The 115,500-nt window shown below is 39.6% G+C and overlaps 6 protein-coding genes and 2 long non-coding RNA genes across 10 annotated transcripts; 3 read left to right on the forward strand and 5 right to left on the reverse strand.

Annotated features, from left to right (window-relative positions):
- Positions 1 to 314: 314 nt before the first annotated feature.
- Positions 315 to 37,995, forward strand: chn2 (chimerin 2). 2 transcript variants are annotated; one of them, XM_023299396.3, is made up of 15 exons: positions 315 to 442; positions 1,732 to 1,846; positions 6,579 to 7,374; positions 18,019 to 18,057; positions 19,620 to 19,675; positions 23,577 to 23,608; positions 23,882 to 23,995; positions 24,120 to 24,390; positions 30,230 to 30,313; positions 31,226 to 31,310; positions 32,531 to 32,704; positions 34,613 to 34,690; positions 34,910 to 35,047; positions 35,144 to 35,249; positions 36,622 to 37,995. In XM_023299396.3, the coding sequence occupies exons 3-15, from the start codon at positions 7,326 to 7,328 to the stop codon at positions 36,791 to 36,793; spliced, it is 1,398 nt and encodes a 465-aa protein (XP_023155164.1). In that variant the 5' UTR covers positions 315 to 442; positions 1,732 to 1,846; positions 6,579 to 7,325; the 3' UTR covers positions 36,794 to 37,995. The 2 variants fall into 2 exon arrangements, with proteins under 2 accessions (XP_023155164.1, XP_035799364.1); XM_035943471.2 differs by lacking the exon at positions 315 to 442 and adding an exon at positions 544 to 645.
- Positions 37,996 to 39,556: 1,561 nt separating this feature from the next.
- Positions 39,557 to 42,446, reverse strand: fkbp14 (FKBP prolyl isomerase 14). Its single transcript, XM_023299462.3, has 4 exons — positions 42,120 to 42,446; positions 41,412 to 41,563; positions 40,107 to 40,234; positions 39,557 to 40,010 (listed from the first exon to the last, which is right to left on the reverse strand). Exons 1-4 carry the CDS (start codon positions 42,314 to 42,316, stop codon positions 39,852 to 39,854), a joined length of 636 nt encoding a protein of 211 aa, XP_023155230.2. The 5' UTR covers positions 42,317 to 42,446; the 3' UTR covers positions 39,557 to 39,851.
- Positions 42,447 to 42,648: 202 nt separating this feature from the next.
- On the forward strand, positions 42,649 to 53,906 carry plekha8 (pleckstrin homology domain containing, family A (phosphoinositide binding specific) member 8). Its single transcript, XM_023299465.3, has 13 exons — positions 42,649 to 42,827; positions 43,292 to 43,408; positions 43,804 to 43,959; positions 44,095 to 44,216; positions 44,460 to 44,618; positions 44,732 to 44,772; positions 45,041 to 45,159; positions 46,997 to 47,312; positions 48,111 to 48,196; positions 50,347 to 50,405; positions 50,730 to 50,931; positions 51,823 to 51,884; positions 51,969 to 53,906. Exons 1-13 carry the CDS (start codon positions 42,788 to 42,790, stop codon positions 52,164 to 52,166), a joined length of 1,677 nt encoding a protein of 558 aa, XP_023155233.1. The 5' UTR covers positions 42,649 to 42,787; the 3' UTR covers positions 52,167 to 53,906.
- A 1,048-nt stretch (positions 53,907 to 54,954) lies between these two features.
- Positions 54,955 to 58,090, forward strand: LOC129349580 (uncharacterized). The gene is made up of 2 exons (XR_008602638.1): positions 54,955 to 55,340; positions 57,596 to 58,090. It is a non-coding gene; the product is annotated as an uncharacterized LOC129349580 (long non-coding RNA).
- Positions 58,091 to 65,235: 7,145 nt separating this feature from the next.
- Positions 65,236 to 70,507, reverse strand: LOC111588876 (uncharacterized). The gene is made up of 7 exons (XR_004846547.2): positions 70,315 to 70,507; positions 70,042 to 70,125; positions 69,762 to 69,834; positions 68,981 to 69,041; positions 68,249 to 68,485; positions 65,847 to 65,940; positions 65,236 to 65,721 (listed from the first exon to the last, which is right to left on the reverse strand). It is a non-coding gene; the product is annotated as an uncharacterized LOC111588876 (long non-coding RNA).
- A 1,174-nt stretch (positions 70,508 to 71,681) lies between these two features.
- colq (collagen-like tail subunit (single strand of homotrimer) of asymmetric acetylcholinesterase) lies at positions 71,682 to 83,962 on the reverse strand. Its single transcript, XM_023299404.3, has 17 exons — positions 81,291 to 83,962; positions 80,626 to 80,735; positions 80,217 to 80,324; positions 79,343 to 79,387; positions 79,186 to 79,212; positions 78,294 to 78,365; positions 77,968 to 78,030; positions 77,855 to 77,881; positions 77,722 to 77,766; positions 77,609 to 77,644; positions 77,412 to 77,492; positions 76,188 to 76,284; positions 75,451 to 75,581; positions 74,130 to 74,249; positions 73,895 to 74,036; positions 73,687 to 73,789; positions 71,682 to 73,596 (listed from the first exon to the last, which is right to left on the reverse strand). The coding sequence occupies exons 1-17, from the start codon at positions 81,385 to 81,387 to the stop codon at positions 73,527 to 73,529; spliced, it is 1,374 nt and encodes a 457-aa protein (XP_023155172.1). The 5' UTR covers positions 81,388 to 83,962; the 3' UTR covers positions 71,682 to 73,526.
- A 137-nt stretch (positions 83,963 to 84,099) lies between these two features.
- On the reverse strand, positions 84,100 to 92,315 carry hacl1 (2-hydroxyacyl-CoA lyase 1). The gene is made up of 17 exons (XM_023299426.3): positions 92,172 to 92,315; positions 91,837 to 91,941; positions 91,717 to 91,757; positions 91,539 to 91,619; positions 91,375 to 91,447; positions 90,294 to 90,371; positions 90,067 to 90,161; positions 89,850 to 89,962; positions 89,580 to 89,715; positions 89,162 to 89,267; positions 88,846 to 88,929; positions 88,569 to 88,670; positions 88,244 to 88,398; positions 86,872 to 87,030; positions 86,688 to 86,795; positions 86,414 to 86,600; positions 84,100 to 84,307 (listed from the first exon to the last, which is right to left on the reverse strand). The coding sequence occupies exons 1-17, from the start codon at positions 92,220 to 92,222 to the stop codon at positions 84,275 to 84,277; spliced, it is 1,707 nt and encodes a 568-aa protein (XP_023155194.1). The 5' UTR covers positions 92,223 to 92,315; the 3' UTR covers positions 84,100 to 84,274.
- A 1,649-nt stretch (positions 92,316 to 93,964) lies between these two features.
- On the reverse strand, positions 93,965 to 114,254 carry ankrd28b (ankyrin repeat domain 28b). Of its 2 annotated transcripts, none has more exons than XM_023299405.3 (28): positions 114,058 to 114,254; positions 108,831 to 108,914; positions 108,248 to 108,326; positions 107,336 to 107,406; positions 107,046 to 107,246; positions 105,448 to 105,535; positions 105,046 to 105,188; positions 104,639 to 104,851; positions 103,997 to 104,075; positions 103,761 to 103,875; positions 102,765 to 102,847; positions 102,532 to 102,595; positions 102,352 to 102,420; positions 102,134 to 102,274; positions 101,844 to 101,955; positions 101,709 to 101,735; positions 100,447 to 100,521; positions 100,160 to 100,361; positions 99,981 to 100,068; positions 99,776 to 99,893; positions 98,149 to 98,368; positions 97,736 to 97,823; positions 97,555 to 97,638; positions 96,712 to 96,857; positions 96,487 to 96,569; positions 96,295 to 96,377; positions 96,048 to 96,139; positions 93,965 to 95,551 (listed from the first exon to the last, which is right to left on the reverse strand). In XM_023299405.3, the coding sequence occupies exons 1-28, from the start codon at positions 114,082 to 114,084 to the stop codon at positions 95,268 to 95,270; spliced, it is 3,159 nt and encodes a 1,052-aa protein (XP_023155173.1). In that variant the 5' UTR covers positions 114,085 to 114,254; the 3' UTR covers positions 93,965 to 95,267. The 2 variants fall into 2 exon arrangements, with proteins under 2 accessions (XP_023155173.1, XP_035799355.1); XM_035943462.2 differs by lacking the exon at positions 114,058 to 114,254 and adding an exon at positions 109,033 to 109,548.
- Positions 114,255 to 115,500: the final 1,246 nt, after the last annotated feature.

Consider the following 115,500-nt stretch of genomic DNA (forward strand, 5'->3'; position numbering starts at 1 on the left):
TTTAATAACACATTTAAGTATTTAATTCCAATTTTAATTAATTAATGACATATTTAATTCCAATTTTAATTAATTAATGAAATATTTAATTCCAATTTTAATTAATTAATGACATATTTAATTAATTATTTAATGATGTATTTATTTATTTAATTTTGGCACTTTTAGTCCTCCATACAGACAGGCCCACCGTAAAGGACTTAAATTCATTAGGGTTAAAACGTGTGCAATTTTATTTTGAAATGTACTTCTTGTGTTTTATGTTGTCATTTCCTGTTATAAAGGAAGTTTATTGTGAAAGGTCACAGCGCACGCAGCGAGCTACAAAAGTAAACGGTACACGACAGAAGCACAGAAAGAGTAACGAGTGATAAAACGGCAAAGATAAACAGGAGAGTAAGGTGTAACAAGGAATTTAGCTCCAGTTGAAAGTGGCAACAAGGTACGGTAATTAAATATTCTCAAGGTTATACTTTAAAGGAAATACGGTGGTACTTTTGAAGCAAGCTAATGTGACATTTCTGTGCTTTATTTCTGTTTTAGCTTTTACGTTGGTCTATGTTGGACTTGCAAACTGCAGCCTGGTTTATGACCTATAATAAAAGACATTTGACCATCAGTCCTGGCTTTCACTAATTTCGACTGGTACGCTACACCCACAGTAACAGGAGAACCAGAGTTTCCTGCAACAACCTGCCCACATTTACAGAAATACAAATTGGACAACAGGTCTGAGGACACTTGGAAAAAGCTAATTATATTAAAAGACTCTCCTCATCTTTACTGTCGGTTCTATAGAGTTGGGCCAAGTTTCAGCCTCCAAACACAGAGATGTAATCAGTCTGAGGCTCCAACCAGGTGGACTGGTTTTGAACAGGTGAACATGATCAGATCTGAGTAGGTCATGTGACTCCCCGGACCACTGATTGTGTTTTTTGGAGCCCTGAGCTCTGTCTTGCAGGAAACACAATAAGAAACCTAATATAACACAATAACAATAATAAACAGGATATGCTTTTTATTTTTTGCCTCTTTCGTTGTAATGTATGCTCAACAATTTCACTGACACTTGCAATCTTATGAAATTGTCTTATTACCAAGTTGAAACAAAAATATGGAGTGTGCACAGTATGCAAGCAAAAGATTTTGTATGTCCCAATGCACAATATGTGAAATGTGGTGTCCCAGAAATACAGCATGCATCTGCACAGGGGAAGATAGGTCACTTGTGTCATAGTGTCTTGCTTGAGTAACAAGTATGCAAAACAATGACATGACCAGTGGACCATATAAGTGACGGATACCTCAGACTTGCATTCTTCCTAATTTTAATTTCTGATGAAAAATGATCATTCAAAATCTGTTTTTGTCAAATTTATGTATATTTGCAGTCTCAACAGCCATACCACAGACTGTATGTAAAGCTGGATATAGCCTTTGGGTCTGAAAATTTAAGTCAATGCCCAAGTGCCTTAAAACTGCAGTCATTGTAATGTCCAGCAGGAAGCGACTCCTCTGGTTGGAAAAGGAAGTCATGTTATAGAGAGGTTTAGAAGAAATGACCTTATTTCCCACTTGATTTGTTACTTCAGTCAAGATTTTTCTCTTGAGTTTATGGTCTCAATTGCAAGTCTCAAGGCTGCTTGAATAGAGTATAATGTGCGTTTTATAAATTATTATCTCAGTTAAAACACAACCTACGATAAAGCTGTGTATGTTTTTGATTGACAGGTCGCTGCCACAGTGTCTGCAGGTTTTCCAGTCTGATCCATTGTTCGCTCATCACTTCAGGTTTCAAATAACTGACATGGCGACTGCCAGATGCCAAACGCAAGGCTTCACAATGGTAAACCACAAACCAATGGATGATGTCACAGTTGCTAAATCATTATTTCTATACAGTCTATGTTGTCTATGTGCAAAATCAGATTGAATCAGCATTAAAATGTCATCAGGCAGAACCGTTAAATCTACTATAATACCCAACACTGAAACCAAACTGAAAAATATTGTGACTGACGTTGAATAAACCTCAGATTTTCCAGTCTTAGTGTAATATTTTGACAAATAATTTGTCCCAGTTGTGTGCGTACTGCATGCAATAGTACAGACTTTGTAAGGGCACTTGTAGTATGCACTGAAAAGAAAAAGTATGCCTTTGGAATGCAAGTTTCCTGTACGTTTCAGTCCTTGAGTCCCTGAAAACACAAAATGACCACATGGCTAACACTTAGCAGTAAGGGACACAAATTTATTCTTTTGAGGAATACATGAGGAACTAGCTACTAGCTAATTTTGTCAAGTTTTATAGACTAGTTAATCATTATACAATGACTATATTGAGAAAGAAAAAAGTGAGGAATGGCTTGATAATTAGTTGGAGACTACAGAGTATATAATGATGAATCACTGAAGGACAGACTAGGACATACTATGCTGATCAACCATTTTTGTGTCACTTAAGTAAACTTTAGTCGAATGAACACAAAAAGGGCAATTCATCATTAGCATTATAGATCACTGCGTTGGGTCCAAAGGGTCCAAAAAAACAATAAAAAACAATGTTTAAATGATGAATCACTGTTACTTACGTTGTTCATCTACTGATTAGGAGCAGAAACCACTCAGATATTCATGAACTGATCATTACCTAATGACTCATCGATATAGTATCTCTTAGTCTGTCTATAGTGACTGATCAATATCTAGTTTACCGCCTTCAATTCGAAATTCTTTGGAAGTACTTATCAACAATAACTTTAACTAATCATTGGTAAATCTATACAATGTAATGAGTTATTCATTAATTAATCGTAATCAGCAGTTACCACCTCATTCATCCATCTTTCATTTCCTATTGTAACGTTGTTTTATTATCATTGTTCTGTACTCTTTATTATACTGTTAAATCCATATGCAGTCAATGGTTAGAAAGCACAGTTTGAGAATAAACATAGCTTTACTCATGACCCATGTGGTACCAGATAGTATTGTTTTTACACCAGTTCCTTGAGTTTTTAATCTGCAGTGTAGATTTTGATAGCAAAATTCAAGAAAATCCTGAAATATTAATAATAAATGCTAAAACCATTTAACTCTTCAGTGTTGTGTTGACATGATGCAGCTGGAGCAAGTGGCAATTAATTACTGTGGTGCTGGTGACAGACACAAAACAAATAAGTGGAGAATATTCATGAATTAACTGACTACTTTTACGTATATACATAAAAAAATTGATTATTGATAAAAAGGTGAAGTGATCGTGGTTTTAGATTGGCACCATGTATGCATTGAGAAGGATTCTCTGATTAACTGGGGAGTGGTGGGCACATGGTAGGAACACATCTTATTATCGCTTGTTTCAGCCTAAAGTGTTAAAATTCTTCCTTCAGATTGTTTACAAAAATAGTGCCTGGTTGGTTTTTGCTACCTGCTGTTCACCTGATATAATTAGGCAGCATAAAAAGTGGGGCACATTGCTGGTTTGGGATTTGCTTCTCACTGTCACCTGGAAGCTGGAGGATAGTGGTCGGGATGAAATCTGTGTGGAGCTGATGTAAAGTGGATGTGAAAGGTGGCAGACCTGACTCTGATAGGCTGAGACACCCGTCAATCAAGCCAACACACCCCAAAATCAGGTTTCCTCAAAGACTCCCACAGTTGGAACAAGAAAAGCACTCAGAGAGCACAGTACTCTGCCAAGGCTGCTCAGTCATTGTATCATATCACGGCTGAAATCTTGAAAAAGTTTGTGGCAGAAATCACGGCACCATAGAATGTGACCATTTACTATAGATGTACCCACAAACAAAATGACGTTGCGCTGAGCACAGGCTTGTGTTATGTATGTGTACGTTATGTATGGATACCGAATCGTGTGACCTAAATATGTAGCGGGCGGCAGGAATTGATGGGACTCGGAAACACCCCCACAGTTTAATCAATTGTTCCTTGCATCATTTCTGATGGATAAGTCCCAATAAGTCCTCAATCATGCGATCGTCAGCAGGCAGCCATTCATATTGGCTATATAAGTGGCTTCTTTCACAGAATAAACAAGAATGCAAAAGAAAAGAAGCAGATGTTTCGTATAAAATTAATGATTGCTATTCTCTGCAGTCTGCAGCTAAAATAAATCCAGTCTTGATTAATTTTATTAGTTTCACCTGTGGTTTCTGTGCTGTAACATGTCAAACTATCTTCAGGGAAGCAGACTTGTTCATGAAGAGGCCTGTAACTGTAAATGGAGCAGACTTGATATTAATGTGATTGATTACACCTGTGTGTGTCTTGCTGAATGTTCATGAGAATCTCACTTAAATTACAATTTTTAGAATAGATTCTGGCATTTTTAGAACTGCAGTTATTAATTTGTGGCCTCAAGGGGCCAGAAGAAGTCCAAAGTAAACTGGCAAACTCACAGCTCTGACAGTTCTACTTTAAATCTGCTCATTTTTACTCATGGTTCTGGCAGATATTTTTACCTACTGTGTAGTGTGCAGTGAAAATGAAGAAGTTACATTGCTGAAAAGAAAATGTAAACTGATATATGACATATTATGGATTGTTTTTTTAGAAAATCTGACAAGATGCTGATGCTTGGAGATTGGTTGGTTTGAGGCAGTTTTTCTATGATTTCCTGTCATATGCTGCTGACTTGTCTCTCATCTCCTCTTTTTCTTTAATTATTTTTTAACTTACACTTTTCTTGAGACCTTAAACCTGCTCAGTGCGACCGCACTGCACACAGCTGAGGAGCAGTTAGGAGTTAAATGCCTCATTAAAGGGCAGATTGTTGGAGGTAATTAAGGGAGGAGAAAACAGGCTAAATAGACATTTGGTAAATGCAGCCCAACCAGTGGTGTCTGAGGCTATAACCCCAGGTCTAACTGTGTTTATTAGTTTGTTTTTAAGAAAAGTAAGAGCAAAGAAAGAAAAAAATAGCTCTGGATCTATTTATCCCTCATTATAGTCATATAAAAGCTCTTGAAAATAATATAATACAGTTAATCAGAAATGTTTAGATATTATTTTACTGGTCCTAAAAGTCTGTTCTGTTTGCGAAATTGAAAATATTTTTCTGTCATGTCTGCGATTTCTCCATTTCACTTCTGCAAATGTCTGCAGCAGAAGTGACATTATTGTGTGTATGGAAGTTTGCCCATAACCACATATGAGACGTGGCTTTTCTGATCATTAAACCAACTACCACATTAGCTGAGTAGCAATGAAAACACATTTTATTGTTTCATTCTGCATTAAATAGGATATTATTAAACTATGGACAGAATTTTAGGTGTTTTTTTGCCAGCAAATTTGGACTGATTATTATTATTGTGGTTATTTATTTGGGGTTTTGTGTTATGAGACTTTAAGAGTGATTTTTTTCTACTTACAATCATCTGCATCCTTTCTTCTGGACTATTTAAAGGGTCATTTACCTCAGTTACTATTAAATAAAACATGAAAACTAGTATCTCCAAGGAACATTTTTATGTATAATTATAGCTCCCTAAATCAGCATAAATGAAAATAATTCCAAAATATTAAGACTGTGAAAGAAAGTGGGAGGACCTGTGAAAAAGAGCTGAATCATGAGCGCTTAGTTTATCATTTACTATCTATTTGTTAATTTTATGTGCATGTATCTTTGTTGTTTCATGTTAGTAGAGTAATTTTCATGCAGCCCAGCTTAATTATGGAAGAGTTGCCTAAGGAGTCAAAAGGTTAAGGGCTGAGGCCAAGTTCGGAAGATATGTTTACACCCCTTAAAGGTTTTTGTTCTTAGAAAGATGAACTCAGCCTTTATTAGATTGTAAGAAAAACTACTCTAAGGTTTAAACTTACAGAATATTTACAAGAGCCAACAGGAAAAGAGTTTGTGTTTGCTCTAATAGATGTTAGATTTGTATTTCTTCTTTGGGGGAGAGAGGAGTAAAATCTGTTCCCAGTTGCAATGATGTACGTTCATTCTCCATATTGTATACTATATTACATTTATTTATTTAAAGGTAGAATCTTATTTAAAGGTAGAATCCAGGTGTACAATTTTCCCAAAAGACATCACTTTGCAGAGAGCACATTGATTCACATTTTAGATCAATTTTACTCTGAAATCACTTCAAAATTGTGCAGTTACTGGGTTAAATTCCAAAGATTTCTGAACCTAACCCAACTTTCTAAACAATGTTTGTACAACTGTGAATTTAGGAAAAGCCTGAGCTTCAAACACCCTCTTTAAAATCTGAATATTACCAACATCCTTCTTCTTCTTCATTGTCTGATCTCTAATTTAAAGTTAGAATCCAGGCGTGTAATTTGTGAGCACAATGTGTCAAATTTTAAGTCAATTTTACCTTGAAATAACTTGAAAATTCTGCAATTACTGGGTTAAAATCCAAAGATTTCTGGACTGAACTAAACCCCCAGAGTGTAAAAATCCCAACTTTCAACTCGACTTCCTCCACAGTTTTTATGCAAACAGTGAAAACTCTGAGCCTCAAAACCCTTCTCTTTAAAATCTGAATATTAATGTCACCGGCTTCCTTCTTTTTCGTCAATGTCTGATCTCCTTGCAGATACAGAAGCCCACCAGATGGCGCAAAAAACACAGAGTTCCTGATGGCTCTTTGAACGCTACATGACATAACATGACATCTGAGGAAAACATGCAGTGCCAAAGCTGAATGTGGTTTAGTCTGCTGGCTCTTTGCATGACTCAAACTGTGGATTTTAAGGAGAAAAAGTGCAGTTCTGGATTTTACAAACAGAACTGAAGTCAGGCTTTTGTTTTTTTTATGCCACACTTGGTTGCTTACATCTGGCAACGCTGCTCCAAACTTTCACTTTAAGAAGGCGCGTCTACGCTGCGGTGTAGTGTGTTTATTACGATCCTTAAAGTGGCACATGGAGACAGGAGCCGATTCCTGCATGGCACGGACATGATTTCTACCTACAGACTGTGTCGGGAGTGAGGAGATGCTGTGGAGAAACTGATCCACGGACCCATTTTCCTGCATGTATTTTTGCGTGTGTTGAATCCGTGTCTGCTCCTGCGTCTGCGGCAGCTCCTCGCCAAAAGGCGCACAGCGAGCCGAGGGAGAAGAGGATCAGCGGATTCACACAGACGAGGAGGAGGTTGGAGGAGGTGGAGGAGGTGGAGGAGGTGGTGGGATCGAGATCACACGAGACATGAAATAATCAGCAGTCAGCCGTTAAAAAGAAGAAGAAGGTGAAGCACACCGGGAGAGACATGGAGGCACCACCGGGGACGAGCTGCTGTGAGTCCACCAAACAGGAGTAACCGAGACGAGAAACTGGTTGGGATGGCAGCATCCAGTAACTCCAGCCTCTCAGGTTCATCTCTGTCCTCTGGTAAGAGTTCAGGCACGTCTAACACCTTTTAACTTTGCATGTTTGAAGATAAAAACCCAATAGTTAGTATTATAATAAGACTGGCATCCTGCTTTTTGGGGAGAAGTTCATCATTTTTGCTTGCACTTTGCTCTCATTTGACAAACTTTTTCAATTAAAACAAAGAATCTCAGCAGAAACAGCCACTGAAAATAAGTGACATCTTCATATTTTCCTCACAGGTGCTCAGTAAAACACACCTTTCATTGAAACATCCTCTCTGATCGGGGATTACTGATAACAGACAAAGCGTCAGCATGTTATAAGTGGATGCAGCAGTGGAAATATCAGGGAGCTTTTGGTGTGCACAAGGATTATGAGGTTTCACACAGTCAGTGTGACGCTGGGTTTTGGATGTTATCATTAGATTGCCAATCATCTCCATAATTCCCTTATTGACTTTCCACTTGGACAGCTTTACGGATTATCTTTGGCCTGTGTAGTCTACCATTTTCCAAAACGCAGCTCCAGGACGAGATGTTTTCTGTCAAAAAAATCTAATATGTTAAGGTTCAGTGACATGATACATTTCGAACTGCTTCAGTGTGCACAAAAACTCCACTTGAGTCCCCCTTCTTTTGCATGGGAGAGAGGCACAGTTCGGCGATGAGCCACCTATTATGTGTTTGGGGCAAAATGTAATTTTCAAGGTTGAATTTTCACAGAAAGAGAACTGAAAGTTAGTTGTGCAGCTGTTCAAATACACCCTGAGTAAAGGAGCAGCCACCCAGTGCTCGTCTCTGTGAAATTCTGTGTTGATAAAGCGTGTTGCTGCTCATGTTTGCCAGGGTATAAAGTACAAACTCCACTATCACAGCGTTTGTTTGATGTGGAAGCCCCGCCAACAACCAGAGGCGTGTGCGAGGCTGTTTATAATAACAGACTCAGTGGTTTGGTGTATGGAAAGTAGCATCTAGAAAATGCACTTTTTCCACCTAAAAAAAAAACACCTGCAAAAACTTAAATATTGCACGGAAAAGCTGGATTTATTACAGGACGAGGACTATACATGCATAGAGCTGTTGTTTTACTCATACTGTCCCTGCACCCCAAACCACACCACACAGTCAGCGTCACATTTCCCAAGGTGCAGCCCAATGGGAGGGACACAGTCGTTTCCAAGCTGATATAGCCTGTGGTAACCGCAGGCTTCACAAAGCATTATCTCATGTGTGCGTTTCAGAAAGCAGCGGATTTACTGTTTGACCACTGCTGCTTTAAGAGGAAAGTCTTTTCTTTCTGTGGCATTGGAGGGTTGTCATTACTGTTGGGCTCTCAATATAATTATCAGAGGTTACAAGCTGCTCTGCTGCCAGGGATAGAGTGGTTGTCACAAGGGTATTATTATTTTCATGCAGAGCTCTTTGGCAGCCAGACACAACATTTGAATAATCTTGTCTATGAGGCATATGAGTCAAAAAAAATGAATCTGTGCTCAGTAATTTTTTTTGCTCCATATTAAGGTCCTGACTGCAATTAAAGTGCTGGCTGTGTAGTTATTTCAGCTTGATAAGTCGGCCTCGTAATCACGGGGGACAGTGTGTAAATAAAGTTCATCTAAGTTGTCTATGTGAACAATCAAAGTGTCACTGATGGAGCACCGATGCTAATCATGAAGGTAATTCCGTCACGGAAGCTAACATTGATTTATTCCTGCACTTCATGCAAATAACTGAATTAAAAGGTGCAATTGAATGCACACAAACCACCTTGTAATGTGTAGATTGCATTATGCAATCTATAACTGCTGAAAAACAACAGATAAGATGTACAGTAACAGATGTAGTAACAGATAAATCGACAATATTGCACCATGGTTGCAACATACGTGTTTCAATCTCTTTCTTCTCCCTGGGAAGATATTTTCTGGCTATTGGTCGAGATCAGGGAGATTCCTGCACATTCTTGGCATGGGCAGGCATGGAAGCATGTACTGTACCAGCAGCACACCATTTGCCAGACTGCTCCAGGAAATAAAGCTTTGAAAATAAATTGAGGGCGAGAGCGTGAAAGTATGTCTTCAGCTCCAGGCCTTAAATGACAAAATTGGTCAGGGAGGCAGAATTACAGCCATGTATTACAGAGAGGCTGTCTGCTCTATGCCATCCTGCACATGTTTCTGGCAAATGCTGCAGTTCACCTCGAAATCTTTCCATTACCGCTGTTTCTTGTCCTCTGTAGTGTAAATCATGTGGGACTGGATTGGTGTCATGTACACTGAGTGACTTGCAGAAATTACCTGCATGTTTTATAGCATCAACGAGAGGGCAAGTTTCTCTCACAAGTATTCCACTTCTGGTTGTTTCTATTTCAGCCGTCAGTGCAGGATTGATAACAAGAACAGATGCTCTCCGCGGCAGACACGGTGAAATGTCAGAATGAGGTTATCAAATTACACTTTTCCACATTTAAACTCACCTACAGTTCTTGTTAACAGCACTCTGTCCCTAAGGGTGTCCAGCCCAGCAGCACACTGCAGAGAGGCGCCCTCATACCTGTCACATGCTATCTGGTCAGTTCCAAGACAGTGTTGAAATTCTTGTTTTGGACCAGTGCAATACACAGATGGTCTCCCTGCTGCAGCTCTGCTGCATCCCACTGACATGACTGTGTGTGTGTGTGTGTGTGTGTGTGTGTGTGTGTGTGTGTGTGTGTGTGTGTGTGTGTGTGTGTGTGTGTGTGTGTGTGTGTGTGTGTGTGTGTGTGTGTGTGTGTGTGTGTGTGTGTGTGTGTGTGTGTCTGTGTGTGTCTGTGTGTGTCTGTGTGTGTGTCTGTGTGTGTGTGTGTGTGTGTAGCTTTGCACTCAGAGTTCTACTCCAGAAAATGTGTGATTTCTTAATGCCAGTTATGTATGTGAAGAAATCTCATCCGTATATGAGCAAACAATTGCCTGAGACTATATCAGTAGATAAAAAATACTAAAAAATATTTTTTGTCAAATTTAAAAAATGACCAGTTCAAATCATGCATAGCCATATTTGCAGTCGCAAAAGGCTTTACATGCGCCCAGGTAGCTCAACTGGTTGAGCAGGCTATAGTCCCCTACACAGGTGCCTGGGTTCGATTCCAGTTCACGGCCCTTTGCTGCAGGACTTCCCCCATTCTTCTCCCTACTGTCTTATCTGCCTCTCGACTAACCTATCTAATAAAGGCCAAAAAAATAACTTAAAAAAAAAGACTTTACCACAGACTGTAGCCTGTGCATCTGAAAAGTGAAGATGATGCCAAAGTGCCTTAAACCTGCGTTATTCCCAGCAGCCAACAGGGGACGACTCCTCTGGCTGCAAAAAGAAGCCTTATTGTTTAGATGTGTGTGAGAAAATGACCCTACTTCTCGCCTGATTTCTTACCTCACTGAACATTTTCCTGATGAGATTATATTCACAATTGCTAGTTTCAAGACAGCTTTGGAAATTATGGGTTCCATTCAGGGTCTCTATGCACAAGTCAATGCAGACTTTAAAAGTTGACAACAGACACGTAAGCTGTTGTTCGATACTACAATAGGTACACGTTTATTTCATCGGCCCTTAGATCGAGCACAGAAAACCACTCAATTACAGTCGATTTTTTTATATACAGACTATGAGCTTTACAAAGCAGTATTGTGACAGTTAATTCATATGTTCTTTATCTTTAGACAGTTAAAATTATGGAAATTTGATATAATTTGAAACAGCTCTATATAGATTTCAAAGGAGGGACTCCTGCTAATTCGTCAAATGAACAGAAAACAGTTATGTTGGATGTACACATATTTGTCTGCAAGTTTATCTAAATAATCTGTTAAGTGCAAAGTAGGCTCAAGCTGAAAGCATTTCCGTGAAAATCTGTTTTTGTCATTGTTGCTTGTCCTGCATGTTTGAGCTTTATTGAAAGATGTAGGTCAACTGGAAGGCTGTCTCCAAATGTACATGCTGGCTGTAACGTTTGTCCTAAGATCTCAGTTCAAGGCGTGTATCTGCAACCAGGATTTACAACCTTACAACTAGCCTGACAGACACTCCTTGTCCAATTCACAGAAGCAACATAGTGTGGAAAATCAAAGTCTACATTCTCCTTACATTGAGTTGTAGGAGACGTCTTGTATTTAGTAGTTAAACTTTGGAAATGATGATATTTGCATATTCATAGATAATGGATTTTTCAAGGAGGCAGGAGATGCTATGTTCAGAATTTTTAACCAGGTAACTGAAATTTTCAGAGAAAATGTGAAAAAATAGAAAATGCATGGAGGGGTGCTTTGTTTTTTGAGGGGTTTTGCCTTTATTTTTCATAGAAAGAGTGAAGAGAGAGGAAACTAGTGTAGTGACATGCAGCTTATTGTCCAACCAGCCCGGACTTGAGCCAGGGATCCACTTCTGAGGGTGTAAGTGCCCATATGGTATACACCCCAGCCACTCGGCAATCAGGTCGCCCCCCACAGGGGCTCTTTAAAGTTTTTTCACACCCTGTGAACAACACATACCAAACAGTGAAAATCTGGGGGTGAAATACTGTGCAAGACATCAGTACTAATTTCACACCATCACAAAACCATCAGCATCATAGCTTTATGGATAGTAAGGATGACCCTAAGGATCGGTTTCTAGAGGAGCCAAGGATCCCAAAGGGTGTCATTATTACAAACCAATCTCACAGCATGAAATGAAAGAAAAAATGTAAAATACGAGATGCACCAATACAAACAAAAAACTGCAAATTGGTTAATTTTTTTGCCACTCGGTCACAGTGGCCTCAGCCTACAGTAGATGGGCAGTTAGATCATGGAAACGGGACAAACAGGACTCATGATTAACTACCTGGTTTTACTTTTTTTTTTTAAACAAAGAGACTGATTCATTTCCACTGTGTGTAAACATTTAAGGTTGATGAGGTGACAGTGAGAATAGTCAGACTTTAAGAGGTCTTATTTTTAGCTGCCAGGTTATATATAGAACTAAAACTGGAGGGAAAAACCAGCATAAAGTGTCTCAGTAAGGTGTAAGGTCACCACGGGCCACTAAAACAGCTCCTCGACAATAATTCTCCAAGTCTTTGGAACTCTACTGAAGGGATGAGCACAATTCTTCCAAAAGATGTTCCTTCATAAGGTTGTATGATCATGGTGTCCGTCCAAAATTTCCCATAGGTGTTCAACTGGTTGGAGATTTGGTAACTGTGAGGATATTCGTGTATGATTCACTTTTCATTTCATCAAACCACTCAGTGACCCCTTGTGCCCAATTGATGGGGCCATTGTCTTCCTGGAAGACACCTCACCCATCAGGATAGAAATGTTTAATCATAGGATAAAGATCATCACAACTTTGTAATGTATTTGCAGTGACTCTTCTCTCTTAAGGGGCACCCGAATCTTGAAGCACAACAGAACTACTAGATCCTCAAAGGAGTCCAGGTGTTTCCTTTAGTTTGTCACTTATCTGCATGTGGCCAGTGATATAAAGTTAAACAGCATGCACAATATGGTGAAAGGACATCTGTGCAACTTAAATGTGAAAAGATTATCTCTATTTAAGTTTTGTACCATAGACTGTATATAAAAATAGATGTAGTGACTGTGCAGTCACTCATTGGTGTGTGGGCTATTGTTTTCAAGTTTGGCATTATAACACTCGCTATCTTTTGAAACCAATAATAACAAGCTTCCAGTCGTCTTTTGTTGCTTTATTGTCTATTTTATTCCAAATAGGGCTATAATTTACAAAATGAGAAACATTCTGTATTGATTAAGTCCTAAAACTAGGGACCGAGATCATAAATTCACTTGGAAAACATCTACTGAGGTAACAGATCCAGTGAGAAGTAGAGTCATTTTGTCATAGACTTCCATACAGACAGACTTCTTTTTGCAATCTGAAGAGCAGCCCTCCTACAGGACATTAGAAAGACTGCAGGTTAAGGGCGCTATGCAGACCTGGAGGCTACGTTCTTTTTTTAAGTATACAGTCCATGTTCAGTACCTGCTGTTTCATTGTCCATATGCAGCAGTTAAGTGCCCAAAAAGTACATTATACATTGCCAGTCACATAACATTACATCAAACACTTGTTGTATGGTCTTCATTCTGCTGGTATTTTCTATTTTTGCATTTTATCCTCTCCATTTACATTCGGCTTTCTATACTTAAACAAGGATTCTGCACAGATCACGAAATGCTCAGAACTTGTTATTTCCAGCCATGCACTCAGTGCACTTCAGCACAAGTACCTGTTTCATGTGCTGAAGTTAGATTTTTTTTTGCGTGTTCACAGACTGAAGAGCAGACATTATCTCAGGGGATAAAAGTCTTAGCTTGATCTTTATTCATCACATATTCTCTTTGTCACCGAAGCAAACACCCGCCGGTAATTATTTTATTGAATGCTTCTGACTGGAGCTTAATGGAGGGCAACACAATTAATAGCTGTTTCTTCAGGGGAAGAACCCTCTGGCTGCTCCAGAATTTTAAATTCTCCCTGATCATCAGCCACCACACAAACTCTGAGCTACTTAGACATTCTTTTTGATGTTCTTTTGGGTTCCTGTGTGTTGAATGTGCACGTGTGTGCTCGCCTATACGTGCATATCTGCTGTAGGAGTGTGTAGGTGCAGTGCAGCTTGATGTATTTGCACATGTGTGCATATTTGTGCGAGTGTGTGCCAAGTGGCTGCATCTGAAACGACCCTCAAGAGCTGCCTTTTTGTAGCTGCTGCAAAATTCCAGATTGAAATGCCATTCGTCATTAATAAGAATTAGACCGAAAAGAGAATATTTGGCAGCCGACCAGATGAAATCACATTCTTTAAATAAGCCGCAGTGGAATAAATCTTTCAGACTTTTGCCAGTGCGGTACACAGTGACAAAGCCTCAGCGTCAGGACAATACATTTTCCAAGGCAGCTTGGCCACACGTCAGGGAACAAAGCCTGAAGGCTATTTAGTTGTATTTGCAGGCAGGCGTCCTGTGGAGGCTTTTAGCAACAACATTTACCCTCAGAACATCCACTATTTCAGTTGAGAAACCGTTTACATAATTATTCAGCTTTTGATCCTTTGCACCTGTCTTGTCTTTGCTCCGTAATAAATCCAGCTCTTTTCATAGTAGCTGTGTTATTATGATGACAAGCAATGATGAGCGTTTTTTGTTTGATAATGTTGCTCCCTGCCTCCAGTCAAACCGCTGCAGCTAGTAGAGGCGACAGCATGAAGGAAACACTCTGACTGCCTGCTCTTCACGTCCTGTCGGTTAAATGCACAAAAATAAAGCAGGAATATGCAGAGTTTGCTGGTACAGTTTTAACTCTGGCTTTTATATGAGTAATAAGTTTGTCTGTGATCACATCCAACAAGTGCTCACTGGTTTTCGTTAAGTGATTCCCGTCCCTACTGAGGTGTGCTTGATTTCTTTCCCTCTGGCCAAAGGGGTGTGGCGCTGATCTGCTGATGAATACAAAGGAATGTTTTATATCAACAACATGTATCTTCTGGACCAACGTGATTCATTGTTCAAACAGTCAGATGAATCTTTCAGGAATGGCGCAGACAGTTTAATGAGAGATATTACACTTAACTAAGAAGCAGGTATTTATTGTCATAGCAGCTATTTTGTGCATTTATTATCTGCACAGTGTAAAGACACACTAAATCTTAACTCATAGGTTGTTATTTATTCATATGTTATTTATCTACTCATGATAAATTACTGATATGTTTACTCATTTTCAGAGAAACTAAATGTGTTTTTAGGTCAAAGCTGACTGCTGGTTTTAGTGATGGGACATGTGTGTTACGTAAGTAGGGTCAAAAATAGAGATGTAAGGCATGTATGAGGAATTAGGCTTCGTCGTTTGTCATCGTACAGACTTTCTGATACGATCAAGAGGAATTCCACCAGTTAAGCCTGTCAAACCATTCGAAACGAGCAAGTGGAAAAAGAGTTCGGTGTTCACCGTCATGCTATAAATACTCTCATAGGGGAAAAATTGTATCTTTCTCCCTGTTGCTATAGATAAAACATTTCCAATGACCAGCATGTGTTTTTGTGTTACTAGATTTCTGATATTTTAAATGCGGGCTCTCACATTGTCTTACTGGGGAACAGACAAAAAAACGTTTTATTCCTGACGCTTGCTCTTTTCTTCTATGCTGTGAGAATATAAATTATATACTAATATGAGTTATTGCTTACTCAATAATATACAATATTATGCCTTTATATATTCATATATTAGTGTGTTCAAAGGGCTCCGTCCATACTGTTCATACTGTAACATACTGGATATATCATACTCTAAATAATGCACTTTACTGCTGCTTTTGCACTTCCAGTTAGACACTAAACTGCATTTCGTTGTCATGACAATGACAATAAAGATTAACCTAATTTAATAACATACACGAGCAGTCGAAAATGATTGAAATTTTTAAGTTTATACATCTCACATCCACTATTAGCAGCTTTTGTTGTGAAGTAAATATATTTTAGCTCTGGTTTGGTCTCCACCACCTCCTGAAAAATATATTTCTAACTTAGAAATCGGAAGGCAGTCACTGAATTCTATCTGGTGCTGGAGATGTTGGATTGATCAACAGCTCAACAAAAGGAAATCAGAGGTGAAAACACACAGTGTGGCTTTAAAATCCTTCTCTGGATGTTCATTGGACCACTAAAATCTGATCTTTGTGCATCAAAGTTACATATTTTTCCATGAAAAATAGTCTCTTTCTGCCTTAAAATGTCTTAGATATAACTATGAACCGTTGCAACCTCTAAAATGTGCAGATGTAAGAAGTCCCTGCCTCTTTATCTACTCAGCCCACCCCACTTGGTGACGCTCAAGCACACCAGCTCACCTACTACTCTGTTCAGACACTGTAAAACTACTCTGTGCTGCACAATAGCAAGTTGTAATATTGGAGTAATTCAGCCATACAAGTGGAAAAATGTTTCGGAAGAGGAAGAATAATGGCACAGAAAGTTCCACCCTGTAAGACAAAAGGTTTGGTTCTTTTGTTTTGTTATGTTTGAAACCCTGGAGGTCTGAATCTGTGATTTTGTGACTCTCATTGGTTCGCTGCATTTTCAAGGTGGAAATACTCAGCCGGCTTCTCATTTCACTCTTGATACGTCTTCCAGCAACATAAAAAAACACCATATGGACGTGTTAACAAGAAATAAACACCAGAGGGGATATTTAAGGTCACAAGAGTCAAAGAGTTTTTTTTTTCCCACATAATAGCTATCAATAGTGTGTGAAAGCTACAGTGTAAGCATACTGTCATATTGAACACTGGCCAGGAAGTGACTTTAAACATTCAATGAAAAAGTCTTTCTGCTGAGAAACGGTTACCATCTGTAAATAGCACCATACTATCAATAGTAAGCTACATGGCTTGTTATTAGAAAATAATTTGTTGCCATGTCTAAATCTGTTATAAATTTGCAATGTAGTACATCAGATTATGTTCAAATTAATATGATCAGGACTTTTTCACAAAAGGAACATTGTTGTTGGAGTTTGAGGGTTAATTCTTGACTATTTCCAAACTTTCCGCGTCTTCCATCTTCTTCAGAAGAAAGAGTTGCCTTGTGAGATGTAATTTAAAACAACAAATAAGCTTTGTTGAGAAATTTGGGCCAAGTCAAATCACATTTTTTTATATAGCACATTTAAAACAGCAGTGCAACAACAGTAACAGGCGTAGATATTGGGCTTAAGACCATATTGTGCTATTTATGGTGTGTCAGCACCATTATTAGTGTATATTACGAGTAACAAACGTTACTGTATGTTGCATCAGTGAGTGCAAGGCAGCATGGGTGTAGATTTCAGGTAGAATGCAGGGGCTATGACATTCAACATTAATCCTGCAAAAATGACACAAATTTGTCCGTGAAAATTGATCACAATGCAGGAATTTAAGTGCTGTGTGCCCCGATATTCTATCTCCAAGCCAGGCAGCGTATTATATTACTTTAATATAAAACGTTGCCACATTTTTGACTAATTTAATGACACGTTCCTAAAGTATTACAAGCCATTACTTTACTCTGTAGGAGTTGTAGTAAATTATAACTTGCTACAGGGCATTTATTCCATCACCTCTGCTGCTCCTCCTGAGCTAATATAAAAGCACACTCCATCGTATAATTCAGCGCCGAGCGTTCACATAATCATAACTCAGCCACCACATTTCCCCCGAGAGCGTCCTGCTGTGGGTGGGTGGGATTTGAATTGTATTTACTTCCTCTTAATTTTGATTGCCGTGTTTGTATCTCTGGCGGGGAGATGTTGTGTTTTCCTGCCGGTGGTTAATATAGACGAGTTGTGTGCCGATGTTTAGCAAAACTGTCGGACACCTGTATCGATTGTCCTTGAAGCGGAGACGCTGATTAGAAAGCGTGTTCTCTGGTGCATGTCAAGAGGCAGCTGCACAGCGTGAAGCCATATGTGTAATTATAACAGAGAGATAAACAGCAGTGACATAACCGGTAAAGGGCTTGTGTTCAGTCCGCTGGGGAAAAAAGACAAAAATGGAGTTTTTAATGAGAGAAAACAGGGCAGTCTATTAACACTACTGTGGGGTTATAACTAAAACCTGCTTTATTTCTGTGTTTTCCAGACCCTGAGGATTATCAGCCGCCCATATGGAAGTCCTACTGTGAGTAATTAATTTTATACACAGATTATCAGTGCTTTAACCTGACATTGGCCTTAAGTGCTTCCTTAAATAACTGCACATTTATCTAGAAGTGACACAGAGGCATTTTCTACATTTTGAAGGTTTTATGCAGCACAGGTTCCAAAATGCACAAACGCACTCGCCCACAGAAGGCATTTGCACATGCACAAATGCAAAGCAGCGGATTCCTGATCTCTGAGTGAAATAGGTTACCGGCACCCAGAAAAAACAGGATTTTCTACCTGCAAAGCGGCTCAGCTAAAAACGGGGTCCTCACAACACCCACCTCATTATACAACGCTTTTTGCCACGTGGGAGGAAATGTTTTGACTCCCGAGAATACATTTGATGCATTTATTGAGGTGGAGCGCGGATCATTTCAGCTGGGAATTGTGTCTTTTTCCTGTAATTAAATGTGTCATATGTAATTTTACAACACGGGCTGCTATTCTGAGGTCTTCTCCGATCCTCTACTGAGGTATTTTTAGAGGTCTCTGTGTCACAGAAATGGATGAAGTCCAGATCTGAACTGGTTGGCTTAAGTCAGCCTGACAAAAAACAGAACATGAAAATTCACAGTCAGGAGTCTTCCTTCCTCCTGCCTGGAGAATCTGCTGCGGTGAAGACTTCGCTCAGCCTCACACAGCGATTTCTTTGCTCCGGCACCGGCTGTTCGTAATGAGGACACCGTTGTAGTCTTCTATCCTCACCCACATCTTGCAGGGTTTCCAAACATGACACTGAGTGTATTACAGTATGAACAGGAACGACTGTTATTCCGTAATTATTGCAGTGACGGTGTCTCACATCTAAGAGAAACTGCAATTTTATTCCCACAACGGATTAAAAATTGGATACAGAGACAGAAACCAGGCTTACAGTAGCAACTGATTCTTCCATTGTGGTAATATTTCTATCCTGACAGACACCCAGTTCTGGAAAAAAAAAGCAGAAATAACAGCAGTGTCTGTCACATTTAAATCGCTAATTAAATATAGTAATTCTGGCAGGCTGCTGACATGTTTGTGGTGATTACTCTGCTTGCCACTAGCCTCTCATTTCCATTTTTCTCTCAGCGTCACTGGTTTACTTCCAATTCTCCCAATACTTCAACTACATCCAATACTTAGAAGCCAGGATTTGCACCATGTGTGCAAATGTAAGTGTAACTACTTTTGTTTGGAAGTTGGAAAGAATGTGTGCAGCTGTAAGTGCACATTAGGTAAAGGGTCTTAACTCACACAAATGGATTTCAGATATATGGCTCTTGTCATGTGAACCGCTCACTGCTTATCACTGCAGACATAAGCTAATGGCTCGTTTTGTACCTCAGAGCAGTGGTCAGAGCTAAAGTCAATTAAATGAATACGGTTTTCTGTACAGAAGAGTCCTCGGTGTAATTGCAACATATTGTACCTGTCCTCTGTGTATTAACTATGTGTGTTTTTGGTGGTGAATCTGCAGTATGCATGAAATTACAGCTGGCACTGAGCTGTGTGCAGCTGAAGGGACCTTCATTAACATGCATGTTTGTCCAACAGTGTACCAGCTACAGCAGGAGGCGCCAAGACCAAAGAGGATCACTTGTCCTCAGGAGGTCAGTGCATCTGTGGGTCTGTATAAAACAGACTACTATGAAAGGCTGAAATGAGTATTTTCTAAACCATTTAGTTTGTAAAAGGCGGAAAAATAACATCAAATATCACTGTTAACTTACGGAGTGCAACGAGAGAAAATCTGTACTGTTTATGTCACATATGAGAATCTGGAAACAACTTCAGCTCCAAACACATGAAACATATCAAACTAATTCTGTGTGCATTAGTCTATAAAATTCAATTATTACCTCAATTGTAGCCCTTCGCTAACCAGTCATGTTGCAATGTACATACATGTCTATCCAGACTTAACCTTTGACCTTTTGGATGTAAAATGTCATGACTTCATCATTTTATCCTCTTAGATACTGTGTGAAATTCTGTCATGATTAGCAAATGGATTCTTGAGTTATGACCAAAATGTGTCATGGTGACCTTTGACCACCGACAGCCGAATCTGAATCAGCCCATTCTCAGTTTTAAGGTCGCATTTGTGCCAGATGCAGAAGAAATTTCCTCCATGCGTCTCTGATTTATCATCGTCATGAGAATAGATATAGGACGGATATGAGGTCAGAGTGGCTTTCAACCACCGAAATTTAATCAAGTCATCCTCGAGTCCAAGTGAATGTTTGTGCCAAGAAATGTGAAGAAATTCCCTCCAAGTTTACAAGAATGTGACAGACGGATGGACAGACAACCCAAAACTGTAGTACCTCCAGCTTCAGCTGTTGCCAGCGTGGAGGCATCCTTTTTCTTTAGCAAAATAATCAACAAACTGTTTGATTAAACAAGTAATTCTGGCAGCATCTTAACTTTTAAATGCAATATTCAAACCACAGACACAGAGGCCATGTCCATGCTAATATGTGTTTTTTTTCAATACAAATATTTTCTCCATTCAATTAAGAAAATAATTTTAATAATCTGTCTGCATGGGTATCATGTAAGGAAATATCTCCATGCCAATGAGAATGCAAAATAACTTTAAATGCCCTAATAGGCATGCCAGAAGAACATTCTGTCATTTTGTTGTCTCTGTGTACTTTTAATGCTGCGTATTGAAGTGGTGCAGCAGTGTTACCTAATAATCAATTCATAAAATATCTTTTTTTTAAAGTCGAGCGTCAGGTCAGTATTCAGATTTAAAATGTGATGGTGTATTACCACATGAGATACTATCAAAAGCGTGACTGACACAGAAAGAGGAGCATGCATTTGTAAAAGCGTTGACACACACAACTGGGTCAGATGTGCTGCAAAATGTAGGAGATGTGGCTATTAAATAATGAGACTGGGCTCATGTCAGTGAAACTACAGCATGCGTGAGTGAACCACATAGTTTATACTGATCAATGGGCAGCGTAATCTAACTCTGAAAGTTCCAATCTGCTTAGATTTAATGAAAATAAATTACAGCATTTGTCTCATTATTTAATAGCCACATCCTAAACTGCAGCCTTGCAGCGATTAGACAATGACATTGTTTCAAACTGCGATTTAAAATTAAAACTTAACATCACGGCTTCCTAAACACTTTATTTCACATGTCCAAACTAATGCACATTAACCAGAGTTTTTAAAAATCCATACTTTAGGAGCTGTTTGAGAAAAATCCACGTTTCTGTGACCTAAAATGCTGATTGTGTGTTGATGACAGGCCTGAATTTAGAGGAAAATGTACAGTCTTTCTCACACATAAGCCTGTGTTTTTCAAAATGTAGCTTTTGCTGTGAATTTCGGTCTCTGGTGAACATATAAATGCAGTTTCAAGTCACTGAAAATAGATGTTTTGGAAAACTTTCTCCAGGGTAGAGGTATTTAGAAACTCTGTTTGTAGTGTTGACATGTGGAGAAGGAGATGTTCGCTTCTGAATTGGATCTTATCCGTCTTATGTGGCTTTTACTGATCCATCACACCTTTAGCAAATAAGCAACCGTCCCTCCTCTTGTTTACACTGCCACATGTATAGTGTATGCAAAGTATCATGGGAAATGCATTTTCAGGTGCGTTATTATGGATGGAGAATATTTCTGTCTGAACGGAGATACATTTTCATTTTAAAATGCTGTATTAATAAAACTTTATTTATATATGGCACCCTTAAGAACAGCATTCACAAGGTGCTTTGACAGTCAAAACATGCAAACACACAAACAATCAAGCAAGACATAAGGAGACAAGGCAGAGCAGTCAAATAAAATAAATAGTAAAAATGATAATAATAAGTTAAATGAATAATTAACTCGATTTGGATGCATATCAAACAAAGGAACTAGGCAGTTTAAAAATTGAAGAAAAAGATTGAAGATTAAAAGTTAGAAATTAAAAAAACAAAAAAATAAAAAATACAGAATTAAAGATGACATCACACCAAAGAACTAGGCAGCTAAAATTTAAATAAAGCAAGAGAGAACATGGCACATAAATATAGAATAGAATCACTGAAACTAATTAAGGCTAAAAGTAAACTTTACAAAAAAGCAAGTCTATTAAAGTGTGCTTTAAGTAGTATAGATGTGACATAATGTAAGTAATGCATGAGTCCCATCTGTGATCATATTCATTGTGTGTTTTTAATTGGCAAATCTCCAGTTTCACTATGAAACATGACTTTGAGCCAAACCGAAACACCTGCTGGCCTCCATTTATTCCCTTCTGAAGGCAAGAAAAGAGTATTTTCCCTTCATAAACCAGCCTGATAGGCTACACTCACACTGCATCTCAGTTTTTACTCTCAGCTTTCAGCTCTGGAAAACATCCACTGAGAAATGATTGAGTCTGGCAGCTGGAAGCCGAACCAATCAGTAACCTGTGGGGAGTGACTCGCTGCTTCTCGAAACCCCCCCACCTCACTGGTTACTGTTTAAACTCAGCGATATGCCACAGTTAAGAAATTTGGCAGCATCATCTAACTGCATGATTAAAATTTATTTAGAAGCACATTTCAGTGGAGAAATTTGGAGGAATATTTCAAAAGCACTCACTGAACCTGCAGGTGAGTTGTTGCTTCATCCGGACAGATAAATGAAGTCACTCATGTGTTGTGTAGCTGCACATTTTAACCTAATTTAGTGATAAACATCAAGAAAAGTGACAATTATCGGATGCAAAGTGCATAAAGGGGCACTTTAGAATGACGGACAGCCTCGACTTCATTCTTCCGGCGATGTTAATGAAGCTGATGGAACTAGTTGCTTTACTGCCTCCGCTGAGAGTCCTGTCAGTCTTCTATTGTACCAGCAGCAGAACTGATGCATGTCTCATCCTATTTTGAGTCTCGCCACACTTTGATGAGCAAAATTGAAAGCTGCGGGGCTGGTTATGTGCGATTAGAGGCCGTCCTGTAGCTCAGAACAAATGATGTTTGACATATTACCAAATCCATTATGATCATGACTGGGAATTAAAAGCGAAATTCCACATTAGCATCTGTGAAAATGCATGAAAAGAGAGTCTGGATGTTTGAAAAGTTCATAATTCTTTCCTTTTAGATTTATTCACCTTGACAATAAATCCCATCTGTGACAGAGAATTTTAATGGCGATGTCTGTTATTTTATATTATATTCAGCCTATTTAAAAAAATGCAGCCATATGTTTTGCAAGATTTGTAATCCAGACGCACTAACACGATTAATATCATTTTTTTCCAGCTGGCCATCTATTACCAGCCGTTTTACAACACTGGCTGTAATTCATCTCCACATTCTGTGATATGGCTTTATGGTATGCTAGCTCCGAATAGACACAAAAGGGGGTACAGATGGAGATAATCTGTCGTGTGGCGTTGGAGTCTTTTATCTTTCGCACGGGGCTGTAAGAACAATTTGCAAAAGCGATTTAATTGAGCTTTCATGTCATATTGCTGGCGCCAATATTTCTTCTTGTGGTTTACAGATGGAGAGCAGACCCAAATACTATGGCAGAGAGTGAGTGACTTAATTACTGTCATCTTTTTTTAATGCCTCTTCTTTTTTCAAATATTACTGGGCAGAGAGTGGTTTTATTTATCATTATTGCCCTGGCATCAGATGGTGGTTAGAGTTTAAGTGGGCGGATATGTATTTTATGGCAATGTGTGTCCATTTGCTTTGGCAAGATACTTAGAGCTCAACATTCTGTTTGTAAATTTGATTTTTTTTTGGACAATGAATTTACATTTTAAGAAGATACCTACTGCTTTATTTTCTTTGTTTTTATAGATTTCATGGCACGATCTCTCGAGATTACGCAGATGAGCTGCTGGCGGGAGCAGAGGGTGCTTACCTCATCAGGGAGAGCCAAAGACAGCCAGGGACGCACACCTTGGCCTTAAGGTACCATCAGTATGCAGCATAGAATCTCAGAAAGATCATCTCTATCAGCAGCCCAACACTCACTCAGTCTCCCTACCTGTTCATCTCCAAATCCCCACATCTTTATGCATGAATCTCAATCTAGATTTGGCCACCAGACCCTCAACTACAGACTGTTTTACGATGGGAAGCACTTTGTCGGGGAGAAAAGGTTTGAGTCCGTCCACGATCTCGTGACGGACGCCCTCATCACTCTCTACATCGAGACCAAGGCGGCGGAGTACATCGCCAAAATGACCACTAACCCCATCTACGAGCATCTCGGTTACACGTCGCTGCTTAAGGATAAAATGGTGCACAGACTGAGCCGAGGACGCACCGAACCTCGCAGGGTCACGTTTCAGAGAGACGAAAAGGTGAGTTTTATAACTGTTTACAAAACCTTCTTATCCAAGGCACAGCACCGTCTGAAATGCATCTGATGGGTCCCAGAATCATTCTTTAGCACAAGACAGCAACCCTAAATATGTAGTCAGAGTCATAAAGAAACTTAAGCGACAAGAAGGATGAGTCCTGCAGCAGATGGTTTGACCCCCACGTGAAAAGACAGAAAACATTGACACAGTTAAACCCTCTAAACCCCAAGTAGCTTCTGTATTTTTTGCACCTGTCACATCTTTACTCACCGTGGGCTCATTTTTCACTGCAGTATTAAGTCCTGCACCTCTATGGAAGCAGCACAACCATGGCTATAAATGAAGAGAACTCAGACGTGTACTTTGTGTAGTTTAATAAAGCAAGAAGGCCATAAATGGTTAAAAAAAAGAAAAAATATCAGAAAATTCCAGAAAAAATAAATCCAGAATCAACATGGACATGAATCTAACAGTTTTTCCAAGTGCTTATGGGTGTTATGAATAGAAAAATGAGCTGTGGTGCTATAGATGTTTTTCTTCTCACATTTTTAAGTTGTTTCCATACATGTCTCTTGTCTGCTCTGTGTAAACACAGCCTGCAGTTCAGCCAAAAAGTTCCAGAATTTCTGAAACATGATTTTTGGTCACAGCTGAGTCAAACATGGCTTCTCGGTTGCACTAAGGAGTACAGAATTTTTTTGTTTCGTACAGATTCTGGTGCAAATAGTTTATTTGTGGCGACTTTAAATGTGACATGAAGAATAAAATGATAAAATATCACAATTTTAAGCTGAGTCAGCACGTCACACATAGTTCAACAAAAATTGGAAAGTTTCAATCTTAAGAGTCTTTCTGTGTACATCCTGATAAATGGCACCATTTTGGGGATTTTTTTAAAAGATAACATGCCTTTTAAACCACTGACAGATTTTAAGCTTCACAGGGTTAAATCCACAGAAGAACTGTGTCAAGTTTCCGCAGTTCATCAGTTCACCTGCTGACTACCTTTAATCAAATACACAGAGGACAATTGTTACCGTTTTAAACCTCTTGGGAAGTTTACACAGTACTGTATGTGCTAGTGAATGGAACCGGATGAGTAGATTTACTTTTTGTGGTTAATAAAATACCAACACAGTTAGCCTGGCTCTGTCCACCTGCCAACACCTCTAAAGCTCACTTATTAAAATATTATATCTCATTCATTTGAGCCATACAAAAGCCAACGTGTAGAAATGACGGGCTGTGTGCCAGACTATTTCTTGGCAAGGACCAAAAACCTTGCTTGAGTTTTGTTGTCACCATGAGGTTTCCAGGCAACCAGCACAGATTCCACGAGAGTGGTATCGATTTTCTCACCTAACTGCACCTTTCCTAAAATGTCAGACTCCTCCGGTCTGACTCACCAGATCTAGATTTAGATTCTATTTTGCCATTTCCACCATGCATTTTACACAGCTTACTATTCCTTTTATGCTTTCTGCATGTTACTGTCCCCTCCTCAATATGGGAAACAACAATACCGACCTCCGAGCCCAAACCTACATGCTGAAAATCACAACTTTTGAAAGGTTTTGGAACATGCACTGAGCCAAGCCTGTTTGGTTCCTTTCAGTGAATTAGCCATTTAATGACACTGCTCACCAGTTCTACCAAGACAACTTCTTCCCATCATTATTTTGCAGGAACACCATTGCTGCATCCTGCGTTAAGCACCTTCCAAGATGATTGTGATTGGTTTAGAGAAATACAAGCGCACCAGAGCATTTCCCGCCTATAACAGAATGATAATGAGGTGCAACCAGACCATTGTTCAGCTCGGACACAACACTGTGGGGATATGTCTGGTCAGGCTATGCAAGAAATGTAAAATTGTAATGAACCTTTTATACTATTACCGTCATCCTTGGGAAATGAACTTTGCAAAAAGGAAACTTCCTCGTTATATCATCGTTGTAATGTTATTCGCACTTGAAGCTTATTGTTTAGCATTTGTAGAATAAAGAAACAGCCTTGCCCAGCAGCCACCAACTGTTTTCAAATTAATAAAAGCCCCAAGACACCTTTTGTTTATCCAAAAACTTCAGTCACAAACTCTTTTTCAAGAGCAGCCATAATAAGCCGGAATTATGCAACACGTCTCATTTAGGAAGTGAAAAAGTCTCGGCACATGTAAATTACAGCACCCAGTGCTTTGACAGACTCTGTGTAATGCTGTGATTTTGATCTACTTCTGCACTAGTTAACATTTCCACTACATTTACAGTAGAATGGGAGCGCTTGTGAGAGGACGCTTTGTCCTGTGAGTGAGACGTACACTATCCCTGCAGCTCCTGGGTGTGTTCACTGCTGCCATGCTTCATTGCCTCCGCTGAAAGGTAATGATGACCGAGGGGACTGGGGACTTTGCACTGCCTGCCATCCGTATCAGACACGCTGATCTTGGTTGAGACACATTGCATTCATTGGCACTCGCAATCTGTTGCCATATTCAAGTCTGCGAATGATTTATCAAGGTGGAACAAGGAATGCCTGATTTTTTTTTTATTTATTTATTTTCTTACTGGAGAAAAATCCAAAAGTGTCCCTCCACTAGGTGGCAATCTTAACTTAGGTCCGCCTGCTTTTTTTTTTTTTTTTTAAAAGAGTGATGGTGCCTCTTTGATTCATGCAAAACTCTTGATATCGGCTCATGTTTTCTTGGTGTTTTCCTTTCAGAGAATTCGTGAGCCACATCCTTAATGTCTCTCATGTTTGATTTATTGCTTTGGGAATTCTTTGTCTTCAAAATGTCAATCTACAGTTTGTCAGTCAGTGACAGACTGATGACAGCCCTGTCAGCGGGAGCATCATTTGCAGTATTATCATCAGTCTTCAGATTGGACTCTGTAGCTTGAAATATGAAGCTTTAATGCAGTACTTTTGACCTATAACTACTGGTCGGTCAGTAATCTATTGATTTATTGTGGTTTTGATGCTACAGTTGCCATCACCAACCTCTAAGAAGCCCCTGGAGCAGAGAACTGCCCACAGACAGACTTGTGTTTGCTCAATACTGCTTGATTTGCAGCTTGATTTGAAACTTTGCAGACAGTTTTCTCCAATATTGGCAACTAAATCTGGAGCATGTCTCAAGCTAAATGTCAGATTGTCAGTTATCTGTGAAGCAGACTATGTATTCGTTCCTCCTGCCAAGTTTCATACACGAGGATCTTAGTCAGTGACAGCTGTGATAATGGAAAGCTTTGACGGGCATCGTCTGAAAGCCACCTGCCAGTTATTTCCAAAAGAAAATCTGTCTTCAGTCTCCTCGGATATCACATAAACCTGGCCCGATCGCTCCAAAATCTGTGCTGGCTTTTTTGAACTTCATGTTTACCAATTGCACAGCCACACCCTGAGGCCTTAGAGCCGACAGTAGCTTCACTGTACGGTCAGAATTCATGTGTATTTACCCAGTGTCGAGTTGATACCTATATAATACCACGACTGCTGTGTGTGTAATTAAAATGCTCCCAGAAAGTGAAAGGGGGTACTTGATTCAACCTCCTGAGTTTCTTTGCATGTGCAGGAATTCGCTCAGTGGCTGAAACTCTTTGCCACACTGCTCCTGATATTCACCGCACTGGTTTAATCTCAGTCGGGGCTCTCTGCAGACTGGCCCCGCTTGCATGCCCTGGAAAGAGTTTCAAACAAATTGTCTTGTTGTGTGTTGGGATAATTATCTGTTCTCTCCCGAGGTCTCAGGCTATAAAAATGCAAAAAACATCTATTTACATCTTTTAGCTGCAAAATGTAAAAGCGCTCTTCAAACAGCATTTTCCAGACTTATTTATTTCGACCAACAGGCATGGAAAAATGCATTTTCAGTGTCCCTGCTGCAAACAAAAGTGGCAATTTCCTCCGTTTTCAATATCCTTGACTGCTGTACCACCTTCACAGTGCGCCTATTTTTCTATTTGTGCGACGTGCTGTTAGAGCTGTTGTGTTTGGCGTGTTGCTGGCTGTGTCCTGTTGTCTTACTGTGTCAGGGTCCACTGTGCTGTTTTCCACCATAACTTGGTCCGCTCAGCTGTGTTCTCAAAAAGCCTGGCGGGAATAAAAGCAGCTGAAAAGAGTTCGTTGTTCGACCACCTTTTGTGTCTTTTCTTCCAAGCTCTTCTTTAAGAGACAAGAAGCCATCTGCCTGCAGACAAAGAGCTCGGCCCTGCCTCCCTCCCAAGGCTAAAATATCTCCGGCCTATTCCTCATCTGCTGTCTTAGTTGTAGAGCAGAATTCTGCAGTATGGTATGTGTAGGTCTTTTTAGAAGAATGCCATTGACAAATGTCTTCACCTGTCCTGTCACTCGTGCAACCAGTGTCTCATAGTTCTAAGAGACAAAAATCTGGTGCACAAAAAGTCCACAGCAGCTTCTCTGCTTTGCTTCCCAGTCTGTAAGCTGCCAATCCTTTCATTTTTTATCTCAGCTTTGCAGTTGCCCTTTGGGTCTTTTTTCCTCTCCGCTTGTTCTCTGGCTCTTTATTATCAGAAATCCAATGCTTACAGGCTCTCTGACCTCTGCCCCTGCTTAATGAAATAAATCAGCTGTTCTATAATATAGCAACTGAAGGAAAGCGTTGCTGAAATATAGCATTTTATGTGATGTGCATCATCTCAAAGCTCACTGATAATTAGAGGAGCTTCGAGCCTTGTGCTGCTGTTTGCTGGTTGTTTACAAGCAGTGCTAATAGGGACAAATTCGGCTTGCACATAGCAACAGCCCCCCACTGGTAAAAAACTTTAAGGCCGCAGACCTTCAAATGAGCTTCCTATGGGATTTTCATTTGGATTTGGGCACTGCAGGATTATTCCTTGTGTTGGGATTATTGCGGTAATCCCTCCCAATCCCAGTTAATGGTCTGGCTCTGCTGGTCCTCCAAGACTGCGACGGTCAGGAGTGGGCTGCAGTCAGACTGTCTGGAAGATCCGGTCTGGTCGGCAGCGTGGGGAATTCCACCGGCCGACTGACATAGCTGGAGGTCAAGATCTTTGTGAATGTGCACAGCCTCAGCTCTGTCTGTCTCGGGTCTGTCTTTGAGCAGGCGAGTGACCCGTTTAGAGGACCCCTGTGCTAGCTGAGAGCTGCTGGCAGCCGAGTTTTATCTCCAGTTAAGTGAAGTGGAGTGTGTCCGGAAGGCAGTGCGCTAATGGGAGAGTGCTCTGTGCTATAAAGAGGGTGTCTGCACTATTGATCCTGCTTTAGAGAGCTGTTGAGCTGTATGAAGCCATTCTGACAGCACCCGACTGCCCTCACTCTCAACCTCCCATGCAGCCCCTCCTGCCCATCTAGGACCCTGGTTTCTCTCTCTCTTCTACTTTCTGGGCGTGTGAAAGAGGACCATTGTTTGAGGCACGTTCCTGCCCTCAGGCCGCCCATTACCGGTGCTCTTCCCCCTACTGCTGCTGCTGCTTTCTCTCTGCTGCCACTGCATTCAGACCAGATGCAGAGTCAACCTCGCTCTGGCTGTCACCAGTCGCCCTCCTGGGTCAGAGGGGAGTGGAGTGTAGCTGCCGCCTCTGCGCTGGGCTGTTGCCGGCAGCGTCTGCTGCACAGCACCCACGTCTCCCCTCAGCATCTTTCCCCAGAGGAGCTGGAGCGTCTCTGGGAACCCGACCAGCCCAGCATGGAGGGGGCCGAGGAGAACAGAGGAGGTTTGGGAGCGGAGCTGATTCCCCACAGGGCTAAAAGGCAGGAGAGGAAGCGTCAGGAGCTGCTGGCTTTGGCTCTGGGAGTGAAGCTGGGGAGCAAAGGGACTCTCCTGTGGAAGCCTATTAAACTGTTGGCCTCTTGCCCGCAGATCTCCTCACCTCTGGTGCGACGGAGTGCCTTGAAAGACACACCTGAGAAGCAGTGCTCCTATGAAAAGATCCACAACTTCAAGGTGAGCGGCTTTCTACTTTACACAAAGAATAAAGTCAAAAAGAAAAGACTGATAGCTTCAGAGTAGCTGTTCCATTTCATTTGTTTTGTTAACTAATAGAAAGCTTTTATATAGGCTCTCTCTTTTTTTGCAGTTGTTAAACTTTTATAGATCTGGAGATGTGCTTTGCCTGCCTCAGATGTTTCCCATCACAGACGTTGGTGTGTGTGTTGCTGTTTCGATGAGAACACATGCAGCTGACACCCATATGCACTGAGGGGAACTAATGGATACACGACACCACAGCCCATTAACAGCAATATGCATTGATTAGCATTGATTTTAAAGCTGTTAGAATCAACTTTTGTTTTAGTCTAGTGATTTTGTAAAACCTGTTAAAGAGTAGAAAGTAAAATTGAGTGCGTGGTGTAGTTCTTTAAATACACAAAGGAGAACTTGGGGATACTTTGCCTCTGGGCGCCTCAACATTCTTGAAATTGTATCTTCGGTTTCAGTTAACAAGCAGATTATAATGACCCCAAGCTTTTTTTTTGTTTGTTTTCTTCTTCTTTGGAACAAAAGCTATACACTCACCACCTGCCATATGCACCCTTCACTCATTACCCCGCTGCTGCCTATTCAAAATACAAAAGAAGGTGTGTGTGCACGTAATTGTGGCTCCTTTATCTGTGTTTTTAGGGTGCACAGTGGGTCTGCATCTGTTATTTTGACTTTCAGGCTCCCCTTGTCTGCATGTATCCGATTGCTGAGGAGCAGATGCCAGACACACTATAGTAAATCCTTTAATCTGCCTTGTATATACAAATGCTCTCATTTGGTTTCCAGTGTAGCAGGAAGCAGAGCGTAATCACTGTCCAGTCTGAACACTAATTTGCAGTATGTAGTGTTTATGAGCGTTGTTTCTGACTCCAGGTTCATACATTTCGAGGGCCACACTGGTGTGAGTACTGTGCCAACTTCATGTGGGGCCTAATCGCACAGGGAGTCCGCTGCTCAGGTGACTACTATACACCCTAGCATCAAAACTGCATGTCATGGATTGCACAATTCACATAATATCTGTAGCAGACGCTGTCTCATCACATGTTTCTGTTGCATAAACCCTCTGAGAAAGTTTTGCATTTGCATGGGAGTCACGCTTATGTTCAGTTATTTTCTTTTTTCCTGCGATTTCTGCGACAAACAAGTCGAGATCCTCCTGTCAGTGACTCATCAAAAGCAGATTCAAACCCAGTGAGGCGCAGACACTTTAATATAATCACATCCATAGCTGCTGTCACTCTGTTTTCCACTCAAGAACATTTAATCACAAAATGAAAGCAACTAGATGTTTTTACATGCCGTTTTCTAATTCCCTTTATAGCCGTTACTGTGCCGAGTATTTCTGCAAGGATGCAACATGCTGACAGAATTTAAATCAAACTGCATAAATATGTAAATGCATTAAGTGAGATAAAACGAAAGTCAAACACAGGTTAAATGTTGGCCAAATAAAGCAGCAGAACTAAGTGATTGGTTTCGTATCAGAGCTGCGGGGGGTTTCCAGACTCCCACAGGATTCGTTCGTTGTGAAACCGATGTGCACACTGGTGGATTTGGTCGCTCTGAACAGAGTGTTTGTTGTTGAGACATTTGCTATGCTGATAAGCCAGAGGCAAACACTGGTATCATCAGACACCTCATGTGCTATGGGAAACAGGAGATACTTCTTTGTCCTCTCCCACTCGCTGTCTGGCCTCTGTGTTCTTCTCTTATCTGCTGCTGCATTCTCACTGCTGAGACCCCAATCAGCAGTCCAGCGTTAACGCCGCTCAGGCAGTAAAAACGTCCCTGTGATGAACGGTTTTAGAGGAACACCCCCGTCTACAAGTGCGGCCCTTCGAAACCTTTCATTCCAAGCTGTGTAGCCACACAACCAGACTCGCACACACACTCTCTGCTCCTGCCAGCTGTCCAACACACTCCACGTGACTAAAACTACAACAAGAACCCCCCGCCCATGCTGCCATGTCCGCCGTTATCTAGCTTTGGCGCAGTGCTCTGAGACAGCTTAGCTGCAGCTGTGCCGACTGACAGCGCAGTTTATCGCTGACTCTGGAAGACCTTACTCAAACTGTTGTCTTAAGCCTGCCGTCATGGTTGTGTTATCGTCACTGTGAGACTAATCTGTGTCTCTCTGCTCCTCACTGTGTTTATCTCACTTTTGCTTTTCGCTAGATTGCGGGCTGAATGTACACAAACAGTGCTCCAAACTGGTTCCCAGCGACTGCCAGCCGGACCTGCGCAGGATAAAGAAAGTGTTCAGCTGTGACCTCACCACGCTTGTCAAAGCTCACAACACGACCCGACCCATGGTGGTGGACATGTGCATTCGAGAGATAGAACTGAGAGGTAGAATGCAGCTAATCAGGCAATTACTACAGTGAAATTAGTGGAATTTCATTAAATTTTATTAAATATTATCTGCCAATACTAGCTTGCAGTGTTTACAAATGTCACTGATAATTTTTTTTTTTGCAATAGAAGTGGATGGAAGATTTGAGTCAATACCACATACACCATCCTTCTGCTAAAAATATCCTCTGAATCTCAAAACCTGCCTGCAGGTTTGAAACATATGATATCTGGATGAAATTCAACCAAACCACACTATTTATCAGAGTCAGAAACTGTAAAAACAGAAAGGAACAACAGATTTTCAACATTCTGATGGTCCTTGAACTAATCGTGTGAGATACTGTTGGGAAAAGCTAAGCTTGACATCAAGTTACTACATCAAAATCACTTTATTCTGCATGTCTCATCTCCAAATTTGCCAAAAAACACATTTGCCCCAACCAGATTTGGTAAAAAACAAAACATTCTGTGCTCCTCTGTGCAACCATGAAGCTAGTAGTGACTCAGCTGTGACCTACAGTCACTTGACAAAAATTCAATTTGGACACACTCCTCTGAACTTCAGGCTGTGCATGCAAATAGCAGAGAGTAGACAAGTATAAAAAGAAAATAAAAAATGTTAAAAAAAATGAATCTATCAGTACTAACTTGCGGTGTTTACAAATGTCACTGATCCCTTTTTTATTGCAATAGAAGTGGATAGAAGCATCTTAAGGTTATTTTGAGTGAATACATACACCATCCTGCTGCTAAAAAAAATCCTCTGAATCCTAAAACCTGCCTGCAGGTTTGAAAAGTAGGATATCTGCAAGAAATTCAATAAAACCACACTATTTGTCAGACCCAGAAACTGTAAAAACAGAAAGAAATAACAGATATTCAGCATTCTGATGGTCCTTGAACTAATCGTGTGAGATACTGTTGGGAAAAGCTAAGCTTGACATCATGATACTTCATCAATATCACTTTATTCTGCATGTCTCATCTCCAAATTTGCCAAAACCACATTTGCTCTAACCAGATTTGGTAAAAAACAAAACATTCTGTGCTCCTTTGTGCAACCATGAAGCTCGCAGTGACTCAGCTGTGACCAACAGTCACGTGACAAAAATTCAAAGACTTTTTGGGTAAACTGGGCTGAACTGCAGGGTGTGTATTCGAATAGCAGAGAGTAAACAGATATGTAAATAAATGAAAATGTAATATAAAAAAATTCTGCCAGTATTAGCTTGCAGTGCTTACAAATGTCACTAATCCTTATTTATTGCAATAGAAGTGGATGGAAGCTTCTTAAGGTTATTTTGAGTCAATACCACATACACCATCCTGCTGTTAAAAATATCCTCTGAATCTCAAAACCTGCCTGCAGGTTTGAAAAGCATGGTATGTGGTAAAAAAAAAAATCAACAAACTACACCATTTATCAGAGCCAGAAACTGTAAAAACACAGAGAAATGATGGATTTTCAACTTTCTGATAGTCCTTGAACTAATCGTGTTTGAAAAGGCTGAGCTCAAAATCATGATACTTCATCAAAATCACTTCATTCTGCATATCTCATTGACAAATTTGAAAAAAAAGCATTTGCTCTAACCAGATTCTGTAAAAAAAAAAGGAAAAAATTCTGTGCTCCTCCTAGTAACCATTAAGCTGTTGGTGACTCAGCTGTGACCAATAGTCGTGACATTTTGGGGAAACTAGGCTGAACTGCAGGCTGTGCATGCAAGTAGCAGAAAGTAGACAAGTATGAAAACAAATAGAGATAGAATTAACAATGAATCTGCCAGTACTAGCTTGCAGTGTTTACAAATGTCATCGATCCTGTTTTTTTGCAATAGAAGTGAATAGGATGTACACAAAAGCTATCAAAAAACTGACAAGCTTTCCAACTTTTTCTTCCAGGTATGAAATCTGAAGGTCTCTACAGAGTATCTGGCTTCTCCGAGCACATCGAGGATGTGAGGCTCGCCTTTGACCGAGGTTTGTTGACGACACATTTCTTTGCCCCGGGATCTCTGTGTCTGAGGTTTTGGTTCACGGGTTGATCTTTTCAAATAGGAAGCTTCTTTCAGCTGCAGTACAGCACAAAATGTTACCCAGCGTCATTATGCGGCTCACCCAACAAGAACATTCTCTGTTTACTCACAGCAAATAATATATTTACATCTCAGTCATACATTTTCTGTTTCACATCAACAGATGGTGAGAAGGCTGACATCAGTGCCAGTGCCTATGCAGACATCAACATAATTGCTGGTGCTCTGAAGCTCTACTTAAGAGACCTCCCCATTCCAGTCATTACGTTTGACTTGTACTCCAAATTTATTCAAGCTGCAAGTAAGAGCCGCTCTCTGGTTAATTCCATACCATTACTGTGCTAGTTGCTACCCTGCAGTTGCGATGACGCTAATTGTTTTTGCTAATGTGATGCAGAAATTCCAAATGCTGAATCCAGACTTGAGGCAATCCATGAAAATTTGCTGCAGCTCCCCCCGGCCCACTACGAGACTTTACGTTACCTGATGGCTCACCTCAAGAGGTTAGTTCATATATAGATCAGTTACACCTACAGTTATTTCTGTAAATCCCATGAAAAGACTAACAATGAGTTGATCTAATTAACAGTAACTGTGCCGAAGAGCTACACCGTTGACCCCAAACTATTAAATCACATCAGTGAGTCACACAGTTGCAATGGATGGCGTTTTACTTCATTACCATAAACATGGGCAATATAGGTTATTATGAGGCAGTTCTACATACACCATCCTGCTGCTAAAAATACTGTGTATTAACCTTCTGAATCCCATTTGAAAGGCATGTTATCTTGAAGAAAACCGACAAAATTACTCTATGTAACAGTCAGAAACTGCCGAAACAGAAAAAAAGCTACGGATTTTAAACATTCCAATGGTCTCTAAACCGTGTTAAAAATCGTGTTAAAATCACTTTATTCAGTATGTTTCATTTAAAATTTTGCAAAAATTAAAGCATTTGGGCTACCTAGATTCTGTAAAACACAAAAAATTCTGTGTATCTCTGCACAACCATGAAGCCATTATCGAGTCAGCAGTGACAACAGTCTCATCATGAAAATTTAAAGGCTTCTCAGCTGAACTGCAGGCTGTGTATACACAGAGCATACAGTAGACAAGTATGGAAACAAAATAAAAATGTACAAAATAGTAAAATATCTTTAGTATATAGAGCCAACATTTGTTTAATCTTAGTAACAGCTTTAGGGACATGGAAAAAAATGTTGTTCATGTTGATTTCAGGTTTTTCAGTTTTTGTAATTTAAATAATCAAAGAAATTCAGCTTTCACTTGGTGCTTTATAATAATCGATGGCAACACAGCTTTCCTTTTACTGTACAAAAAAAATGGTTTTGAGTTCTCTCTACCTTTATCCATGGTTGTGCTGTTTCCATAAAGGTGCAGGATTTTGTATTGCAATGAAAAATGAGCCCACGGTGAGTAAAAAGACAGCGGAACCAAGCAACAAGCTGCATGCAGTTCAGAGGGTTGATCCACATTATTTACTCCTATTTTCCTAACAACTACAAAGTCCTGCTGTTTTAGGAAATCATGTCGCTTATTTTAATAATTATGCTAATAATCCATATTTAAGGATTTGTGTCTTTCAGGCTGTGAGCAACAGAAAGAGCATGAAAGCTGAAAAGTACAGAGAGATGGATTAAGGCATTATTGGTTTTAGTCTTTCCAAGGGATTTGTTGAAAACTAGAATGGAGACAAACAGAGGTTTATAGAAAAATACCAGCATTATTCTGGAGTTTGTTCCCGAGATGAATCAACACATGACCCAGAAACAAAACATTCAAATAACATTCAGGAACTTTTGAATTTCCCCTCACTGTGTCACTTTTCTCATATTATCTTTTGTTTCACAGAGTGACCATGTTCGAAAAGGACAATTTAATGAATTCTGAGAACTTGGGGATTGTCTTTGGTCCAACTCTGATGCAGCCGCCGGAGCAGAACGCCTTGACAACCCTGAATGACATGAGGCAGCAGAAACTAGTGGTGCAGCTTATAATAGAGCATGAAGATGTCTTATTCTAAGGACCGAGGCATGCCGGCCTTGTCAAAAAGACAAAAGAAACAAAAAAAGAGAAGGACAACTATTTATTCTGTCAAAGAGGAAACTCAAGCCACCTTGATTCTAATGAAGATTCAGAACAGTTTGAACTTGAAACGCTTCTTTCTCGCATGACGGCTTTAGTTTCAGTTGGTTAGGTGTTGACATTGTCTTGTTACTGTAAGTTTTGGGTTTCCACATCAGCCAAGACCATCATTTTTATATACTGAAAGGATCCTGGTTTTTTTTTTGTTGTTGTTTGCTTTTAACTACCTGCAGAGCTGTTCCCTCCTCTCTTTAATTTGAAGACTGTCAAACCTACCTGGCGTAGACTCAGTCATGTTGACAGCGCTGTGAGAAATCCACCCCAAGTAGATCGTCCATCAGGCCTGGTGCTGTGTAAACTAAACCTCACAGATCAGCCGAGGTGATGCTACATGTGCGTATTTTGATTTTAGTGGGAACGCTGGTTGAAAATGAAAACGGTCCTTTCATTGTAGATAAAAATCAGATCATGTAATGATCAATATTTGAACTGTGTGTACTAAAACAGATAAGTAATGAGACAATTGGGCGCTCATGAAGCACTTTTTTGCAACGCGTGTAAAGATTTATTTTGTAAAGATGTTTATTTTTGTCTTTTACTCTGCATTGTTCTTTCGTTACGGTGATATATGCTGTTGAGAATGATATCTGTTGAATTGATGTCGGAATACAAAAGAAGTTTGAAAAGAAACAGCAGTTTGTGGATCCGCATTTTCATTTTCAGTGTACTTAATGTTATGTGAGAAAAACGCAGATGGATTAAACACTGGTCATTGATTCATGTCCTGTTGAAGACTGCAGCACATGAGCAAAGCTCCTCTGTACACATGCTGCTTGGCGGTGTTGCAATATTTCAGCCTACATGCTGTAATTTGGAATATTTTCAAGTGTAAAAATAAGATTACAGTTCAATTTTTCTTCTTTTTTTTAAGCCAGTAACATCCCACGGTGCAGCAGGAGTTCACGTTGCCATAATTGTCATGCAAAAGCCGTACCAAGCATGTTCCTCTCAAACTTGGTTTAATGTGATTAATTGAATCCTTTCTACAAAATCCATTTTATCAAATTGTATTTTTGTGACAGTTGCAATTAAAAAATGTAATTTATGAAATGATGATTTATTAAAGGATGTAAAACTTGAGTTTAAAATGGCATTGATTGTTGTATTTAGTCTCTACGTTGCTGCAGCAGTGGTTCAGGCTGAGTGATTGTTTGCAGCCTGCAGCATTCTGAATCACAAGTAAGAGGCTCTTTTTTTTTGAAAATCTTACTTTACCTCGATTCCCTTATCTAATATTTAACCTCCCTCTTGCTATGTGATCCTCCCTCTGGTCCAGTTTTACCTGTAGGTGTGGTCAGCAGGGTGGAATTTTGCCAGATGAACTGCAGCGGTGAGAAAAAAAAAAACAGTGGTGCTCTTTGTGAGAGAAGGCATAGTTGCACTACAGTGTTCACATCCTGTCTTGCTGCTCAAACGCTCCTCTCTCACTCTGAAACCCGTTTGTGTCACTGGTGCATGGTTGAATTCTCCGGGATGTAATTTTAGCAGGAAAAGACCACAAAAGATCGATTCCATTAGTATAAATTAGTGATTAAAACTCATTTATGGTGTAATATTCATGCATATGTGCAGTTAAACAAGCGGAATATTAACTTTGCAGCTCCAAACTTTCAGCATGTGATGGTGACATGTGCTTGTTAGTGGCCTTTACTGTAAGGAGGAAAAGTGATTGCCTCCTCTTTCACTTCTACTGCATCATCAGATAAATTCTGGAGTCAGTGGTTTGAAGAAAAGTGGAGAACACTGACAGCAATGCCATGTTTCTGTGACTTCTTTGATCTCTGAAACATGGTGCTCCTCGCTGCTGCTGCTGCTGCATAGCTGGTTCCACTCTGACAATACCAGTCTGCTGATTGATCCCTGAACCATAGATTACCTCTGCTCTACATGTTATATAGTTATATAGGTTAAACTGTGACCACCCATATCATCAGTGTTCCACTGTTTTATGATTGTCACTCTGACACTGTATTTACCAGCATGTCAAGCTATTGTTTTTACAAAAAGGCACAATATTGAGAACCAGTTTAGTAATCAGTGACTTCAGTAACTGTCCCTTACCTAATGGAAAATAAATAGAAGAATAGCTATATGTATTCACATGAGGTCTGACTTACATTATGTGAGTGCAATTTGATAGAACTGTCACTGAAGTATGATAAGAGTAACTTGTTAATGATTGAAATAATTTTCATTCAAAAACTTTGCTTCAAGAGGATATTTTGTACTTGATCAGTGATTGAATGTTACTAAATTGTATATTCTGGATACTGTCATTGATATATAAAGGCTGTTTAAGGCTCACTGTAAATATAAATGAACAGAAAATATAAAGAGATGAATTATGATTTGATTTAGACTTAACATGCATAATTTTGATCCTATCATAAAGACATATTGATTGTACTGTTATTTCCTCACAATTTACGCTTCAAAATGAATAACGGCATATGTGACCACTCTCATTTTGACAAACTGCTCAGCAAAAAAGCATTCTAGCTACAAGGAACTGAGGAAAAACACTGCATTGTTGACGTTCGAAAGGTTTTTAGATTTGTGGCCAAAGACAAGAGTGCCCTCTAGTGGCATAAATAAACATGCACTGCTGTTTCATCTTCCAGAACGAGAATTAAAACGCGAATAAACATCAATTCCTTTTTATTTTAAAAACATCTCAGTCATGAAATCAGTTAAACAAAGAAGGCAGTATAAAATGCATCTGTGTTGACATTATCACTGCGTGAATAACGGAAATAAAAATACACCACGGATGTCTTTTTAAAATAAACTAGTACAAAAAAATGATGCCAAAGGTAGGGCAATACTGGTCAAATGTAGTGTAAAAAAAGAAGTTTTGTGTAACACAGTCCAGTAATTAATTCACGATTGTGATTTGAGTGAAGACCATTTTTAAAAAACTTGAGAAAATCAGTCCTTTAGAGTTCATCATGCTGGTAGGTGAACTCTCTGGCAGAAATAAAACCATCTTCATCCTCATCTTCGTTTTTGAAGATGTCTTCGACCATCACTTCATGGTGTGTGTCATTGGGTGAGTAGCCATGTTTCTCAAATTCCTTCTTCAAGTACTCTTTCACCTGAAGTGTGGACAGTAGAATAATCACTTTCTCTCTCCATGTATACATATATGTGCAATCTTTATGCAGAAAAGGCAGTTAAAAACAAATCCACACCTCCTGTTTGGACAGCTTCCAGTCATCATTGAGATCCATTTCCCGGAAAGAATCGTGTGATCTGGGACCGTTTCGGATCTCCAGGAGCTCAATGTCAAAAATCAGGGTGCTGCCTGGAGGAATCTTGCCTTTAAGCAAACAAAAATGTGAAAGATACTTTACAGTAAACAGTTTTTTTTTCTATGTGGTAAATCGCTGTCAGCAAAATAGCCAATTTTTGTTGATGGTATAAGCAGACTAAAAAACAGTCTGCTGAGGCATCAAGATGACTACTGGGTCGCTCTTTTGGGAGGTTTTCGGGTCATGTACTACTGAGAGGAGACTCAGAACTCAGTAAAGTGGATTACATATCTCATCTAGTCTGGAAACACATTGGAATCCTCCAGGAGAAACTGGAAAGCATTGCTGAGGACTGGGACGTCTGGAATGACCTGCTCAACCTGCTGCAGCTGTAAATCCACTTGGTGGCTCACTTCAGTTTTCTTACGGAGGTAGGACTGCCATGTAGATGTACATGGGAATCCATATACAGTATAATAAGTTGTTTTTATTATATATAATCCTAAATTGATTAAAACCTTGAATGTTTGCATATGTAAATTCATCACGCCATTTCTGTACCTATACAAATATATCCACTATGCCATACCTGTGCATGTGAAAGGTGTACATAGTCTTTATTATATCTTATTTTTAGCATTATGATACTTTTGTATTTACTGTTCTGCTTCTTCCGTAACTCATCTGGATTTAGCTGCTGGAAAATGCAAATTTCCTTGGTGAGACATCAATAAAATAATGCTCTTAAATTTGCACAAAGCTTCTAAGCTTATAAAAGTTTACAAGTTAAATTACGTTAGATAAGTACATGCAGGACACCTATGACAAAAAGTATCCTTGTTCTACTCAGACACCATCCAGCCTGTAGTATTTTGTTTGCCCTTTTGATTTGCATTTTTTTCTCCGTTTGATGGCACATTCTTGCATTGTTCAACAGTTTGTAACGTTTTTTCTAGAGGTCTTAAAGTAGGTTTCATCTCGACAGTCTACAGAACTTAAATTACTCATTTAAACAAGAAAAACGTGCAAACAGATGCTATATTAACATGGAAACATACGCATTTTATTGTCTATACACTTCTCCAATTTTCCAACATTTCCTGGTTGTTAAATGCATCTGGCCAGACTTGATCTGTGATGGCCTTGGCCACCTCTCTGCTTTTCCCCCTGGAACTAGAATGTATATGGAAAGGGAATATAATGCAGAATTTCATATATTTTTGTGTCATACATAGTCCGTGTTACCTTTTCCTTCCTTGCCGTATGCCAGTGATGAAGGGATGGTCAGCTTCCTGCGCTCTCCTGTGCACATGTTCTGCAGACCCTTATCCCAACCTTTGAGCACCTCTCGGATCCCTAGAGTGAACCACACAGGATTTTTGTCGCCATGTATGCGGCTGTGAAGAATAAAAAAAAATGTACAAATCACACACTCAGCAATATCACGAATACAATTAAGCCCAAAAGTATTCATACCCATGTACGTGGAAAATCTCAAAGGGTGTGGGTTTGGACGTGGACTAGGCTTCGCGTAGACTTCAAATTTATAGTAAAAATGTAAAAACAAACTTAAATAGGTTTAAAAAATATATCATTAACATCTCTACCAGAATGCCTCACTAACTTTTGCCACTTGTTTATGCCATTACCTGCAGGAAAAAACCTGTTAGTTGAACAAAAATTCACTAAAAATTTAAATTTAGCAGGAGTGTGGAAAACTTTGGGCTTGGCCGTATGTGTGATCAGGGCCTACTTATTGCCACCTAACTATAAGAATAACTAAGTGTTTAGTGTTGAGGTCTGAATGGACAATGGCACAGATACTGACATATGCTGCTACATAGTCTAGTGCATTAATAGTTTTATCAGCTATAACAAGCAACGTGACTCTTCTACACAGGGAGTGGAGCAATATTGTGCAGCAACGCATGCAGCATTATCGGAATTTATTACCTGGAATAAAACATGGTGCCATTGCTCTCCAGGAATCCCTCGTGATGAACAAGAAGCATGTCTCCATATTTTGATTTTCGGTAACACATGAGGGGTTTGTCTATCACCTCAACTTTAACTTCGGGCTCAGGAAGTTTTCCACCACTGACAAACGCAAGCAATGAGGGCAGAATCGAACAAAGAGAAATAAAATTCATGTTTAAGGAAAATAGGTCACTAACTAATAAAATTTACAAAAAAAAAAAAATTTAAATCTTTACATGACAAGAATGTCAACTACGTGGCAGCCAACTTCAGCAACCAACGCAGCCGCTGTTCAGTTGTCTGCCCTCCTTTGTCTCTGATTGGATGGATTTCCCACCAGGTCCCGCCCTTCATCTACATTATTTCATTTCATTGGTGATAATACGTATCCGTCACTTTAAAACTCGCCCACATGCGTTTAACCCATCTGTGACGTAACCGGGAGGAAAGGCTTCTCTGCTGATCGGCTTGAGCGGGATTCACGGCAAAGTTTGCGCACTTTTATTTGCGTAGCTGAAACGCTCAGACGAGGACGTTACTCCGCAAATCCCACTCTGGGCCCAGATGGAGTCGCCGCAATCAGCTGTACATCGCATCTCTCTATGATAAACAAGTAATGAACGGGGAAAACACATAACTAAACAATGGAAGGTGTGCTGCACAAGTGGACCAATTACATAAGTGGTGAGTTAACGCCGCAGCCGTTGCGTGTTTTCGGCTGTAACGCTCGTTTTGAGACAGCTAGCTAGCATGACAGCGTCGCAGCTCAGTTGTGTTGAGTTTCTGATAACGTTAACGCAGATAAGCTAACGTTAGCTCCCGTCAGTTTTCAACTACTGGAGCTTTTCTCACCGCTTTTAAATGAACAAACGCCGTTTGACTTTGCTAAGCTAGCTGTTTAGCACAGTAGAGGTTAGTCGTGTTTATAAAGTCTTAACCGGTGGCTAGTTTAGTTTGTTTCCACCATCTGTCATTATAATCTGACTTAACAACTGATTCGTTGTTGCTAACATACCGTAAGCAACTCTCTCCAAGTTTATAAAGCTAGATAACGCTAAGTTTTGATGACTTCTCATACAGTGAAAAATAAAGTGCCATCAAACAGCCACACTTAAGCGTCGATATACATTTTTCTGCGTGTTTTTCAGGTTGGCAACCTCGCTGGTTTGTGCTTGACGGAGGAACTTTGTCGTACTATGACTCTCAAGAAGATGCCTGGAAGGGTTGCAAAGGCAGCATTAAAATTTCAGTTTGTGAAATCCAAGGTCTGTGTAATCCACTTCGTCCTGTGCAGTGTTTAATTGTGTGTGTCTTTTAGTGCTGCAGCCATCGATCGATTAGTTATCAATTGTCAACTGTTTTGATAATTGAGAAAAGTGGAAATTCCCTGATACCAGCTTCCTAAATGTGAACATTTTCTGTTTTATTCCCTCCTCTATGACCGTAAACTAGACACCAATGTGTTGTAGACAAAATAAGACGTTTGCAATTTTGACTTTAGGAGCTTTATCTGGCTTTTAATAAACCAAAAAACTAATTGATTAATTGGAAACATAATAAATAGATGAATCAACAATGGCATTTAGTTAAAGGTGCAGCTCAAGTGTCTTTTGGTTGTTGTACTCACACACTTATTGCCTTGCTTACTGCTGTGTTTTAGTTCATTCCTCTGACTCCACACGATTTGACCTGACCATACCAGGAGAGCAGTACTTTTACCTCAAAGCCATCAATGCAGCAGAGAGGCAGAAATGGCTGGTGGCACTGGGAACAGCCAAAGCTTGCCTTACAGACAACCGAACCAAGAGAGAAAAAGGTAATTGGATGCCATAACATTCACATCGGTCATAGTACAGGTTGCACCTGTACAGCATTTGTTTGCTGTAATGTAACATTTACATAGCTTCCCAAACTTTGCCTAATTTGCTGTTTGTTTGCATTCTGATTACAGAGCTTCAGGAGAACACCGAAGCGCTCAAAACCAAGATGTCAGAACTCAGATTGTATTGTGACCTTCTTCTCCAGCAAGTAAACAAGATCAAGGAGAATGATGAGCTAGGAGAAACGGCAGAGGTAAGGTTAAGGTTTGGATGAGCCAATGAAATAGGAGAAGCTGCTGTTGGTGTGAAATTACAGTATAGAGTAGCCCGTTTTTGTAATTGGCTTAAATTGAAATTGTGGTGCGTTTATACTTATTAATAGACCAGACAAGCAGCACATGTTGCCAAACCACATATTTGCCTGTCAGGATGTGTAAAGCAAGGTGGGAATAAGTTTCAGTTTTGGCTAATTTGTATGTTTCTGTGCCCTTTTCAGATGGGCATAGACACTGGAAACCTGGTGAAATCTACATGCACTACTTTCCTAAAGACTCTGGAGGAATGTATGCAGATAGCGAATCGTACTTTCAGCACAGATATGGCATCACAGAGTCCGCCAGGAACTCCTCCCGTCGCAGCCATCAAACCCCAGAAGGTATATTTGTCTCACCAACGCTGTGACTAATCAGCAAAACAGCAAGCTTGTAAAACCAGTCTTGCGTTGTTTTCAGAAATATGTATAATCGTCTAATGTTATTTTCCCAACAGATTAAGCCCGTCAATCACTTAAATCAAAACCTTGGAGAAAAGTAGGTCACTTTTTTCAGCTATTATTCAGTAATGTTCTCTTGTCATACAGTGTGTCTTCACCTATCATGAACTGTCACATAGATTCTCAAAGTAGCACTAAGTGAAGCGATTAAAATACCCTTTCAAAAGTATTCTGTTTATACTTTAATATGCTGCCATTAATAAGTTATTTATGTTGCATTTCTACACAGTCGGTATTTAGATGTGTCTAGAAGAATTTCATTCCCAGGTTTCAAAACTGACACATTGTCCTGAAACATCCTCCAGGTGGAGAGATTTGGCTGAAACCTCAGGAGAAGCAATAGCACATGACAACCAGACCCTTGATTCTGGAGCAGAGGGACCAGATGAACCAGATAGACCAGAACATTATACTTCCCCATCAGGTAAGTCAGGTTTCCCATACACTCACTTTACGTGGTGCAGAGTTTCCTGAATTGTAAACTATTACTGCACTCTGCAAAAGGGAGAAACCCACACAGCACACAAGGGACCTGCTTGTTGTTTGTGTATCATCTGAAGTGAAGTGGATAGATTATGGCCTTTTACTGAGGTGACAGTGATGGATGTCCAGTTGTATTATTGTATTTCCATTAGCTGTAACAGAGTCTTTACATTCAGGAAGCCACTGCCTGTGATGGACAATAAGCCTGGTCTTTTCCAGCTTATTGCTTTTGTTCATCTATAATGCATGTACTAAGTAACTAACTGTAATACATATATACAATGGATCTGGGTAGAGTTTTAAGTGTACTGGTGAGGTGTTCTATATTTATTTTGTTAAAATGTTAGTATTTAATGTAATGCAGCATTTTACAGGATTTGGTTAAACAGGTCAACCAGATTTAAAAGTAATACTGTACATAAAAGACACTTGTGTTTTGGTACTTGCGTGTTATGTGAGAATATATGTAGCATATAGTGCCGTCAGATTATGGCATAGTCGTTTGGTAGTACAATGTTTAAAAACAATTGTCAGACTTGTAATTAATTAACCCTTTAACCCACAGGTAGGTTTGAAAGGCTTGTCATGAAAAAAAAATCACCAAATTTTACGCCATTTTTCAGAGCCAGAAACTTTAAAAACAGAATCACCCATTTTCAAATGTCCTACAGTCTCTGAACTAATTATGTGCGATGTGCATGATATTTCATCAAAATCATTTTATTCTAAATTAAGCATGTGACAAAAATTCAGGAACAACTGAAGGCTGCGTGTAGAAAGAGCAGATAGGAGACAAGTATGGAAAGAACTAACAGTATACGTAGTAAAATATCGATAGTATATAGAGCCACCTGTTTTTTTCCAGTATCTGTAACACCAGGGGTAATTTGGAAACAGTGCTATACATGTTGATTCAAAGTTTTTCTCTTTGTAAAATTATTATTAAGAAGAAGAAATAAGTAATTCCCCTTCAGTTAAATATTTCCTGATTTCTGCCATAGTTACTTTGTTATACTGCACAAGACATTTTTCAGTTCTCTTTACTACTAGCCACATATGTACTGTTGCCATAGTGGTGCAGGACTTTATAATGCAGCAAAAAATTAGGTCAATGCTCGGAAAGTGCTTGTGGTTCAGAAGGTTAACGTATTAATCGTTTCTATATAGAGCAGAAGTCGCAAACTAAAAAAAGATAAGGTAATGAAAAACCTGACATCTCGTCAGACTGACTATTGTCTGGGGGAATATCTGCTCGTGCTGACATCTTGTCACTGTTTGCTCTGTCCTCACCTGATGCAGTGTTGTATTTCACAACACTCAACACACCTTACCACACCCAGCAGTCATGCTAGGTCTCACACTTGAAGCATTCAGTAGAGTAGAGGTCAGTACAGCAGTGCTTTATCTCCATATAGCATTTAGTGCTGATGTGGAAATATGTCATATGATTTTATTCATACACTAAATTCACGTCTTTCTTTAGTGTTTTGTTATAGGTTGGTCAATTTTAATGTTTAGTCCCTGATAAAATCTGATATGTTCTGCCATTTTATAGATGTCTAGAGTATTCTTAGTACCCTATTAGTGGTGAAAGAGAATGAATAGTTTTGCAAGTCGCTAAAGTGTTGCTTTCACAATTTGCATCACCCACTCATGAAAACTGGGCTTTAGACATGCTGCGATAAACATCTCGACTATGCAAACCATATTGTGTTTGCTTGTTAGTTTTCAGTCCATTTGTCTGCTCATGTCTACTGTGTGTCTGTTGTTTCACGCAGACGTCGAATCAGCCAGCAGCTCAGTTCACGAGGAGCGAGTCGATCCCACTTTACACACTACCCAGAATACCTGTGAGATTGAACACTATGACCAGCCAGCAGAGGGAGTGGAGGACAATGAGGGAGACAAAGCAGAGGAGCAGAAGGAGCACAAAGAGGACCAAAGTCAAGAGCACGACAACAACAACATTGAAGTAAACGCTGTCCAGCTACAAGAGGACTTTTCAGACCAAGAAGAGGGAGAAACTCCCAGAGACTCAACAGAGTCGGAAGACACAGAGCAGGTGGAAACGTTCTTCAGCACAATGAGTCACAGGTATGAAAATGCTACTCAGGAAGGTCACATCCCATAAGACTGTTTAGCTACTGTATGAACTTACTGTATGATTGTCTGTGATATTACAGTATTAGAATAAACCAATTTAAGCTATATGTAGTATTTTTGTCACAATGGCACTACACTAGTGCTGTATCTTTTAACCAAACTGCACAGTAGTTCGTATAAATATATTGTATTGCCGTGTTGCACAGAGTAAATTAATAAGAAGTTTGAAACATTTTAACTAAACCCATTTTAAGATGTCCTGATCAAGTGTTTTATATTAGTGTGTTCTCTCTTGATCACATGACACAGAGAGGCCCTCAGCTGATATTTGGGTTTGTAAAGCTTTTTTTGTTAACATTTCTCACTGTATTTCAAACTTTCTTTAAGCCATTGGAGAGTGTTATTTAAAAACTAGTGTGTGAACTATCATTTCTGTAATGTTCACTTATGAGATAACAGTATTATGATAATGAAGGAAGTCATTGTCCTACTTAACCAGTATTCAACTGCAAGATGAGAACTGTAGCACGTGCATTTTGGAGTTGGTCTTTTAAAATTGATGGGACAATTTTGTAGAAAAAAACAAAGTTTGTTTAGTTGCAGACACAGTAGCAGAATGTTCTCAGGTATCGTCAGGCCTAGAGTTGCATGACATTCTGTGTGAATCATTTCTCTGACTCGACATTTGTACCCCTTTTCTTTCTCTGTTTGATTCTGTAAAATAAAAACTGCAATGATATACTCACCTCTAATATATTCTCCTGTTGGAATCTGTTCTACTTTTTTTAGATTTAGTGATATAAGACTGGATGACGACAATGGTATCCCTACACAAGAGTTTTTGGACTCATGCTATGCAATAGTGCCTGTATTAGGTAGGCCGGTTACTTTCAGTCTCTCCTCATCTTAATCTGCTACCCTGTTCCTATTTCTCACCATGCCCATCTCTGGTGATTTCAGTCTGTAATAAGGACCACTTCTTCCTACTATTTCTCCTTTTACTTGTGCATGCCCTGTCATTCATATTTATCTGTAATTAATGAGGTGGCAGCTTTATGTCTTGAATTCTTCACCATCCTTCTCTTTCATGCCCCCATTGTTTCTTTCTGTATTTGTGTGTTTGTCATTAGCTTTATTTATTCATTGGAGCTTCACAGCATATCATATGACAAGCTTTATGAGGATTAGCTCCTGCAAGTTCTTGTGGCTGTGTGTGTTTGTGTACGACACACATATAGTGTGTATTACACAAGGATAACTCACAGTCATGATGGACACAAAAAGTCCTGCCTTGTGTGTCCATCATCATTTTTTGATATTAAATTTGACCCAATATTTAGTGGTTGGATTAGGATTATTGGTAATAAAGATTTTCTGTGTAGATGAGTGTCCAGTTAGCACGCATGTAAGGTGCTTATGATAATATTAACCTTTGTTTCATATGAACTGACATTTGTAAAGGGCTTAAATATCCTTAAAATTAGGAGTGTTCTGTCAAAAGATAAAATAATCATAGAAAAATGCATATCACCATTAATGTCTGTGAACTGACAGGATTTTTTTTTTTTTTAATGATGAAGCCTTAGGGGTGTACTAGGAAGCAGGACTTTACATATGCTGTGCCTAAAATCAGACATAGCTTTCTTTTAATGTGCTAGATCACAATAGTAACTCATGCTACAGAGTTTGACCTGCTCTGGAGAAGGTTCTGTATAGAGTTTGGGGTTTAAATCGGCTCTAAGAAGCCCCAGCTATTTACCAATTGTTTTCCTGGTGATTCTTTGAATGATATGGATTCTTAGCTGATCGAATATCTGCAAACCTGCTGAGCCACAAGCTGGTTATCCCGCTGAGTGGAAATGTGTAGCTACATTACTGCAAACTGCATGCATTGTGTTGTCAAGGGAACCTACATGCAATTATTTGATGATGTAGAAAATGCTACGTCCTGATTTGCTGCCAAGTGTGGTTTACACCGCTGGTATTGCAGCTAATAGAAAATTCATTACTCTGTCGGTATTTATCACAGAGAATATACAGTCAATAACAATAATTCACTTTGATTTGGCTGTAAAACTAATGTGATTTCCACGTCTCCTTTATTGTGGGACAGTGTTCGACCTAAATGCACTTGTGGAGTATCATGTTTAAATGTCTCAAGTTTAAAGTTTCCGAGCTCTAATGTGCAGCTGTCACGATAGAAGCAAGCAGCTGTATTGAGAGTGTGCTGAGTGGGAACATAAATCTATTGCAACCTACACGATTCACCATTTTCTACCAGCATTCCCCCCCTGTTGTCCTTTGCACTGATAATATTTTACATTTTTATTGTCTTTTTAATAGCCGCCTGGTCCTTTTCAGTCAAATGATTCATCAAACACCCTCTTTCATGGGAAGATGCTCAGTTTGATTTAAAAAAAAAAAAAAAAAACATAGATTACAAAGACAGTTTATAAACAACATCTTGATGTACATTATCTCTGTTTGATATCATTATATCTGATTGTAGTTTGAGGTTTTGTCAGGGAGCCAACACTAAAAAAAAAAGCCTGGCTATGTTGAGCTTGCTTCGTAGTCCACCCCTTTGCTCACATCTAGCTTTGTTTAAAAGTTTACAACCCGCATTGTCGACATCTCTGTTCTATAATCTTGGCACAGATCCAGACACCGGTGATATCTCCACCTTTATCCAATCCTTATCTAAATAAGTAATTTAATTTTATGGCTGTATGGCAGCGGAAATCTGGGATATCTTTTATGTTGGTCATGCAGCAGGCTTTCAGAAAAGAGATTTTAGGTCCTTTAGTGTACCATAACCCTTTTTTCCTTGTTACATCTACATTACATCTACAGCAAGAGGAAAAAAAACCCTCTCTAACATGTTACATGCCCCTTTCATTATTACTTAAATAAGACCAAGGCTGTATTGTCCATCTGTGACTAGCAAGTCTCATCATCATACACAAAACTGAGACTTTGAACTTTAGACACGACAGACAAATGATCATAGATTCTCTCTTCTCAGACAAACTGGGATCTACGGTGTTTGCACCAGTTAAAATGGATTTTGTTGGAAATATCAAGGTGAGTGTGCATGTTTTTGATATGCAGTGAATTTACTGATCAACTGCATGAATAATTATGAAGTCTCACTTTAAAAGTTGCTCTCAGTATTGTATATAACATATTTGACGATACATTTGGTCAATAGGGAGGCATTTGTTTTGTTACAACTTTAAATATTTTTGAAATCAAACTAGTCTCTTATGTAATATATTAATTTTCCTCTGATGCTAAACATAAATGATACATTGCAATGTTTATTGTCATTAGTTTTGGAATAATGGCAGAGTAGCTTCAGCATTTATTTCACATTCATGTTCCTCCGTCATTCTCTTGTTATTGTAGAAAATTCACCAGAAGCTGCTGTCAGACAACGACAGCTTCCCCACACTACAGTCCATCGTGCTGCATGAAGTTCAAACTAATGTTGCCAAAGTGCGCAACTCGGCTACCGAGGCTCTGCTGTGGCTAAAACGAGGCCTGAAGTTCCTCAAGGAGTTTCTGTCCGAGGTCAACGCTGGAGAACAAGACATCCAGGGAGCGCTGAGTAAGTCTTTATTTCTGCAGTGCAGAGTGGTGGCATTGTTAGGCCTGGAGGTCCTTATTTGGCATGTGAGCGTTTTATGTTATTGGCCGTGAAAGAGCACATTGGAGCCGGGGCTTGTCATTGTTTGGATCTAGTAGTCGTTGGTTAGATTGTTCATAAAGGCAAGATTTTAATGGCTCTAGATAGAAGCTTTTGGAAAAAAAATAAATTCAGTATGGGAAAGGCAAGACAAAAGGAGTTAAGATAAGTAATCATTCAGTTAAACTTGACTGATTTTTCAGTGTTTTTGTAATTAACACAGGCAGCAGATTTTGGGGGGAGATAATAGCAGTTATTTATTTGGGCTAATGTGTAAGCCTGCATCTCTCCCTTGAATTCTATCCCTTGAATTATTTAAACAGCAGGTCAATCAAATGGTTCTTGAATGAGATTATCATTAAAAATTTAAATAAATGTTAATAACCTATAATCTCACTCCAGCTGGTGACTAAAAGTTTACAGGCTATGTGAAAATATAATTTCCCCTTTAGGGTGAGATACTACAGGGAAAATATTATTTTTTCATGACCTATTTTGCTTATAGCTACGTAGATTAAACAGATTCCAAAGCACACAGTTTGAGAACCACTGGTCCAGCTAGTCTGCACTATTAATGTATTAATGTATATTAATGTGAGCTGAAACCAGAAAGAAACTTTGCTTGGAGCATAGTGTCTCACATTTTATGTTCTTTTTACCGTGGAATAATTTGAAAATAGTTCCTTTTGAGAGGTTAAAATAGAAAAATTCAAAATCCTGACAATGCCTCAGATGCAGTGTCAGACATTAGCAAGCTTAGACTACTTGATGCATGTTCACAGTCAAGATTTCTTCATGTGTTCTTTCACACAGATAATGCTTATGGAAAGACTCTTCGGCAGTACCACGGATGGGTTGTTCGAGGCGTATTTGCTGTACGTATTCCTTCCTTAAACCAACACTCATCCCTTCTGCTGTTCTTGCAGTTTGACAGTTGCGTGACTTTTTCTTTTCCCCAGTTGGCGCTGAGAGCTGCCCCGTCTTATCAAAGCTTCGCCGCTGCCTTAGTGTCCAGAGAGGGCGACGAGCTGACGAGCGGCTTCACCAGCGGCATGCACAGGGACCTGGGAGTTTACCTGCCCGCCATGGAGAGGCAGCTGGCCATCCTGGATTCACTGTATGAAGAATACAACCTGGAGTCTGATGAGGTGGTGTGAAGCAAGAAGTCATCGGCGTTCAGGGAAGGACAGAGCTTGTCCGACGGGGCAGAAAAGTGGCTAACTGCTAAGAGGAATGTGCCAGATGCTCAAAGAGCATCTTGTGTACAAAATAGTGTGAGCATGTCTCATGTCAATGTGAGGTGTTGTCAGAGGTTTTTAAACTCTACACCTGTAGAGGGTCTAGGTTTGAAGAAGGTATTAATGTCTGTATTTAGGAGCCCGCAAGGGGCAAAGCAGGCAAATAAGGCATTCTGGTTTGAAGAAATGTAGATTCCAGGTCTTGTTCAAAAGACCAGTGACAGTGTAGGAGTTTCAGACCCTACTATGCAGATCCAACCGCAATTATTCATTGTGACATTTGTTTGTGGTTTACATTGTTGTCGTGTTGTGGCTTTTTATGTACTCTATGTGTTTTAAGGTACATAACCACAAGGTTCCAGTACCTTCTCTGGAAGATTATTTGTGATTCCTTTTCAACTGATCAGAATGCCAAGAAATCTTTAATCTATATTGTCCTGTTTCTTTACTTTCACGAAACAAGGTTGATACTTGCGACTAGCACAAAGCACTCTTGACAAAAACAGTGTCAGATTGTTAAAATGCCCTACACTTGTCCTAAGTATGTGATGGAATCATATACTAGGCTAACTTTAAGTAACCTTTTTCTTGCACTGGCTATTAAAGTTTAGTGAAACTTCTAATCAATATTAATGTATATTTTTTTCCCTGAGAATTTGATCTAAATCCTGCAGGATGACAATGTATTGTTGTGTTTAACATCATCTCGTCGTACGTTATTGCTCTGAAATGTTTCCATGGGACCAAAAAGGAAGTGTCATGTGAATGGCTTTAGTCTCTGCTGCCTACAGTAATACAACACAAGAATGAAATAATGCAGCCTAGCTGTTGAAGTACTGACAACTGCTGTTTATGTAGACATCTTCTGCACAAACCTATGCATAGTATACATTTTCACAATGTCTATTTATTATGTCTTAAGTTATAAAGTTCATATAAATGACATGGAGTTCATTTCAGTAACTTTTGTGTGAATGTATGAACATGTGTCTCCATAGAGCATGCTTATTGATTGCATGTTTTATGCATTAAGTAAAATAGGTGCCAGTCAATACTGAACATAGGAGAAGGGCTTGAATTTAACCAAGTAAATGAATAACGTGAAACATAATAGATTGTGAAAGTTAACATGCATTACTTCTTTCTCACCTCTGTACTGACAGTGAACAGTTTAAATCTGCTTTCCCTCATCTCATCCGTGTTCTACATATAGTTGAGTGTTGTTACCAGGCGTACTTAATATTTTATGATGTCCATTCAGCAATGAAAATAAGTGGTAAGGCTCCACTTCCAGGCCAAGTTAAAGTGTGGCCAAAGATTCACTGAGCCATTTGAACAAAGCAGGAACATCGTCACAGGGCTTTTTTTAAACCGAGACTTACCGCATAGTATTTTTAACTTTATTCCTTGTTTTTTTTCTTGTGAGTTTTCAGGAATGCAAACATTAGAAACTCTTGTACAATAAGGAAGTCACTGGCAGTATGTAGGTTTACATCTCAGATGTGCAATAGGCTGATTTCCAGTTGCAGATGAGTTTCAATGTAAAGCCTGAAAGCATGTTATTGTAACATTACAGCAAATATTTAAATTTTTTTCTATGGATGTATATAAGATGCTATTTGATTTTTACATAATAAATATAATTAAGTTGTCTTTTCATGTTTTTTCATGCTCTGTTTTGCTTCCATGACTTGTCTTCTTTCAGACAAATTTAATGAAAATGTTCAAAATACACATTTATGTGTTCATAGTCTACTTACAAATGCAAGTAACCAACAAGGGAGGTTTCATGATAGTATGTATTAGTTGTTTTTCTATTACTTTATCCTTACAAAAGGAGATTTTTAGTAAATTGACATTTTACTAAAGTTTGTCATACTCTGAGCCAGAAAATTCCACTACAGCAGCACTGATACTCCAAAGGTTTGTCAGTGCATCACTCCTACCCTGATTTATACATTTTTAGTTCTGTAAATATTGCAAAAAAATACATTTCTTCTAGCTATTGAAGGTAATTTTTGTAGTGATAAAGGTGATAACCAAAATCTGCTGAGTAAAAATCTTTGGCTCTAATATGACAACAAAACAAGACAGGAATGTTGAACCTGATTTTACCCAATGTTCTGATTTCTGTTCTGGAATTATAGCTATTTTATTTGCCTACTTGATCACAAAATTGAGCAAAACCATGCAATAAAGAGAGTCTTTTTCTTCATATAAGTAAATGTTGAAGTGGACAATTTCGTTCAAAATAATATATAGTGTAGAAAATCCTTCGGAGCCCCTATGGTGACATGGTAAAAAAAAAAAAAAATCGTGGCCATAATATAGCTATAACGTGGGCACGAAATACTAATTCGTTCGCATGAAATACTAATTCGTGGCCACGAAGTAGGTTTAATGTGCGCACGAAATACTACCTGATACTATTAACAACATTCCTGGACAGCTGAGTAAGCAAATCGAGCGCACCTCAACTGGGTAAGCAAATCGAGCGCACCTTCTCTAGGGTCTAAGGCAGAGGCATTAGAGGAGCAAAAGCGACACGATGGACAGGGTTTGACAATTAATTGTTGCGTGCCTTATTGAATCAATACAGGGCGCAAGTTGTTCCGTATTTTCATAAATGCCCCGTACACGTCTGTCACACACTCATCAAAACTGCATAATGAATGAAATAAAACACAGGCAATATTAAGGGCAGCCAATTTCATCTTCGTAGGACCCATGTAGCGAGGACCCGATGCCAGGTCCAGTGGACAGACTTCAAACGTCTCTGTGTGTCCCGTCCTGTCCGGTCCTGTCTCTGGTTGCCAGGTTACAGACGCTGCTGCACCCGCACGTTTAAAAATGTCTACACCTGAAACTCCACCACGTCTAAAGAAGCAAAAACGTTTGCAAATGTACAGACTGGAGTGGGAGGAGTGGAACCCCTGGCAATGGATACAAGGCAAACTGTGTTTTCTGTTGCTCATGGACTGGCTGAAGTAAGGCAGCATCAGGAGACAAACATGGAGGAAATATGAGAACAGAGAGAACCCAACCAGCAGGTCACAGTTTATCATCATCTAATCATCTCCTGAAGTCGATATGGTAAGTGGACATCATGATGAGATCAGCTAGATTTCCTACAGTATATGGCTGTGAATTTACCAGAGGATGCTTATAATAATGCTGATGTGGCCGGAGACTCTACACTATTTTAGTGACTCAGTAAATGCCTAAGTCGGTTATTATTTTTTAATGCTTTTTAGTTTTTAATAAACATTTATTTAATAGCCTATATGTAATCAAACATGGCCTTTGCCTAAAAAGAATATTTCATTGCACAAGTAATAGTAATTTTTAAAACTGTTCAAATTATTATAATATGTTGCTAAAAAACAAAAAAACAAACAAAAAACACATCATAGTAATATGTCAATTAAAAAAGCCTATAGTATAGCATGTTGCCCAACAAACGTCCATAGTATAGCATGTCGCCCAACAAACGTCAAAGTATGGCCTTTGGTCCAGAATATGTCCATAGTATAGCATGTCGTCCAAAAGACATCATAGTATAGCATGTCGCTCAAAAAAGTCATCATATAGCCTTTGGTCCGAAAAACATCATAGTATAGCATGTCACCCAAAAAACATCATAGTATAGCATGTCGCTCAAAAAAGTCATCGTATAGCCTTTGGTCCAACAAACGTCATAGTATAGCATGTTGCTCTAAAAACATCATAGTACAGCATGTCACCCAAAAAACGTCATAGTATAGCATGTTGCTCTAAAAACATCATAGTATAGCATTTCGCCCAAAAAAAGGTCATAGTATAGCATGTTGCTCTAAAAATGTCACAGTATAGCCTTTGGTCCAAAAAACGTCATAGTATAGCCTTTGGCCCAACGAACGTCATAGTATAGCATGTCGCCCAAAAAACGTCATAGTATAGCCTTTGGCCCAACAAACGTCATAGTATAGCATGTCGCTCTAAAATTGTCATAGTTTAGCATGTTGCTCTTAAAATGTCATAGTATAGCATGTCGTCCAACAAACGTCATAGTATAGCATGTCGTTCAAAAAACGTCATAGTACAGCATGTCACTCAAAAAATGTCACAGTGTAGCCTTTGGTCTAAAAACGTCATAGTATAGCATGTCGCTCCAAAAAAGTCAGAGTATAGTCTTTGGTCCAACAAACGTCATAGTATAGCATGTCACTCTAAAAAGTCATATTATAGCATGTTGTCCAACAAACGTCATAGTATAGCATGTCGCTCTAAAAAGTCATCGTATAGCCTTTGGTCCAACAAACGTCATAGTATAGCATGTCACCCAAAAAACGTCATAGTATAGCATGTCGCTCAAAAAAGTCATTGTATAGCCTTTGGTCCAACAAACGTCATAGTATAGCATGTTGCTCTAAAAACGTCATAGTGTAGCATGTCACTCTAAAAACGTCATAGTATAGCATGTTGCTCTAAAAACGTCATAGTACAGCATGTCGCTCTAAAAACGTCACAGTATAGCCTTTGGTCCAAAAAACGTCATAGTATAGCATGTCGCTCTAAAAATGTCATAGTGTAGCATGTCGCTCTAAAAACATCATAGTATAGCATGTTGTCCAACAAATGTCATAGTATAGCATGTCGCTCTAAAAATGTCATAGTATAGCCTTTGGTCCAAAAAATGTCATAGTATAGCATGTCATCCAAAAAACATCATAGTATAGCCTTTGGCCCAACAAACGTCATAGTATAGCATGTCGCTCTAAAGACGTCATAGTGTAGCATGTCGCTCTAAAACGTCATAGTATAGCATGTCGTCCAACAAATGTCATAGTATAGCCTTTGGTCCAAAAACGTCATAGTATAGCATGTTGCCCAAAAAACATCATATTATAGCCTTTGGTCTAAAAACATCATAGTATAGCATGTCGCTCAGAAAACGTCATAGTATAGCATGTCGCTCTAAAAATGTCACAGTATAGCCTTTAGTCCACAAAACGCTGTTATGTCCTGGCTGTCTGAAGTAGGTGAGGAGCAACACAAACACAGTCCAAACGCTGGTTTCCAGAGGGTTAAACGAGTATTTATTTGAAAGACTAAGTTTACAACAACACAACATGTGAGGGGGTTAAAAGCAAATGTGTGTTAGTAAAATAAAAATAAATAAACAGAACTAAAAGTGAACTTCACATTGACATTGATGGGCATTCCAACCAGGAACAAAGTGAAAGATTATCAATACGAAAAAAAAACCTCTTCCTGTTCACCTCTTAAAACCCAAAAACACACTGTAGTAGCACCCTAAACTAAAACTACCAATGGGTTCCCTGTTTTCCTTTCTGAACAATTCAAAGGTCCCTCTCTATCTCCCCACACATCCACCAACCACTGGAACACATCTCCAAAGTTCTGCCGGGCCAGCTCAGCTTCCCCTCAGAAGAAGTGGCGCCACCTGCCAGATGAAGGAGCCTTTTGAGAGGCAGCTGGCATCGTGATTGGACTGTACTTTGGCCTGTTCATATCCAGCTTCAGCTCCAGAGACGGCAGGCGGGACGAGTCAACGGAGGCCGGGTGGACGAAGGCATGCAGCTGAGTACAATCCAGAAAACAACAGAGGAGGAGTGCAGGGCCAGAACAAACAGAGTAGCATCGTATGTCTCTTAGAAAACATCATAGTATAGCCTTTGGGATGAAAAAACACCATCATATACATCGTATATTGTACAAATAACAAGTCAAAGGAAAGAGGCATACATTGTAGAATTGTAGTAATTCTGGGCTGACTGATTTACTGATTATCAGTATTTTATTTTTTACTGATTTATGGTAATAAATCAATTTAAAAATGGTGCTACTTTGGCTCTGAACCTTTATCTACCTGTGGTCGCTCTGTCTTCTGGAGTGATTTGATTGGTTATACGTCACAAATAAAACTCCTTTAACTTAACATCTGTAAACAAAACAAAAACGTATCAACAAAGTTTTCTGTTAGTTTGTGTTCTTCTAAGTTTAACTCAAGATTTTAAATACTTTCATTTACTGCAAATGAATATACTCCAAGTGTCTCACTAATAATCATTATCAGCCTTAAAAACCCACACAACACCCCTCTATACTCGACCAAACTTAGTACAGTCCGGTTCCCCCTTCTATAAATCTGCTTGGAATCTTCCACTTCCTGTTTGTCAAAGTGGCCTTCTACCTGGACAGGTTTTGTTGGAGCTCATGCAACAAACATTTTGGGTAACTGCACTTTAATATGGATGGATGACACTGAATTAGAGTCTGTTTTAATGAGACTGAGTTCAGATGTGTAGCTCTGTCATTAAATAGTAAATTATTTCTCAGAATTCACAGAGAAAAGTCTGAAATGTTTGCTAGGTTAGCGTCCCACATGTTCTTTGGCTCAGCTAAAGCTAACTCTCTCCAACTTCTGGATCTCTTGAGTTGTTGTTGTTAAAATATCTTGCTAGAGGTGCTGAAGCTCAGAAAGTCTGAGATGTTTGTTCAGAATAAGCTCATTCTCAAGTCTTATCTGAACTGTCCTCTTTTGTTTGAACTTTCCCTAAACTTAAGAGTTAATGACAGAGTAGCACATCCAGACTCAGTCTCATTTATGTAGAGATTAAACTTCAGTGTCAATCATTGATGTTAAAGTGCAGTTTTTCAAATGTTTGTTGCACATGCTCCCGACCAAACCAGTCCAGGTGGAAGACGATGTGAAGAGAAAGCTCCAGAGGATGAATATCACACATTTACGTTGGAAATAAATGTCCTTTAATTAGACACTGTCATGCAAAAGTTGGATTTCCCTTTAATGATGTTCAAATCTTTGTTGAGTGTTTTGTTGATGTTGGTTTCTCAATGTTTTTTGACACTCGGCCCCAAAGATTAAAACCTTTTACGGCTCACAAGCTGCAACAATTCACACATTATCAACTATCTTTCTGACTAAACTAATATAAAAAGTGAAAAACTGCCTGATTCCTGCATCATGAATGTAAATCTTTTTGGTTTTTATGACAGTAAACTGAATATATTTGGGTTTGACATTTTATAAACCAAAACAAGAAATGAATTACTGGAGAAAACAATCAACAGATTAATGGACAAAGAAAATGTGTTTTCCAACATATATGGCTGAATTACTCCAACATTACAAGATACATACAATTTTAATTCAATTTTATTTATATAATGCCAATTACAGGTCAAATTGTCTCAAGATGCTTTATTTTTATATTTTGTCATATTTAAAATATGACAAAGTAAGAAATTTAAACTTCTTGACTAATCCAATTTATTATTTGGTTTTTAAGAGACTAATCGACAAAATAACTTTCTCCACAAAAACTAATAAACATGAGGTCAAATAGAAGGAACAGTTTTAAATACTGCAGTCCCATGACGACAAGAATAAAGTTTGTCAACAAAAACTAAATCTGCTGGTGGATTCCATTAAAGTCCTAATAAATGATAATAAAGTGTGATACCAAAGGTTTGTGGTGCTAAAAATGTCAAAGATATCAAGTTGAACATCTGGATGGAGGTTGATAAAAGTTGACCTCCCTTCATTTCTGTGGAGTGACTCCATGGATTTCATGGATGGTAGTTAAAGGCCTGCTCTTCTAGTGGTCTTCCTTCTAGTCGCTGTAAAAAGTCAGTCCATCCTGGCCGACTTCAACACCTCTTCATGACAACTTGTTCTGCCTCCGACCTGGTGGAAACTCCAGAAACTCGGGAAAACCTGTCGAGACTCGAGGAACTCGTGGAGACTCGAAAAACTCGTCGGGCGGGGGAAGGTGTGGTGGGTGGTGGAGGGAGGTGGGGGAGTAGAGGGGGGAGGCCGCCACCCACCTCTCCACCCACTCTCCGCCCTGACTCCACCCAGACTCCGCCTTGGCTCCACCCATGTGGTCACTTGGAAACTACGATGACAAAGGGACGACGAAATTATGTTATTTTATCTGATCTGTAGCTCAGTGAGTTAAGGATTTGCCTATGGAGCTGCAGGTCGCTGGTTCAAGACCAGACACTTCTTAAATTTTCTCAAAATCCTGACAAAGACAAAGAAAGAAAAAGGCCGGTGGTGGGTCTTGAACCTGCGACCCTCCGCTCTGTAGTCTCTCCTCTTATCCCCCTGAGCTACTCGCTCAGATACTAATTCTTCTGGTTTTTGCGCATTTATCATCTATTTTTTGTCGTTTTCGAGTTTTTTTTTAACTTGAGTCTCGACTCGACTGTTTTTCTCAGGAGGTTGGACTTCAGCCTTTGTGCTGGAGGGTGGAACCCTCAGTTCCAAGACTTTCCAAAGCCTCCAGACCTCCCGAGTCCTCAGGACCTGAGCTTTCACACAGTCTGAGGGCTGAAATTTTCTAAGTCCCACAGTAGTTCTCTGTTAGTTCGAACCTTCAGACAGTGTGAGGACTGAAATCCTCTAAGTTCCTGAGTAGTTCTCTGTTAGTTTGAACCTTTAGACAGTCCAAGGACTGAAATCTTAAAAGTTTCTCAGTACTTCTCTGTTAGTTTGAACCTTCAGACAGTCTGAGGACTGAAATTTTAGAAGTTTCTCAGTACTTCTCTGTTAGTTTGAACTTTCTGGTTAACAGAAGCCTTAAAACTTGTGACCATGAGTCTTGATTTCACATTTAGACCATCCATCTGAGTTCTTCTCAGACCTTCACTTGTGAGTTTTTTAGAAATCCTTAAACTTTGATTCTCTTCACTGAGCAGTAAAGTTTGTGGAGATCAGAAGGTAACATTAGTTTGATCAATGCCTTCAACTACTAGTAGACTTTATCTGGAAATCAGTTTTCTGAAATGAGTTCTTAGTAAATCTGTCCACAATCAAACCAAGAACATAGAAAGAGGAAATGTTTGAAGAAACAACTTGATGTTTTGCTCTTTTTCATCCTTTTATTGTCTCTTCTGTTTAATTTGATCTTCTAAAGTTTAACTGGTGTCTTTTCAAATGTTTTCTCTTTAGTTTGATTCTTCTTAAATGTTTAGTTTTGCTCTTTTCTCACCTTTTATTCTTTTCTAATGTCTGATTTGATTTTGAAATGTTTTGTCTTTTTAATGTTTAATTGTTGTTTTTTCAAATGTTTTATTGGCTTGTTTGAAAAATTCCTTTTTCTTTCCCAATGTTTAATTTTTGGATTAAATCTTTAAGGTTTTTCTTTTTAAATGTTTTACCACCTTTTAATGTTTCATTTTCTTTTTAAATGCTTCATTGTATTTTCTGTTTAATTCCTATTTGAAGTTTTATTGTCTTTAAGATGTAATTTTCTAATTAAACATTTAATTTTTAAATAAAATGTTTGGTTTTTTTAAAGGTGTAATATTCTAATTAAATGTTTTGCATTTTTTAAAATGTTTAATATTCTTCTTGTTGAATTGTATTTTTTAAATGTTTAATTATGGAAAATATTTTATCTGTAATTTTTAATATTTGTATTTTAAAAATTTTGTTTAATTTCATAATGACATGTATTGTATCTTGTTGAATTATCTAATTCAATATTTTGTCTGTTTAATATAATTTAATTGTATTTAATGTTTAACCTTACCTTTAACCTTAAAAATGAAATAAACCCTTAAATCACAATGAAAATACTTCTGTTGTCACAATCATGAGTTAGTCAATTATTCAGTTTATCAATTCAGCTTTATTTGTTTGGCACCTTTTACACAGATGACAAAACTAAACAAGCAAAGAGAAAAAACTATGCTAAAGCTATGATTAAAACTCAAAAACATTTCAAAAAAAAGATTTAACATGGTAATAAAATATGTTGTGTCCAGGGGATGGAGGGAGTTTATTGAAGTCTTCTTGGGCTCACATAGATAAGATAAGATAAGATAAGATAAAGTTCTTTATTTCTCCCCACTCCAGGGGAAATTTACATTGTTACAGCAGCAGTTTTATTTACAATATATACAAGGGTGGCAAAATTTTTAACGGAAAAAATAAAAATAAAAATAAAGTTTAAAAGTGCAAAGATGATGGGAAATCATTTAAAATATAAACTTGATATTCAGTCTAAGGAAACTGCAGAGCGACAGAAGAAGCAACAATATCTCCTGTTTTCTCCTTTAATGAGTTGACTCTTCTTGTGCTTTCAGACCAAAGAACTACAGACTCTTCACAACCTGCTCAAACTCTTGGTACAGGACCTCACCACACGGGTCAAGAAGGTTTCTGTCTCATTTCTACTCTGAAGCTCACCTTCTCCTGCTCAAACTGCTGACAAATGTTTCTGCTGCTCTAAAGTCTGGTCTCCAGAACTTCCTAAAAACTCTCAAAGTCTCTTCTGCTGCAGGTTGCTTTGTAGAACTGTTCCAGAAAACCTCACTAAACCACATGGAGGGGCCTCAAGATAGTCGTCCAAATGAAACCATACAAAAACCAAACTAGCACAACCCAAACGCTAAAGTCTCCTGCAGCCTACCAGAGAACCTCTGAGAACAGAGAATCAGGACAGGAACTCTTACCTTCTGGACAACCAACGCTGGTTCACAAACAAGAATACAGAATGTGTCTGACCAAAAACCTCTGAAGACTCACTACAGCCAAGATAAAGACACAACTCAGCTGGACCAAATCCACTAATCACTGCACACATTAGCACCATGTGCTAACTGTGGCTAAAGAACCTCATTTACCAAGACAACTATCCAGTACAAAGCCCTAAAACACACCAAGAAACACATTAAAGACGATTTTACTGCTGGAAGCTGCAAGCCAACGCCTAAAGAACAAATTAAAGCAACAGAGCCAAACCCGGTTCAATGGTGAACAGAAGCAGAGGAAATGTTTGTCTGCAGCTAAATAAAGCAGGAAGACAGTGAGCTGCTCAGGTGTTCCTGATAATACCAAGCAGCCACCTGGACAGCCAATAGGAACACAGCTTACTGGAAGTCCAGAGGGCTGGGTTAGTGAAGGAAATTTAATTTAAAGTTGAAGCAGAAAGTTAACAAAGAAAGTTGAAAACCACCTTCTGATACCTGAAATCTCTGAGTTTTCACACAAAGAACACCTGAACATGTCAAACTGGTTCCATAGTAGAACCCTCATTGTAAAAACGTCATAGTATGGTGTGTTGTTCAAAAAACATTATGACCCGGCTGTCTAGGGTCGCTGAGGAGCAACACAAAAACAGGACAAATGCTGGTTTCCAGGGGGTTAGGAGGCTATTTATTTGAAAGAGGAAGTTTACAACAAAACAACATGTGAGCATAAAAATCACAGTCTGTCTTTAGTTCAGCTGAAAATATTAGTTTTTGTCTTTTTTATTGACCAAACTTTTCAGGAAGTAGATGAAGAATAATTAAAGCTCTCATGTAGAAGTCCAACTTATTTTGGATCTTTGTGGAGAGTTTAATCTTAGAGTTTGTAAAGCTGTTGAGTTTTTGGAGTCACATGGATTTTGACATTTAATAACCGAGTCCTGAAATAAAATTACAGTTGTGGATTTCTGTCATTTAGTCTGGACTAAACAAGTAACAGCAGCATAAATCTCAAACGTCATTATGAAGAGTCTGGATTGAGGTTTGTCACTTGATAATGATCAAAACATGAAATTCAGATTGGTTTAAAGGAATATTCCACCTTAAATCTTTGAATGTTGACCTAAAAGGTTGGTTTCAGGAAGTATTCCACCTACAAGGTCCTCAAACATCCACATTAAAGGAACATTCCACCAAAAATCCTTGGACATGCACCTAAAATGTTGGTTTAACCGAGTAGTCCATCCAAAATCCTCAAAGTGACCTGAGGGGCTGGTTAAAAGGAATATTCCACCTAAAACCTCAAATATAGACCCGAAAGGGTGGTTTAGAAAAGGTTCTTCAATGTAGACCAAAAAAGTTAGTATGGAGGAATATTCCACCTGAAATGTAGACCTGAGAAGTTGGTTTGGAAGAATATACCATCCTAAACATCCTTAAATGTAGACTAAAAGACAGTTTGGAAGAAAAGTCCACCTAAAATCCTCCAATGTAGACCTAAAAGGTGAGTTTAATGGTATATTCCACCTAAAATTCACTACTGTAGACCTTGGAGGTTGATCTGATGGTATATTCCACCCAACATCCTTGAACATAAACTTAAAAAGTTCGTTCAAAGGAATATTCCACCTAAAATCCTTCAATGTAGACTAAAAAATCTTGGTGTAAAGGAGTATTCCACCTTAAATGTAGACCTAAATGATGGTTTGGAGTAATATTCTACTCTAAAATCTTCCAATGTAGACCTAAAATTTTTATCTGATGGTATTTTCTACCCAACATCTTGGAACATTTACCTAAAAGGTTGGTTTAGTGGTATATTCCCAGAAGAACCCTTGAACATCAGGCTTAATGGTATATTCCACCCAAAATACTTGTACATATACCAAGAAGTCAGTGTAAAGGAAATGTAGACCTAAAAGGATTGTTTAAAGGAATATTTAAACGATTATTTTCATTATTTAATAATCTGTTATCAGTCAGAACCCTGGCAAACTTATTTTCGTCAGTTTTTTAGTGGAAGTCACAAATAAAGGAGCTCTTGGTTTTTCCCAGCGTTAGTGAGTCCAAAGCTGCTGTTTCAACACAGACACGTTCACATGCATCCACAAACCTCTCAGCACTCACCCACAGACAGGAGGCCGGCTGAGCCGAGACTCAGCGGCGTCCTCAGACCCACGAGTCGGGGAGTCGGTGAACTTGTTGGTCCGGTTTGAAGGCCTCTGTGTGGTCTAGTAGAAGTCCACGTAGTCGGTGTTGGCTTTGAACCGCAGCGACTGGCCTCCATCAGGTGGACCGGCTCGTCCTCGTAGGGCTCCTCCTGTAGCCTTGAGGGGACCACAGGAACATTCAGTAGCTGTTGGAGTTCTTCCTGTCAGGCTCGTGGTAGAATGGCTCTGAAGTATCTTGTACTTGTCTTATCTGGAACAATCTAACAGCCTAAACTGTTAACAGCGGTGTAAAGAAGCAAACACACAGGCATAGATTAGGACTCAAACTAGATTTATTTTAGAAAACAAATCAACTTAGAGGCATTTGTTCACACGTGGCTGAAAAGGAGGCCATCCAATCAGGTTAGAGGTCTTCACTCTGCAGATTGGTTGTTTGGTGAGACCCTTGGACCTCCATCAGCTGACGTGGATGTTTGATGATCTTCCTCTCTCGTGCCAGATGACTCATCCATGAATTCAGCAGCTACAGACTGAAATGAAGCTCATGCTGCCGTTATTGAATTCCTGTTCCAGATCAAATGTTCAGAGCTCACCTTGAATGCAGCCGTCTGCTGTCTGGATAGTTTTTCTCAATGTAGTTTTCAATAAAGTCTCTTTCCTCATGTCAGGATGTGGTGAGACTCTTTCTCAGTCGCTGTAGCGGCCCCTTGGATTCATTCAGCAAGACGCAGAGTTTCAAACGGATGTTGATTTATTCTCACTCTCGACCAGCACGTGTACCATAAGCACTCTGCAGAAAACTACAGAACAGAATACAAAATGCTTCACTGTAGTATCACAAACAATTCACATATAAATCATGTTCACATCCAATACAAATAAACGCAACTCATCTGATAATAATGCATATTTAACATTTTCATACCTCATTCCGCCGTTCCAAGGGCGCTAATTTAAGTGTTAGCCATCAGCTAGCATGCTCTCCATCTCGATATACACACACACGTCGCTGTTCAGAGCTACGAATACAGGATAATGAGGTAAATCACAATGTAAAAATTTCCTTAATACAATTCAAACAGATAAATGTGATGTATAACTACCGTTTTCAAACAGCTTTTACCGTTTCTCCGACGATGCGTGAGCACAACGTTGTTTAGACATACAAACAGGAAGTTCGGCGTCACAAAAACCGCAGAAGAAGAAGAAACGTGCACTTAACAAAATAAAAGCGGAACAGACCACAAGGTGGCACTGCAGGACTACAATGTCTTCTTAATACATAAACAATACTGTGCAGGAGAATAATCACAATTTATCTAGACATATTTTGGGTATTTTAAACTCACTTTTTGTCTCTCCCACAACGCCGATTACAATTACATGCAAACGGGAAATTATGCAAATTAGGCGATGACATCATTTAGCGACTTCTAGCGACTTTTAGAACAGCCAGTAGCTACTTTCCTTACTGAGGAGTTGGCAACACTGGTCAAAACATAAACGATGCCTCTTTCCCATCGTTGTAAGGTAGACAATATGCTACAAGCCCAGTTTTATCAACAGTAGCTGTCTTTCAAGCTGCACGAATAACATTGATGTCTATGGAGTGAACAGGGACCATCTGCAAATTGCAAAACTGCTGCAACAGCAAAGAGAGACACAAATATTCAATAGCTTCTCTCTGATACACTGTAGTGTCACCAGAATCACTGCAGCCTTCAACTGGCTCCCGTTGACACCAATGTTTTTTCTGCAGGTTGAAAGACAGCTACTGTTGATAAAACTAGGCTTGTAGCACATTGTCTACCTTACAGCGATGGAAAAGAGGCATCATTTATAATGAGTTATTGATGGTGGAATTCTGAATCTGTGAATATCTTTCCGATTTTACTGAACTGTGGCCCCAAGGAGCCGTGGTGGGCATCCTTTATTTTTATTTCTGAAAGGTGGCAACCCTAATTGAGAGCCAGGTTGCTTTACCGGCGAAGGTACGACTTGGACGCCGGGATAGATTTCATTGTTGACCATCTGCAAGGCCCTGGAAAGGATCACGGTTACCGGTGGATGTTTACAAAGTGTAAACAACACGGTATTTCTATCAGAAAAGAAGACGTCGGGATCCTCCTCTCTCTACTGGACCCCATCGGTTCCCAAGTTCGCCAGACCAGACGTCTCAGAAGGAGGCAATATTTTGCTCAGGGACCCAACTTCGTGTGGCACATTGACTCATATGACAAACTGAAGCCATATGGGATATGTATTAATGGCTGCATCGATGGGTTTTCACGCAACATCATTTGGCTGCGGGCTGCCTTCACTAACAGCGACCCGAAAGTTATGGAGGGGTACTTCATGGAAGCAGTGGAGCGCTGTGGGGGCTGCCCAAGGCTCGTACGAACTGACATGGGCACTGAGAACATGGTGGCCAGAGACCTTCAGCGGTATTTACGGAGAAATGACGTGGATGACAGAGCAGTGGAGAGAAGCTACGTCACAGGAGCAAGTAACGCGAACCAGAGAATTGAGAGCTGGTGGGGAGTGATGAGAAAAGAAGGAATCGAACCCTGGATCACGCTTCTGGCAGAACACAAGGACGAGGGATTCTTTGCTGGGGATTTCATTGACAAAGCTCTGTCGCAGTTCTGTTTCATGCCAATCATTCAGGTAAATAGCCTATATCATGATCACAGCAACAAATCCAGGAACTGTACCATCAACTCTACATTACCTTCATGTAATCTTAGAGATTTAAGCCACTGTGAGTTTATTTAATTTGCGTGATGTATTGATTCTTTAGACTGTTGTGAAAGTAAGATACATCACAATGTAATTTAAGCTACTTTTATTTGCTTAACACAAACTTTTGTTTTTCTTACTCACTGCAAAGGCAGAGAAGAAAGAGGACTATATTTCACTTATAGGCCCTAATCACTGTTTAAAAATGCACTGCATGCCAGCTGTGACTGAATTGTTCTTGTTTCCTCAACAGGAGGTATTAAATGACATCCGGGGTGTTTGGAATGCTCACCGTATAAGGCCGTGAACTTTCCCCACTGTGGGATCAATAAAGTTTATCCTTATCCTACTGTATCAACATGTATCTGTGAGCTCTCAAAATGAGTTGAATAGTGTGAAAGACTTCTGCTTTTTTTTTGGAAAGGCTTTTGGGGAAAAAAGATTTTCAGCCATAAGTTTGATATTTGCCACTGTTTTGTCTTTGTCAATCGAGAGATGCCTCGTCCCTCCACCACTTACAGACTTCACCTGTTTGAACCTCTCCTCCTCCTCATCAAAATCCATCCAGCCAACCTCAATTCGTCTCACCTTCCGTTTGGCATTTGTATTTCCTGCCCACTTAGATGTTCTCTCTTTTGGTGGCATCCCCTCAGCTCCAGACAGTCTTTGTCGTAGCCTTGAGAGTATGGATTCTTTCCTGGATTGTGAGTTTTGTGACAGTGCTGCTTGTCGGCAGAAGGCCACAGTGGAGACTCTATCTCCAACTTTGGGGATGTACTTTGCCAGGTCACTGTCTGTCATTAACGGAATGACAGTTTCATCAATCTGAAAAAATAAAAGGTACCCCAAGTCAATAAATAAATGAATTGATACATACAAATGCATAAAATAGAATGCCAATGGATATCTAAAGGAAGTTAAGAATAGCTATATTGATGGTATAAGGGTGTAGTTATTCACATCATTAGTTTTTCATTTTATGCATCCTACTTTTGATAACATTTACTTTTGGTGCAAATATGATGCAAATATTTTTCCAACTTAAGATGATGAAGAATTATTTAAAATTATTCTGTAAACACAGTTGATGTATTTGATTACATTAAAAATTAAAACATAACATTTTAAGATTGTGCATCTGGATTTGTGCATTGAGCCTATCTGTTCTGGTGTGACCATGTTCTACGCAAACTTTCAGTAAATATTAATCTTCTGTTTGGAAAAAAATACACACACACACACACACACACACACACACACACACACACACACACACACACACACACAAGGCAAGCAAAGACGGCAGGTGCAGTGGCTTACATTCTTCTTCAAGTTTGTGCTCCATCAAAAATTCTCACAGCCGAGTATCCATAGTTGACCTCTAAACCACAGGAAAACAAAATTAATAAACAAGTAGCCTTACCAAGCAGTAGATTTTCCAGATTCTGGATCTATAATTCCAAATCACATATTGCCCCATGTCCCTGCTATAATGTTGCAAAAAGCAACACTGTTTCTGCAAATACAGTGTAAATTAATATATTTATTTTACCACTCGGTGCACTCTCAATGCCTCCTGTTTATTTCTGGTGACAGCTGCACATTGTAGAGCTGATTTAAACATTAAGCTCTGACACTGTCCTATGAAAGCACTTTAGTCTTTGTCAAATCGAAGTGGAATATGTTAGGGAAGGACAAATGTCCAGAGGACACTACAGACACATTCAGTAGTTCAATCAGAGCAAGAACAACCTGCAAAGTAATACAAATTAGATTCTTATCACTGAGGCTACAGGTTCCCTTGGGAACGTATAGTGAGCGCTACCGTAACTGCACGGTTTCGTCCGGTAGCATCATTAAACGCTGCGGTTCATATAACCTCTGTATTCCCTCAGCTGAGAGTCTGACACACGTGATGCTACTTTCAAAGGCGATGATCAGTGAAAAAGGCACTTTTTAAGATGATTTCAAGCTGAAGCTCTGAACAGAATGTGGTCCGGACCAGGTTAGGTCTGCAGCATAAGTTAGCATGGTGATTTAGCCAGGTTAAAACAGAGACACCTTCCTGACACAGAAAACTCTGGTTTTATGCTCAACATACCTCGCTTAGTAGTAGCCTACACCTCTCAGCTGTTCTTGAAAAGTGTCCTGATATGTGTGCAGGGCTGCAGCTTCTACAGACACAAATGAGTTTACGGCTACATATTAGCACAACAAAACAACGTGTCGTAACAGGATGAGGATAAAAGTTTGTAAATCGAGTGACACGTCAGCAGATAGCTACCCGTTGCAACAAAGTATCAAACACAGGCCTAAATAAATAACTGCCTAAATGCGGGATAACAACATATTGACTAAAACAGCTAAGAAAAGATACTCACCTTAGGAACATCAAGCAGGGTACGGGGCCCCGTACACAGATTATTGCAGGTTGTAGAGTCGGTGCGCTCGATTTGCTCACCAATCTGTCCAGGAATGATATTAATAGTATTAGGTAGTATTTCGTGCGCACATTATACCTACTTCGTGGCCACAAATTAGTATTTCGTGCGCACGTTATAGCTATTTTTTTTTACCATGTCACCAGGGGGGCTCCGTAAAATCCAGATGGGAGTACAAGAAAACTTTTATGCAAAAGGTAGTAAATAACTTACAGGTGTAGTGGTTGGTCAAGACAACAGTGGCACTGAGCTTAAATCATATCCTGCATTCCCTCCTGTCTGTGTTAAGTGAGTATTTTGCAGTGTGTCCTCTGCCAGCACCACAGCACCCTGCATGCCAGTGATTCCTGCCTATAGGTCAGGGATTTTCACTTGGCCGGGGCCAACAGTTGGGTCCCTGCCTGCTTCCTGCCCATGTGCCTGCCTTTGCATCGCCTCTTGTGCCACAGCTGTAACGCTACACCGGCCAACCTGCACTAAAATAACCCCTTTTGTTGGAAAAAGTATTTGATTTCACCTCATCAGCTCGATACCTATGAGAGTTCAAAATAGACCCACGCTCAACTCCGCGATCGAAATCTTTGAGTGGAAAAGTCAATATGAAATGTAACTTGTTATAAATGAAGTGTTTGAGGTTTCCGAACTCCAGAGCTTCACTTGGGGGGTGGGATTCTCAGATCTTTTCATTACAGAGTCAGTAGAATCCGGTTCATTTGCAGAGACATTCAGTGCTGTACAAATCTGATTGTCCTGGTCGGGGGGAATGCGCATGATGGGATAAATACGCCAAGGTAAGCTTTTACTCGGGCATCTCAGCAGACAAATTGTCCTGATGTGATTTAGGAAGAGAATACAGCATGCTAATACGGTTACACGGTCGCATCCAGCCTCAAACATCTCGGCCGGCTGCCCGTCCTCAGCCTGTATCACCGAGGATCATCTCCAGGTCCAGACTCAGCTCTGAGGGGCTTCATTAAGGCAGACTGAAAAGCTGAAAAAACCCCATTGCCGTGTCTGAGAAACGTCAAGAGTTCACGGTGTGGTCTGTCAGTCTCACACAGCACTTTGCAGAGAAGCTGCTGACAGCGTCTTTTTTTCACCTGATAGATATCTGTGGGGTTTTTTTCTGTACATTTAGTGCTCTGAGAGAACATCAATAACATCTCCATCAGTGTCAGTTGGCTTTTTGCACAGCTTCCAATCAAAGCTGCTGACTAAAGTTTAAACTTGCACATCACACACCAGAAAGTCATTAAGGACTCATGTCACTACCAGTGCAATATCCAATACATATACAATATTCAACCTCATGTGCAAAACCTTTACGTGCAATATTGTAATTTAAATAATATTCTAATTTATTACCCTGGTTTAAGTGAATGTATGTCTTTTTTTTACACAGTACTTTGTTTACACTTATTTTTACACAGTACTTATAGTTATGCTTCTTCTACTTGTAGCATTTCATATTTAGAATTCTCAGATTTAGATTTGTTTTTTTATTCTTTTACTGTCCTTGTGTGTACTGACTTGGCAATAAAGGCTTTTCTGATTCTGATTCACATGCAAAACAGAGTGAGTGACTTAAATTCCCTTTTCTTTTATTATTTCCATTCTCTTTGAAATTGTCCACAACTACTGTAAAAATCATATCAGAATAATGAAACACAATGCCAACTACCCCGGTCACAGTGAATACAACACTCCACAAAGCCTTACTTACAGTACGTTACCACATGCATGTTCCAGCATCGTTGTGCATACACGGTAGGTACAGAACAGAGCACAGCAGCACAGACACGACATTTAACACAGTCTCCAAAAAAGTAATTTCAGATTTGTGCATGGCACAATTCACCACTATAAGGTTTGTCATACATACAGTACTTGGCTACACTCCGACTGACACTTCTTAAAACACCTGCTATGCTGATAAATGCAATAATGATTTACAAAACAAGGTTTGGCAAAGTGGAAGCATTTCACACCCATTAGCAGATTTTCACAAGCATGCGGACGCAATATATTAACAGTCTCTATCTTTTGATTGCTTTTGGACATTTTACAATACATCTTCAGTGTAGCTGAGAAAAAGGTCTCCCCTTGGCACTGCGACTCATTACAGTAGCTTATGGAAAATGTCAGCTTATATCGGCATTTTTCAGCACTCACAGCAGACTACGACTACACCGTTAAGTTTGAGTTTCTCTGTTGCTGTATATACTGTAAGACAGAAAGACTGGATAAAGAGGTATCAGAGTAAATACAGTAATGACCATAGAACAGACTGGAATTTGATTCCTCCCCCCTTTTCTAGCAGCTACAGCCTCGTCCAGCCGTTTGTGTGCGGTGAGAAAATTAAGAACATAACAGTTTCAAGCCTTCACGTACAGGAGGTTTCTTTTCTCACTGGAGCACAGGGAAGGAGTCTACAGGATGGGCTGTTTTAAAGCTTTTGTTGGGGTACAGTCACTGTCATCTACAAAGAGAGTGATACAGGGATGTGTGTGTATGTGTGAAAGGTTGCTGCGTGGAGCTACATTACCTGTGAGTTCCTGAGAAGTTTTTGGATTTATGAGACCTTGTCCAGACCGAGTCTCCCTGTCAAGTACAGTACTGCTATAATCTAAAAGCAGGGGAGACTTCAACTGTGGTCTCCTGTTTTAACAGTCTCAGTCAAATATGATAAGTGCATAACTCACTATACATACTGCATATAGTGCACTATAACCGCCCCTATCTCTGTCTTTTTACTACATCTTGCTATATACCTGGCTTTACCTTTACGTCAGGCTTTCTTGATATTGAGAGTATACAGTACAAAGGTTGTTGTGACAATAATAAGTAAAGTGATAGGTTACATGCTTGGATAGTGACAGCTGCTGCCGTGGTCTTAGTAATCCCACCCCTCATGCACTGTCATTCACACTGCAGCAGAATACCTGTGGCCACGACTCTGGATGTCCCACTGCCTCACTTCTTCCCAACAGTAACTAGGTCAAACGTTAATATGCCCCAGCTACTGTTCCTCTGCAACATCTCCCACTTAATTAAGTCTCTGCATGGCTGTCACACAACTGCTGCATTCAGGAGGCTGGTTCCGGTCCAGTCGGGCATTTTTGGCGAGGAGGCCAGTTAGGGAATCCGGCTTTTTAAGACAGAGTGCAGGTGTGGATTCTCACCTTCACTGACTGACTCTGTAACTCCGGGAGCTACGTGGCATCTCAGCAGCAACACAAATGAGTTATATGGGGTTTTTCCTGTAATAAGTTCTGCTCTTGTGTCTTTTTTTCACTGTAGAATCGTCGGCTGCCTCCTCCGTCAGAGTCTCTTTCTTGCTGTTTCTTGGTTTGCGTGAAAATATTCCCGTCATGTGTGGAGCAAACGACACACAGAGGATCCTGCTGCACAGTCCAGACTCCTCCTCAAGTGAAGTATTTGCAGTTTGTGGAGTCAATAAAGCAGTGTGGTGTGCACTTGAGGTGACCGTATGACCTGAATATAACAGGAGAGGCAACATTCGGTCAGTTTCACATCTCTGTCTGTTCATGCAGCACAAATACTGTAGTCGTTTACTGTGCTTACCCTGGAAGATATGAGTTACATGTCTGGTATCCAAAGTCTTTCCCATCACACTCCTCAGCCCCTTCATAGCGGTATCCGTCTCCACAGTAGGCATGTTTACACTCTATGGCAAGAGGAGACAGCAGGGATGTGTTCTCATGTTATATGTGCTCAGCAAAGTACAACTAACGAACTATTAAAGACCATCCAACACGGAAATGTAACTTACTGACACAGCCGTCTGTGACAACTCTGTTCCTGTCATCACACTCCTCCCCATTGGAGATCTGCACTATCCCATCACCACAGTAACCTTCATCATCTGGTGCATTTTCCATGGACTGGAAGGGTGTCAGCTGGAATGGAAAAGTCTTCAAAGGAGGTGAAAACACTTGAATAAATAGGAAGTCAGCATGTGCAAGAAAAATAGAGCTGCAGTATAATATTCCTGCATGTACTGATACCTGGATTGGCAGCCAGCCGTCGATGTCTTTGAAATAGAGAGATCTCTGGTCTTTTCGGAATGCAAGAGCATTATCTGTGCGGAGGCGCTCCAGTTCTTCCTCATTGCTCACCACGAAGATCTAAGTCAAAAGCAAAAAGAATTTACTGACATGTTTCCAATATTTAGCACATTTTGAATTATAAACTTTAGCCCTGTTGGACTGAAACTCTGAAGTATTGGGCATGAAAATTTAATATCCCGGCTGGCAGCATGTGTCTCAAAAGCAATATCTGTCTCCCCAGTAGCAGCGCTTTGATCATCCAGTACTCAGTTATTTATACTATAGCTATTAAAATGCAATAAGTCAACGATTTCTAATAGATCACAAGTGAAAACAGCTGTATGATATCAGACAATATATGTCTTTGATGAAAAACATTTCAATTCTGATTTGTGGTTTTCACTGATGTGACAAATGGTTGTGTAAGCATTTGACTGCAACAAGTGAAGACAAGTGAAGTCATCATTATATAGCACATTTGAATACGATAGATGGTGAGGCATAATAGTTTCCACTGGAGAAACAAGAAAAATGCAACAAATTTACCTCCCTAACAAGTTTAAATATTAATATTAAGAATCCAAAATATGATATGTAACACAAATTTACCTGACTAATTTATTTATTAAGGTAAAGACCCTACAGTGTTTTTGTTTTTTAGAGTTAGGCTTTGTTGTTTTTTTTATTGAAATGTACCTGGCTAATTAATTAAGGTTAGGACCCTACAGTATCATATATGATACAAATGTTGTGCTGGTGCTGGTGGTGTTGTTGTTATTGGTGTTGGTGGTGGTGATGGTAGTATTGGTGTTGTTGAGGGTGGTGGTGGTGTTATTGGTGGTGTTGGTGGTATTGTTGGTCTTGCTGTTGTTGTTGTTGTTGTTGGTGGTGCTGCTGGTGTTGCTGTTGTTGCTGTTGGTGGTATTGTTGGTGCTGTTTTTGTTGTTGTTGGTGTTATTGTTGGTGTTGCTGTTGGGTTAGCCAACCGTAACCCTAACCCTAACCCTGACTAATTAAAAAACAAGATTCAGACTCTGCAATATTATTTATTATATCTATTTACCTAATCAGTTAAAATATTAATGTTAAGGCCCTACAATGTTACATATAATACAAATTTAACTGTCTAATTAAAAAAAAAGAAGGTTAAGAATGTTAAAACTACAAGTGAAAAAACTGAGCAAGACCACAAATTCCCTTGAAGCTGGCATTTTTGGACAACAGAGAGGAAAAACTTCTTTTTCATATTTTAACAAAAGCAAGACTAGTCATTCCTCACCGCTGGCACTTTGGGATAGTTTCCTGCAGAGGCGTAATCATCAAAGGGAGAACCACTGAGAGAGCTGCAGCTACACTTTCCTGGAAGCCCCGGTGGACCACGAGCTCCCTTTGCTCCGACCATGTAGACTCCTGCACAAACAGAGAGAGAAAAAACATACATGAAAGGACAAAAAGGTTTGAAGAAAAGGGTTGAAACAAGCAGAGGCTGCACCTTCAGTGGAAAGTAACAGAATAATGCAGGTTTACTGAGCTAAAGGTGAAATGCTGTTTCCGGTAGAGGCCACAGTAGCTGTTATGAACACCATATGTCATTAAATGTTTGATTTATCTATCAAGAAGCAAACACAATCAGCTTAATTCCCACAGAAACCTGATCAAGATAACAAATGTCCCTTTAATTATGTGGTGACATAATATTTGTAAAACTGCAGAGAGGTTTGCCATCTGGGAACCCATTTTAGCCACATGATGTCATGATGAGAGCATCCTGTTTCAAGTGAGGAGATTAGATTTCTCCGGTGCTAAATAAGACTCCCGGTGTTACCTCCTACACTGGTCTAAAGTGTGCTTCCTTCTGCTGACGTGGAAGTTTGCTTCCCCTGTCAGTGGGTGCAAAGCTTTTCACACACTCTCAGAGAACAGGAAAAGAACCGACTGAACAGTATGTCAGTGTAAAAGAAAAAAAAAGAAACAGTCTGAATCCTCGAGGGTTTTGAATCTGCTAGGAGTTTTCACCTGTGGCAGGTGAACCAGGAGGACCGGGGTGACCTGGAGTTCCCTGTGGGCCTGCGGGTCCCATCGGACCAACGTTTCCTGGGTCTCCTTTCATCCCCTGGAAATCAAAAGGATACAGGGTGGTCACATTTTCCTTTCACCACATTTCTAAAGTTTTTTCTTTATTCTGCACAATAAAACAGCAGCAGAAACACAACAAAAGCACATTGTACAGGTGAGACTAAAAAAAAAGAAAAACCCTCAGGAGCCTTACAGAAGAAATCTCACTTCAATATGCATTCACAAAAGCAAGTAAAGAAGAAACCATGGGGAAAAAACAAGCAAACAAAGTACATCAGAGATGAACATGTGTTGTATTATAGTTGTGAACATCACTGTAGGGGCTGTAATAATTCATGGATATTTATTAATAGTGTGGATATTTAATTTAAATATGAAAAGTGCATCTTGTGCTGATTTAAAACTGCACTATTTGGCATGTCTGCAAAACTTTTTTTTATTGCAAAATATAAAGTTTATGAAGGTAAGTGTGATAACCCAAAATAATATTGCATTACCTATGCTAAGTATGGATAAATTAGGGTTGTAATAAACCTAAAAAAACACTTCTAATGAATCAAAGTCTGAATTGCCAGTAGATTAGCATATTGCAAACACAGCAAATATAACATTTCCAACTAAGAGTTTCATCAGTCAAACAGCAGGAAACATACACATAAAACCTGAACATTTGGGTTATCTCCAATGGATAGACAAGAGCTAGACTTCTGATATTTTTATTTTATTAAATTTTTTACTGTAAATTGATGTTGATTTTTTTTAAATTTAAAGATAATTTTCTGAAATTTTACCATTTGGAAGCCAGAGTTCATTTAAATGGCACATTTTGAACACAGGTCAATATTGTTGATATGCAAAGAAATAATAATTTAATTTGCGCAGAAATCTATTCTTTTCATAAATGCATTTGCATGTTTGGTGCTATACACATGACCACAAAATAATAACCTCTCTAACAAAGTTTTACTAATTCTCTTTACTATTCCAAACTCTCTACGGTTCTCTTGACATCTCTGCTGTGTGTTTTCAAGTTTGCCTGCATGCTCACTGTGTTTTTCCCAAAACATCCTTGATTTTTTTCCCCTCTAAGCAGGTGTCCACTTGCGTGCTCAAAATTAAGGCACAAATACAACAGTTCAACCCAACTGCCCACAAACTTCTCACCTGCTTGCCTCTCTTTCCTGGTCGACCTGTGGGTCCTCTGTTTCCTGAGATTCCAGGTTCTCCTTTTGGACCCATTTCACCCTGCAGCACAAATCAGATCAATTCAGTTTTCAAAATCTTTTGTTTATTTAGTTGGGTAATAAATTGTATAATTCTAAAGCCAAACCGATGATTGATTTCTTGAATGTGTTACTCACTTTTTGTCCAAGCATTCCTGGGAAACCCATCGCACCCTGCGGATAAAAAACAGTTAATATTAACTCAGATGTCATACAGTGTATGTACAGTATAGCAGATACACTCTACTTACTTTGTCTCCTTTAACTCCATTCTCACCGCGGTCTCCTCGAGAACCCTGATGGAGCAGAGATGTTATGAAGTTGTTGATCGATAAATCCTTTATTTCTTACTGAATAGTGACAGCTATTAAAACAGCCACATACCTTTTCCCCTTTATAGCCAGGTAATCCCTAGAATTAAAAATAAAACAAGATGAAGGCAAATAGGGCAAAGTTGACATGGTTCCAGATCTGTGTAGTTGATAAGGAGATCTTACCCTTGGCCCAATTGGTCCTCTGGCTCCAGGCAAACCCATCAGCCCCGGGTCACCTTTCTCACCCTGATACAGATTAAAACATTAGGATTTAGACAGAGTGGATTGGCTCTATTTTAAAAGCACATCCCCCAACCCAAAGAAGAAATCATGAGTGCAGATTTTAAACTTGGAAAGGATCCATATAGAAAAGGTTGTTTGCATGTAATGTAACAGTATTTCACTGTACTGTAAATCATACTCTTTTACGCTGCTTTTTTCTCGTACTTACTGATCTCACGTGATGCCACATTTTATATGGTCCACATTATGAGGTCTGACTTACTCACTTTGGCCCCACTTGGTCCCGGCCATCCAGCTGGTCCCTGTTTCCCAGGAAGTCCAGGAGGCCCGGTCCGACCCTAACAGGAAGCATCAATTTTAACACAAGTCGAGCGGCAGAAATACCTCATAAAAACCCAATAAAACAATTACTGCCACAGCTGAAGAAGCAGTTAGCTCCTTATGAAATCAGGGGCCTCTCGTGGCTGTTTTGCTTTACCGAAATCCAAGTGCAGTATTTGCTGCATTAGCTGACAGGCAGCTCGCCACAGTATTTATCAGACGCTGCTGCACATGTAGGGGGAGAATGGCTTTAACGAGCGCTGTCACTTTGCTCTCTTTAATTAAATGATGGGCTGTATATAGAACTGGAGTCTGTGCTTGTGGGAAATAAAATGATTAATGACCTGGCTGAAGCACTAAGCTAAATTGCACTGCAGTGCTGCAAAGCTGCTCAGTCAGGCCACTGGCTTGTGGAGCTCACCCACTGGGCTGCTTTTACTGCTTACCCACCAGAGCAGCCGATCATTTAGGAGGTCACTTCTCTTCTACCTGCGCTCATCAAAAACTGTGTCCTGAGCTTTCAACAAGGCTGTGCTCTAATAGAGAGGGAGAAGAATCTGACAGGGAGGCCTGATGCTTGGATAGAGATGCAAAACGCTCCTCCAGCAGCATCCCTTGGCCACAAAAACAGCCTGTCTCAGCAGCCCTGCACCCCCTTGCATCCTGTCAAAGTGTCTGCTCTGTCTCCTGTCAAGGTTGCCCACAATTTCTTGATGCACACAGCCAGGCAGTGGCTGCTCTCTGACATACAGCTAGCCAGCGGGCGGAGGCACTGTATCTCATTTTTGAGTAAATCCACTTAGCAAAGAATATGGAGTGATTAATGGAGACTCTCACCTTTTGCCCAGGTCTTCCGATTTCTCCCTGACAACGAGATGTGAAGGAGGGGACAAGGACAGCAGCCACTTAATACACTTACAGAAAGCATTTCTCACTCATGTGCAACACGTCTATAAAAATAATGAGCAAAATCAGATGAGACTAAGCTGCTTACCTTTTCTCCTTTAGGCCCTCCAATCCCAGGTAATCCAGGTGGACCCTAATGAACATTAAAAAAAACCCAGAAAATATATAATATATGCTCATAAATCATACAGATAGCCATCTAAATTAGTTTTATTGCCCACAACATCCCACTGCAAAGTCACGACTGCTTCTGGGAGCCCACAGCTGCAGTTTCAATTAGCTAAAGGCTGGGAGGCCTCTATTGATTTTAAGAGTGCCTTGTGGGTGTCTTTTCATTTAATGCTAAAATGCTGCTGTGGTCCAGCTGGTGCTGTAGCAGCCTAAGATGAGCAATGAAAGCAGAAGCTTCAACTGACATTATAAAAATCCGCTTCTTCACTAATGAAACATTAGATTAGATGCACCAATTGGACCTAAATGTCTTTATATCTCCCATCGCCAGCGAACACAAACACATGGACACAGGCGTGTGTTGGTAATCCCTGGAATTTACGCGACACAGTACGCCTTTCCAAGCAGACAGCTCTTCGGACAGTTTCTGAGAATGATGTGTGGCACACTGGCAGGCAGTGGAAAAAGGCTATTTGTGTCCCAGCTAAATGTAGAGCGTTAATGGGCTGCTGTGTTGCATGGGCCAGAGAAATCCCCATCTCTTGCTCCGCAGGAACTATCAAGTTGGAGAGGAAGATCGAAGTAATATGTTGCCAGAGGACTAATTCTTAACACCTTAAATCTATGGAGACCCCAACATGAAACGGACAGGCTGGGATTTCGCCAAGCTGATACTGGATGTGGATGTAGAAGTCAGATTGTTGGAGTTGTGTTGGAACTGAATCCCAAATCTACACTAGATGTTTAGTACTAGGATAAGCGTGATGTTTGAGAAGAGCCTGGTGTCCTACCTGAGGTCCAGGTGGACCAGCAGGACCAGGGAGGCCTCGGACGCAGGCAGAACCTTTGTCCTCATTGCCTGACTCAGACTCACCACCATGATGCGAAATGCCTTCATGCTATAAAAGAAAAATAAAAGTAAAATACTGTATTTTTTTTTTTTTTTTTTTTACACTTCTGACAAATCTGGATGGAAACACAACACAGCACTGTCTTTACTTTGCTGAAAAAGTTTGTCTAAGAAGTGTGAAATTCATCCCAATGTTGGCATAACATTTCACAAGCTATTTCTTCCTGTAACCATCAGTAACCTCATTCGGGGGTCAAAAGGCAGTTGAGTGTAGGCCTATTTGGACAAAACCCAAGGACATATCAACAGTCTGATATTCCACAATAGAAAGTCACATGACTTTGACTCACATGAGCGTGGCGGCGCCAAAGTGAAGGAGGTGGAGGAAACAGTGGGGGTGGAGGCGGACTCAGTAAACAGCACGGGTTGAATCTCTTTTGCTGCTCCTGGGATCTGAGAGCTGTGTGCGGTATGCATGCAGTCACAAATTACAGCCGGAGTTAAGAATAAGACAGACAGATGAGGTCATGTTTGTGTGTTGTTTTAACTTCTGCACCACAGAGTTGAATCCTGACCTCACCACCAACATGAGAGGAGAAACGGCTAATTCACAGACATGCATCTGTGTGACAACAAATCCATTACATGCAGTCAAAACTGGACAAATCAAAGAGGCTACAAGATGCAGGAGCAGCGCAAGCAACAGGGAAACAGGTGCAAAATATCAAATCATGACACCCATCCAGCAGAATTCCTAGAGCTGGACACAGATATGAAGTGCCTGTGCCTCTCGCTGAAGGACTGGTCTCGCTATTTATAGAGGCATTTCCAGTCTACCTCATGGACACCAAGAAAATAAAAACAAGTGCACTGTATGAGGACAACAGGAAGCTCAAAGCATGTGGAATCCATGCTTTTACAGCCCCTCAGCACCTGTGCATGCATATGTACAGTACAGTACCCACACCTACACACACATTAAACACATGCAAGCTCAGGATCACAACATTCCTACCGGCAGGGAATGAAACAAAGCTGTCCAGAAAGGAGGACTGAACCAGGCCATAGGAAAACCACAGTGGCAGATAGAGTCCAAGTGTTAGGAGAGTCATGCTGCTCCAGTTGTAGTTGCCTGACTTTATTTCTGAGCCACAGCAGCCCTCACACGCTGCCTTTCTCTTCTCCCTGTCTCCTCACCGTCCTCTCCCTCTGCTCCCCTCCCTCTCCGCTCGCTCAGCTCTGTCTCCTTTACGCCCTCAGAAGAGGGTACGCTGACCAATGCCCATTAAATCTTTCCTCCGCATCAGTGTGTGCTAAAATTACAGGAGACAGCCCGCCAGCTGCTTCTGGTGCCAATATTAGATCTCTACTACTGTAGGGGGTGCCTTTTGTTTTTTCCACCCCTCTAGGGATACATATCAGAGACGAGCTCACAGTTTCTGCAACAGGATTCTCCGTTTAGATGCATTTGTGCATCCTGTGACAACTTTACCTGCATCAGATTTCAGCCTCTATTGATCAGTGCATTTCTTTCATTCAGTCCACTGTGCATCCTGGTATCCCTGTAGTCCAGTCTATATTGGTTTTACTGTGGCACAAAATTAAATGTCTACATTTCCAAGGAGGCTCCATTGAGAGCTCCTGTTACAAAAAAATCCAGTAAATACAGACATCACTTGTCAACAGCACCGTTGTGAGAATTATGTCTCTATTATGTGTGCACAGATTAGACAGACACAAAGGGAAATCACTCATATCTGCAAGAGACTAAATGAGTGAGTCATGTAACTTGATAGAAATTAATTCAGACACTTGGCTTTCACTGCATACAAAATATGTAGATATTGCACTTGTTGTCGGAGCTGTTAGAATTTATCGATCTAGGTGTGAAATTACAGGATGTACACTGTTTAATTGTGTATATGCAAATTAGAAAAGTCTGAGCAGAGCTGGTTTTAGCACTGAGATCATGAAATTACATCTTAGTTTTCTTAATATTACACTAGATTGTTTAGTAAAACCATGTTCTGTATGGAAAACATGTTATTTAACTGGATTTATTATGATGGAGCAGAGCTTAAATACTAGTTGATTTAGGGCACACAGGCATATACTGCATAGTATACAACAGAAGTGAGTGCATCCCTGTGTAATATCACGTCAAATGTTTCAAAATGTAATCACCTGTCAGTAAATGCATTATTTCTAAGTAGGTTGTTTCCTTTTATGAACAATCCAAGACAAATTCTTTAGAAAGATTATATGCAGACTCCACAGTCGAAACTCAGTGCAATAAAAGTTAATACATCTGTGATAAGTGACACATAAGCTAGAAAGCCTGTCATCACTGAAACTAAACTGAGTACACCTGTGATTGCCTATCAGCCTTACTGCATGAACATGGTAATAAGATGACCTGCAACCATGACAACTTTCTCAGTCGGACCTATGGACCGTGTCTATCTGTATGTCTTCATCAAGGCTGGAACTGACAAATCTGATTGTGAGACTTCACAAAGATGGAAAAAGATACAGGAGGATCAGTGACCAACTAAAAATAAGTGGAAACAGTTGCAGCAGTAATCAAACATAAAATGAGTCAAAGTACCACTAATCAGGGCTGCCGTGGTCATCCTCTGAAAACAGCGCTATGGACAGGACAATAGTTGTACCATCTACCTCTGAAAAACATTTGGGAAAGTGTGTCAGACATGGCACAGGACCTATCAGTGGAAATTAGAATTTTTCTGACAGTTCAGACAGTGTGAGGAGACAGTTTATGAGACTGACCTTTATGGCAATCGCTCTTTGACAAAAAACTGCCAGATGAGACTTTGCTAAAGAACATTTAAAAAAGCCTGATAAACACTTTTGGTCAGATGAGACAAAGATCTTATTTTCTGGCTCAGATTGGGTCAAACTGATGTGAACCTGGCCAGGACCACCACAGTGAATGCATAGTCCTGATAGTGAAGAACGGAGGTGATAATATGATAAGGTGTTGGGGAGATGACATTTATAAATGCACCATAAATGCCTGTGGACAAACCAAAATACTGGCTGACAAGACGACCCCTAGTCTGCAGAAACTTGGCAGAAGAGGGATATTCCTGCATTTTAATGATCTAAACCCCACACGAGTCTCTAAAGAGGAACAAAGTGTGTCTCCTGACGTAAATTCAATAGAACATCTTTGGGGAATCTTAAAGAGAAGGAAAGAGCAACACAATCAATCCAACAAAGAGCAGTCTCTGAGGAATCGCAAAGCATCTCTTGGGAACTGGTATCTTAAAATGATGATGGGGATTGAGTCGGTCATTACAAATATATCTCCCTGACAAGGTGTGAAATTAGAAGGTGTAAATGTGTGAATGTGCATATGTAAATTAGAAAAGGCCTAGCATAGCTGTTGTAATTTTCCCATTATTGGTATTTATGCTTTAATATATTAAAATGGAGTAAAGCTTAAATATTAGCTGATCAATTAATAGGTTCGTTGACAAAATTATTCTGCAACTATTATGATAATTAAATATTTTGTGGTTCCAGGTTTTCAGTTGCAAGGATCTTCATTTTTTTGGTCATAGTTTATATTCATGTGAAAGAGAATATCTTTTCTTTCTTTCTTTTAGTTTTCATCTGTTGAGACAAAATAAAACATTGTGTGTTGTAATTTCCCCTTTAGGGAATTGTGAGTAGTATTTTTTCCATCATTTGTTGACATATTAGTGACTATACAATTAATTAAAACAATAATCATCATAATTTCAGGCCAGTCAAAGATGAAAAAAATAAGAGAGTTGACATAAACTACATTCATTGGATAATGTGTACAAATGTTTTATTGTGGTGTTATTTAGTTGATTTTGACAATATAGTGTAGTAAGAATCACTAAAAATGGTTATTTCACAGAAATAATTACAAAAAACAAAAGCAGCTTCATAATTTCCACTTTCCTGAAGGAAATCTTCACTGTTGTTCTGATAATGTTCTGGACATTAGAGGTTGGAGCGAGTGAGCCAAGGAAACTCCTGCAAGTACAGACAAAACAAAATTACATTAGACCTCCTTAGATGAAAAGGCTATTTAGCTTTTTGTGACCTGGATGGATGTTGGAATCCATTTGAGATCCACATTTACTCGTGCAGGAACAAATAACAGCTTGTCTTCAGTCAGACTCAACCTAAAGTCTGGTCATTGTCAGAGAGCAGCACATCTTAAATAAAGGATTCTGCTGGCCACAGAGTGCACAGGCTGGAGCTCAGCACCATGGATACAGTCCTCAATACAACCTTCAGCCGTGTCTGCGGAGGGTTGCGTGGATACATTCAACATAAACACAGAGGGCCGTGCTTTCTAATTATGGGAGCCTTGAAATAGAAAGGTCAGGTTGGTGTGAGGTGGAGGGATTGTGAGTGGAATACAACGGTTCTGGGGTGCACCTGGAGGGTATGGATTACTGCTCAGAGAGGCATGTTGGTCACGTAACCAAACGGGGATGAGACAAGAGTCAAGTAAACAGTGAGCTCCTCGTTGCAGTACACGAACCAAAACGCTGTTACTTTTAATCACGGCTGGCTTTACTGCTGTGAGGGTCAGTGTCATTCACACTCTGATTTACCTCCTGCGGGACACCAGGTAGAAATACTTTAAAAAAAAAAAAAAAAAAGGTGCTGATCTGACTTTGGTCATTTATATTGTCTGTTGTCACATCAAGCCTGTAGGGACACTGAGCTGCAAGGGGATAAAACCTGGTATGAGATGAGGCTTACATCAATTATGACCAGTGCCAAGTTCTTTACCCTTTAATCCTGATTTTCTGGAAGTCTAAAAATGAAGTGTCCACATGTTGCGGATTTGGGTAGCCTAAAGGCCGTCCAGATTTTACTAAAGTGTGCGTGAGTGCACAGAAATCTGGACATTAGGATTCAGCCACAGATGTTGTTCTGGGTCTGAGAAGGGCTACAGTTTCAACCTCTTGCCACAAGGTGGAGTCTGCTTGTTTCTTTGAGTGTCTATGGTTGCAGGCAGAGAGGAGTTTCCAGAATGCATTGCTGCTGCAGAGAGTGGAGACGTACATATTCAGCATGTATCATTTATAAGCACATTAAAGCTATATGGCTGCTTCTTGCATGTTTGGAAAATTAAATGCAAGAAAGCCTGTAGTAAAAGATGTGCCAACAGCTAACTCTAACAGTCCCTCTGCTGTGGTTTAGTATAAAGTTACATATTAAGACATTTTTTTCATGCAAATAATCCTATTCCTATCTTAAAATGGCTTACATTACACTCCAAACCCCCGATTTCTAAAAGAATGTACAGATCTATTAATTCCCAGCCTCTCTCTCCACTACTGGCTGCCGCTAAAGCACACCACCTTACCTACAACTTTGCCCAAACACTGTAAAACTACTTTGTTACACATTTGCAAGCTGTAATATTGAAGGAATCCAGCCAGACATGTTCGAACCAGGAACAGATTCTGAAGAATATTGTTACAAAAAGCTCCACCCTGCAAGTTGATGGTTCTTCGGATTTCTTACATATAAAACCCTGGAAATTTAATCTGTTTTTCATTATTATGCTGCTTTAAGTCAGATAGGATTTGTGTGTTACATTTATATTTTGTTCAGTGTTGCATCTGAAACTGTGTTTTTATTTGCAAATTGTAGTTTTATGAGTTTAAAGTTCTGGTACTCTGTGTTTAGATAAATCATTTAATGTATCTAGTTTCAGAAGGATTTTCTTCAGTAACCAGAGAAAAGGCATTTACTGTGAATGAAATGTGTCTTGCCAATAATCCGTATGGCTAATTCTGTACTGATGACACAGACGTAACATTTAATATTTATCCCGTGAAGGCACCGTGCCTCTTAATGAATGAGGATCTTATAATTAACCTGTTAATCTAGGGAAGCCTGAGGGCCTTGAATAGGGCCACTGACTAAAACTGAGGTATTACAACAGAATTTAATGCAACAGAAAACTGGCATCACAGGTTAAATGTTAAAGATTTTCTGTCTGACATTGTTTAAAAAATCCATTCAGATGAAAAACCTCTTAATTAAACTCCAGTAGATTCTTTCATTTTGAGCTGTACAACTCTACTGACGTATATTGCTGAAGGCCCCGATTACCTGCTGTTTTCTGTCTGAGGAAGGATCAATAAGCACATTGAGGAGGCTTGGTTTTTCCCAGTCGCTCAGGCTAAGCTGTAAGGCACTGCGCAGCTCCTCCACCGTCCTCACCAGAAAACCTCGACCTCCGAACGCCGTCATGACCTCATCATAGCGGGCCTCAGGGAGGAGGGACACGGGAGGGGCTCTAAAAGGGAAGACGAAGATACGAGATCCCTTTCATTACAAAAGCCATCACAGTGAATGTACTCCGTTATGATCATGTGTGACTTACATAGAGGTCAGATCTCCCATTTTTGCCATTTCTTTCCATGTCTTAGGATCCATGCCGCTGTATATGCCATTATTATTGACCACAATAAGGACCACAGGGAGATTATACCTAGTAATAGAAATAAAAAATAAATCAGAGGGGTTGAACTGTACATATTGGCTAGAACCAGTGGAGCTCACTCTACCTGCACATAGTCTCAACCTCCATGCCAGAGAATCCGAAGGCGCTGTCTCCTTCCACACAGACGACCCTGCGGCCGCTGTTCTCGCTCTTCTCCAAGGCAGCTGCAGCTATAGCAAACCCGAGGCCCACTCCCATCGTCCCGAAGGTGCCAGCATCCAACCTGCACATCACCAGGAGCAATTAATCAACTACAAACAGACCTATAGACTTACTTAAGTCGTATACCAAATGTCAGCTATGGCTTTATATTTCATGTAAAAAACTCGTGTTTGCTGTGAATAAACTGCTCATCTGGATGCAACATTAGGTTAAGTACATGCTTGTATTTTGAAAAATAATGGCTTATCTTTTAGCAAAGGTTACAGAGTTCATGTTTTTCACTTGTGATTGCACAGTAGCCTGCAACTGGATGAGTTTAAATTTAGTTCTGAACCTTGTGCATACATCTGCTGGTTATTTCACCAAGGATCACTTTGTAAATTGGGCGTAAGTATACAACCTCTGTATGTTCACTTCATTAAGCTTTTTTTTTCATATATCTAACCGTGTGCTATTACTTTTTAAACATTTTTCGATGTTGTTTTTGTTAATCTGATGGCATCTTAACATCACACTCACATGGCTGAATGAGATCCCTGCTCACTTTTCTGTAAAATTCATAACAGCAATCTTCCTTGGTTGAATTAAGTAACATTTCAGTATCAGTTCCAACACCATACAGGTCTGAACTGCAAGCTGTTGCATTACCTAATTGCACTCACGAGTGATGTACTTCAAGTTGTGTTAAATGATTTGAGGAAAGCTTTTTCAGCCTCAATATTGATTAATTAAATTAAAATTTTTACAGCAAGTGTGCCAAAGTCCCAAAACACCCTTCTTTTTCCCTTTGCACTATAATTTCACATCTATTACAAATTGAAACGTCCACAAAACTGAAACTTTGCTGCTATAAAGACAGGTCAGGTCAAATTAACAAGACTCAGGAATCTCACCTGGGTTTTCACAAAATATTAACAGGAACTGAAGTTCAGTTTGTCGCTTCCAGCTGTTTGTAGGAGTTCTTCCTCTGAGTTTATTAAATACCGGCAGCATCAGACAGCAACAGGATAAATATGAGGGTCTCCAAAGAGGAAGCTCTGCATAATTAGCAAAAAATGCATAATTTTGCCTTCAGAAACACTGGTTCTAGAATTCCTGTGATCCTTTACTCCCTTATATTATCACTGGATGAGGCCTCTGTTAGCTGAAGCTCCTGGACTCACACTCATGTCTATGAACCATCCTGCAGCACCTGCACTTTTATGTTGCTTAATACATCATTAGCACAACTGAGAGGTGGGTCTTTAGCCTCTGCTTGAAAGAGGCAGCCTTGCCTGTGTCGAGGTAGGTAGTTATTCAGCATTGTGCGCCCGATGTCCATGGTGTTTGCGCCCTCGCTGACAATGATGCAGTCGTGTGGCAGCAGCTGGGAAATGTGATGAAACACTGTGTAGTAGTTCATGGGCAATGTTTCCTTCAGAGCAAGTGCCTATTGATAGAACAAGAAAACATGTAAAATCAAAAATCAAACAAGATACAACATAAAAATGACTTACACGCATATTTAAATTAAATAAAAATCAGAAGCAGGTGGCAAACAGTTTCAGTAACCCCACACAGTATTGCCCAGCAGGCTTTCCATATGTGAATCAAACCCACCTTTGACATTTTTGCATTTGCAGCTATCTTCTCCTTCAGTGTGCTCCACCACTCTGTATTAGAGGGATACTTCCAGCCCTCTTTACGAACACATGCGAGGAGCTGAAGGAAAAAGGAACTAGAATTACTACCTCAGGGCTGTATGTAATTGCAAACCAATTAGGTCACAGTTTACATCCAGGTCTGTCCTAAAATATGTAAAATAATAATATCAGTGTTCACAGTCCTGGATGTTACTCAGTTTTTAATTTTAGGCCAAATTTGCACCTTAACGTACCTGAGTGACAATAGCGTTGATGTCTCCCAGGAGAGCAGCAGCTGGCCTCACATTGTTACCCATCTCTTCAGGACAAAGTTCAACCTGTGTAAGGAGCACAACTCTATGAAGTGATTAAGTTATGAAAGAGGGGACAGGAGACATGAATGAAGAAACGTATGAACTGCACTCCACTGACAAAGTATTTACATCAGTGCCGGTTTTAGCAATTAGATCATTAGCTTTATAACAGGTATTATAACGTTAGTTTGGAAGATCTGAAAGGCAACACTGATTTTCCCCAAATCACAGGCGCTTTGTGTGATCATTTACATACCTGAATGATCTTCACATCAGGGTTAAATCTAGGTGGCAGACCAAAATGTAGAATCCAGTTGAGCCTGGCTCCAAGGAGAAGCACCACATCAGCCTGGAGAAGAGCTCTTGGTAAAAGAAAAAATAATACAAGTGCTAAAAGTTGGCTGGAGATTCAAAGACAATATGGAAAACTGAACAAGTATTGCTTTGCGGAATACATGTTCTAAATTTATTCATATTATGATCATTCAAAATTCTATATTCTAATTTGGTGTGGGTTAACTATTAGTAACCATGATGTTGATGTTGTTTGCTGTTCCTAAATTCACAGAACAGGAGCTTTAAAGTGTGACTCTGGAAGTCCAAATTTACACGAAATCAAGCCATGTGGAAGTGTGTAAGACCAGTGTGATGTTTGGTTCTGTAGTGAGGCAAACCTTGAGCGGGCAGCAGCCACACAGTTGGGGTGGTCATCAGGTAGGACTCCTTTCCCCATGGGGGTGGGCAGGAATGGAAGGCCACTCATTTCCACAAACTCCTTCAGAACAGTCTCCGCTCTGCCATAGGCTGCTCCTATTGGGAAACAACATCATCTCTGTGATTATGATTTGCACCAAACTGATTCACCAGTGATGAAGGAAAGTGAAAGCCTTCAGTAATTCTTCATAATGATTACAAAAGACACAACTTTGTTTGTTTTGTGTTACCTTTCCCAATGATGATTAAAGGTGCCTTTGCTGTTTTTAAGACAGAGATAGCTTTGGTGATTTCATCATGATCAGCCAAACTCACTGGTGGAGGTGGACAGCAGGACACTTCTCTGCAGGAGAGGCACACTTCTGTAAATACTTTTACAGCTCTGGAATTACAGAAGTGATACTATGCATTAAAACATTTCTAAAAAATATATGAATGTCAACAAACCTGACTTTACTTCTGTCCACTTTGGCATTGACCATGTCTCCCGCAATGTCCACATAACAAGCACCTGGACGCCCATACATGCTTGTGCGGGCCGCCTACAAGCAACCAAATCCCATAAAACTTCAGTTAGATTTGTGCTAAACTATACAAAACATCTAACATAATCGGTAGGATACATTGCTAAGTTAGGATGGAGGGAAACATGGAAGAGCAGGTTGATATGTTACCTTCTCTATCACTGAGGGGATGGCTTCTAGACTGCTGGGTCGTGCAGCAAACTTGCTGTACAGGCGGCATGCCTCCACCTGTCCAGCAAAAGAAAACAATGTCAATGTAATAAGGCAGTGACAGGAGAAAATCCAAAAATAAGAACGATAATAAACTTTATTTCTGCTGCATCTTTTAAAACTGGACGTACAATGCATTTATTTATTTTTTTTAAAAGAAGCAATAAAAAAAATACAGTAAAACATTTGAAAAGTAACTAAAAAGTATTATAAATATGCCTGTCTGCAAAGGTGTCTTAAAAACACTAGCCACTTGACTGCTGCATTTTTAAGGTGACTGAATACTGAGTTACAGTTGTCCAAGAGGAAGAAAATGAAGGTGTGAATAAATTGAGAAGCTGTGTTTCCAGTAAGAATTGGTTAGACAGGTCCAGGTACTCAAGGTGGGTTTGAAAAGTAAAACAACTGTATTTCAGTGAGACAGAGAAACACACTAATGTGTCTGCTTGCACCTTCTTCAGGGTGTAGAGACACAAAGAAACAGCAAAACAGAGATACTATAGCTGCAGTTATCACAGGTGTGCCCAGGTTGACTTTGAGTGCCTCAAAAAAATTTTTTATATCATTTTCTGAAAGCAAATCTTCCACACTCTTTAATCATTGTGCCCTTCAATAACGGATACCAGCAGCGCTTCTGTCACTTGTCTCCACTAGGAAGTTCATCTATGAGTGACAATATCTGTCCACCTGCTGCTGTTTATTTTTGGAGAGCGGTCTGCATTTTCAGTTCCTGGCTTTTCTGACCTTTGATAGTTTGCTAAACTATATTAACACTGCAATGTTGCAAACAGGGAGTGATCATCTGACCACCTGACCAAACAGAGAACAAAACACGAGTCCAAATTCTCCATTAATTCTAATGGAGATGCACTGTTACACAAACTCACACACTACAGCTGTAATGTCAGTTAAATTTGTGAGTGTTTACTGCCTTGATTGATAGGAATGGGGCCTTTAAGTACTCTGTTTGACAAGTGGAATCATATGATCAACCAACAATCCAAATAAAGGCATGCATTACCTGTGGGAACTCCTGAAAAGCTCCAGTTGTTTCCTGGTTTCGATCCGAGGACCCTCCAATCACAACCACCGGCCTGCGAAAAGAAAACACTCACTTATAAAGAATACGCAGACAAACCAGTGGATCTAAATGTACAAACGACCGGTGTGATTTTGGAGTCCTACCAGCAGTTTATGTTTGCGTTGGCCATTCCACCCAGAGCATGGATGAGTCCAGGCCCAGACACCACCAGGCAGGATCCTGGTCTGGATCAGAGAACCGACAAAACCACAGCAGACATATGAGTTGGAAAGTGTCACAGCAGCTGTTCATATTGTTCTGCTCAGCAACACAAAGTCTTACCTGCCAGTCAGATAACCGATGGCAGAAGCTGCATAACACGCCTGTTGAATGACAGAGGTTATTAGATGTTTATTACACATTAAACTGTGGTTAACAGAAACCTAACAGTGAGAGTTTTACCGCTTGCTCGTTGCGCATTCCCACATATTTGATGCCTGCAGCCTGAGCAGCCATGGCCACTTCAATGACAGGAACACCCACTATCCCGAACATGTACTCCACTTTCTGGAGAAAAAAACATTCCTCTAATGTCATAAACCAAGCTGAAATCAACAAATTATATTAAGAATTGGAACTTAACTACATTTTGGACCTGAAAAGTTTACCAATGACCTCGACAGCGCTTGACTTGAACTTTGACACACTCTCAGAAGCACAGAAGTTACACATCAACACAGCAAATTCAGAATATTTTGCAAATATTAGCGGTGGTAAATGGTTTTAAACGGTCTTACCTGAGCCTTTAGAGACTCAGCAATCAGCTGAGCTCCTGTCACTTCTTCCATGTTTCTACAGAGCTCCAAAACGTTACACCAAACCGCTGCTAGACCTGCTAGCTACATCAACGAAGTACTGCCTCTTGTTTAGATTCTGCTACAGGCTCCGCCCACTTAGCTAAAGTTTGGCGTCACTTCCGCTGGATGTAACGTTTTTTATTATTATTATTATTATTATTATTATTATTATTATTATTATTATTATTATTATTATTATTATTATTATTATTATTATTATTATTATTATTAACAACGACAACAATATAATAATATTTTTTTCATTTACAGTCTGCAACTACAGTGGCTATGATGAGATAGAATAAAATATTTAACTAAACAGATTTCATGGAAGATTGCAAGAGGGTGTTAGATTGGATTAGTTGCAAAAACTAAAATTATTTATTCTGTGAACAATTTAAGTTTGACGATAAAATCACTCATCACCAATGTTATATTTGGATTAATTCTGGTGTCTAGGGGAACTTAATTGAATTGTTTATAGGCACAGACTTTAAGGGGAAGCAGGACATACTACATCCACCTCAAATATTTAAAACGTGTATCAATATACAGTACACTTAAAAATGAAGCTATGGGGTTCCTCTTTCTTTACTCCCAAAACGTTAATATGAATTATGAGCTCATACAAAGCCGGAATATTTTGTGGAGGAAAAGGAGAAGCTTTGATATTGGAACTCTTTTTTCTGAAAAAGTCTCAAATGCAAGTAGGTTGTAGGCCAATACAGTAGGACAATATTTACTTATTTTGTGTAATAGATTTCATTCTCCAATAAACTTGATTTATGTTTTATGGTCAAAATTCTTATCTTCAGTCAGCTAACAGTTGAGATGTACATGTTTTGGAAAAGTTTTTTTCGTCTTGCTAAAATGCACACATAATAAAAACAATACATCATTCAAATGAGATGAAAAGATGACACACACGTTTGAAGAGGTCACTTTCCTGAACACACGACACATGAGGACATAAGAGGGGTAATATTAATTAGTTGATCTGCATTTATACAAGTTGAAGTGAACAAGTCCACTTTTACACTTCAAATTAATAGCAAAATAAAGTGTTAAATAACTGATAATACTGAACTCTGACCTATGTAGGTGATAAAAAATGTGGAGACTTTGGCTTTAGAATTCTCGTGAAAAACTGTATGTACTAGCATTTTAAGTTCCAGTGCAGATATATGAGGTTGAAGCAGAATTTGCACATTTTCAATAACTTACTTGTACGATCTAACTTCAAAAATGTGCATTAAAAGTTCCCAGAAGCCAAGACAAAACTTTTTTTTTTCAAACTTATGGGGCAAAACCATTGTTTCATGTGTAGATATATTTATTTCAATTTATTATTAAATATCACTAATAATACCTGACAGAATCAGCCCATTGTTTAAATAATTACTGTTATGGAATAAGCATGAGCTGTGCAGCATTTTTCATAGGTGGAGAGAAACATTTCCACAGCATGAAGAACAGCAATTGTACGTCTTAATGGCCATTTTCAAATGACATAATGGTGAAAGTACAGGTGTAGCTAATCATAGCAATTATATGTCTTTATATGTAATGATAGTGGCCAGCAGGCTCAGAATCAGGGGTATTAAGTATAGGCTAACAGACACCTGTGCTTTTCCCACACTGTGACACGTCAAAATGTAATTGTGAAAACTCCCCATTCAACTCTGTCATATATTTAAACACAATTAAAGACAACACTCCACAAAAGACTCATGTTCAGTATTAAATAACTCATTTCTTTATTACTCATAAAATATACAGCAATCTCCGTACTGAAAGAATTCATTGGAACTTTGAATTCACAGTCATAATTTCTATATACATGCTAGTTTCACTCCTCAAGAAAAAAAGCAAGGAAAACAAAAAAAAAATCTTTTTCCAATCTAATGAAGCTAGCAAATGTATTGTACATATTTCCAGTTAAAAGAAATTTCTCAACAGACAAACTCGGAATTTTTGAATCATGGTACAATCGAGCGGTTTTTCTTTTTTTTTTTCTGAAGTTAAAGCAAGCAAAACTCGTCAACATACATTGACTAATATAAGAGCAAACATATCATTCAGACAGAGGAAAATCAAATGCCGTCTTATCATTGGTTTACAGTGTTTCTCCTCACAAAAGCTGAGCCTCGTTACCTCAGTAATGGATCAGTGCTTCTCAAGTGTTTAAATACTTACCTAGTGTGCATCACTGTACTTTCACAGCTGCCTCTACAAACCCATCTCTTCTCAGTAACTAATGAAGGCACAAAATGAACACATAAAAAGGAACCAAAAGTACACAAATAATTTATTCTTCAAAGACTAAACCGCAACGGACAGGTCAATATACAAAGGTAAGGTTGATCAACTTAATTTTTAACCTGGCGCACGTATCAAATCCTTTGAAATGACTCAGGTCGGTAAATCAGATTTAGTTTTTTTTCTAGAGGATAAGGAGTTTAAGACATGAACAAAGGTATATTAAAATTTTGATCTGAAAAAATAAATGATTTTCCCCCTGTATGATTTACAGACTTGACAAGTGCATTCTGACGGATGTAGTGTGCAGATATCAATAAATGAAAAACTGCTCCCCTGCCCAAAATACTCCGCTAACCCAAGACTTCTCAATCTGGTTTACAGTTAAAACTGGGTTAAAATGCATCCATGTCTTTTGGTCCCTGTTGGTTTAGCTCTCTGTGAAGTGCAACCACACATCTTCAGCATGTTATTGCCGTAAAAAAAGGCTGCCGTCTGCCCAACAAGTACTGTTGTTTTTTTTTTAATAGCACTCAAGAAGTCAGTGTTGGTAAAGCAGTGGTTACCGAGGTCCAGTATCAGCTCCAAGGACACATAGCGCTGGATGAGGTCGGGATGAGTGTGGGCCAGCCTGCTGCACCTCCTCCCTCGGGTGGACTCTTAAGGCTCCTGTGGGGGGCTCGTGTCTCATTCTGCCCTCCAAAGCTTGCGGTGGGTGATTTTTCTTAAGACACAGTGTGTGTGTGTTTATGGGTTTATCACTTCCTCCCCCGTCCCTCAGTACGTCTCTGAATCCGAGTCATTGAGCTCCTCGTCCTTGTAGAAGCCGTCGTGGTGGCTGATGTTGTTGAAGCTGCAGTAGGAGCTGTGTTCGCCGCGCAGCACGGGCAGGCTGTCGAACGTGACGCTCTTGGAGGGGCTGGTAGTGTAGTGGTTAATGGCACTGAAAGGAAGGGTGGGTGCCGGGGTGCAGGGGGACACAGGCATCATGGTGGCCAGGATGAGGGCTAGGCAGTCTGCCACATCTTTGTTGGGGGCACAAGCCAAGGCAGGTGTGTAACCTGAAGAAACAGCAATGCACCAGTGTTATACACTCCATAAAATGAATGCATATTTGCATGTTTTAGGACAGGCAATAATTGCATGGTTAAAAAAAAAAAAAAAAAAAAAGTGCCATTAAGGTGACAACTGAACAATTATTTACATAAACAATTTAACCAGCTAAACATTTTCTTGATTTGCTCTCATTTACTGTAATTTCCGGACTATAAGCCGCTACTTTTTTCACACGCTTTGAACCCTGCGGCTTAAACAATGATGCGGTTAATTTATAGATTTTTACGGGCTAACGAGCTTCATGCCGTCAATACGTTTAGCCTCGTCACATCAGACCAATGAAATTATCGAACAGGTCACAGTGGACCAATGAAACTGTCTGAATTAAATCAAACACACTCACACTAAATCCATCAGATCAGTCATTTTGCGTTTCATGCACACACCCACATCATGGAACACATGAAGAAATGCATATGATGCAGCTTTTAAGTTAGTTACCGTTTTCATCGACTGCAAGGACACTGGCTCCCTTTGCAAGCAGCTCTTGCACCACCACTGTCAAGCCATTTCTTGCAGCTACGTGTAGAGGCCTTAAAAGAAAGATAAATCTCAGATGCGATGACAGGCAATTTGTTCTGTACATCTTCACAGTAATAATTTCAATCTCCACAGAAATCTGACAACACTACCACTGCACTCCATCACTTAAATGTACCAAGAGACAAGATACTGATGTGATACATACGTCTGTAAGGCGGCATTTGTAGCATTTATGAGGTTTCTGTCTGTAATCTTCTCCAATATCAACAAGGCACTGGTTTCATGTCCCTGCAGAAAATAGACACAGTATGAGGGAAGATGCAGAAGCTTATAAACATGCAGCAGACACATATCGTCATATAGTGACAGAACAGTGCCACCATATGGTAATACACACCTTACTGCAGGCCAGATGAAGTGCAGTGTTCTTCACAGCATCCTGTAGAGTGAGATCTGCCTTTGCACTGCTCACCAGCAGCTCTGAGAGTGAGATGATGAAAAGCAGGGAAAAACAAACTCGAGTTAATTCAATACAGCGCCGATTAATTCAGTACTGCACTGATTAGTAGGTCCCGCCGTGATATTTCCCAGGCCGGTAGTTAAAGAAGAGAAGCATTTGTACCGACAGCGTTGGTCTGGCCGTTCTCAGCGGCCATCATGAGTGGGGTCTTCCCTGCGGCGTCCACACTGTTGACCTGAGCGTTGTGGCTCAGCAGCAGCTGGAGACACTCCACATGGTCAGTGAAGGCTGCCGCATGGAGGGGGGTCCTGCACGCATAACATCATTCTTAATTAAGCAATGCTATTTATGGCATAAGCTTTTTAATTCCATGAGTGTTTATGGATTATGAGGACATTTTATTCATTCATGCAGCTGTGACCCTTCGGCCCGTGGACATTATTTATCACTGTGCATTAAGATTTATTACTGGTGATGATTACAATTCTCATCCATATGAGCTGTATATTAAGGCAGGGTGACCTTAAGGCACAGGTTTTTTTTTTTTTTTAAATTTTATAGGGCCTCTACAGTTCTTTTACCCCCTTATGTTACTTCATTGCTGTCTCTTACATGTTAAAATGATCAGATTGCACTGCAGGTACTGTCTGTTTTTACTGATCTTCAGAATCAAGTGTCAAGCTTGACTCATTGTTATCCTTAAGCTAGTTAAAACTATTAATTTTCATCTGTCATCTTATTTTCATCCATTTTAAATGTTCAAGTTGCTGTTTTTATTATTTTACTAACTCTGTCTTTTGATATGTTAATGTCAGTGCTATCCAAGTTTATCTTTTATTTTCTCACTTGACTTCATTGTAGCCGAGGACTGAAGCCTTTGCACCGAAGTGCATTTTGAGTTTAAATAAAGGCTGAAAGAACTGAATGGTTCCCGGAATTAGGTGCGTCACAAAATGTTTGACGCTGAAATTACCGCGGCACTTATCTATATATAACCTCATGTACCTGTCCTTGCTGTCTTTGGCATTGACAATGGCAGGGCCCAGAGTGTCGATCAGCATTTCAGCAGCACCTTCGTTGTCATGGATTCTAAAGAAGACGAAAAAGAGCATAATTGTTAAATTTGTTAGAGGTTCTGTTCTCGTCACAGACATTGATCGAGAGAGAAGACAGCTCAGGATCTTACACAGCACAGTGGAGGGGGCTGAAAGAATTGCCTTCGGCCTTGTGAAAAACCTCTTGTTCCAGCAAAACCTCCACACACGTATCGTGACCTGCAGGAGAAAGAAGCATTATCAGCATCATCGCAAAGTGCCCACAATCACGGCTCTCTAAAACATTTGCCTTTATCAGCTTGTGAGATAAAATAGCGACAGGATGCATAAAGAAATTGCATTAAAGAAATGCATAAAGAACAAGCATGGAAATAAAGTGCATGCCTATTTTAAATTCACATTTGCTCAAGTGCTCCATTATGCTAATCTGCTCTATTTGGCAGCATGCTTGCATCTAAGAGCATACATTACTAAACATCAGATGTACATTTCCATAACTGCATTGATTGCTTTTTAAGAGGCCTTCAAAGCCTCTAATCTGTACCATTGTAGCAGGCCCAGTGCAGTGGGGTGTAGCCTTGGTTGTCTGTTAAGACAGGGAGTGTTTCCACTGATTGGGCAGCATGCAGAAGGCCTCCCAGTACCCCTATGTGTCCGCACGCTGCCGCCAGGTGGATCGGCGTACGGCCTTTACAGTCTCGCACCAGGAAGGTGGCGCTGTGCTGAAGCAGGGCCTCCACACATTCCTCGTGACCGGTCACCGCCTGAGGGCACCAAAACAATGTTTACTGATGATTGTTTGTAACTTTGTATACCAAAGTTTGGACACCCCTGGGTAATCTGCATATTTTATGGAGTTTTTTTTAAATTAGAACAAGCAGTACAAAAACACCCTGCAGGCAGAAGACATTAAAAATGACACAAAAGACACTCTTCTAAGAGTTCTGGGACACTTTCAGTCTGGCACATGCAGTAATCTACACACAGGTTTTCAATGATATTCAGGTCAGGAAACTTTAAGGGCCACTCAAACAGCCTGAGCTTGTGTTCCTTGAAGTAGTTTGTGGTGCATATTGAGGTCTGCTTTTGATTATTGTTCTGTTCTAGAAGCCTCTGTTCACTTTAGGTTTCTTGACAGCCGCTGGATGTTTGCATCAACAATTTGCTGATATTAGCGGAAACCATTGTTCCTGGCTGCCATGCAGCCCCAAAGCAGAATTTGTTAACACATCCATGCTTAACAGTTGACAAGGTGTTCTTTTCATTACAAGCTGCTAAACATACCTTTGGTGAATGTGGTCAAGAAGCTAAAGTTGAGCTTTCGAAATGTTGACTTGCATACTTTAGATTACACTGAGTTTTGCGAAGTGAGTCACAGGTAAAGTTTCGATTCTCGTAACTCTTCATTTAGACCCTGTTTATTAAGGCGACTTTTTTGTGCTGACTGCAAATTATATTCTCACAATTTGAAAACTTATCAGGTCAACATAAATCTTTTTGTTCCTCCTCGTGAACTGATGTAGAATAATATTCTAATGGATTTGTTGTAATTAATCAGATGATGATGAGCTTTGATAGAAGGAAGAGTCTCATTTTCTTCAGCAAACATGAAGGAAAACAAGTCAAGCAGGAAATCAGTTATGCTTTGAAATGTTTTGTTTCCTTGTTTAAAGTTGGAATGAATGAGCACCACCTTTTTTGAGTCATACTTCCTGCACCACCTCTACAGTCCCTGCCTTGTCGGCATCGGTTAACTTCATTTTCAGATCTTTATTTAGTTGCTTAGAGGAGACCGTGTTTGTTGAGTGTTGCCAAAATGTCTGAAGCTACAGAATTTATCAGCTGCTGAAAAAGGCCTGATCTGTTCATGAAACCAAAAGGTGACTGCTACGTGTTTTGTATGCTTAACTGTGCAGAGCAATACAGAAAAGATAAGAACATTCGAGGTGAAAAACATTAAGCAAATAATAAAAGAACAGTCAAGATAAAATTATACTTAATTAGATCATTACACAAACTATGCTACGTGAAGGTCATACATTCATGCTGTTTCATTGCAGCATATCATGTTTGGTGGTGACTACAAAACCCAAGTATCTACACAGAAAACTGCCCCATAATATCCAGCGTAAGGTACTGTATATTGTACAGAAGAACAGGAACATGCTTACTCCTCTATGCAGGGCCGTTCTGCCCCACTTGTCTTTGGCTTCTACACTGGCTCCCTTATTAAGCAGAGAATACACACAATCTGTGTGTCCACTCAGGACTGACAGCATCAGCGGGGTTCTGAGAAAGAACAGATAATAACGTCAGTGCTTACTTTAGAACATAAGTGGAAGAAAAAAAAATAGCCACAAACAAATTTGTACTTACTGTCCGTTCCCGTCTTGAATGTCTACTGCACTTTGAAGATCAGCATTTCCAATCAGCAAACGCAAACATTCTGAGTGACCATTAGTAGCTGCAGGAAAAGGAGAGGCCATTTGAATTGGTCATTATATTGCAGTTGGGTCAGACATTTTACATGTAGGCAAACTCACGAGTCTTCATACCTGCAGCGTGTATAGGGGTTCGCTTCAAAGTGAAATCTTTGACCAAGATAGAGGCTCCCTGGTTGATTAGGACGTCCACACACTCTACATGGCCCTTGAAGGCAGCCAGGTCTAGGGGTGTGCGGCCTTGGCTGTTTCTCACATCCAGATCCAGCAGAGACTGCACCAGAACCTCCATAGCATGATGGTGACCGTGATATGCCTGAAAGGTAAAATCACCGTGAAGAAGTTAAGACTGATGGCATGTCCGTCTCACGAGGAGGCGGCTGATGGGAAGTGATACTCACAGCGAGGTGCAGGGGGCTGACGGGGGCTCTGACATCGGAGTCATTCAAGATGTCTGTTCCTGAGGTTTCCATTAGCTGAACAAACCAGATGCACAAGTTAGAACTCACTTCAGATAAACAGGGGGCCCTCGGTTTATGACATCATTGATCTATGGCTTTTCGTCGTTACATTGCGATTGGTTATGGGCCGGTCATCAGTTTAACGTACTGTGTTTTGTCGTTATGTCCAAAGTGAATACGTGGAACTAGCTGACAAGCGGAGTGGAGGAACACTTCATCACGCAGCGCTATAAGACGGATTTGTTTACATTCACCGGTTGTACGCCACCTTGCATTGTGCTGCATTCGCTAATTTTTTGCCCGTCATTGTGGCTCCCAAGCGTGAGTCAGACTCTTCTGATGACAGTGCTTTAAAGGAAAGGAAAGCCATCTCCATGGAAGTGAAATTAGAATAGAACGCTCGGAACAGGGCGAAACACCGACGAACATCGGTCAAGATGTAAAAATAGTGCAACATATTGTAGCAACAATCTGTGATGACTGAGTGAGATTTTATCTTGTTCTCTTGTTGTTTATTGAACTTTCACACAGGTTACTGTGGGCTGTAGCCAACGCCAAAATAACTCCAAAACCCTATAACTTAGCTCTAGAATTAGCTGCCGTTTCCAGCTCTCTCTCACTCGACACACACACCAGCACAGCACAAAGCAACACACACATACACACACACACACACACACACACACACGCACAGGCATCGCACAGAGCAACACACACACACACACACACACACACACTACTGCTGACTCTCAGTCAATCAGAGGTGAGCTAACTAAACATGCCATGTTCATTGACATTAGGTAAATCTCAAACTGAACAATAAACATTGAAATCTCAACATCAACAACAATATCAGTCTATTACAATATTCTGTTATCTGCTTGTAAAATGATTCATACATGCATGAAGGTCATTGGTATTTATGACTTTTCCAAAGAACCGATCATAACGTGATGCATGTAACGGCTTTGTTTACATTTTTGCCATGTCTTGACACACGTAAGGGCTTTGTTTACATTTTCGCCAGAGTTCCGACTGATGGTGAAAATCGACTTACATCACACCATAGGAACGGAAGTCTGACGTAAGTCAAGGACCCCTGTAATGACTTGTTTAGCCTACTTATATACAGCAATATGGTCTATTTTATATGCATGAGAATTTCAGACAACCATAGTGAGGAAAAATACAAATCAACTCACCACATCTAAGGGCGTTTCACTTGCAATCTGTCAAAGAACGCAGGAAAAAAGCAATGCATTAAGCATGATTTTGAAATATGAAAATATGAAGATGCTGATTGTTAAGTAGCATCGACTCTGGAGTAAAGTTCTCACCAGCTCCAGACAAAGGCGATGTCCGTACGCCGAGGCGTAGTGCACAGCATTGTAGCCCTGATTGTCCCGGATCCCTGGATTTGCATCATTTCTCAGTAAATATTCCAGGCACCTGTAGACACAACAATGAAGCTGTAGTCAAGGGAACAACATCCTGGCTTCCAGTATTGAACTGTTACTCAGCAGAACCGATGATGCAAGTGATCTTTTATTCATGAAAAACATCAGTCGCCTCCCACACAGCTAACCACATTCTTTAAAATACACACAATTTTCAAAGTAGTACTGACTTTCCATCTGTGTCGGAGGCAGCAGCGTAGTGGAGAGGAGTGCAGCCCCGCTCGTCTAGGTCGTTGACGCTGGCCCCAGAGCCCACCAGAGCAAACAGGCACTGGTAGTTACAGTTGGCAGCAGCATAGTGCAGAGGGGTCCTGGAAAAGCAAACAAGCTCAGTTCCCTGTTCACATTTGACTCTTGATCCAAATCCAGCATTAAAAATACGACTAACCTGCCGAAGCTGTCCTTTCTATTGAAGTCTGCCCCAGTGTTGAGGAGAAGATTGAGACATTCCAGGTTTCTGAGGGTTTAGAGCGATTTATAGCAACAATTAAATTTTTGTTTCATCTTTAACGACATGTTAACAATTACAGGTAATGTCAAGCATAATATTCATCCCTCCTGTACTCACCCTCCAGCAGCTGCAGCATGTAAACAGGTCCTTCCGAAGTCATCAGGAGTATCAATATCAAAGCCTGCACAGACAAAAGGATTATCAACAAGATCCTGCATGTACTGAACATTTTTGAACATCAAAACAGAAAACATTGTCAAGAATTTTGACGTATTAAATGGAAACACCTGACCCAATCAAGTGGTAAAACTTGCATTACTGTGTACTGCCACGCAATACGAGTTGCTTACCTGAAGACAGGAGCTTTCGGCAGCAGTCAGAAAAGCCACTGAGAGCAGCCAGATGCAGTGGAAACATGCCATGAACACCTCGTCTGAAATAGACAATCATATTGATTTACCTTATCATATAAATTTACATAACATATATAACATATTTGCTTTGTAAAGTTTTGAACTTCTAAATGCCTCCCCCTCAAAAAATTATTCTAGTTACACTATTTAGCAGAACCACACACTGTAAAAACAGAAAGAGTTGTCAGATTATCAACGGTCCATGAAGTAATCACGTGATGAGCAAAACAGACCAAATTTAAGCTGAAAATTGTGATATTGTCAATAACTTTACTGTTCATGTCTCATTCCAAAATTTCTCAAAACAGGGAACTGCTTGCACCAGATCCTCTAAAAAACAAAAAATCCTGTTTCTCAGCACAACTGAGAAGACAGTGGCATGGTTGCTACCAACAGTCACATGACAAATAACTCAGAGACTTTGTTTAACTGCAGGCTGTGTTTATACAGAACTAAAGAGAGACAAGTTTGGAAGCAAATTAGAGCGATTGAGATGAAAATTAAACATACTTGGGCAATAAAAACAAATGCAGAATGCTTAGAAACAGTATACAAAACAGCAAGTTGTTGGAAGATACATTCAGCATGGTGAAATAGCCTGTTAGAGTTTATGTACAAAGTAGAGTGAAAAAAATGGAGATTGTAGAAGTTTCAGTATGTAGAGATGTATTTTTTCCCCAACACTGGCTTTTCTTTTTTTTTATGAATTATGGAACTGTAACTGTATCATGCTGCACAAAGGACTTTTCTGAGTGCTCTGTACTTTGAGAGATGGTCATGCTGTTTCCGTAGAGGTGTATAACTTAATATTGCAGTGAAAAATGAGCCCAAAAAATGGCCAGAAACTGCTTGGACTCAGTGGGTTAACTGTGTGGCTATTTCATGATGTATAAGGTTAAAACAGTTACTGTCGGGCAGCAGAGAGTCACTTACTTTGCTGTGTCAGCTCTGTTTGTGATGAGGGTGTTGATGAGGAGCTCGTGTCCGTATCGAGCTGCGATGTGTAGTGGTGTATTTCCATTCTTATCTTCACAGTCAATCTCCGCACCTACGGGAAAAGACGAAGCAAGCGCTTAGCTCCTGTCACGCTAAAAAGCAGCTTTTACTTTTTACAGTCTGTCGTGAGAAATAAAGTCAATGAAGCTGATTATGTCTTAGGAGGAGCTCACCATTCTCAATGATTGCTTGGGACCTAGAAAACCTCCCGTGGATGGCTGTCATGTGGAGGGGAGTCTTGCCATCTTTACTCTGAGGTGAAACAAAATCACAGGTTTATAACATTCTAGCTAGAAAGTTTATTGTCCAAGCAACCGATTTACCTAAATTTTACATTATCAAACTATTTAAAAAGTAGAGAAAAAGCACAATGAAGTTTCTACAGTACTAACAAAAACTTTTTTTGAGTAACAGCCTTCTAAGATTACAGTATGTAATCAACTCATTCAAGTGATTGGCTAATGCTTGAAGTCACACGTTTACTCCAAAAACGATGAAAACACTTAGCTTTTCTGCTGCACACACTTTGAACATTGTGTGGCAAACTTGAATCAAATTGAATCTTGGTGCAGCTGTATCTGTTGATAAATTTAAATCCATGATCATAGACTACACTGCTTCTGTATGTGACTGTTTTGAACCGTGTTTCTTTCTTCGTTTTGTCGTTGATTGCTGACTTTGTTCTGTTGACTGTACTCATTACATCACTGTAAATAGGGTTTGCCCTCAATGAGTCCTCAAGGTTGAAATAAAGGTTGAATGAATGAAAAAAAAAAATCAGATTCCAAGAGGAAACTGTTTTGGTCTTTACTCACCTTGATGTTGACATCTGCTCCATTGCACACCAGCAGCTCCAGACACAGCGCCCCGTGACGTGAGGCGGCGGTGAAATGTAAAGGTGCAAAGCCCTTCTCGTTCACCTGGTTGACATTAGCCCCACACTCTATAAGCTCGTTCACGACCACGTCTTGCCCGTTGTAGCAGGCCACATGGAGGGGTGTGTTGCCATATGCATTGGGCTCATTGATCTAGACAACCACGTGAACACAAAACAGTCATGGCACAGCCGGTTCCACCAACACAAAGTGGTACCAATACAGGTTTGGTACTCTTACAACACACACTATAGAGTCATTATCAAAGCATATTTCTCTTTATCAGATTATAAGATCTAGCAGTGTCCACAGTGTAATGACTGAGTAAGATTGTGGGTGGAACCTACATCCACCCCCAAGTCCAGGAGGTATTTGACAACGCTGATCATTCCACTAGAGGCTGCTGCATGTAGGGGGGTGTAAGATTTCTTATCTTTGCAGGCCACCTCAGCTCCATGAGATGCCAGCAGCTTCACCACTTCTATGTGTCCTGAAAACAGAAAGAGGGAGATTTAATCACAAAAATATCAAGATATCAAATATTATACTTTCATATCAGAACATGAAAACTCACTGTAACATTTGAAAGAGCTTTATATTTAGCTTTGCTTAAACATAAGGGGGAAAAAAAGCGTTTCACCTAAAGCTCTGCAGATTTATGTTTACCACAAGAAGCACAGAATTCCAAAAGTTACATAAAGAAATGAATTATTATGACTATAAACATTTCTAAGGGAGATTTTTATTACCCATGTAGGCTGCCCAGTGGATTGCACGCCGGTCCTTCTTGTCAAAAGCATTGATATTGGCTCCTCTGGAGAGCAAAAGCCTCACCATCTGACAGGAGAAAAAGGGGAAAAAAGGCAATCAGGAAATACATCAGGAGAAACTGCAAACTTTCTCAGTTAGTATAGCAACTTATATAACCATTGTACCTTTATACTGGGTGGAACAGACCAGTCACTTTGTCAACACCACATACATGCATCCAGTTCCCTTCGATTTACTCTAACATAATCCAGTAGACTAACTTCCAGAAAGCTATAAATTATTTTTAGATCTCTGTGTTAATGTGGATGGAAAAACCTTTTGCATGCACTCAATACAACTACACTAACAGAACAAAACTGTCAACTCCCACATAACCTGTAATGCACAGGTGCTATTGTAGCAGGGTATGTTATCAAAGGAAACTGTTTATGTTGAACCTCTATGTTTGTTGTGCGTTGTACTGGAATATTTCTATATAACTAAAAGGTTCTCTCAACAGCTTTTCAGCACTCGATTTGCATAAACATCATGGGACACTTCCACTGTTAAGACAACCAAGTTGCATGCAAATATGTGACAGGGAGAGCATATAACATCCTTGAGTGTATAACCACAATTTATGTATCAGTCTGCAGCCATGTCTGAAAATGTGTTGCGCATTTTTTATATATTTCTATAATGCATTTTTAAAGTGTTTTTAGAGTTTGGATGACTGAACTGGATTTGCGTAACTAACACAAATTAAGAGGCTGATTATTATCATCCCATTAAAATTCTACTAAAAACAAACGCAACTCAGCTTAGTGTTGTTGTCTAAAATGGCGTGTAAGAATATGCTACAGTGTACATCATATAGTTTGTTGTTAAAAATGTATTCTTCATTAAAGGGTGAACTAAAAAAAAAAAATCCAAACGAAAAACATCAAAAGCTTTGTATGAGATAATAAAAGCTAAATGACTTCTGACCACATGTCTCTAACTAATGCAATGTGTGCATGTGGCAAGCTATATAATAATACATGATTTGCTGTGGTCATGTAAGTTAAGTTGTGGTTGTCATAGCTGCTAATGGAAGGTACAGAGCTATATAAGAAGGTTTCAGCTTACACGGCTTAAATAGGCAAAAATGTGGCTCCGTGTTGCAGCTGTATGTGGTACAATGCCCATTGTTTTTACACATTTATGAGGCAAGCAGAAACACTTCCTTTTAGTAAGAGAAGGAGATCAGGAACAATCAGGTAAACAAGCCCAGCTTGACAGTTTGACAATAAAAACTGTGTACGTGGTATGTAATCTCTAGAGAAGAAAAGAACACCGTATCTATCTATCTATCTATATCTATATATATATATGAGCAGTACTGAGGTGGTTATACTTAACAGAGACACGAGAGACTGTACAGTCACAACACATCATCGATGCTCTAACGTCAAACATGTTTTTCATCTTATGCCAGCTCATATTCAAATCTTCTCCCATTTCTATTCATTAAGGTGCAACTAAATCGATACTAAAGACATTAAAGCACTTCCTTAAGTGCAGCTTACTGCTGAATCAAACAATACTTTAGGCCTACCTCCAGATGACCGCTGAAGGCTGCATGGTGCAGCGCAGTCCTGCCTGCTCTGTCAGACACATTCACATTGCTAAGTAATGGGACGAGGGCTTCAGCACAGCGGACGGCCTTATTGGCGGCGGCGATGTGAAGCGGCGTCTGCCAGTTCTTGTCTCGGGCATTTACGTCTGCAGAGTGTTTCAGCAACACCTGCACAGCCTCCTGCAAGAAAATATAACATGAACTATTGCAGTGCTTGGATGTGTGTGCAGTAGTGTGTATGAGAGGAAACCAGAGGAACGTTCACATACCTCACTGCAGGAGGCCACAGCCCGGTGCAGAGGAGTGAGCCACTTGTTATCTTTGGCATTTACTCTTGCACCTACAAGTTAGAGGACACTGACTGTCAAACAGCTAAAAGTCGCACAGTTTCACGACATCTGGTGTAACATTTGGAAAATAATGAAATAAGCCTTTGGGACAGATATTTAGAAGGTATGAACAGGCTGGAAAGGAGTGTCTAGAGGCATTTCACCATATTGAATGCAGATGCACCATCTGGCCATAAACATTCCACTCGGTTTCACATTTCAAAGGTGTCATTATGTTCATAGACTTGTTATCACTGGTCAATCACCACCACTGTTAGTCCAGAAAAGAGGAACCAGTACATCATAACCTCCATGAGCAGCACAGAGAAGAAAAGTGATGATGACTTAGCCTGAGATGATTTTCAAGGGTTTAAATAAATGCAACTGGTAAAAAGAATTGGGTTTCTAGAATCAGGAGGGCCATCCATCCATCCATTATCTATACACCGCTTAATCCTCACTAGGGTCGCGGGGGGGCTGGAGCCTATCCCAGCTGACTCGGGCGAAGGCAGGGGACACCCTAGACAGGTCACCAGTCTGTCACAGGGCTACATACAAAGACAAACAATCACTCTCACATTCACACCTACGGGCAATTTAGAATGATCAATTAACCTCAGCATATTTTTGGACTGTGGGAGGAAGCCGGAGTACCCGGAGAAAACTCAGGATGGCCAATATGTATTTTTCTTTATCATGTCTCATCTTCATACATGCCCAACTTTAAATCACATTACATTCTTTTATGTGGCTTCCTAGATAATCTCTCCTGCTCAGTATTTGTTACTTAAAGCATTTTGCTTGCAGGCAGACTGCTGGATGCCTGACATTAATGCTGAGGATAAAACATACCTGAAAGAATCAGCAGCTCTATAATTTCTGCATCTCCGAGATAAGCAGCAGCGTGCAGTGGAGTTCGCTTCTCGTTGTCCTGCAACAAATGAACAAAAAGACACTGCTGTGAATAAAAAACAAACAAAACAGCTTGCTCTTAAACTCTATATTCTGTCTCTACTTTGTGCAGGGAAATGTGGTCTCTTGTGACAATAAAACCACACTTTTCATTTAGTGTTAGCAGCGTTATAGTGCCATAAAGTAACAACTAAACGTTGACAGTTACCATTCGCAGCACAAAGTGAGTTACACAAATTCTGAAAAGGCTTCCAGTAAAACGCCAGCAAGTACAAACCAGTCTTATTTTGAAACAAACACCCCCCACCAAAGCAGTAATGGTGAGGAATGCAATAAAATAAGCAAAGCCAGATCATTCAGTGGGAACTGTTTAAAAAAAAAAAAAAAGACCATGTGCTGTTTTGTACTGCAAGAGGCCTTTCAAGGACAATTATTCTTTGGAGGTTTAAATGCTGTGATGTTTTTTAAAAATATAACAAAATGTGAGGAAACAGATGCAGAGATTTGTGACTGTTGGGATTACCTGTGCATTCACATCCTCTTTTTTGAATATGAGCGAGCGTACTTCATCTGGGTCCACATTGAAAATAGCTTTCAGCAAAGCAGGCTGTAAAAAGAAAGAGTGTGTCACAATCAGCATAGTTTCAAAACTTTTCTGGCTAATGTGTAACGCTAGCTCAGAGTTCCTCTACTAAAATTTACATATAATCAAAAACAATTGTGACCTTCCAGACTTTTGAACTTAGACAGACTTCAGGATCCTCGTCGTCAAGGACCACAATACACACACGACTCATTTGCTCATTTAAAACCATCTAAAAAGCCCAAAAGTGAATGAGAGCAGGCAACAACTCCACATATTGCAGTATGATGATGGCAGGCAGTCAGATCTGATACTGACAAATGCTGAGGAGCCACTCTCCAAAACTGTTCTGTGTTTACTATTTGCTGGCAAGTAAAACCACATATATTCCATAGTATAGAGATATATAACACAGTCTTTTATGAGTACAGGTCCAGCTGTGTTCTCCAGATGTCAGATGAGCTGTGCATCTTCACTTTGCCTCCAGAAAGACTTTAAACTTCAGAATAATGGGTCTCTTGTGATTGCATCTTTGACAGAGATGAAAAACGGGAACAGTATGTCCACAGATGATCCGTTTCATGCCGTCCAATATAACAAGTGGCGAAGATGATACAAGTCGAAAAAAAGTGTCGAAATATAACTCAAGTGAAGGAAGTTCTTTGTGAAGTCAGATTCTTATGGATTCTGTCAATCCTGCCTTGGCTTCTTAAAGAGTAGCTAAGTAAGCCCCACCCTTTTTAGGGGTGTGTACATACCCCACACAGGGAAAGCACTACTGTGCATTTTACACATCTGGGGCTGTGCTGTACAAGCAATGCTTATTTCAATGTTTCCACAAGTATTCATATTTGTACCTTCTCCAAAAAACAAAAAAGACTACCAGGAGTAACTGTGATTAAGACATGTAACTGAAACCATATTAAATTTTTATTGTGAAACATCGCCGGTGGAGCATTTCACCAAATGCTTCTCATAAGACAAGCCTCCGTCACAACACTTGCAATGTCTTTAAAAAATGAAAGAGTGGAACTGAGCACCCAAACTGCTTCAACATGGTCAACTTAAACCGTAACAGACATATTGGCCACGTAGTTGCCCACATCTTCACAACAACCGTCAGCACTGTGAAAAACTCAAGGTACAATTTCAGCATTAGACTGCAACTACAAGAAAATCAACTACTATAAATTATTCGCTTGTTGGGAAAGCATAATTCTGGGTCTCTGTAAATGACAAAACTGACATGTTAGATGTCCGGATCCTTCAGAAAGCATTGAGCCTGCAGCTGACTGTCACTACACATGGGCTTGTTAAATTTCTACAATCTTTTCTTTTGTTTTTATCTTTTTTTGGTCAACAATCAGTGTTACAACTCTCTAATGTATTGGGAAACAATGATGAAATCAATGCCCCTATGAAGAGTTACTGCTGTATTATTAAGTGCAATAATAGACCTCCGTGTGTCATGATACCCAGCTTAACACTGCTGCACTCCCCTCATCTTTTGAACCAAAACACCAGCACAGTCTTTTGATCAGGCAGTTTTCCACTGCCTGTGGGGAGAGGCTGGTATGGATGGGGACAACAGTGAATGGAGGGGATCCCTTCCAGATGGAACATTCCTGGCTTCCATAAAAAACTTAACTCTTCCCTGACTACAGTCATGTTTGCAAAAAACACAAGTTAACCCATATTTATTGCTCTTGCAGCTGCAAACACAGTTAAAAGCTGTTTTCCCAAATAACAGTTGTGTAACTCGGAGACTAGCACGATATCTGAAAAAACTAATGTGCAATATTATGTTCCTCTGCGATATGAAAACAAGAACAATTTTCACAAGCTGATTTCAATAACTCTGGTGCTGATTTAAATGATCAAACAAATTAGTTGCGCTGCCTCATGTAGGGGCAGCAATTGCAAGACATTACTGCAAAGTGCCTGTTTTTATTCACCATAATCCTTTCTGTAGCTACAATATATTCCTGTACATCTGACTTCTCTTTCCTAACAAATCTTCATTTTCAGCGCTTCTCTCCTGTTCATTGTGCAGATGTGGAGCCTTCATGCAAACCAATTCTGTGTCAACTGAATAAAGTACAGAAAATCTTAAATCGGAGTAAATTACTGACTTCTCTTGTAGATTAGTTGTGAAAAATAAAAACTGTACTAGTTGTCTTTCTGTATAAAGCAGCAAAAAGAAGTAACCGTATTTGAGTTAATCTGCCTTACTTTGATTCCTCACATTGCAATGTCAAACCTCATGCAGTCCTATTTCCAATATTTAAAAGTGATGTGATATCATCTTGCACTGAGACTTTATGTTAGCAATCATAACCTTTGAACAAGCGATTTACACAGTTGTATCCAAAACAAAGCATTAGATGAAGCAGCAAAATGGTCCTTTATGAAAGGGGGCAGAGGATACAGGTTTTAAAATCATCTAATCTTACATCATTTTATCTTTTATTGATTTTTATCTGCTCTTAACGTACCCTCTGCGGAAGACAATGGCTAAGCCTAATATTTATTTGGAATTATAAACACTAACCACATTTCTTAAAACTAAAACAGTCCATTTTTTTCACACAATCTTTTCCACAATCTGATTTCTTCCTCCATACAGTTGAAATGATGTAGTACGCAGGGTGCATTTATTCATTAAGACTTCACCCCTCATTTAACCCACCAGGCAACCCAGCTAGTCAATTAGCTAATGTGCGACCATGCAGTTTGTAATACAAAAGACGCCTAGTTTGTATGGCATAGCTTGAGCCACATTTTTACAAATGAAATCTAACAGAACTAGCTATTTGGGCCCTACTTTTTTTGTACTATTTCCCAGTATGTTTCAGTGACTCACCCAACCACTCACCTAAGCTTGAGCAAAGTTGTGCACAAAACTAAGCACTTTCACCTTGAGCTGACAGAAATACTTTGTGCTGTATGTCTCACTCACAATAAAGCAGAGTTTCCTGACGTTCAACAACTCCAAAAGCAAAATATTATAAGCACAGCTATTTCTTTTTCTCCCAAAAAATGAATTTGCTATAGATAATAATACTGTAGTTTAAAGAGACACATGGTGGCATGGGTGAGATTACTTGACTTGAAGTATAATGAAAGTGTTCAGACATGATCAGCTATGCCCTTGGATAAATTAGAGCAACATCATGCATTTTAGCTGTTGAGTTGATGATCAGTAAGTATTTACAAAAAGCAAGCTAAAAACTACCGTTGCCATCCAGGCAGTAAGAAGCATACAGTCGCTTTTTAAAAACACTGAACAGTCCTCTCATTTACTTTTGTCCATGAATACTTGCAAGGCACAATAAAGTCACTGGGGATAAATTCAGGCTAACAAGGCAGCAGTTGTGCCTCTTACACTAACGATTTCTGTATTTAAATCACAATGAAAAAGGAAGGACAGATCTGCGTTTCGTTGTTTTCACTTCTCCAGTCCTGCATGAGTGGTGTAGGAGATTTTCTATGCTTCCTCTCTCAGCTGCTCGACTGTGCACCTCCTCTCCTCATACAAGCCGAAGCTAGTTAATACAGTCACCATGGAGACAGCTCTTTGGCAACTCCAGCGGCTCACAGGAGCCCAGGCACACGATCATTCAAGCACACAGACAATACGAGACACATGCACATACATATGTGACAAGAATAGCAGGCGTGTGCAAAAACAAAGTCCTTAAATGATAACAGGCCGCTATTCTCGTTTCCGCAAGTAGGTGTCAAGTGCTTAATATATTAAAAAGGGCATGTGTAATGCTGTCACATCAGTACTGATCTCATACATTTAACATAAGGATTACACAGCAATTTACCTGCATTTACCAAACAAAAGTACTTCACAGACAGGTAACAGGAAGAAGTCAGAAGTAAGGTCAAGCTAATGGTATTTATATAGCACATTTAAATTGAGCCAAAGTGCCTTGTAGTAGAAGAAACGGACTGATGAATTAGCCTAACAAGCTTTAATGTTAAGTTTAAGACCCTACAGTGTTTTTTGGTGAGAATTTCCTGGAGTAATTTAAATATAAATAAATAATACACCACAAAATATTATATAAACTATAACTTTACCTGACTGTAGCAAATATTCAGGGTGGAACCCTACAGTTTTATTACTTATGGATGTTAATTTAATTTGAATCTAAAGGATAAGACCCTAAAGTATCATTAACTATGCAGAATAACCCGACTAATTTCAGACTGAAGGTATGATTCAACTAAAATATACAAGAAAACTAAAAAAATCCAAGCATTTCCTGGATTCCCTCTGAGCAAGCTTTGTTTTTATTTCTATTTTTAAGTGTAATATATTGTGCTTTTTATTATTACTATTTGTAAAGGTAGTAGTAATTGCAATATTTATATAGAAACACATTCTAAAGGCTTGTGATCACAGACATAACAGTTATAAACTTGCTCCGAAAAATTAATATGACAAAAAAGTAACAATAATCATAAAACTGGTACAAAGCTTCTGAGAGAATCCTACTTTTCGAGTCCCATACCCTCATTACAATAAATCCTGGTGGTACTAAAACAATATTAAATATTTAATTAGGAAAACCAGTGCATGAAAGCTATATTAATATTGAAGTGTTTACATGTTATCTCATCTTACGGCTGACACAAACCTTGCTACCATACAAATGTGTCACAACTTGTCAGTAATGTCACAATCAACAGATCGCTTGGGCTCTTGTGGCACTACAATAAAGAGATTTAGAAGCTATTACTAAATCATAGAATCGCCTGTAAGCGGTTTTACGAGCATAGTTTAGTGTTGTTTTGTCAAAATATGCGAACCAGTCACTTCCCAAATGCTAGCAGAATTCCATGCAGGCTCTGTCTAATTGCTGGAGATAAACACAGTATCATTAGCTGGTTACAACTCAACAGCCGCTTGTGTTTGAGTGCGAACGTGATGCCAGAAAACAAGCCTCCGAATGCGATTCACCTAACTGTACTTCACCCAGCTTTCACCTCACGACTGACAATTGAATTTTCAGCTTTAAGAATCGCTTCCGTTTTAGAGACGAGCTGGAAAGACTCGAATTACATGCCGTTGGCGAATGCTGAAATCGGGGCTTGCTAGCTTAACGTTAGCCTGCTTAAACTTGTGCCAGCTTTTGACTCAACGGTCACTTACCTGGTCTCGAATTTTGAGAACCACCATATTTCTGGGATTTTAACTGTTCTCATGCAGTTTCATACGGGGATGTTCGTCTCCTTCCGAATAACAAGTGTTTGATCTCGGCGGCAGCTCTCCCGCTGGTCTGCTGGAGGCCTAGCGTGACTCTAGCTTAGCTCTCTTGCTAGCTTCCTAACCTGATGGCATGAAAGCAGAGGAGTAGCGGAAACTCCATAACATTGCCGCCACCATATTTCACCTCCCAAGAAGATGCGATTCAATTGGCAGGGCGCGCTATACGTCACAGTAAGGCTGTTAGCAATTGGCTGTTGCTAACTGCGCTCTGTGACAGACGACTGTGTTTAATATTGCATTGCTGTCTACGCTGATGTAAGTATTCGTAATTCATATTTATTTATCCAACGAGACAAAGGCATATAGGTATATATGTATAAAGAGTCTGTGGTATTTACCGTTGCCTTTGCTCAACATAAAAGGTTATACGCTGGTAAATATATAAATATTAAGTTTATAAATTTGAGTTATTAAAATATTATATTATATTATATTATATTATATTATATTATATTATATTATATTATATTATATTACATTACATTATATTATATTATATTATATTATATTATATTATATTATATTATATTATATTATATTATATTATATTATATTATATTATATTATATTGCCAGGGGGATGAGGGGAGAAACAAATGTAAAGAAAAAATGGGTAAAGAGACAGGAAAACTGATTATGTAGCAAAAGGGCGATTTATTTACAATTTAAAGCAAAACTTAATTAAAATTCTTAACAAAAACGTTATGTTATATTAAACTGTATTATAATATTAACCAAACCAGTCAGAAATACACATGAGAACTAGTTTAGAATTCTGAATTATATATTCTGGAAATTATTTTCAGGTCTGTAAATTGCAGCTCTGTTCACTGTAACCATAACACATGAATCAACAGTAAAATCATTTAAAAACAAGCAAAATTACTCAACACTTTATCATCATATACCACTGTCATTGATATAGGAGAACAATTAAAATGTAGTTTTAGTGAAAATGTAGTTTAGTGTTGCTTATTCCGGAACTTTTTGTTTGGACTTATGAGGCAAATGTTTTTCTCCATAGTTGCTATTACTCTCATGTGTACTCTAATACAAAGGCAGAAATGATTCACATCATAGTGCGCCCATGCTGCACTCAGTTGAATAAATATATCAAGCTACATGGCTCACTTGGCTTGTTTTAGTAACAGCTGATTATTATTCTATTTGCATGCTGTGACTCATCTTGAATTTGCACAAGTACGAGAACCATGTTTGCCCTGGACGCAAGTCAAAGGGTGCCACTGAGGGTCAGGTTGACTGCAGTTGCAATTTTCTTCAAGAAAAAAAGTGAAAATTCTTTGATTCCAGCTTTCTAGTTTCTTCC

Source organism: Amphiprion ocellaris, chromosome 9 (genome assembly GCF_022539595.1).
Source record: "Amphiprion ocellaris isolate individual 3 ecotype Okinawa chromosome 9, ASM2253959v1, whole genome shotgun sequence".
NCBI lineage: Eukaryota > Metazoa > Chordata > Actinopteri > Pomacentridae > Amphiprion > Amphiprion ocellaris.

Bases quoted from the DNA above. Each gene is read 5' to 3' on its own strand.
- hacl1 (XM_023299426.3), bottom strand. From the start codon at position 92,222: ATGGAAGAAGTGACAGGAGCTCAGCTGATTGCTGAGTCTCTAAAGGCT. The intron at 91,942-92,171 runs GTAAGACCGTTT...TTTTTTCTCCAG, and splicing joins CTGAGTCTCTAAAGGCTCAG to AAAGTGGAGTACATGTTCGG. The intron at 91,448-91,538 runs GTAGGACTCCAA...TTCTTTTCGCAG, and splicing joins AACGCAAACATAAACTGCTG to GCCGGTGGTTGTGATTGGAG.
- chn2 (XM_023299396.3), top strand. From the start codon at position 7,326: ATGGCAGCATCCAGTAACTCCAGCCTCTCAGGTTCATCTCTGTCCTCT. The intron at 30,314-31,225 runs GTGAGCGGCTTT...TTCTGACTCCAG, and splicing joins AAAAGATCCACAACTTCAAG to GTTCATACATTTCGAGGGCC. The intron at 35,048-35,143 runs GTAAGAGCCGCT...AATGTGATGCAG, and splicing joins CAAATTTATTCAAGCTGCAA to AAATTCCAAATGCTGAATCC.
- ankrd28b (XM_035943462.2), bottom strand. From the start codon at position 109,122: ATGGTTTTAAATGAGCAAATGAGTCGTGTGTGTATTGTGGTCCTTGAC. The intron at 102,421-102,531 runs GTGAGTACAGGA...CTAAACCCTCAG, and splicing joins CATGCTGCAGCTGCTGGAGG to AAACCTGGAATGTCTCAATC. The intron at 101,956-102,133 runs GTCAGTACTACT...TTGTGTCTACAG, and splicing joins GCCTCCGACACAGATGGAAA to GTGCCTGGAATATTTACTGA.
- colq (XM_023299404.3), bottom strand. From the start codon at position 81,387: ATGACTCTCCTAACACTTGGACTCTATCTGCCACTGTGGTTTTCCTAT. The intron at 77,767-77,854 runs GTATGTGGCTGT...CTGCTCCATCAG, and splicing joins CTGGCTATAAAGGGGAAAAG to GGTTCTCGAGGAGACCGCGG. The intron at 73,597-73,686 runs GTAAGCACAGTA...TGTTATATTCAG, and splicing joins TGTAACTCATATCTTCCAGG to GTCATACGGTCACCTCAAGT.
- fkbp14 (XM_023299462.3), bottom strand. From the start codon at position 42,316: ATGAATTTTATTTCTCTTTGTTCGATTCTGCCCTCATTGCTTGCGTTT. The intron at 41,564-42,119 runs GTAATAAATTCC...TATTCTTCACAG, and splicing joins GGCACCATGTTTTATTCCAG to CCGCATACATGGCGACAAAA. The intron at 40,011-40,106 runs GTGTGGATTTGT...TCCACACTTCAG, and splicing joins GGAAGCTGTCCAAACAGGAG to GTGAAAGAGTACTTGAAGAA.
- plekha8 (XM_023299465.3), top strand. From the start codon at position 42,788: ATGGAAGGTGTGCTGCACAAGTGGACCAATTACATAAGTG. The intron at 50,406-50,729 runs GTGAGTGTGCAT...TTGTTATTGTAG, and splicing joins ATTTTGTTGGAAATATCAAG to AAAATTCACCAGAAGCTGCT. The intron at 51,885-51,968 runs GTACGTATTCCT...TCTTTTCCCCAG, and splicing joins TTGTTCGAGGCGTATTTGCT to TTGGCGCTGAGAGCTGCCCC.